The 125,971-nt window shown below is 41.4% G+C and overlaps 4 protein-coding genes and 2 pseudogenes across 4 annotated transcripts; all 6 read right to left on the bottom strand.

The window, feature by feature from the left end:
* Positions 1 to 13,238: 13,238 nt before the first annotated feature.
* On the bottom strand, positions 13,239 to 14,501 carry LOC134381737 (interferon-induced protein with tetratricopeptide repeats 1-like). The gene has a single exon (XM_063101582.1). It carries the CDS (start codon positions 14,484 to 14,486, stop codon positions 13,239 to 13,241), a length of 1,248 nt encoding a protein of 415 aa, XP_062957652.1. The 5' UTR covers positions 14,487 to 14,501.
* A 17,235-nt stretch (positions 14,502 to 31,736) lies between these two features.
* Positions 31,737 to 37,951, bottom strand: LOC134381736 (interferon-induced protein with tetratricopeptide repeats 1B-like; annotated as a pseudogene).
* Positions 37,952 to 44,348: 6,397 nt separating this feature from the next.
* On the bottom strand, positions 44,349 to 64,257 carry LOC134382201 (interferon-induced protein with tetratricopeptide repeats 1-like). Its single transcript, XM_063102557.1, has 2 exons — positions 64,031 to 64,257; positions 44,349 to 46,806 (listed from the first exon to the last, which is right to left on the bottom strand). The coding sequence occupies exons 1-2, from the start codon at positions 64,033 to 64,035 to the stop codon at positions 45,447 to 45,449; spliced, it is 1,365 nt and encodes a 454-aa protein (XP_062958627.1). The 5' UTR covers positions 64,036 to 64,257; the 3' UTR covers positions 44,349 to 45,446.
* Positions 64,258 to 77,912: 13,655 nt separating this feature from the next.
* Positions 77,913 to 87,848, bottom strand: LOC134382610 (interferon-induced protein with tetratricopeptide repeats 1-like). Its single transcript, XM_063103315.1, has 2 exons — positions 87,724 to 87,848; positions 77,913 to 79,427 (listed from the first exon to the last, which is right to left on the bottom strand). Exons 1-2 carry the CDS (start codon positions 87,726 to 87,728, stop codon positions 78,071 to 78,073), a joined length of 1,362 nt encoding a protein of 453 aa, XP_062959385.1. The 5' UTR covers positions 87,729 to 87,848; the 3' UTR covers positions 77,913 to 78,070.
* Positions 87,849 to 100,906: 13,058 nt separating this feature from the next.
* Positions 100,907 to 106,523, bottom strand: LOC134381735 (interferon-induced protein with tetratricopeptide repeats 1B-like; annotated as a pseudogene).
* Positions 106,524 to 109,172: 2,649 nt separating this feature from the next.
* Positions 109,173 to 110,498, bottom strand: LOC134381734 (interferon-induced protein with tetratricopeptide repeats 1-like). Its single transcript, XM_063101581.1, has one exon. The coding sequence runs from the start codon at positions 110,418 to 110,420 to the stop codon at positions 109,173 to 109,175; it is 1,248 nt and encodes a 415-aa protein (XP_062957651.1). The 5' UTR covers positions 110,421 to 110,498.
* Positions 110,499 to 125,971: the final 15,473 nt, after the last annotated feature.

Genomic DNA, 125,971 nt, shown 5'->3' with positions numbered 1-125,971 from the left:
CCCCGCACAGAGCTGGGCCAGGGGACACTCACAGTGATGTGCCAGGTCGGGTGCTCACTCTCTGTCTCTGGTTTGTCGCCTTCCCCGTTCTCCGCTGCTGCTGCCTCGGGCTGTTCAGTCGCAGCGTGGCTCGGGCGCTCCCAGGAATCTTCTTTAATGCTGGCCTGAAGCCTCGAATCCTGAATAGGGCAGCTGGCCACCTTCAGCGCGGCCCCGGCCTCCGGGATCCTGTCTGCATCCACAGCAGCCCTGGCGCAGTGTTCCCTGTTTCGAGACTCACTTTTGCAGCTAAGAAACAGTTCTTTTCCTGCTCCACACTTCAAAGCTCTTGCCTGTAAGTGAGGCAGCCTCTCCTGCCAGGGGCAAAGTGGCAGTCACACCCATGACTTGCCACCAGCAGCGGTTCTCCCTTAAGAGATGGCGAGAGGAAGGTCCACAAGTTTCCTGGCTGCCTGAGGCCCAGTGGCCACCTTTTCCACCTCAGCCACTCCACGCCAACGCCGCAGACACCGCCATCTTGAAACCTCTGTCAGTGTTTTGACCACTGTATGAAAACCAAGCTCTTGGATCTTGAGATTATTCATAAGGTACTTCCTATCACATCCATGGAGAAAGGACCCAGACACCAAAGTCCTATGTTGTGAATGGTCCAATGATTTTCATATCTTCTCATGGGTCTTCTAGGGACCACACAGCCCACTTTAACTAACCCACAATGTGACTTACTGCAATATATTCAAGTACTAACAGAGTTTTTTTAATCATTTCACTTTTTCCATTTCAGGCTTATTTTGAAACAATTATAGACTCAGAAGAAGTTGGAGGAAGGGTCGGTCCTGTGTTCCTTTCACCCAACTTCCCCCAAAAGTGACATATATCTGTAGTACAATAATGAAACCAGGAAAATGACATTGGGCCTATGTGTGCATTTTAAAGATGTAATATGAAATATACTTAGTGAATCTTGCAGCTGTGTATCTTTCTTCCCAAACTGAACATTCCTTTCTAAGTAATACCAACTTATCCATATGATCTATTTCGTTATACACTAAAAACAGTTTCAGAATAATAATATCAACAACATACCTCCAGAATACTTGCTGAGTAGAGTTTTACAATTTTTTCCCTGTTCTTTTTGTCCATAGACGTAGTCTATTAAAGGTGTAGAGTCAAATTGCAGTGTATTAAGAATCACATGGCATCCTTCTCTCTGTGTGGTTTTATCGTGTATCCCATATATATTTTGTCTAGTTTGTCTCAGTTTGCTTTACTTTCTAGAAATTTCATTTGTCCTTTTTATTTAAACATTTTATGTACATTGTAAAAGAGAGTAGGGTTGAGAGAATTTATCAGTGAAAACTAGATTCTACAACTAACGCTTTACTGTATTTACTTTATCACATATCTATTCATCTATTTGTTCCTCTATCCATCCATCAATTTATCATATTTTTTGATGTTGCACAAAAAAAGCAATCAGAACAATTAATTGATAAAGCACTTCAGTGTGCATATGCAGATTGCTTTTAAGAATATGAATCTGGTTTTATAATTAAGTGTAATATTTACATGGTTTCAAAAACAATATTGTGAAGTCTAGCTTCTATTGCTTTTTCATAGATTCCCATTACAGAATTTTATGATCTTTCCATTCCTTTCACTTGACTATAAGCAGATAGAAATGTCTTTTATATGCATTCCCATTTCCCTCTGTTCTTCCCTGGTCCATACTGAGTGTAGGAGCCAGTGACACGAGCAGCAACTACAAGATGCTCAGTCAACCATTCCATGATTGTTTATCGAGTGCTTCCTATGCTTCCAGGTCTGGGAGATTCGATGTTGTTTAAAATAGATTGTTTTAGGACTTGCCTTATGCTCACCAAAATACACATGCCCACATTCCCTCCCCTCCCCCTCCAATTTTAAGTAGACTCAGTTGCTAGATAAACAAATTTTAGTAGTGGAAATGTTTCAGCGTTAATTAATGAGTGCAATGAAACCTAATTTCCTGACGACTTACCAACTAGGTGAGAATTATATTTGTGATGAATTTAGCCAAGATGATTATAAATCTCCCATTACTTCTTTTTGCCAAGACCTCCAGTGGCTAAGGAGCAATAGTTGTTTAGAAACTACTACAGAACGGAGCCAAACCAAAAAGCTGGGAGTTATGTAGTGTGATAAGTACAGCAACATTGTCTGTGTGTTTTCTAATCAGTAGAGATGTGTCCTCAGATTTCTCATTTAGATTTATTCCAGGAGAAAACACAAATCTCCCCTACAAGTGGCTCTACAGCGACCACAGCTAAGGAATTCAAGGAGAGGCCAGAGGAGCCCAAGAGTCCCATGTTTACAGGGAAAAGACAATATAAGTATTCCCATTTCAGTAGTTTCCTCTGGTTAAATTTGATGAATCTGTTTTTTTGTTTAGTATCAACAAAACTGAAAAGGTTGTGACTTGTGTGTTCCCTAAGTGTCATCTGAATGTCCCATCCAGTCCCTGAGCACAATCCCCTGGCATTGGTCAATCCTAATTTTCAGGGATCAAGGTAACAGAAGGCAACCTTCCAATTCCATGGCCTGTAGGAGTAAATTGTTCTCCAGTATCTTAAAAAATTCTTGGTAGTTGTAGTAGATTGGATTATGACCCCCACAAACTCCCTGACACTTGAATTGTGTCCTCCAAGTTTTATGTATGAGAAACTTAGCCACCACTGTGACTATGTAGAGGGTGGGGAATCCTATTATGGTAATTGAAAGGTGGAGCCTTGAAAAGCTGATTGGATTGTAGGACCGTGCAGTCGTGAATGGATTAAAAATGATGACAAGGGGAATGGTTCTGAGGGCTTTGAAACAGGAGGACAGTCTGTTGCTCTTTCTACTTCCACCATCTTCCAATGTGAGATTCCTGGGTTGCTGTCACCACCACGAGTCAGACTTTGGACGTCCCAGCCTCTGAAAGTGTCAGCAATACATTTTGTTTTCTTATACATCACCCACTTCCAAGTATTTTGTTAGAAGCAACAGAAACAGACTAATCCAGTAGGTTTATATTCCCACAGTTTCCTCTGCTTTAGGCCATCTAGTGCTGCATAAATTGTTCTGCATTTTTCAATTTCCACCCAAACATAAAAGATACATCTCTTTTTACTTACATCTTCAATGAAATACACTCAAAGAATTTGTCATCTTAGCAGATGTTACTGAATATTTTGGGGTAGGGAGCAAAAGGGGATTATATCACACACCACCCAGTAAGGACTTAAAAACTGCATTAGAGTATTTATGTCATTTTCACCTTGTTTATCTCAACCAGAATTTTTCTCTTACTTTCCCTTTCCCCAACACATTTTAAGTTTCCTGAGGTGTGAATTAATGTCCAGCAATGTGTTTGGAGCACAGAGATCTCTTGAGATTGCCAGAAGATGAACAAATGCAAACAAAAGGTTGGATTTATTATAAGGAGGTCATTGGCTTGACTCACTGACCAGCCCGTCTTGGCTGCAGAATGGCCTTGGGAAATGGAAACTTGGGCTGGAATGCTGTAATAAACCTCTGAAATCTCAGTCTTCTTTCTAACGCACATCTTTGCTCATTTGCTTTGCTCTTAGATCTTGTAGCAGGTCAGTGCCGCTGGGCACATGAACAAGAAACCTTCTTTGTTTGTCTCTTCTGCTTGGGACATCTAGACCGAGAATGGAAGCCGTTCATTTCATTGGCAAAATCAGAAGGAAAACAATTCTTGTTGGTCTAGCAGATGAGAGATGCCCCAAACAGCATTAATCAACCTTGGCCTATGAGTGCAGGAATGTGTTTTTGAAGAAAGGATGCTCCTGTCATAGACACATGGATAGAAGGGGAAAGAAAGAGGGGAGTCAGTCAGGCAGCAGAGTATGTGTTGTGTCAAACTATTGTGTATTTCCCCATGTTACAGATTTTTCAAGGCAGCAATTGGGAAAGATTGATGTCCTATTTAGTTATGAATATGTTAAATGATTAACGGTGACCTCTGTTTCAAAACATAGAGCTGAGGTCAGCAGCCAGCCTCAGAGCTCTCTCATAGCACGTGAAGGCTTCACTCACTTCGCCTTTCAATTTGTGGACAAGCCCAAGGAGGCTGAGACTTTCCACAACACGTACATTCCAGTGAACACGTATTATAGCCAATTTTTCTAAAGCATTGAGAAGTTTCTCCCTGTAATAGGGCATTTTTTCTATTTTTAGATCTTTTAAGTAAAAGGTGATTGCTGTATCTTCAGACTTTATGTGAAATTGCTGGAAACGGCCGTATCAGTAATGAATCACTTGTTGCAGGTGATCCTCAGTGATCTTCATGCATAACAATTTCTGAAAAGTGTCCTCAGCGTCTCTGTGGTGGCCTTTTTGTGCATACATTTCAGCAAGGTCAGCATAAGCCGATTCAGATGAGGCTTTTAGTTTCAAAGTATTTTGAAATTCATTTATAGCTAATCGAACCAATCTGTCCACTTCTTCTCTATCCTGCCCTCTAGACTGCCTGTTTGCAGCTTTCTTTATTTCGATTGTCTTGTCGTTGTAGCAAAGCCCCATCTGGTGATGCACAAAAGTAGAGGTGGGTGTTGCCCACAAGGCCATATTTAAAAACTGAAGAGCTGTATCTAGAGAGCCTTTTCTTCAGTAAAACGTGGATGCATATTGAAAGACATAAGTCTGTGAGGACTTGACGGTCAGAGCTTCTTTAATGAACTCTTCTACTTCAGCTTCTTGTCCTACTTCCTGAGGCTTCAGTGCAAGGAGAACCTCAATATAGGCATCTTCTGGATTTAGCCTGCCGGCCTGTCTTAGAAGGTGCAGAGTTGACGTGTTAAAACCATCCAATCGATAAGCAGTAATTGCATACCCAGTGCTGAATTCAGCATTTTTAGGGTCTGCTTCCAGAGCCTTTTCAAAGCAGTCCTTGGCCTGTTCGCAATTCCTTTTACCCCACTTCAGCAAAGCCCATCCTTCCTCATGATCCATCTCAGGACACTCCATTCAATAGCAGAAGTGACTTGCCAACTTCTCGCAAGTGCTCTCCACCTTATCCAGGTAAGTCTGGGCTCCTGCCAGTCTTCCCAGGTGGTAGCACACCCAGGCATAGTTGCCCCAGGTCACCAGACTTCTCATGTCTGATTGGTTGTCATGATCTCACTGGATTAAGTCTTCGGCTTCTTTCAAGCTCTCCAAGCTTTCTCATTCTGGCCTTTCCGGTGCTTCTTACAGGCCAGCAGGTTGTGTATTCCCACACTGTACTTGGTGTCTAGGGACAATCTCATCCAAGACCCTGTTTTCTAAATCAGGCGTTGCAGTGATTTCAATTAACAACTTCCATGTAAAGTGACATCTCAACTGAGCCAGGCTATCTTCAGTGAGATTTCCATCAGATTCCTCACAGTAAAAGAAGACAGCAATTATTTCTATTTTTAGTAGTATTCAGTCTACTGGAAATGAAGCCAGCACTTTAAATAGTCAAATATTCTCTGTCCCAATGTCCCTGCCTCTGTTAGCTCTTGCCTCTCTGGCTCCTGTGCTTATGCCATTAGGACAGACCTCAGGTTGACACAAATACCCGGAGGAAATGCTGAACCCTTCATGGTGCCAGCAGGTAGGTATTGGAAGTCTACAAGTCAACTCAAAAGAGATTTTTTCTGCTAATGTCAAAATAATTTCAGCACCACCTTCAATACTGCAAAACTCTTCTCTCCTGCTCCCTCCCAGCTTTGTAATACACCACTAATGCTGTCTGAACAAATGCGGAACAGAGGGTTCACAGAAGGGTGAATTCCTTACTCATCTTTCCCTTATTCCCAACACGTAAACACATTTTGGTTTTCTCTCCTCCCAGACAGGCTTCTGAGTGAAATTTGACAGCCAAATATGGTTTCAAATGATGAATTTCATGAATCCTTGAGGTAGGTTGGAAAATGTGGTAGGACATCCTACCTCCTTCACCTCTATGAATTTACTGAGCCAATCCCAAACAGAGAGGTTGAAAAATGGGTGGAACCACCTCTCAATGGCAGACTTACTGCATGGGGACAGAAGTAGGGGGATGAGTGAACATTGCATGGGGCTAGATGTGTCTATGTGAGGAAGTGGCAAGTCTCACTTTTGTAATTCACTGAACCTAATGTCACGTAATGTTGCAGCCTAGTGGCGGGCAGTTACTCTAAATCTCAAAAAGTGAAGTGATCACTCAGCTACGCATGGAGAAGACAGAATAGTAAGTTTGAAGGGGACCAGAAGTTTTCTTTCCAATATTTTACTGTTTTATAAAGTGCAGCTGAAGTTCTAGTCTTCCTCTAAGAACATAAGGGGGCCAAAAGAAATTTGTCTCTAATAGTGAAAAAAAAGTGGCCCTCACATCCTATGTAAGTATATTTGCCTCTGCGTTCTCAACTAATTGTCTTACATTTTATACCTGACATGTTTTCTACCCTTTAGTCCCAAGAAAGACTCCGGAGGGGACCTTTATAAATTTCCTTTGATGCTATATTTGACAATGTATAGCAGAAAGCAAGTTTCATATAATTCCCATCATCCTGACTCAATATATTTAACCATAACCTCATCACAAAAAAGACTATAGAACATTCCCTTTTGAAAATAAAGGGAAAGGGAAAATTCGCAAAAGATGAATAACTGTCAAGTGAGGTAGAGGATACTCAGGCTTACAGAGTATCTTACTATTTATTGCCTCTGAGAATACAGCTGCTGGCTCCATAGAGTCCTCTCATTTCCGTCAACATCTCCACCTCATAAACTCCCCATAGATCTTGGATTTTTCTTGAGTGCATCCCTGCATACACTCCCAAGCCATCCTCTGCAGGCCTGAGTCTATGGAAGATGACATCCTGACACTGAGTTTGTTCTTGCTTTACGGCAGGACTGCTTGGTTGACTGCTGAGGTCAGGAGCTCCAGAAACCTTTCTTTTTACCACCCAACCGTGGTCCGGAAATATTGTCTAATGAAACTTGTGCACGTGCCTGTGTGGATGTGGGTGCGGGTTTGAATGTGATGGTTGTGAACATGGGGTGAGACCAGGAGTGAATAAAATCAGTATTCCTCACTGAAAATAGCCTCCACTTCTAAAGGAGATGGAATCAGGAAGAGCTTCTGACCCAAATGCTCCACTTTGCCTACTGCAGTCCGTGGTATGATGAGAGCAGACACTGCCCAGGGAAAATCATCCGCACAGACTGCCATTGCTCTAGAGCTGCTAGAATATTTGTGGATGATCCATTCCAGGCTTTCTAACTTTGTCGCATAATCTCAGGCACCTCAGCTGCTGATCCAGCCATCAGTAGAAAGAGTCCCTCCTTCTGAGTGATCTAATCAGGGCCAGGGTGACCTGCATTGATAGGTGCATCGATAGGTGATATTCCAGATTTGAGCCCTCACCAAGATTGCAAAACTTCCAGCGCACACTTGGAACAGCCTTACAGGGCTGCCCTGCCAACCAGCCAGAAGTGAATTATGGTTCTTTCTTATAGGTAGTTGTTCATCAACATGCGTCATCTTTTCTTTCCTCTTGGTCCTGGGAAGACTATGAGGTAGAATGCCATCAGAGAGGTGTCCTTACTCTCTAAAAGAGGAATGCTAAGAACCTAAAGTCCTGTTACCTAGTAAGCACACAGAGAGTACTGTCATTAGCAGTGTACGTATTATTATCCAATTACGAGTATGTGTATGTGTGTGGTGACTTAACCCCTCTGTGCATATGGCAGGTGGGCAATTGTAACCACAAGTAGCCTTCCCTGTGTGTAGATCCTCTTCCCTTCAGCTGCTTGTATTTTTGATCAACGTGCATAAATGGAAAGAAGAGCTCACCCTGCTCCTCTGTCTCTGTATCACTGGAATCAGGAGTATCTCGACATGGGTTTTCTTCATTCTGGAATAGTCCAGAGCCCCCTTAGGCCACCCCGACCAGGGGACTCTAGAAACACAGGCACAGGCCATTGCAAAACCTCTCGGATAGCCTAGCTGCCAAGGCTGGGGAGAGGGTGAGCCTGCTTTCTGTCAGCTCCACAGCTGTGGACAAAGCTCACATCATTGTATGGCCACGGGCCCATTATATTAAAAAGAGAGACTGGATACTCTTGTGGCAAACTCCTTTGCAATCCCTCACTTACAATTTCTTCTCAAGACAGGTATAGGTGTTTACTGGAGGAGAGATCCTAGAAGCGGGGCCCCTTTTACTGAAAACTCTTTCTCTCCCACTCAATGGGACATCCAGTGGGAGAACTGTATCATGTCAGAATGCTTTTCAGTAGAAAATATTTTCTGTATTTCACCAGTTCTAACCAAACCAGCAAAGAAAGGAATACCTATATTTTAGAACCAACACTTCAAAACCGCAATAAGATTTCCCATCTTCTAACATCTAGTATAGTGGTTTTTCAAACAGTAGCATGCAACGTGATCACCTGGAAGACTTACAACACACAGATGGATGGGCCCCACTCTGATGTTTCTGAGTAGGCAGGTCTAAGGTGGGGCCTGTGCATGTGTATTGCTAACACGTTCTCAGCTGATGCTGATGCTGCGGGTTAGGGTACCACACTTTGGTGAAAGGCAAATTGTTTAGTAGTCCACATTTCAGTTTCACAGTAATCCCAAAACTTTAACTTGGTATCAGTAAGACCAGAAAAAAGACGGTTTTTGAACATAGCTTCTTCTCCTTCCCATGTAAAAGCCTGAAAGGATCTAAATGCTCTTTCCCTGACTGGTCCCCATGTCAGCCTCCCGTCTAGGCGCAGGCCTCTGTTCCCGTGAACACTCAATAAGTATCCTTTGGATAATTCTCACTGCATTAGAAAGTGCTACACTAATGACATCTCCTTTGGAATTAAGATCGCTTACTTCTTCCTTCCCTTAAGAGCACTGCTGCTCTTATTAAGCAAACTCAGTAACAAGACAGTTAGAAAACTCACCTCTGTGCATATATTTTCATCTTGCCCATTTGGATCTACTTTCCTGCCTTCTTCACTATGCTCTGTGCTCGGGGAAGCTGAGTTTATGGACTTCATTAACTGGACCTCTCTGATTTTTGACATTCTTTTGGGTTTAGCCCACCAGAAGGCAGCAGTCAGAAATCAGAGTGCAGGAGGAGGTGAGGATGGTGGTGTTAATGCCTAAGCTCCCACCGTGCTCACTTGACAGTGGTTGAGTTTTTCACCAAAAGCCTTTAGAGAAGCCCCTCCCCTACAGCCACAGGTAGAGGTCTCTGCAGGTCTGGGGACCACTCTCTCCTCTTGCCCTGTAGGCCTAGGGGTGTCATGTTACCACCATTGTTAGTCCTCGCCCTGCTCCTATTTAGGATCATCTGCTGTTGATTTTCCTGAACTTAGCCCACAGCCTCTTAAATAGCCCCTCTAGTACACTCTCCTCCATTACCTGCCTGAGGGTGCCTGTCAGGTCGGAACCTTGAGTGAGACAGCTCCCCTAGGAGAAGGAAATGGTCCATAAGGACAGGTTTGGAATTTCAAAGTGCACAGAAATAAGGTTGGGAAAGCAGAGAAAGCCTTTACCTCATGGTGCTTTGAGGCAGCAGGTGCTCTGTTGTGGTTTGGTCCAGGCTGGGAGGCTCCTCTGGCATTTGTCCGCAGAGTTCTAGGGCTTTTCAGAAAAGCATATGCTTATACAGAAGAGGTATCCCCAGGCAATTTTTCATTCCTTTCAGGCCCAGTGAAATTGGCAGTGTTCCATCTTCGTGAAAATGAAACTTGGAGAGAGGGAGAACTGTTTCTGCTTTGATTATGAATATGTGCTCAGTTTTGGCAGCTAACACGATGTTTGTGAGAAGCAGTTTTGATATGCACGTTTACTGTTGGGGTCAATGTGGCCTAGGAGATAGAGGATAACGGGATCTTCTGATGACATTCAGACGTTGTGGAAAGACCAGTGGAGAACAGGGATCTATATTTCTGTGGAACAATTCAGACTCTTTTGTCAAACTGGTTACTGTCACACGTTCCCAGCCAGGTGGTTCCATGGACATCTGCAATGGAAGCTCCTAGGACCAGGGTCAGTGGTTGATGCCCAAAGGAACCCCGTAGAGAGCCACTGACAATCTGTGGAAGAATAAGGTTGCAGGTGAGGCTGCAGTTGGCTAGGTCTTCCTCTGTGGGGTTGCGGTAGGCAGAATGGTTCCCTCTGGGGTTTGAGGCAGTGGCGTGTAAGGATAAGTGCATGTTGTTTACATCCTCTGGCAGCATTTGTATTACTGCCAACCGAGACCATAGTGGAGCCTACTCAAATGTACTGACAATTTGATGATCATTACTGTTCACCATCAGGGGTTCAGACAATGGTGTTTGAACTGGTCAGTAGAGGAACGTGTGCACGTAGTCAGAGAATGTGATGGGGCCACTGGGGTCTCTAGTACTCTATGATGTGTGGCTGTTAAAGTCTAAATTGAGGGCTGGCTGGTGAGCTCAGGTGGTTAGAGTGTGGAGTTATAACACGTAGGCCAAGGGTTCGGATCCCCATATCAGTCAGCTGCCAAAAAATAAGATAAAATCCAATCAAAATTCACATAATTCTTCTGAATTGTTCTTATGTTTCTGCTGTTTCTATTTTTTAGACCACCTATTACGGAGCCAAAACCAGCAGAGAGTCAGTCAAAACCCATTGACATGTTTAATGACTTTCTGTGAGATCCAGGCTGGTGTAACTCTCCACACGACTAGCAGGAGAAAAGGACCATTTGGAAAACTCTGATATCCTCTTGTGAAGTGTTACAGAGTCATCCTGTAAGTGTCTTTTTCCTGGTTATGCAGGGAGTAGTGCAGCGAGATAAGCTAAAGGACATAGAACAATTTCCCTTTCAGTGAGTGTTCCATGGCAGGGTTATTAACTTCATTGTCTATTCATAATTATCTGGAAAAACTGTAGCCCAGCTGTGCTGTTTCTTCCTTCTCCTGGGCCCTTAACTAGACTATCTTTCCCAAAATCCCTTGTGTTAAGATGTGGTCATATACCTGAGTTGTGGCTAATGGAAAATGGGCAAACATCGTGTGTGCCATTTCCAGGCATAGGCCATGAAACGCCCATGCATGGTCTTCCATGGTCTATCTTCTTTTGTGTGAACACCTGGAAGCAACATATGAAATATGGTATAGTCAAAAGATGGAGGGAGTCTTAGTCCTTGGATCACTGGATGAAAGACAGCCACTTGCCAATCAGGAAAATGAGAAGTAAATCTCTATGTTGCTTGCCAAGTGATATTGCAGGTTTTTTGTATGATAACAGTTTGCATTACCATAACTAATAGAGATGACAAGAAAAAATTAAAATTGTATCTACTTTCCCAAATCTCAGATTAGCATCATCTGTTCCAATTCAGACTCTTTACTTTTGTTGAAGTAGACAATACTTTAGTTCTTTAATTATAAAGAGGGAGAATTGCTAAGACACTAAGAGAAAGAGACTTGTCCGAAATATTTTCCATGAGCTTTTAATCCCTGTGGGCCAAAATGCTCATATAGTTTAGATATTAGATATTCCTTTGACTGATCCAGTGTTCTTTCTGATATAGATAAGTGGCTCACTTTGTCTTGAACCACTGGCTGGTCTTGCTTCACTGTAATTGGTGATGGATGATAGAGTGACTACAGCTCGAGCTGGGCATCCTCAGTGACAATCCCTTTCAGCCAAAGACCACCAGGAATACACCTGTAGTTGAGCAAGATGGGTCCATCCCTCATTGCAGTGAAAGAGAACATACACCATGGGGAACGGTGGGGTGTCTCAGTAAGAGGGCGATGGAAAGGATTTATCAGATTTGAGCTTGTGCTAGGTGATTATGGGGAGGGTTTAAGAAGCAGGGCTTTGCTTGGGATTGAATGCTGCCAGGAAGCAGGAATGATTCTATGATTGCATATCTTGAATTCTATCTGGAAAGGGGGAAGACTAGACGGAGACTAAAGGTGTAATTTGTAAAGAAGCAGCAGTCACTCACAGGAGCCAAGCGAAGGGGCTGTTTGTTTATTTTGGGACCCAATTGGACAGTATTCATATTTTTGTCTGTGCTCAGACATGATTACAGAGTGGCCTTGTATTTGGTCTTGATCCATCCTGAACACAGGATGGCACTGTGTGATGTTGATGTTCTGCAAAATTGTTTGTGTGCCACAGAACAGCAGGCCAACTCCCAGATGTCGCGACTGCTCTTCACTTTCTTGTCAGGGAACTACCGTATTACCATTCCAGCAGACAGAGGGGTGTCCTGGCCTTTGTAAGGCCAAAGATTACAGACAAGGCAGATTACCCAGAAAAGGAACATCAGACAGCCTTTTGCACATTCACAGATCATGTATGCAGTATCTCTTAGGAAAAGGGTAGGCTTGAGAAGAGGTATAGTATAAAATCGCCCTTTGTGGAAATTAAAAACCTCTTCCACAACTCATTCAGGGTGGATTTTAGGCATCTTGAGATAAACCACACTGGGCCGTTACCAAGAGAGAAGTTCCTAGAAGCCTGTGCTGGCTCTCTTGACATCTCATCAGCACAGGATATTGTTTAAATCCATGTGTTCTTCCCCAAAGCCACCAAATCTCAAGATTACCTAAATAAAGAGAATGCCAATCCCATTCCCTATGTATACTCTACAGATAGAGGTAGGTAGTAAGATTCCTAATAAGAGCACAGGAATGAAGGGTGGAACCAGCCAGGGTAAGAAAGAAAAGGGAACTAGGCCCAGGCAGGCCTGCTGTGGAAGCCCACATCTGCCTGCAGGGAAGAGAGACTGTTAGGCAACCATCTGGGGATGAGCAAAGCCAGGCCATTAGAAACAACCTCCTAGACATGTGGGTGACAGGACCACCTGATGGTGGGAACTCCCTCACACACGTACACCACCTCACCTATTTTAGAGCTGTGTGCTCTGAGTACAAGATGGTAAAGCTCCATAACAGAACAACAATCCTTATTCTGTCTATGGGGCCAAGGGGACATTTTCCCTTGAGTTTTCCTTCCCTCCTTCCCATCTTGGACAAAGCGAGAGCTACTAAGACATTCTCCTTTCACTTGCCTTTGTGCACAAAAGATAGTGTTGCTCAGTGGCCACCTGGTGGTAGACTGCCTGGGGTCATGACTGGGCTTTGCTGTTTATGTGATGTGTGATCCTGGGCTAGTTGGTTCATATGTCTAAGCTGCCTGTAAAATCGGGATAGGAATAAGAGATGGAACAGGACATTGCAAGGAAAGCATGTCTCATTTAAGAGCATTCAGTAGTTGTGAGTGTTGCTTTCACAGTGTGGGACAAGTCCCTCCGCGTGGGCAGTCTGTGCTGACCATGAGTGAGAATTTTTTGTCTAGCATTTGACTGTGGTTCTATGTATAGTGCTTTTAAATAGTATGTAATTGCCTCATTGTCAGATTGCTTGTGACATTGCAGAAAGTAGCCATAACGATAATGGACCTCCTGCAATAGGCTCTTATTACCATCATGCAGGGTGAGTGCTTTCCTGTACGTGTCCTCAACCTTTTGCTGTTCACCTTGCTCTGTATACATGTTGGCTAAATCCATATACGCTATTGTAAATGTGGGCTTTTTCTGTATAGCAAGTTCAAAATGAAATATGGCTAATCTCATCATTCTGTCTGCATTTTCTTCATCCTCTCTGCTACGTGGCAACTTTGTAGCTTCCTTTATTTCGATCATTTGTTGTCTGTAGCAACACCCTATCTGGTGATGCAGGTAGACGGAGTCGGGTGTTGCCTGCAAGGCTGTTTTTAAGAGCTGAAGAGCTTTATCCAGAGAGCCTTTTTTTCGGTAAAACTTGGCTGCATATCGAAAGACATAAGTCTGTGAGGACTTGTTGGTCAGAGCTTCCTCAATGTACTTTTCTCCTTCAGCTTCTTGTCCTACTTCCTGAAGCTTCAGTGCAAGGAGAACCTTAATATATGCATCTTCTGGACTTAGCCTGATCGCCTGCCTTAGGGGGTGCAAAGAAAACTCCTCCGTGCCTTTTATTGCTGCATTAAAGCCATCCAGGCGATAGGTGGCAATTGCATACCCGGTGCTGAATTCAGCGTTTTCAGGGTCTGCTTCCAGAGCTTTTTCAAAGCAGGCCTTGGCCCGTTCATAATTCTGTCCTCCACACTTCAGCAAGGCCCATCCTTCCTCACAGTCCATCTCAGGACACTCCATTCTATAGCGGAAGGGACTTGCCAACCTCTCGCAAGTGCTCTCCACCTTATCCAGGTAAGTCTGGGCTCCTGCCAGTCTTCCCAGGTGGTAGCACACCCAGGCATAGTTGCCCCAGGTCACCAGACTTCTCATGTCCGATTGGTTGGCATGATCTCGCTGGATTAAGTCTTCGGCTTCTTTCAAGCTCTCCAAGGCTTTCTCATTCTGGCCTTTCAGGTGCTTCACATAGGCCAGCATGTTGTGTATTCCCACATTGTACTTGGTGTCTAGGAACTCAATCTCTTCCAAGACCCTGTTTTCTAAATCAGGCATTGCACCGTCTTCAATTAGCAGCCCCCAGGTAAAGTGACATCTCAATTCCTTCAGCCTGTCTTCGACCTGATGATCATCAGCGTTCTTACTGTAAACGTAAAAGCAGTTTTTATTTGTTAGATGAAGAACAGCCAAAAGAAAAACCCAGATAAAACCCCTTGTACTTTCGTTTTTATTCTTGAAGGAACACACTTCCTTTTATTTTCTTTACATTACCTGGATTTTTAAGATACGCATGGACTGTGATTGCAGTTTGCTTGGCCCCATTCTCTGACTCTGGCACTTTCTAGCCAAATCACCATGCTGTGCTTCAGAGTCCCATTTATAAAATGGAGATGACAATAGTACTTATCACACTGGGCTTGGAGAGGATTAATAAGCCCATATATATAAAGCCGTTAGAGCATGTTGTGTGCTACATAAGAGTTTTCTATTTTACTATAAATATAAATAGGCTGAGATCAGTTAAAAATGCAGAGCCTTCGGAAGCACTGTTGACTTGAAGACCCTCGTCAGCATATATGCAATAAATTAAGACCACCTAAGAAAGATAATATTTGAACAAAGTTTTTTTTTCTCACTTGTTATTTGGAAATAATTATAGATTCACAGAAATTTGCAAAGACAATGCAGAGATCCAGTGTATCCTTCATCCATTTTCCCCCTATGATTATATTTTACATAGCTATAGTACAATATCAAAATTAGGAAATTGACATTGGTACAACAATGTGTATATAATTCTATGTAATTTGTTCACATGAGTATACCTATGGAACCATCACCTCCATCGATATAGAGAACTACTCTACCACCACATCTTCCTCATGCTATTCCTTTATAATTATACCTGTCACCTCCTCACTGGCACCCCGCAAACATTCCTAGTCCTTGGAAAACTCTATTTCGTTTTCCATCTCTGTAATTTTGTCATTTCAAGAATGTCATATAAATGGAGAATGTCAAACAAAAGGAGAATTCAATACATGAAAATCAACTAATGTAATATACCACATGAACAGAATGAAGGGAGAAAAATCTCACGATTATTTCAATTGATACAGAAAATATATCTGACCAAATTCAATACTTTAATTATAAAACAATCAACAGACTAGCAATAGAACAAAACTACCTCTACACAATGCATGTCATATATAAAAAACACACATATGAAAGTACAGCTAGCATCACACTCATTGTGAAAGACTGAAACTTTTCTTCAAAGATTAAGAACAAGGTAAGTATGCCCACTCTCACCACTGGAAGTCCTAGTCAGAACAATTAGATAAGAAAGAGAAATAGAAGATGTCCACACTGAAAGGAATAAGTTAAATGATCTCCATTCACAAATGACATGATCTTATTATGTGCAGAAAAACCTAAAGATTCCACACAAAAACTGTTAGAATTTTGATAAGTAAGTTCAGCAAAGTTGCATGACTCAAAATTAACATGTAACAATTAGTTGTGTTTCTGTACACTAATGAAAACAATCCAAAAAGGAAACTAAGAAAACAATACCATTTACAATAGCATCAAAAAGAATAAAATATTTAGGAATAAATCTAACCAAAGAGGCAAAAGACTTGTACATGAAATAGTACAAAACATTGCTGAAAGAAATTAAAGAAGACACAAATAAATGGAAAGACATCCTGTGTCCATGGTTTGGAAGACTTAATATTGTTAAGATGTCAGTACTACCCAAGGTGATCTATAGATTTAATCCAATCCTTATCAAAATTACTTTTGTGCAGAAATAAAAAAATTCATCCTAAAATTCACATAGAATCTAAGGATTCCCAAATAGCTGAAACATCTTGGAAAAGAAGAACAAAGTTGGATGTCTCACATGTCTTTATTCCAAAACTTCGACGAAGCTACAGTAATGACAACACTGTGGTACTGGCACAAAGACAGACACAGAGACCAATGCAATAGAATAGAAGAGCCCAGAAATAAACCCTCACACATATGGTTGTATCAGTCAGCTCAGGCTGCCATAAAATACCATAGACTTAAGCAACAGAAATTAATTTTCTCACAGTTCTGGAAGATAGAGGTCCCAGATCAAGGAGATGGCCAATTTGATTCCTGGTGAGGACCCTCTCCCTGGCTTGCAGGTGGCCACCTTCTTGCAGCATCCTCACATGGCCTTTCCTTGTCCTTTTGTGGCTGGCTTATTTCACCTAGCGTAATGTCTTCAAGGTTTATCCATGTTGTGGCATGTGTCAGAATGTCCTTTCTTTTTAAGGCTGAATAATATGCATACGTACACACACAAACACATATAATATCTTATACATCTATAGTATAATATCAAAATTGGGAAATGTATATTACATTTTCATTTTGTTTCTTTATGCATTGATGGACACTTAAGTTGCTTCTATCTTTTGGCTATTGTGAATAATGTTGATATGAACTTACGCATATGTAAGTCTCTGTTTGAGACATGGAAAGATATCTGGTGTCTCTTTTTTTTTTTTTTTAAAATTTTATTTTGTCGATATACATTGTGGCTGATTATTGCTCCCCATCACCAAAACCTCCCTCCCTTCCCCCCTATCCCCCCCAACAATGTCCTTTCTGTTTGCTTGTCGTATCAACTTCAAATAATTGTAGTTGTTATATCTTCTTCACCCCCCCCCCGGTTTGTGTGTGTGTGTGTGTGTGTGTGTGTGTGTGTGTGTGTGTGTGAATTTATATATTAATTTTTAGCTCCCACCAATAAGTGAGAACATGTGGTATTTCTCTTTCTGTGCCTGACTTGTTTCACTTAATATAATTCTCTCAAGGTCCATCCATGTTGTTGCAAATGGCAGTATTTCATTCGTTTTTATAGCTGAGTAGTATTCCATTGTGTAGATGTACCACATTTTCCGTATCCACTCATCTGATGATGGGCATTTGGGCTGGTTCCAACTCTTGGCTATTGTAAAGAGTGCTGCGATAAACATTGGGAAACAGGTATACCTTCGACTTGATGATTTCCATTCCTCTGGGTATATTCCCAACAGTGGGATAGCTGGGTCGTTTGGTAGATGTATCCGCAATTGTTTGAGGAACCTCCATACCATTTTCCATAGAGGCTGCACCATTTTGCAGTCCCACCAACAATGTATGAGAGTTCCTTTTTCTCCGCAGCCTCACCAGCATTTATCGTTCATAGTCTTTTGGATTTTAGCCATCCTAACTGGGGTTAGATGGTATCTCAATGTGGTTTTGATTTGCATTTCCCGGATGCTGAGTGAGGTTGAGCACTTTTTCATATGTCTGTTAGCCATTTGTATATCTTCCTTAGAGAAATGCCTACTTAGATCTTTTGCCCATTTTTTAATTGGGTTGCTTGTTTTCTTCTTGTAAAGTTGTTTGAGTTCCTTATATATTCTGGATATTAATCCTTTGTCAGATATATATTTTGCAAATATTTTCTCCCACTCTGTTGGTTGTCTTTTAACTCTTTTGTTTCTTTTGCTGTGCAGAAGCTTTTTAGTTTGATATAATCCCATTTGTTTCTTTTTCCTTTGGTTGCCCGTGCTTTTGGGGTCGTATTCATGAAGTCTGTGCCCAGTCCTATTTCCTGAAGTGTTTCTCCTATGTTTTATTTAAGAAGTTTTATTGTTTCAGGGTGTATATTTAAATCCTTAATCCATTTTGAGTTGATTTTAGTATATGGCGAGAGGTATGGATCTAGTTTCATTCTCCTGCATATGGATATCCAGTTATCCCAGCAGTCTGGTGTCTCTTTTTATTCTAACAAGGACACCAGCCCAATGGGCTTCACTTCTTAAGGCTCGACCCATTAAGGTTCCACCCTTATGACTTCACTTGGCCTTTATTACATTCTTTTAGGCTCTCTCTCCAAATACAATCTCCAAATACAATGTTGGGAGTTAAGGCTTCAACATCTGAATTTGGGGTCAGGGAGACAAAATTTAGTTTAAAACAATGGTGAATGATTTTTGACAAGAGTGCCAAGACTATTTAATGGAGAAAGAGCAGTCTTTTAAACAAATGGTGTGAGGAACCTGGATATCCAGATGCACAAAGATGAAGTTAAACCATTACCTTACACTGCACACAATCATTAACACAAAATGGATCAAAGGCCTAAATGTAAGACCGAAAACTATAAATTTTTAGAAGAAAACATAAGAGAAAATGTTTATGACATTGGTTTTGGCAATGTTTTCTTGCATATCATACCCAAATCACAGGCAACAACTGTAAAAATAGACAAGTTGGACCTCAACAAAATTAAAAACTTTTGTGCGTCATAGGAGATTATCAGCAGAATGATAAGACAACTCACAGAATGAGAGAAAATATTTGCAAATCATGTATCTGATAAGGGATTAATATCTAGAATATATAAAGAATTCCTACAACTCAGCAACAAAAAACCAAACATCTGATCTAAAAATGGGCCAAGCACTTGAATAGATACACAAATGGCCACTAAGCACATCAAAAGATGCTTAACATCACTAATCATTAGGGAAACACAATCCTAGACTACAATGTTATGCCACTTCATGCCCATTAGGATGGCTATTAAAAAAAGTGACAGAAACTAAGTATTGGCGAGGATGTGGAGAAATTGGAATCCTTGTGCACTGTGGGTGTGAATGTAAAATGGGACAGCTGCTGTAGAAAATGCTATGAATCCTCAACAATTAACCTTAGAATTACCACATGATATAGCAATTCTACTTTAGGAAACCAGTATGTACCCAAAAGAAGTGAAAGCAGGAACTCAAACAGACACTTATATATCCATGTTCATATCAGCATTATTCACAAGAGCCAAAAGATGGAAGCAACCCAAAGGTTCATCAACGGATGAATGGATAAACAAAATATGGTATATACATACAATCGAATATTATTCAGCCTTAAAAATAAAGGATATTTTGACACATGCTACAACATGGACAAAGTTCAAAGACATTATGCTAAGGGAAATAAGCCAGTGACAAAAGGACTGATACTGTATGATTCCCTTGAGAAGAGGTACCTAGAGTAGTCAAAGTCATAGAGACAGAAAGTGGAATGGTGATTATTAGGGGCTGTCGGGGAGATGGGAATCAGGTGTTAGTGTTCAGTGGGTACAGTTTCTATTTGAGAAAATGAAAAAGTTGTGGAGGTATATGGTGATGATCGTTACACGATAAAGTGAGTGTTCTGAATGTCATAGAACTGCACACATAAAAATGGTTAATATGATAAATTTATATTATGCATATTTTACCTTAATAAAACATTTTAAAGCTTATTTATGTGAAGGGTGCTCTAAAAAAGGTGAATAGAAAAATAAAAAGAATGTGGGAATATGTGTAATAGAGATGGAGAAGGTTCTGATTCTGTAACTTTTGCAGATCAGTAATAGTTCAAAAGAACAACAGAAATGTATATGAATAGGTAATTTGTGGAAGAGCAAATAGAAATAGCCAGTAAATATGAAAAAAGATGCTCTAAGTCCCTAGCCAGTAGGGAAATGCAAATTAAAGAAACAGTGGTTTAGTTTTGCCAAACAGATTGGCAAATGTTTAAACGGATGAGGATACAAATTCTGCAACCATGAATCGTTATGGCTTTTATGAAGATCAATCTGATAATAGTCATTAAAATACACGTTTTATTCAACAAAGTAATTCCACTTCTTAGAATCTATGAGGGATCTTCAAAAATTTCATAGAAAAATTTGTGTTATCTTTTAATTTTATTTTTCCAAAAGCTTTTTGAAGTACGTTTGTATTTCCCAGATTAAAAACACCAGTACTTAAGGATATAAGTTCAAGAATGTTCATTACAACATTGTTTTCATTAGCAACAAAATGGAAATATCAATAGGGAATAGTTAAATAAATTTTGGTATATCAGCACCACAGAATACTATGCAGCTAGGGGACTGCATGAATTAGATCCAAACCAGTAAGAGTTTGAAGGACTTTCATAATATATACTTAATTGAGAAAAGAGAGCTGCAGAGACACATCCAAAACATTATTTTTTATTGCGGAAAGACCCGAGCCCTTAGGTCTATGTTTGTTTGTGATATACAAGTATTGAGAAATGTATGTAAGCACCTTATAGGTCAACAACAAAAAGACAAGCAACCCAGTTAAAAAAATGAGCAAACAACTTGAGTATACCTTTCTCCAAAGAAAAAGAGTCAGGGAGGACCAACAAACACATAAAAATAAATTCAACATCATTAGTGGTCAGAAAAATGCAAATCAAACCATGATGAGGTACCATTTCTCTCCCACTAAGTCGGCTATAGCAACAATTAAAAAAAGGAAAAGAACAAGTGAACAAGTGTCAGCAAGGGTATGGAGAAATTGGAATCCTAATACATTGCTGGTGGGAATGTAAAACGGTGCAACTGCTGTGGAAAACAGTTTGGAGGTCCCTTTGCAAGTTAAATGGAATAGTACCATATGACCCACTGCTTGGTATATATTTCTGGGTGTACTGCACAGCTGGGTATATACTGAAAATAATTTAAAACAGCTGTTTAAACAAAAACTTGTACACAGATGTTCATTGTTGCACTATTCACAATAGCCAAACGGTGGAAACAACTCCAATTTTCATCAACTGATGAAGGACAAACAACATGTCGTATATTCATAAGATAGCATATTCTTCAGCCATGAAACGTATGGAGTTCTGATACATGCTACAACATGGATTAATCTTGACAGCATTATGCTAAATGAAAGAAACCAGACCCAAAAGGCCACTGTCATAGTTCTCTCTCTCTCTCTCTCTCTCTGTTTTGTTTTTGTTTTTCTTCATTTGGTCTAAAGATCACTGTCATGAAAGTGCCTACAAACTCTAGCCCTGCTCTCGTGGGGCTCCAGGGGAGGTGATCATGGATATTTACATTGTGCCTTCCATAGGATACTTCTTTGTCCTGGTGGATGGCTAATGCCTAAGGGTCTGTCTGACCCATTACCAGGTGTGTCTCTCTTAGGAAACTTATTTATACTGGTGAATGCCCTTGTGGCTCTTGTCTGCCCTGTGTTTAGTTTATTCCTACCAAGATAGCCACTTTCTAGGAGAGCCCTGACCTGGAAAGAAGTTAGATTTGGGTGTGTACTGGTCAGATGAGACAGAGAGGAAGCAACTGAAAACACACATGAAATAACATGGGCAGTTTATGACTTATAGACCCCAAAGAGAAGAGGGCAGCATCCCTTCCAGGGCCAATGGAAAAGAGAAAGCTGTTGGGGAAACACATGCTGATGGAGTTTGGATGTGTTGTCCCCTCCAAAACTCATGTGGAAATTTGATCCCCCATGTGGCAGTGCTGGAAACTGATGGAGTCATGGGGGCGGATCCCTCATGAATGGATTAATGCTCTCCCCGGGGGGGAGAGGGGATTAATGAGTGAGTTCTCGCTCTATCAGTTCCTTGGAGAGCTCGTTCCTTAAAAAGACCCTGGCACCTCCTCTCTCTCTCTCTCTCTTGCTTCCTCTCACCATGTGATCTGCTTGTTCCTGCCAGCTGCCTGCTACTTTCCGCCATGAAGAGAAGCAGCCTGAGGCCCGTGCCAGATGCAGCTGTCCCAGAATCGTTAGCCAAATAAATCTCTTTTCCTTATGAATCACGCAGTCTCAGGTGTTTCTGTTATAGCTACCCAAAGGGACTAAACGACATGCTCAATCAACAAGTGGGGAGCAAGGGAAAAAGAGGAAGCTGTGGGACCAAGCCTGTATTGGGGTCCAGGGCACTACATTAGTGGGTTTTCTGTGAAGAGTTTTAGTTGGTGGGTTTATAGCAAGTGGGTCACTGCAGCATATCTGCCCAGTCCATGCAGGGTGCGGGGGTCAGTGGGGCAAGTCACGTAGTCATATCTAGCTATCTCATAAGAAGGTGGTCAACCAGGAGATGGTGGTATCTGGATCAACTACATTGAGGAACTGGGAGGAGGGGGAAGAGAACTAGACACTGTGTCATGGTTGACTAAGCCTTGCTTCTGGTGTGACAATGTTAAAACTAGATTCAAAATAGATGCTGAGGCAACATAAAATCATTAGAATTCACTAAGCCACATACTTTATATGTCCAGTTACATGAAATCTCCAAAACAGGTAAATCCATAGAGGCAGAAAGCAGATGAATGGTTGCTGGGGCCCGGGGAGAAGAGAGAGTAGGGAGTCACTGCTTGATGGGTGTGGGGTTTCTCTTCATAGTGGTAAAAATATTCTTGAACTAGATAGTGGTGATGGTTGAACAACATTGTGAAAATCCTAAATCCCACTAAACTGCCTACTTTAAGATAGTTAAAATGGTAAATTTTATCACGATAAAAAATCATATTCCTAACCTGGATAGAATATTTTTCCTAGTGCATGTTGAAATAAACATAGAAGCTAATTAGTATGCCATCTGAAATGATCTCATAAACCCCCTCTGCCACCCTTTGAGAAACATTGGTTTAAGGTTTCATAAACTATCATTGAATTTAGACACTCTGGTTCATATCTCAGCTCTACCACTTATTGTCTGTGTGATCTTAACATTTTTCAATCTAAGACTCCTTATTGCAAAATCAGGATAATACAAGAGTCCCTGTTCCATAGGTTTCTTTTGAGAATTAAATGTAATAATTTACATACTACTTCTAGAAGCCAGGCTGGCACTTAGCAAGTATTCCGGAAGTGATAGCTACTTCTATAACATTTGTTGTTGTTGTTATTACTTTAATTATCAGTGACAACTCTCCCTGTTTCTAGAGGAGGGTTGATTACAGGCCTGTAATTGTGTAGTGTCTAGAACTTTTGCCCCTTCAAATTTTTGCCCACTGGAGCACTGAGGAAAAATTTTCAAGTCAATATTAATTAATAGTTTTTATAATTTGCTGATATTAGGGATTATTTGAAGGAAGTTTCAGAGAGAACAATATAGAAATTCCCACATTAAGCCCCTTAAGTAAGGTAAATGTGGATGTCCCCAAGCACAGAACTCCAGGCAAGACCCACGGGAAGGAGGAGGTCAAGGATCTGCTGACAGCCTGGATTCCCCAGAGAAGGGGTCGTCTGCTAACTTCAAATCCAGTCAGACTGAGAAGGCCTGACACAGGAGCCCAGCAACACAGAAAGTGAGACCAGAGGCCTACAGAGGAAGGCTGTAAGCTTCTCCTACCACCGCCCCGCAATATTTCCCCCAGGACATCTGAGAAGCCCCTGACTGTGGCTTACACGGCCCTGTGGGACCTGCCTAGTCCCCCTGGTGAGGATTCAACAGAAAGCCCTGTCTCTACCCAGACAAGCTGTCCATTGATTCCCCGGATCAAACAGAATTGAATCCGGGGGTAAAGAATAACCAAGTTTGGGATCATTTTCTCCCTTCCTGCAAGACTCTTTTCCCATTTTCCTTCTCTTCTTTGGGCTGTAGCATGAGGTGAGCTTCCTCAAGGTGATGCTAACAAAAATAAAAATGCCTGCATTTATAAAACAGTTTATGTGTGTTTGAATGTGCACGCGCATGCACACACACACATTCAGTCCATAAGCAGATACTCATATAGAAAAGTTAGGAAATTTGACCTCACTGAGACCAAACCTGTTGCGATAGTATTTAATTAGCATTTTTTCCAAAACTTTAGACATAATGGCAGAGATGCAGAGAAATCCTTCCCTCCTAGTTGCTGTAAATTAGGCAGCAGTTCTGTAGTGTTTTGTTTAGCCAGATGGGCTCCTCTGAGATCTGGCCAGTCTGTCTCGTGGATTTTCAGATGAGCCCTCCAGAACAGGGCTATGCAAGGGAGCTAAAGAGCAAGTGATGATGTTAGCTATGGGTGTGTCTGTCCAATTAGAAGTTGGAAGCCAAAGTGGAAACTGAAATCGGAAAGTGAAACTAACTGGCAGAGTTCCTGCTCGAGGAAAAAGAAACTTAAAACCGTGATTGCTTTCCTTGTTTTGTTTTGGAAACTAGTTGAGAGGAGGCTGATGAAATTAGTTTTCTTCATGTGCTAATACCTCTTTCCTGGCCATTTAGAAACTTGGGAGCTAGGAGATGCTAGTTAGTGCAGAGTCCCCTGAACCTAGAGTAGGGAGACCTGTAAAAATGACTGTGTGAACTTGCAAATTTCATAGCCTTCTCCCCGCAGGGATTGTTCATTTAATGGTATAAAAAAAAATTTTTTTTTTAGATGAATCTTTTCAATTTATTTCTTAGTTATATATCTTGAAAATGTATTTTTTTAAAAAATTTTATTTTGTCGATATACATTGTGGCTGATTATTGCTCCCCATCACCAAAACCTCCCTCCCTTCTCCCTCCCCCCCTCCCCCCCAACGATGTCCTTTCTGTTTGCTTGTCGTATAACAACCACAATGGTATAAAATTTTAAGTCTCCAAATGGGATTCTTAACCTAAATTTGCTGCCATTCACTGTGAGGTCGTGTCTTACTAATTATTCTATGCCTTTGCATACCCTTCTGGAGAATGGGCAATGGTAGAAAGGGGCCTGTAACCTCTTCCCTATTCATAGGAACAGAGAAAATGTATGTGGTAGCATCTTGAGTTTTCAAAATGAAACATGTTAGGCCTAATGATAAAAATTTTTTTTTTTATTATCAACAGTCTGTATTCTAGCCATCTAAGGTGTTCTCTTTCATCAGAAATGATTCTCGTAGCTGTGCAAGATTATCCTAGCTATGCTCATTCTTCTTGGTGCCATGTCAGCCTGGCTAAGCCTTCCTTAAGCTGGCTCATGCAATGTTCTATGTTTGCAGTAAGAGATTAAAAGTAAAGCTGTGCTGGGCTCCTAAGTGTAGGTTTGGTTCTTATTACTGGTGCCTGCTGAGCTTCTAATTGTCCGTAGTTTTTGCTGCAAATAGCCTCAGTCTCCTGGTACATGTGGTGATGATTCTCCAGCAGCTTACACAAAGCAAACTTACCCCCAGCCACAGTTAATTTAATCATGGGAAAGCCCCTATTGGGAGGAGGTAATCAGACTTGCTTGTCTGGAAATCTAAATCTGGGAAGTATATATATTTGTATACCATTGTTAACCATATTTTGCTGTGTGTCCCGAAAATAATTAAAATAGGGAGAAAGCTTATTCACAAACAGAGAAGAATATCAAGCATTTAGGCTGAGAGAAATAGGGAATTAGAGATAAGAGTTGAAAAGCTGTGGAGTTACCTTTTGTCCACAGCTCTACTTGCAAGGGCCAAGGGGCAAAGACCACGACTTAGGTGTCTCATGGGGTTTCCTGGTAAGTACCGAGTGGTATAAAACTAGATTACCAATGACTGTGGCGCTGAAACCAAAAGTATTTGTAGTGTTCCTGAAACCCAATGTCTGGCCAGCATTTGGAACCAGATCTGCCTCATAGCCTTAAAAGAGCATTAGCCCATTGTTGCCAATCATGGAGGTTGTAGTCTGGATTCTGGATGACTGCATAAAAATGGGAGAATTCAGAGAGGTAGGTCTAATTTCAGTTAGCTTCCTGCATAGAGAAGGAATTGACTATAAAATATAAATACCTAGTCCTGATTAAGTCATGGAGATTCTGCTCCTTACTTATGGTTTCAGCTTGACAGAAATAAACAAGTCAACCTGGTTTAGGAAAGAAGAAAAGAGGCCAAATACCAAGAAAGGCTTGTAACTTCTGATCACTTTGGCGGGAGGTAAAAGCAAGGTGCTATGGTTTGGAATAGAGCACCCTCTATTGCTCCAGCATGGACATCCACATTCTGATCACATGTCAACTCAATCTCAACTATAGTTCAAAGAATTTGAGATTAAATACTTAGCAACTACCTGGCACAGGGAAGCATGCAAAGAAGAGGCGGCTGTTTTTGGTGTTATTGTCATTACTATTTTCAGTCATCAAGTTAAAAATAATGAATACTTTAAAACAAGCTACCTACTTTGTCTTTTAAACTATGAAGCCAGAAGAAGAGCAGCTATAATAATGTGTTGGTCTTAGAAACACCTAATTGGACACACTGCAAATCCAAACAGTTTCTGCTCAACTCCCCCTGCCTAGCTCATTGTCTATCTTAGCCCTCACCTATTGAAATAAGCTTCCACAGAGATATCCTGAAGTAGACAGAATGTTCTACACAAATAAGAATTTCTGAATTAATAAGAGAAGTTTCATCATGTATTCAGATAAATGTTCAGTCTGTAAGCAAATGCTGAAATAAACAAATTAGAAAACCTCTGTTTTTTGGAAGCCAGGTGGTCTTTGAAATTCTTATGGAGGACTGACTGGTTAGCTCAGGTGGTGAGAGCACAGTGTTATAACACCGTGGTCAAGGGTTCAGACCCCTGGAACAACCAGCTGTCCAAAAAAAAGAAAAGAAAAAAGATTTCTATGGAATAAAACAATTGGGTTCTCAATTTTCCAATTCATTAGATAGCATGCAGAGAATCGAAGTGTTTATCTCGTCATTGCTGTGAATTTGGCAGTGGTTCTGGTTCTGTGGGGCTCTGGCCCAGGCTGAATAGTTATTTGGAATCTTGCCCAGTGTCTCTCTGGGATAAACAGACTCATGAGCAACTCAGGACAGAGCAGCATTAAGAAGAGAGAAAACAGCCAACAAAGTGTTGTGTGTGTGTATGTGTTTACAGTTCGAAAGAAAATAGGAATTGGAGAGAGTGAAACTTTTAGAAAATGAAATTTCAGCACTAGGCTATGAATCCATTCCCAGGAGTCTAACAACAGCTCTGCAATTGACTGACCAATTATGATGTCAGTTTACTTCTGTGACCTTCAGCTCCCTCAGCGATAAACAAGGGATTTGGAATAGATAATCATCACTGCACATAAAAATCATCTAGGGACATTTAAAAAATAATGCTAATTGGGCCTTATCCAAGAGCAATTAATATATCTCTAGGAATGGGCCCCTGACCTCAATAATGAAAAGAAATCTCAGGTGCTTTGGCAGTATGTCTGGACTGAGAACCATCCCTGGTGTCTATTGCATGTCTGAAATCCTCTGGCGGAGTGATTTGGGACTCAATCCCTGGACCCGCTTCCCTTTCTTGGAGTTTCACATTCAGAATCTTTATTCTTTTGTTACTCTCCCTACATCGTGGGCAATAAACTCAATCTCTTCTTGATCTATAGGATGGCATGGATAAAGAATGTGATTTTGAGTATTTTTGGTGTTGATAATAAGAGCATCGACAGATGCTGAGCTATTTCTGCTGAACTGTCTTCAATATCCCATGACAACTTATTAAGGAATGTGCATCCACAAAGAGTTCCCTATCTATCACTCGTAGTCTCAATTTTTTTTATCAGCTTGCTAAAGACTGTAGAATAGGACGTAGTGACCTGGTTGCATATTGGAAAGCTGGTTTCTCATTAGAAACAAATTCAACTGTAGGTGGTGCTACATTCCACAGTTGGGCTTCCCTGTCTTCTCAGGCATCTTTTCCACTAGCATGTCCTGCAGAAGTCGCTACTGTACGTGTTTCAGTAATCACAGTTCAATGAAAGCATCGTAGTGATCATGAGAGATGTACAGGATGCTATCATGCTAGGACCATAAAAAACAAAGGCTTAACTGAAGCCATCAATCCATTTACACTTTCCTGAATCTTTGAATTCCCTTAGTCTTTTCAGTTTGTCATAAAACTCAGGTTTACAGATATGTCTCTTCATAATTTATAATTGAGCATTGAACAGTTCAAGTATCTCTGCTAATTACATATTATATACTCTCCTCAATTTATTCGATCACAAAGATACTCTTAGTTACTGCCTGTTTTTTAAAAAACGTAATTGTCACTGTTTTGACCACTGTATGAAATCCAAGCTCTTGGCTTTTGAGATTATTCATAAAGTACTTCCTATCAAAACCATGAAGAAAGGACCCAGACACCAAACTCCTTTGTTGTGAATGGTCCAATGATTTTCATATCTGCTCATGGGTGTTCGAGGGACCACACAGCCCACTTTAACTAACCCACAATGTGACTTACTGCAATATATTCAAGTACTAATGGAATTTTCATCATTTCACTGTTTCCATTTCAGGCTTATTTTGAAACAATTATAGACTCACAAGAAGTTGGAGGAAGGGTCGGTCCTGTGTTCCTTTCACCCAACTTCCCCCAAAAGTGACATATATCTGTAGTGCAATACTGAAACCAGGAAAATGACATTGGGCCTATGTGTGTATTTTAAAGATGTAATATGAAATATACTTAGTGAATCTTGCAACTGTGTATCTTTCCTCCCAAACTGAACATTCCTTTCTCAGTAATACCAACTTATCCATATGATTTATTTCATAATACACTAAAAACGGTCTCAGAATAATAATATCAACAAAATACCTCCAGAGTACTTGCTGAGTAGAGTTTTACAATTTTTTCCCTGTTTTGTCCATAGATATAGCCTATTAAAGGTGTGGAGTCAAATTGCAGTGTATTAAAAATCACATGGCATCCTCCTCTCTGTGTGGTTTTATTGTGTATCCCACATATACTTTGTCTCGTTTGTCTCATTTTGCTTTACTTTTTAGAAATTGCATTTGCCATTTTTACCTAAACATTTTATGTACATTGTAAAAGGGAGCAGAGTTGAGAGAATTTATCAGTGAAAACTAGATTCTACAACTAACGCTTTACATATTTCCTTTGTCATGTATCTATTCATCTATTCGTTCCTCTATCCATCCATCAATTTATCATATTATTTGTTGTTGCACAAAAAAAGCAATCAGCACAATTAATTGATAAAGCATTTCAGTATGCATATGCAGATTGCTTTTTGGAATATGAATTTGGTTTTATAATTAGGTCTAATATTTACATGGTTTCAAAAACAATACAGAGAAGTCTAGCTTCTATTGCTTTTTCATAGATTCCCATTACAGAATTTTATGATCTTTTCATTCTTTTCTTTTGACGATAAGCAGATAGATATGTCTTTCATATGCATTCCCATTTCCCTCTGTTCTTCCCTGGTCCATACTGAGTGTAGGAGCCAGTGACACGAGCAGCAACTACAAGATGCTCAGTCAACCATTCCATGATTGTTTATCGAGTACCTCCTCTGCTTGCAGGTCTAGGAGATTCGATGTTGTTTAAAATAGATTGTTTTAGGACTTGCCTTATGCTCACCCAAATACACATGCCCACATCCCCTCCCCGCCCCCCTCCAATTTTAAGTAGACTCAGTTGCTAGATAAACAAATTTTAGTAGTGGAAATGTTTCAGCGTTAATTAATGAGTGCAATGAAACCTAATTTCCTGACGACTTACCAACTAGGTGAGAATTATATTTGTGATGAATTTAGCCAAGATGATTATAAATCTCCCATTACTTCTTTTTGCCAAGACCTGCCAGTGGCTAAGGAGCAATAGTTGTTTAGAAACTACTACAGAACGGAGCCAAACCAAAAAGCTGGGAGTTATGTAGTGTGATAAGTACAGCAACATTGTCTGTGTGTTTTCTAATCAGTAGAGATGTGTCCTCAGATTTCTCATTTAGATTTATTCCAGGAGCAAACACAAACCTCCCCTACAAGTGGCTCTACAGCGATCACAGCTAAGGAATTCAAAGAGGGGCCAGAGGAGCCCAAGAGTCCCATGTTTACAGGGAAAAGACAATATAAGTATTCCCATTTCAGTAGTTTCCTCTGGTTAAATTTGATGAATCTGTTTTTTTGTTTAGTATCAACAAAACTGAAAAGGTTGTGACTTGTGTGTTCCCTAAGTGTCATCTGAATGTCCCATCCAGTCCCCGAGCCCAATCCCCCGGTATTGGCCAATCCTAATTTTCAGGGATCAAGGTAACAGAAGGCAACCTTTCAATTCCATGGCCTGCAGGAGTAAATTGTTCTCCAGTATCTTAAAAAATTCTTGGTAGTTGTAGTAGATTGGATTATGTCATCCCCAAAGTCCCTGAAGGTTGAATTGTGTCCTCCAAGTTTTATGTATGAGAAACTTAGCCACCACTGTGACTGTGTAGAGGGTGGGGAATCCTATTATGGTAATTGAAAGTTGGAGCCTTGAAAAGATGATTGGACTGTAGGACCGTGCAGTCGTGAATGGATTAAAAATGATGATCAGGGGCATGGTTCTGAGGGCTTTGAAAGAGGAGGAGAGTCTGTTGCTCTTTCTACTTCCACCATGTTCCAATGTGAGACCCCTGGGTTGCTGTCACAACCACGAGACAGACTTTGGACGGCCCAGCCTCAGAAAGTGTCAGCAATACATTTTGTTTTCTTATACATCACCCACTTCCAAGTATTTTGTTAGAAGCAACAGAAACAGACTAATCCAGTAGGTTTATATTCCCACAGTTTCCTCTGCTTTAGGCCATCTAGTGCTGCATAAATTGTTCTGCATTTTTCAATTTCCACCCAAACATAAAAGATACATCTCTTTTTATTTACATCTCCAATGAAATACACTCAAAGAATTTGTCATCTTACCAGATGTTACTGAATATTTTGGGGTAGGGAGCAAAAGGGGATTAAATCACACACCACCCAGTAAGGACTTAAAAACTGCACTAGAGTATTTATTTCATTTTCACCTTGTGTATCCCTACGAGATTTTTTCTCTTACTTTGTCTTTCCCCAACATATTTTAAGTTTCCTGAGGTGTGAATTAACGTCCAGCAATGTGTTTGGAGCACACAGATCTCTTGAGATTGCCAGAAGATGAACAAATGCTAACAAAAGGTTGGATTTATTATAAGGATGTCATTGGCTTGACTCACTGACCAGCCCGTCTTGGCTGCGGAAGGGCCTTGGGAAATGGAAACTCAGGCTGGAATGCTGTAATAAACTCCTGAAATCTCGTCCTTCTTTCTAACGCACATCTTTGCTCATTTGCTTTGCTCTTAGATCTTGTAGCAGGTCAGTGCCCCTGGGCACATGAAAAAGAAGCCTTCCTTGTTTGTCTCTTCTCCTTGGGACATCTAGACCGAGAATGGAAGCCGTTCATTTCATTTTCAAAATCACACGGAAAACAATTCTTGTTGGTCTAGCAGGTGAGAGATGCCCCAAACAGCATTAATCAACCTTGGCCTATGAGTGCAGGGATGTGTTGTTGAAAAAAGGATGCTCCTGTCATAGACACATGGATAGAAGGGGAAAGAAAGAGGGGAGTCAGTCAGGCAGCAGAGTATGTGCTGTGTCAAAGTATTGTGTATTTCCCCATGTTACAGATTTTTGAAGGCAGCAATTGGGAAAGATTGATGACCTATTTAGTTATGAATATGTTAAATGAGTAATGGTGACCTCTGTTTCAAAACATAGAGTTGAGGTCAGCAGCCAGCCTCAGAGCCCTCTCATAGCACGTGAAGGCTTCACTAACTTCGCCTTTCAATTTGTGGACAAGCCCAAGGAGGCTCAGACTTTCCACAACACGTACATTCCAGTGAACACGTCTTATAGCCAATTTTTCTAAAGCATTGAGAAGTTTCTCCCTGTAATAGGGCATTTTTTCTATTTTTAGATCTTTTAAGTAAAAGGTGATTGCTGTATCTTCAGACTTTATGTGAAATTGTTGGAAACGGCCGTATCAGTAATGAATCACTTGTTGCAGGTGATCCTCAGTGATCTTCATGCATAACAATTTCTGAAAAGTGTCCTCAGCGTCTCTGTGGTGGCCTATTTGTGCATACATTTCAGCGAGGTCAGCATAAGCCGATTCAGATGAGGCTTTTAGTTTCAAAGTATTTTGAAATTCATTTATAGCTAATCAAACCAATCTGTCCACTTCTTCTCTATCCTGCCCTCTAGACTGCCTGTTTGCAGCTTTCTTTATTTCGATTGTCTTGTCGTTGTAGCAAAGCCCCATCTGGTGATGCACAAAAGTAGAGGTGGGTGTTGCCCACAAGGCCGTATTTAAGAGCTGAAGAGCTGTATCTAGAGAGTGTTTTCTTCAGTAAAACGTGGATGCATATTGAAAGACATAAGTCTGTGAGGACTTGACGGTCAGAGCTTCTTTAATGAACTCTTCTCCTTCAGCTTCTTGTCCTACTTCCTGAGGCTTCAGTGCAAGGAGAACCTCAATATAGGCATCTTCTGGATTTAGCCTGCTGGCCTGTCTTAGAAGGTGCAGAGTTGACGTGGTAAAACCATCCGGTCGATAAGCAGTAATTGCATACCCAGTGCTGAATTCAGCATTTTTAGGGTCTGCTTCCAGAGCCTTTTCAAAGCAGTCCTTGGCCTGTTCGCAATTCCTTTTACCCCACTTCAGCAAAGCCCATCCTTCCTCATGATCCATCTCAGGACATTCCATTCAATAGCAGAAGGGACTTGCCAACATCTCGCAAGTGCTCTCCACCTTACCCAGGTAAGTCTGGTCTTGCCAGTCTTCCCAGCTGGTAGCACACCCAGGCATAGTTGCCCCAGGTCACCAGACTTCTCATGTCCGATTGGTTGTCATGATCTCGCTGGATTAAGTCTTCGGCTTCTTTCAAGCTCTCCAAGGCTTTCTCATTCTGGCCTTTCAGGTGCTTCTCACAGGCCAGTACGTTGTGTATTCCCACATTGTACTTGGTGTCTAGGAACTCAATCTCTTCCAAGACCCTGTTTTCTAAATCAGGCATTACAGTGACTTCAATTAACAACTTCCATGTAAAGTGACATCTCAACTGAGCTAGGCTATCTTCACTGAGATTTCCATCAGATTCCTCACAGTAACAGAAGACAGCAATTATTTCTGTTTTTAGTAGTATTCAGTCTACTGGAAATGAAGCTAGCACTTCAAATAGTCAAATATTCTCCGTCCCAATGTCCCTGCCTCCGTTAGCTCTTGCCTCTCTGGATCCTGTGCTTATGCCATTAGGACACATTGCAGGTTGACACAAATACCCGGAGGAAATGCTGAACCCTTCATGGTGCCAGTAGGTAGGTATTAGAAGTCTACAAGTCAACTCAAAAGAGATTCTTTCTGCTAATGTCAAAATAATTTCAGCACCAACTTCAACACTGCAAAACCCTTCTCTCATGCTTCTTCCCAGCTTTGTAATACACCACTAATGCTGTCTGAAGAAATGTGGAACTGAGGGTTCACAGGAGGGTGAATTCCTTACTCATCTTTCACATATTCCCAACACGTAAACGCATTTTGGTTTTCTCTCCTCCCAGACAGGGTTCTGAGTGAAATATGACAGCCAAATATGGTTTCAAATGATGAATATCATGAACCCTTAAGCAAGGTTGGAAAACGTGGTAGGGCATTCTACCCCCTTCACCTCTATGAATTTACTGAGCCAATCCCAAACAGGGAGGTTGAAAAATGGGTGGAACCACCTCACAATGGCAGACTTACTGCATGGGGACAGAAGTAGGGGGATGAGTGAACATTGCATGGGGCTAGATGTGTCTATGTGAGGAAGTGGCAAGTCTCACTTTTATAATTCACTGAACCTAATGTCATGTAATGTTGCAGCCTAGTGGCGGGCAGTTACTCTAAATCTCAAAAAGTGAAGTGATCACTCAGCTACGCATGGAGAAGACAGTATAAAAAGGTTGAAGGGACCAGAAGTTGTCTTTCCATTATTTTACTGTTTTATATAGTGCAGCTGAAGTTCTAGTCTTCCTCTAAGAACATAAGGGAGCCAAAAGAATTTTGTCTCTAATAGTGAAAAAAAGTGGCCCTCACATCCTATGTAAGTATATTTGCCTCTGCGTTCTCAACTAATTGTCTTACATTCTATATGTGACATGTTTTCTACCCTTTAGGCCCAAGAAAGATTCTGGAGGGGACCTTTATAAATTTCCTTTGATGCTATATATGACAATGTATAGCAGAAAGCAAGTGTAATATAAATCCCATCATCCTGACTCAAAATATTTAACCATAACCTCATCACAAAAAAGACTATAGAACATTCCCTTTTGAAAATAAAGGGAAAGGCAAAATTCGCAAAAGATGAATAACTGTCAAGTGAGGTAGAGGATACTCAGGCTTACAGAGTATCTTACTATTTATTGCCTCTGAGAATACAGCTGCTGGCTCCATAGAGTCCTCTCATTTCCGTCAACATCTCCACCTCATAATCTCCCCATAGATCTTGGATTTTTCTTGAGTGCATTCCTGCATACACTCCCAAGCCATCCTCCGCAGGCCTGAGTCTATGGAAGATGCCATCCTGACACTGAGTTTGTTCTTGCTTTACGGCAGGACTGCTTGGTTGACTGCTGAGGTCAGGAGCTCCAGAAACCTTTCTTTTTACCACCCAACCGTGGTCCGGAAATATTGTCTAATGAAACTTGTGCACGTGCCTGTGTGGATGTGGGTGCGGGTTTGAATGTGATGGTTGTGAACATGGGGTGAGATCAGGAGTGAATAAAATCAGTATTCCTCACTGAAAATAGCCTCCACTTCTAAAGGAGATGGAATCAGGAAGAGCTTCTGACCCAAATGCTCCACTTTGCCTACTGCAGTCCGTGGTATGATGAGAGCAGACACTGCCCGGGGAAAATCATCCGCACAGACTGCCATTGCTCTAGAGCTGCTAGAATATTTGTGGATGATCCATTCCAGGCTTTCTAACTTTGTCACATAATCTCAGGCACCTCAGCTGCTGATCCAGCCATCAGTAGAAAGAGTCCCTCCTTCTGAGTGATCTAATCAGGGCCAGGGTGACCTGCATTGATAGGTGCATCGATAGGTGATATTCCAGATTTGAGCCCTCACCAAGATTGCAAAACTTCCAGCGCACACTTGGAACAGACTTACAGGGTTGCCCTGCCAACCTGCCAGAAGAGAATTATTGTTCTTTCTTATAGGTAGTTGTTCATCAACATGCGTCATCTTTTCTTTCCTCTTGGTCCTGGGAAGACTATGAGGTAGAATGGCATCAGAGAGGTGTCCTTAATCTCTAAAAGAGGAATGCTAAGAACCTAAAGTCCTCCTGTTACCTAGTAAGCACACAGAGAGTACTGTCATTAGCAGTGTACGTATTATTATAAAATTACGAGTATGTGTATGTGTGTGGTGACCTAACCCCTCTGTGCATATGGCAGGTGGGCAATTGTAACCACAAGTAGCCAGGCCTGTGTGTAGATCCTCTTCCCTTCAGCTGCTTGTATTTTTGATCAACGCGCAAGAATGGAAAGAAGAGCTCACCCTGCTCCTCTGTTTCTGTACCACTGGGATCAGGAGTATCTCGACATGGGTTTTCTTCATTCTGGAATAGTCCAGAGCCCCCTTAGGCCACCCTGACCAGGGGACTCTAGAAACACAGACACAGGCCATTGCAAAAGCTCTCGGGTAGCCTAGATGCCAAGGCTGGGGAGAGGGTGAACCTGCTTTCTGTCAGCTCCACAGCTGTGGACAAAGCTCACATCATTATATGGCCACGGGCCCATTATATTAAAAAGAGAGACTGGATAATCTTTTGGTAAACTCCTTTGCAATCCCTCACTTGCAATTTCTTCTCAAGACAGGTATAGGTGTTTACTGGAGGAGAGATCCTAGAAGCGGGGCCCCTTTTACTGAAAACTCTTCCTCTCCCACTCAATGGGACATCCAGTGGGAGAACTCTATCACGTCAGAATGCTTTTCAGTAGAAAATATTTTCTGTACTTCACCAGTTCTAACCAAACCAGCAAGAAAGGAATACCTATTTTTTAGAACCAACACTTCACAACCGCAATAAGATTTCCCATCTTCTAACATCTAGTATAGTGGTTTTTCAAACTTTAGCATGCAACGTGATCACCTGGAAGACTTATAACACACAGATGGATGGGCCCCACTCTGATGTTTCTGAGTAGGCAGGTCTAAGGTGGGGCCTGTGCATGTGCATTGCTAACGCATTCTCAGATGATGCTGATGCTGCAGGTTAGGGTACCACATTTTGAGAACAGTTGATTTGGTGAAAGGCAAATTGTTTAGTAGTCACAATTTCAGTTTCACAGTAATCCCAAAACTTTAACTTGGTATCAGTAAGACCAGAAAAAAAGACTGTTTTTGAACATAGCTTCTTCTCCTTTCCATGTAAAAGCCTGAAAGGATCTAAATGCTCTTTCCCTGACTGGTCCCCAGGTCAGCCTCCCGTCTAGGCACAGGCCTCTGTTCCCGTGAACACTCAATAAGTATCCTCTGGATAATTCTCACTGCATTAGAAAGTGCTACACAAATGACATCTCCTTTGGAATTAAGATCGCTTACTTCTTCCTTCCCTTAAGAGCACTGCTGCTCTTATTAAGCAAACTCAGTAACAAGACAGTTAGAAAACTCACCTCTGTGCATATATTTTCATCTTGCCCATTTGGATCTACTTTCCTGCCTTCTTCACTATGCTCTGTGCTCGGGGAAGCTGAGTTTATGGACTTCATTACCTGGACCTCTCTGAGTTTTGACTTTCTTTTGGGTTTAGCCCACCAGAAGGCAACAGTCAGAAATCAGAGTGCAGGAGGAGGTGAGGATGGTGGTGTTAATGCCTAAGCTCCCACCATGCTCACTTGGCAGTGGTTGAGTTTTTCACCAAAAGCCTTTAGAGAAGCCCCTCCCCTACAGCCACAGGTAGAGGTCTCTGCAGGTCTGGGGACCACTCTCTCCTCTTGCGCTGTAGGCCTAGGGGTGTCATGTTACCACCATTGTTAGCCCTCGCCCTGCTCCTATTTAGTATCATCTGCTGTTGATTTTCCTGAACGTTGCCCACAGCCTCTTAAATAGCCCCTCTAGTACACTCTCCTCCATTACCTGCCTGAGGGTGCCTGTCAGGTCGGAACCTTGAGTGAGACAGCTCCCCTAGGAGAAGGAAATGGTCCATAAGGACAGGTTTGGAATTTCAAAGTGCACAGAAATAAGGTTGGGAAAGCAGAGAAAGCCTTTACCTCATGGTGCTTTGAGGCAGCAGGTGCTCTGTTGTGGTTTGGTCCAGGCTGGGAGGCTCCGCTGGCATTTGTCCGCAGAGTTCTAGGGCTTTTCAGAAAAGCATACGCTTATACAGTAGAGGTATCCCCAGGCAATTTTTCATTCCTTTCAGGCCCAGTGAAATTGGCTGTGTTCCATCTTGGTGAAAATGAAACTTGGAGAGAGGGAGAACTGTTTCTGCTTTGATTATGAATATGTGCTCAGTTTTGGCAGCTAACACGATGTTTGTGAGAAGCAGTTTTGATATGCACGTTTACTGTTGGGGTCAATGTGGCCTAGGAGATAGAGGATAACGGGATCTTCTGATGACATTCAGAAGTTGTGGAAAGACCAGTGGAGAACAGGGATGTATATTTTTGTGGAACAAGTCAGACTCCGTTGTGAAACTGGTTACTGTCACATGTACCCAGCCAGGTGGTTCCACGGACATCTGCAATGGAAGCTCCTAGGACCAGGGTCAGTGGTTGATGCCCAAAGGAACCCCATAGAGAGCCACTGACAATCTGTGGAAGAATAAGGTTGCAGGTGAGGCTGCAGTTGGCTAGGTCTTCCTCTGTGGGGTTGCGGTAGGCAGAATGGTTCCCTCTGGGGTTTGAGGCAGTGGCGTGTAAGGATAAGTGCATGTTGTTTACATCCTCTGGCAGCATTTGTATTACTGCCAAGCGAGACCATAGTGGAGCCTACACAGATGTACTGACAATTTGATGATTATTACTGTTCACCATCAGGGGTTCAGACAATGGTGTTTGAACTGGTCAGTAGAGGAATGTGTGCACGTAGTCAGAGAATGTGATGGGGCCACTGGGGTCTCTAGTACTCTATGATGTGTGGCTGTCAAAGTGTAAATCGAGGGCTGGCTGGTTAGCTCAGGTGGTTAGAGTGTGGTGATATAACACGTAGGCCAAGGGTTCGGATCCCCATATCAGTCAGCTGCCAAAAAATAAGATAAAATCCAATCAAAATGCACATAATTCTTCTGAATTGTTCTCATGTTCCTGCTATTCCTACTATTTTTTAGACCACCTATTATGAAGCCAAAACCTGCAGAGAGTCAGTCAAATCCCATTGACATGTTTAATGACTTTCTGTGAGATCCAGGCTGGTGTAACTCTCCACACGACTAGCAGGAGAAAAGGACCATTTGGAAAACTCTGATATCCTCTTCTGAAGTGTTACAGAGTCATCCTGTAAGTGTCTTTATCTTGGTTATGCAGGGAGTAGTGCAGCGAGATAAGCTAAAGGACAAAGAACAATTTCCCTTTCAGTGAGTGTTCCATGGCAGGGTTATTAACTTCATTGTTGTCTATTCATAATTATCTGGTGAAACTGTAGCCCAGCTGTGCTGTTTCTTCCTTCTCCTGGGCCCTTAACTAGACTATCTTTCCCAAAATCCCTTGTGTTAAGATGTGGTCATATACCTGAGTTGTGGCTAATGGAAAATGGGCAAACATCGTGTGTGCCATTTCCAGGCTTAGGCCATGAAACGCCCATGCATGGTCTTCCATGGTCTATCTTCTTTTGTGTGAACACCTGGAAGCAACATATGAAATATGGTAGAGTCAAAAGATGGAGGGAGTCTTAGTCCCTGGATCACTGGATGAAAGACAGCCACTTGCCAATCAGGAAAATGAGAAGTAAATCTCTATGTTACTTGCCAAGTGATATTGCAGGTTTTTTGTATGATAACAGTTTGCATTACCATAACTAACAGAGATGACAAGAAAAAATTAAAATTGTATATACTTTCCCAAATCTCAGATAGCATCATCTGTTCCAATTCAGACTATTTACTTTTGTTGAAGTAGACAATACTTTAGTTCTTTAATTATAAAGAGGGAGAATTGCTAAGACACTAAGAGAAAGAGACTTGTCAGAAATATTTTCTACGAACTTTTAATCCCCGTGGGCCAAAACGCTCGTATAGTTTAGATATTAGATATTCCTTTCACTGATCCAGTGTTCTTTCTGATGGTGATAAGTGGCTCACTTTGTCTTGAACCACTGGCTGGTCTTGCTTCACTGTAATTGGTGATGGATGATAGAGTGACTACAGCTCGAGCTGGGCATCCTCAGTGACAATCCCTTTCAGCCAAAGACCACCAGGAATACACCTGTAGTTGAGCAAGATGGGTCCATCCCTCATTGCAGTGAAAGAGAACATACACTATGGGGAACGGTGGGGTGTCTCAGTAAGAGGGCGATGGAAAGGATTTATCAGATTTGAGCTTGTGCTAGGTGATTATGGGGAGGGTTTAAGAAGCAGGGCTTTGCTTGGGATTGGATGCTGCCAGGAAGCAGGAATGATTCTATGATTGCATACCTTGAATTGTATCTGGAAAGGGGGAAGACTAGACGGAGACTAAAGTTGTAATTTGTAAAGAAGCAGCAGTCACTCACAGGAGCCAAGCGAAGGGGCTGTTTGTTTATTTTGGGACCCAATTGGACAGTATTCATATTTTTGTCTGTGCTCAGACATGATTACAGAGTGGCCTTGTATTTGGTCTTGATCCATCCTGAACACAGGATGGCACTGTGTGATGTTGATGTTCTGCAAAATTGTTTGTGTGCCACAGAACAGCAGGCCAACTCCCAGATGTCACGACTGCTCTTCACTTTCTTGTCAGGGAACTACCGTATTACCATTCCAGCAGACAGAGGGGTGTCCTGGCCTTTGTAAGGCCAAAGATTACAGACAAGACGGATTACCCAGAAAAGGAACATCAGACAGCCTTCTGCACATTCACAGATCATGTATGCAGTATCTCTTAGGAAAAGGGTAGGCTTGAGAAGAGGTATAGTATAAAATTGCCCTTTGTGGAATTTAAAAACCTCTATCCACATCTCATTCAGGGTGGATTTTAGGCATCTTGAGATAAACCACACTGGCCCGTTAGCATGAGAGAAGTTCCTAGAAGCCTGTGCTGGCTCTCTTGACATCTCATCAGCACAGGATATTGTTTAAATCCACGTGTTCTTCCCCAAAGCCACCAAATCTCAAGATTACCTAAATAAAGAGAATGCCAATCCCATTCCCTAAGTATACTCTACGGATAGAGGTAGGTAGTAAGATTCCTTAAGGATAATAAGAGCACAGGAATGAAGGGTGGAACCAGCCAGGGTAAGAAAGGAAAGGGAACTAGGCCCAGGCTGGCCTGCTGTGGAAGCCCACGTCTGCCTGCAGGGAAGAGAGACTGTTAGGCAAACATCTGGGGATGAGCAAAGCCAGGCCATTAGAAAGAACCTCCTAGACGTGTGGGTGACAGGACCACCTGATGGTGGGAATGCCCTCACACACGTACACCACCTCAACTATTTTAGAGCTGTGTGCTCTGAGTACAAGAAGGTAAAGCTCCATAACAGAACAACAACACTTATTCTGTCTATGGGTCCAAGGGGACATTTTCCCTTGAGGTTTCCTTCCCTCCTTCCCATCTTGGACAAAGCGAGAGCTATTAAGACATTCTCCTTTCACTTGCCTTTGTGCACAAAAGATAGTGTTGCTCAGTGGCCACCTGGTGGTAGACTGCCTGGGGTCATGACTGGGCTTTGCTGTTTATGTGATGTGTGATCCTGGGCTAGTTGGTTCATATGTCTAAGCTACCTGTAAAATCGGGATAGGAATAAGAGATGGAACAGGACATTGCAAGGAAAGCATGTCTCATTTAAGAGCATTCAGTAGTTGTGAGTGTTGCTTTCACAGTGTGGGACAAGTCCCTCCACGTGGGCAGTCTGTGCTGACCATGAGCTGAGCCCTTCCCCATTTCAGGTTTTTCCAGTGGGCACCGAGAGGGAGGGGCCTCATGTCACGTCTGACTGTGCAGCAGCTGAGATAAGGGTGCTCTGTTCTGAGCTTCAGGCCCGGGCAATCTTGATATTCCCCCACCTTTGGGCTCAGGTCAGGGAGCCCTGTATACCCTAAGCACAGAGCCTGGCAGCCTCTCTTGGGCAGCAGGCATCCATCCCCTCCCTAGCAGGGATTAACCTGTGCAGGTGGAGGAGAGATGTGGGAAGGGGGATCACTTTCTCTCAGCTCTTTGTATCAGATGGTGGGCTCCTAGCAGGCCGATTCAGTTTGCAAGTGCAGATATTTTCTTCAAGGTACTAGCCCTAACCCAGCTCTGAAAGAAAGGGATAGAAACATAAGCAAACACTGAAATGAACATTAGAAGACCTGCTTACACTGATACCAGTATGATTCTAGAATTTTCATGGACAGAATTATTGCTTTGTAACAGAGTGTCAGAGAAACAGAGGAAGCATCTATCACGTGGTCACTATGAATTTGGCAGCCGTCCTGGTTCTGTGGGGATCTGGCTCAGCTGATTAGCCATGCAGAATCTTGCCCAGTGTGTCCTTGGCATAAAAAGACACATGAACCACATAGGGCAGAGCAGCACTAAGGAGAAGAAACAGCCATCACAGCATATAAGAGTGTGTGCGTGTGTGTGTATGTTTATGTGTGTGATTACAAATAGAAAAAAAGCAATGGAAACTAGAAAGTGAAACTCATTTCTAATGGGCAGATTCCTACTTACAGAAATGAAACGAGCTCTGCATTATGAGTCTACTATCAGGATTCTAGGACCAGTTCTGTGTTTGATTGACTAACTAAATGAACTTGATTTCACTTAAACTCTCGGTTGCCTCATGAGTTTTATAATAAGGTTGGCCCCCAACTCTAGCTGCAAACTAGAAAGTTCCCTGGGAATCTTCAAAAAATACCAATGCCTGAGCCAATCTCCAGTCGAATAAATTAGAATCTCTGGAAGTGAGGCCCAGGCATCATTATGAGGAGTAGTTTTTTAAAAAAGAAATCCTAAAGTGATTTTTGTACATGGTTTAAAACCACTGAGCTAGATCTCTGCTACTCAGAGTATGGTCTGTGGACCAGCATCGTCATCAATTAACATATAGAAATGCAGAATCTCAGGCCATTCCACAGACCTACTGAATTAGAATCGGCCTTTTAACATGTCCAGGAGATTTGCTGGTACATTAAATTTGGAGAGATACTTTCCCAGATGATCCTTGTGTCCCTTTCAGGTCTAAATGCTATGGATCATAGACTCATTCCCAGTCACTGTGCATCTTTCTATGAGGCTGTCATTCAGAATCTTCATTGTTCTGTGTCTTGGGTTTCCCATGTGCATCTTAATAATCCACACAGTTCCAGAAAGGAATGTAGATCAAATGGTATTGATCACTACAGACAGTGTCTGGTGTTTTTCTCTGAGACTACTCCTGTTTGCAAACATGTGCCAATCACATCCACAGAGAAAATACTCAGCTACCAAGAACTTCTCTTCTCTGAAAGGCCCAGTAATTTTCACTGCTCTGAAAGGCCCAGTAATTTTCTTGACAGCTATCCTCGGCTCACCATGATTTCCTTTCCTAGCTTCCTCCTATGTATTCCAGTTCTAACTGCATTTTCATGGTCTCATTTTTACATTTCAAGCATTCATTCACCTGGAATTGTCTATGTAAATCTTACAGAACATTTACACAATTGAACTAGGCTCAAGATAATGCGTAGATCTATAAGGTCTATGGGAAAATTCCTCAGTTTTCTTGGGGACAAATTGTTTTTAGATTTGTCTGAAATATCCTGGGACTAGGAGATTCCATGTCTATAAGGGAATGAGAAGAAGAGAAGATATTTTCTAGTTGTAATTGAAATTTAGGATCCAAAGTTGGGCCAAAAAAAAAAGTTGCAGTACCTATATCCTTCCCATGGATTTGGGGAGCCCATAGATGTCTAAGGAAGCGGTGGTCCAAACACATTGTGGGCACACCCAAGGCCTTCGTTGCAGTGAGTTCCATATCCATTTCAAAAATCAGAAGACTTTGCGTGATCGTTAGTAACATGCCCTGTTCTCTGTTGAGACTCTTCTCAAGTGACTTGCCATCTAGCAACAGAGACAGATTCATCAGCACTTAGTCTGATTTCAACAAAAGCAGTACCCAGTGATTGCTTTGCAAACACAGAGAAAGGGATATTTACCTCTTTCGGAGGTTCATAAAAAATTTCTTGGACTAACTCTTGTGCTTTAACCTGAAATGTTGGCCGAATCATAGTCCTGTTAGTTCCTCTACTCAGAGAACACTCCCAGGACTGTCTACTCTGAGAGCAGGCGTAGCCCAGGAGGGGCTCCGTGGCCACTCCTGCAGTGTGCAATAGTGCTGGCTGCACACCCTAGGGGGAAGGCTCAGTCCCAGGACCACCAAACAGTTCTTATATATCAAGTCATGGTAATTGTGCAAAAGCCAATGAGAGGGCATGTGTGACTGTGAATTTGCCAGCTGACTACCAAATTGGTACTCCGAAAACAGGAAGATTTATGCGATAGGGGCCCCAGTATGTGCGATGCATCTTTACTGTCTTATCAAGAATGAGTTTGTTTTAGGTGTCTTGTCAGTTGCATCTGTGAAGGTCGTCAGTTATTGACTGCCCTGTAGGTGAGATCTAGCCCCTTACTTTTCCAGGGACCACCTGAGGACAGATTAGACTCAGAGAGCCAGAGGTATGGAGCTTGATTATACCCTTTCCCTGTGTATGAGTTGGCTGATCAGGTACCTGTGCTGGTGCATATATATGTGTTTAAAGAGCCTCTACACCTACCACTATAAAATATTGTACAGTAGCACCATACTCTCCCAGCATACGCATTTGTCCAAACATGTTGGAAGGTTCAAGAAATTCCCTTGAGCTACAACGGTTCCTTTGGACATAGAAAAGCCTTGTGCCGAGTTCCTAATTCAGTTGCTTAGCAGGTAAGATTAGGTGCTGCCTTTAGTCTCTCCTTTAGCAAACATCCTTAGTCCCAGTTCATCCAGAATCTCCCTCAGGCATCCTTAGTGGTGCCCCCCAGTGGGCCTCACCTGCCCTTCTAGAATTGGGCAATAAGGGGCAACATTGTGTTAGTTGCAATATATGTCCTTTAGATATACAGACCCATGACACACAGGATAAAGCAGCCTTCAGGAGGAAAAAAACAGCTGACCAAATGTGTATAAGTTTATTAGTACGAAAAAACAATGGAAACTGGACAAGGAAATGTATTCTCGCTGAACAGGTTCCTACTTGAACCAGATTCCAGGATAAGTTCTGTAACTGACATACTAACCGGTTGATGTTAATAAGACCATTGATCTACATGAGCCTCAGTTCTTCAAGGGTTAAATAAGAGGCTTTGTCTAGACTGATGATTCTCAATCCAATGATTCTCAGTTTATTTTTTCAAATAAAGTTTTAATTCACCTGGAAGCATCTGTATACATTTTAGAGAGAATTTCCTCGCCCAAGCTAGGTGTAAGATAATGCATAGCCTGATGTCTCAAAGCATATGGGTATTTTTCAGATTTCTCCCAAGCACATGGGACTTCAGGAGGAGTTGTCCACCAAAGGGAGTTCAGAGGGTTGCAACTGCAGTCTAGCATCCTAACTTAGATGGGCTAAAAAGAACACGGCTCAGCACACATATTATTCTCATAAGGCTGAGCTCTTATCAGCTCAGAGTCTGGTGCCAGCTGGTCTAGGAGAATCTATGAGTAAACTTTACTCTTCTCATATAACTTATTTTTCTTCATTTTCCTGCTGCCTTATGGAAGCCCAAAACTCCTCTGTGTGTGTGCGTGCGTGCGTGCGTGCGTGCGTGCGTGTGTGTGTGTGTAGTGTCACTTCTAAGAGCTATGGCTATTTGTTAATACTAAGACAGAGTCCCAAGCCACTGGCATGAGAGAGAGAGATTTTGAACTGAGCCTCTCCTGCCTGATGGTTAAAGCATGCATTAAAAATAAAAATTCTTCTTTTCTCTTGTTATAAATCTCTTTTTTAGAGAGGTGTTCCAGCTAAGAATTTATGAAGGTTGAGTAAAGAAATTATTTGTGTTTTTCTCCCCTTCAGAAGGATGCTGTCCATTGGCCAAAAAGTGGGAGTTGAGGCGACAGTGCAATGTGCCACCCAACTATTGTGTGATCTTTCCTGTCACACCTTCTTGAAGACACTAATGAGGAAAGATTTGTATGATGGTAGATTTAGATATGTTAACATTTAATATTTCTAAAGACAGGCCTCAGGCCAGCATCCAGGTGCAGGGTCTCTCCTAGGACATCAGACCTTCACTCTCTTCCCTCTTTCAATCTGTGCACGAGCGCAAGCAGATTTAAACTCTCCACATCAGTTTTATTCTGATCAACTCGCCAGTTAACCAAGTTCTCTAAAGCACTGAGAATTTTTTGTCTAGCATTTGACTGTGGTTCTATGTATAGTGCTTTTAAATAGTAGGTAATTGCATCATTTTCAGATTGCTTGTGACATTGCAGAAAGCAGCCATAACGATAATGGACCTCCTGCAATCGGCTCTTATCACCATCATGTAGGGTGAGTGCTTTCTGGTACGTGTCCTCAACCTTTTGATGTTCACCTTGCTCTCTATACATGTTGGCTAAATCCATATACGCTATTGTAAATGTGGGCTTTTTCTGTATAGCAAGTTCAAAATGATATATGGCTAATCTCATCATTCTGTCTGCATTTTCTTCATCCTCTCTGCTAGGCTGCAACTTTGCAGCTTTCCTTATTTCTTTCATTTGTTGTCTGTAGCAACACCCTATCTGGTGATGCAGGAAGACGGAGTCAGGTGTTGCCTGCAAGGCCGTTTTTAAGAAATGCAGAGCTTTATCCAGAGAGCCTTTTTTTCGGTAAAACTTGGCTGCATATCGAAAGACATAAGTCTGTGAGGACTTGTTGGTCAGAGCTTCCTCAATGTACTTTTCTCCTTCAGCTTCTTGTCCTACTTCCTGAAGCTTCAGTGCAAGGAGAACCTTAATATATGCATCTTCTGGATTTAGCCTGATGGCCTGCCTTAGGGGGTGCAAAGAAAACCCCTCCGTGCGTTTTTTTGCTGCATTAAAGCCATCCAGACGATAGGTGGTAATTGCATACCCGATGCTGAATTCAGCGTTTTCAGGGTCTGCTTCCAGAGCTTTTTCAAAGCAGGCCTTGGCCCGTTCATAATTCTGTCCTCCACACTTCAGCAAGGCCCATCCTTCCTCACAGTCCATCTCAGGACACTCCATTCTATAGCGGAAGGGACTTGCCAACTTCTCGCAAGTGCTCTCCACCTTGTCCAGGTATGTCTGGGCTTCTGCCAGTCTTCCCAGGTGGTAGCACACCCAGGCATAGTTGCCCCAGGTCACCAGGCTTCTCATGTCCGATTGGTTGGCATGATCTCGCTGGATTAAGTCTTCGGCTTCTTTCAAGCTCTCCAAGGCTTTCTCATTCTGGCCTTTCAGGTGCTTCACATAGGCCAGCATGTTGTGTATTCCCACATTGTACTTGGTGTCTAGGAACTCAATCTCATCCAAGACCCTGTTTTCTAAATCAGGTATTTCAGAGTTTTCAATTAGAAACTTCCATGTAAAGTGACATCTCAATTGAGCCAGGCTATCCTTGACCCGACGATCTTCAGCATTCTTACTGTAGAAACAAACAAGAAGTTATTTTCATGATTTTCTGATGGAAATGAAATGACATCTAATGAACATATAGGTATAATCATTGTCAAATAAAACAAATCTAGACTTAGCTAAAGAAAGGCTTTACAGAAAAGATTACTGAATAATGTTCACTGCATACAGAGAAATTATTCTTCAGTGTGGAGGAGACAAGGAAAAGTTGAAGGAATTTCATAACATTAGACTTGCCTCTCAAGAAATTTTTAAAAATGTTTTTTCAGGAGACAGGAAAATGATATAGTTCAGAATCTCAGTTCTACTTAAAGAAAGAAAACATGTTCTAGAAGGAATACATGAAAGTAAAATAAAATCCTTTACTCAGATAGCAGTGTTCAGAACAATAATTGCAATAATGTGTATAAAAAGATATCTAAATGGCAAATGAGCATATGAAAACATGCTCAGCATCATACATCACTAGGTGATTGCAAATTAAAACAAGAATGAGACACCACTACACACCTATTAGAATGGCTAAAATCCAAAACACTGACAACACCCAATCCTGGCCAGTATGTGAAGCAACAGGAGCTTTCCTTCAATTGCTGGTGAGAATGCAAAATGGGGGCACATTATAAGAAAAGTGTGCCAGTTTCGTAAAAGCTAAGTGTAGGCTTATCATACAGTTCAGCCATTGTGCTCATAGATGTTTACCCAAATGAGTTGAAAATTTATGCCCACACAAAAACCTGCATTTGAATGTTTTTATAGCAGCTTTATTCATAACTACCAAATTGGGAGAAGCCAATATGTCCTTCAGTGAATGAATGAACTTGTGATACACCCAGTCAATGGAATATTATTTATCAACAAAAAGAAATGAGCAATGATGCCACAAAAAAACTTGGAGTTACCCTAAATGCATAATGCTAAGTGAAAGAAGCCAATCTGAAAAAGCTACATATTGTATGATTTTAAATATATGACATTCTGGAAAGGGTCAAACTATAGAAACAGTAAAAAGATCAGTAGATGCCAGGGCTTAGGTAAGAGGGAAGGGATGAATAGGGTGAGCACAGGGCATTTTTAGGGCAATTAAACTCTCCTGTATGACACTGTAATGGTGGGTACATGATGTTGTGCATTTGTTAAAAGCCATAGAATTGTACCAAGAATGAACCTTAATGTAAACTATAGACTTTAGTTAGTAACAGTGTGTCAGTATTTGTTCATCAGCTGCAACAAATACAAGGGTACTTCACAAAGTTCATGGAAAAATAGAATTAAAAGAGAATGCAAATCTTTCCATGAACTTTGTAGAGTATCCTTGCTATCACACGAATGCATGATGTTAATAATAGGGGAAACTGTCGAAGAGGTGGGAGTTGGAGGGAGGTATATGGGCATGCTGTATTTTTTTTTCTTTCTGTTTTTTGTTTTTTGTTTTCTTTTTTGTGACCAGTAAGGGGATCGCAACGCTTGGCTTGGTGTTGCCTGCACTGTGCTCAGCCGGTGAGTGCACCGGCCATCCCTATATAGGATCCGAACCCGTGGCGGGAGCGCTGCTGCGCTCCCAGCCCCGCACTCTCCCGAGTGAGCCACAGGGTCGGCCCCACACTGTACTTTTGATGCATTTTTTTTTCTTGTAAACCTAAAATTGCTCTCATAACTAAAGTTTATCAAGGGGGAAAAAAAAAGATGATTGCAATGGGGGGAGGAGGAGAGTTGCAATCTGGAGACTGCTCTGATCATAAGATCTGCAGGCATCTCAAAGATTAGTCAGAAAAAGGCTTTTCTTTTACAGGGAGCAGTAAATAAGCCTAGAAAGGACGGAGTGGGGAAGTGGGGTGAGTGGGTGATGAGATCCAACAGTCGAGCAAGAAGGATCTTTCCTGTGGTCGCCAGTTTTCGAGAGGGATTGTTTGGTGTCCCAGTGCTTGTTTAACCTTAATGACCAGTCAAATTTCAGGGTCCTGTGGGAAGGAGACAAGTTTGGTCAAATTAAATTTACAGGAATTTTGTTTGTTTAATCAATGGGAACAAGCAGCTCAGCTAATGATTTATGAGATATAGATTGGGAACTTGGAGGGTACTATGGATTGAATGTTCCCCAAAAGGTCACGAACTGGAAACTTGACTGCTCCTATTGTAACAGCGTTAGAGGGTGGGAAATCTGATTATTGTATTTGAAAGGTGGGGCCTATCAGAGGTGATTGGATCCTGGGAACTATGCTGTCATGAATGGGTTAATCCATTCATGGAGTAAAGGTTTAATGGGTTGTTGTGGGTATGGACTGGTGGCTTTATAAGGAGAGTACATGAGAGAAATCTTGTCATTCTTACCATGTGATGGCCTGTGTTGCCCCAAGACTGTAGTGAGTCCCCACCCAGAAGATTCACCAGATGTGCCCCTTGGGCTGTGGACTTCCCAACCTCCAAAACCTTAAGAAATATATTTTGTTTCTTTATAAATTTTCAATTTTCAGGTATTCCTTTATAAGATAGAAAATGGACTAATACAGAGTCTGTGTAGACTTGTCATAGGTAAACAAGCGGGCCATCTATGAGTCTTATATATGTCATATGGGAAAGGGTGGTTGTGTTGTCTGTTCAGTTATTATAACAAAATACCATCAACTGGATAGCTTATAAACAAAAGAAATTTATTTTTCAGACTTATGGAGGCTAAGAAGTCCAAGATCAAGGTGCGAGCAGATGCAGTGTCTGGTAAGGGCCTGCTTTCCTGGTTTGTACGTGACATCTTGCTGTGTCCTCACATGGTGAAAAGGCTGAGGGATCTCTCTCTCCTGCCTCTTTTAAAAGGGCACTAATACCATCCATGAGGATCTGCCCTCAGGACCTAATCAACTCCTAATGCCATCACTTTGGGCCTTGGGATTTCAATATATGAATTTTGCGTTGGGGGTTGGGGCAGAAACACTCAGACCATAACAGTAGTACTTTGCAGTAAACCGTTTCCCAGACATACAAGTGTGTGTGTGTGTGTGTGTGTGTGTGTGTGTGTGTAAGGGGGGGGAGAAGAGGGTTTCCCATAGCTGTTTTTCAGGAGCATAGGGCTCAGATAAAGTTCAGCATTATGACATCATTCCATATTGTCAGGTTCTTGGTGCTGCCACTGCAGCATCCTGCTTCAGTTACCTCTGACCTCTCTGGGTTTCATGTGTTCACAGAGACAGGAGAGACCACACTAGGTCATAAAGCCTTAGAAAAAAATTATCAACATCATGATGTCAGCAAATTCATTTTGTCTGGTTTGAATGCCAGCTGAAAGGGATTAAATATGCCTATGACTTAGATTAGTTCAAGAACTTCTCGGTGCTGCATGAAACTTTTCATCCTCACGATGCTGCAATTGCCACAGCAGATCACAGGCATGAAAAACCAATAATGCTATCAAGAGAAATAAACCTGGGGCAAGGAGGAGCCCTCTCTTACCTTTCTCTATGTCTCCAATTTGGTCCGTTGAAATGTGGAAATAACTGCTCATTTCCCCAAGGAGGAAATAGTGATATAAACATTTCTGGTTTTATTCTCCCAATAAAGCAAGAAAGTGGAGTGGAGCAAAGTTACTTTGCTGAATAAAGTCAATATTAGGCACTCTTTTCCCCAAAAAGAACTGTACCTTAGAGTTAGCAACACCCCAAAGGGGAATTAATTAGGAGTTGCTTTTGATCCAACTACTCTTTTACCCTCAAACCTATCCATGGCATATTAGAAGGTGTTATTGGTTGAAATGTGTCCACCAAAAAGATGCTCTGAAGTCCTAATTCCTAGTACCTGTGAATGTGATCATGTTTGGAAATAGGGTCTTTGCAGATATAATCAAGTTAAGATGAGGTCATTGGGTGGGCCCTAATCCAATATGACTGATGTTCCTATGAAAAGAAGAAAAGAGACACAGAGACAGACACACAGGGAAGATGATGTAAAGACACCCAGGGAAAATGTCATGTGAAGACGGAGGCTGAGACTGGCAGCTAAGCAGAGGCCAAGAAGGATTCTACTAAGTCTCAAAGCGTGCATTGCCCTGCTTACAGCTTGATTTCAGACTACTAACTTCCAAAACTGACAGAAAACAAATTCTTGTTGTTTTAAGCCACCCAGTTTGTGGTACTATGTTACGGCAGCTCCAGGAAGTTAATACAGAGGGCAAATATTGAAGTAGGGAAAGATCATTTGATTGACTGCCACAACTTAGAGAATCCCCACTTTTGATTGAAAGTGAACTAATACAATTCTTTTTAAATGATCACTTTCAGCCTCATGAATGTGCCACCTCTAGTTTGTACGGTGCTTGTGCAAATTAGAAAAGCGGGCCCTTCTGTATGAGTATATGTGGTCCTCATCAGGACACTGACCCCAGTAAGCCAAACATGGACTGCAGTTTATTCCCATCCTTTGCCCGTTTGGCCAGTGAATAATCTAAACAGTAATGTTTGGCTGCCTTTACAACAAGCAGGAGAGATTTTCTTTTGTGTTGATCATAGGTACATCCTCCCTGACATGTGCCATCTTTTGCCTTCTAGATTGTGAGCCGTAGGTACACAATGGGGTGAAATGTTATCAAAGAGCCGTCCTTCATCCCTAAATAGGATGCTAAGCACAAAATCCTGCAGGTTCCAATTCCTTTTCAAAACTGAGTAGGGAAAGAGCGGTAAGATAGTTCATTCTTACATTTCTTTCTGATTAGGAAGCAATAGGTTAATGACCCAATTCTGCCACTTACTATCTGTGTGATTTTAAGCAATTAACTCCAATTTCCACATAGTACATTTGCAAAATGACAATAATAATAATAATAGTTATAATAGTTTCTACTTATGGAACTATAGTGAGCATCTGAGGTGATGCGATGAAAGAGCAAGGCAGATTGAGCTAATTACCAAGCAGAACATAGAAAATAGCTGTTGGTGTTAGTGTCGGTATTATCATTGTGTGTGTGTGTGAGAGAGAGAGAGAGAGAGAGAGAGAGAGAGAGAGAGAGAGAATCTCAGGCCCTCAGTGGATGGGGCAGAGGAGGACTCCCATCAGCCAGCAGGTGCCAGGTGTTTTCCCAGGTGATTTTCCCTTTGGGCAATTTTTAGCACTGCTGGGAAGGAGCAGCCCAACCTGCCCGTGGTCTTGAGCCTCTGGGAACAGGGGCAGCTTGATGTGGGCTTCAGTCCAGCATTATCTAGACAGCCCCCTCCAGGCCTCCTTGGGTCAGTAGGCTCTGGACACCCGAGCATACCACTGAAAAACCTACTGGGAATACTGGCTTTCAGCACCCTGAGTAGGGCATGGCTTTCTGGCTGACCCCATAAGTAGAGGTAGGATTAACATGATTTCATGGCCAGGAAACTGGTAAATGAAAATTGGAGCCTCCTGGCAATGAATATCTCTCTCCAGTATCCCAAGCTCAAACACTGCCCTGCAGGGCATGCAATGGGAATCCCTGGGACTGTGGCCTAGGCTGCCAGCTCCTCTTCTTCTCACCTTTTGGAGGAGCTAATAGGAAGCAGCCTCCAACCTCCATCATTGCTGCAACCCTCCCCACAGCAGGCAGTTACAGGTGTAGGGTGGAAAAGGCATCCTGCAAATGGGGCCCTCCTTTCAGTTCCCCTCTTCTGTTACTGTATCAGATGGAGAGGCTCTAGCAGGCCAGTATACTTTTGAGGAGAAAGTATTTTCTGCTACTTAACAGCACAAGACAAAGCAGGAAAGAAAGGAATGTATTCCTTTTGGATAAAATGTTTCTTAACCCTGCTTATGTTTCATATTTCCTAACACCTAATTAAGAGAAATCCTATTTTGCACAATAAAACCCCAAACCTGTGATATTTTCAAACAAAAATCAAACATTGCTATCTTTAAAACTATTTTCTTCCACTACCTGCCTTCAAGTGATCCATTTTGGTCTGAATAGATCAAAACTCACTCGCCACCATTATCCTTTCCCACCCGGCTCCTCTCAGACTCCAGGCTGGGTTTGTCTGGTTTGCAATTCTGTGAGCGTCTCCTGTGAGGTGTTCACTGGGTTAGAATTATGACACAGATAAAATGACTTCTGCTGTGAAGACAGCTTTATTTTCCATTTAGATGTAAGCCTCAGTTGACAAGAAAGCATTAATACAAGAGTTAAAAAGTTTGCATTTCTTAGGAGAGGTCTGCCTGGGAATTTGCCAGGAAACTACTAGAATTACAAAATATGCTAGAAACAAATGTGCAGGAGCACCAAGAGCTTTACTTTGTGGTTTCTGTGAGACACAGTTGCTAAGCAGTGCTTGGATCCAGCTGAGAGGCTCATCCAGGTTAGTCCTGTGTCTTTTTGGTGCTTCTTAGGCAAGTGAGGGGCTTTACATTTAGGGGAGAATTGCCTGGTAATGTTGTTTACACATAGGAGTATGACTGCTGTGGTATAACACAAATATATGTTTATTCTTTGTCCCTGGTTCCTTCGGAATCCAGAATTCACAGATTGTAATTGCCTGAACCTGACTCTAAGCTGAAACCTGGGGCTGTCTGCCATTAGGTTGTTTCAGCCTTAGCTGGAGCTACGCTGAATTGAAAGCAGGCATAGGTTCATTGAACAGAACTCAGATTCTAAAATCTTTGTAAATTTAAATTATCAAAACATCATGGATGTTGACTGGACTGTCTGGGTCACGTGCAAATGCCCACAGGAAAGGGCTTTTCTCTAATTAGACCATCTGAAATCCAGCTGCTAATCAGCTCTGTATTTCTGTTTGTAGAGGAGAAAAAATCTTTTTCCTGTACCCTTCTTAGGATCAATGGCTGGGGCCTGGAAAATTAGACTGGCAAAGACAGATTAACAAGAGAAAAACAAACAGGAGTTTATTAACGTGTGCATCATGCACACATATGGGTGTACTTGGTGATGAGCAACTCAAAGAGGTGGTTAGAACTTGGGCTTGTACAGCATCTTAACAAAATAACAATAAATTTGTAGAGAAGTGACAAGACAAAGGAAAGGGACTTTGAGTTTCTAGGGGTGGCTAATATGTGTAATATTTGGGGAAGTGAATTGTAGATGAGGGCTGGTTAGTATAGCTTTGTTTGTGTAGACTCTTGGCACCGTCTTGTCTTCAGCGATGAGGTTGTTAACCTCTTTCTTGTATGGGAGGTAGGGGCCGGGGACACTTTCACAAAGGAATTTGTTCTGCTTATAGGCAGATGGTGGCAGGGGTGGGGGGTGGGGCGTAGAGAGCTTGTCCTGTGTCTGCTTTTTCTCAATTTCTCAAAATAAACCTTATGTCAAAGTTGCATATTTTGGGATGGCATACTCTGAACTCATGATACAGAGGCTAACAGCACTCCTGAATTGTGGTCCCTGTGGAAAGTGCTAGTTGGGGGAGGACACATCACAGGGAGTGTGACTCCTCCACCCACTCCTGATAGATTATACTCTCAACACCTCTCAAGGATATCTTGCTGCTATTGATTTGCTGTTTTCTGCTTTCCTAATTAGTTGCAGTTTGCGAATCTGATAGCCTGACTCTACATCCTCATCTTGGTAGGGTAGCGTGATTACTAAATGCAGCTGACCCCAGCAAAGGATCGTTCTTTTCTAAGCTCACTGTACAAATGATCAGGGTGAAAGGGGTGGGGAGTTAGGTAAACCCAGTTTAAAAATTTTTGAAAACGTAAGATTTTGAACCAGCCCAAATGTCCATCATCAGATGAGTGGATACAGGAAATGTGGTACATCTACACAATGGAATACTACTCAGCTATAAAAACGAATGAAATACTGCCATTTGCAACAACATGGATGGACGTTAAGAGAATTATATTAAGTGAAACGAGTCAGGCACAGAAAGAGAAATACCACATGTTCTCACTTATTGGTGGGAGCTAAAAATAAATATATAAATTCACACACATACACACACACACACACAAAAACCGGTGGGGGGAGGGGAAGAAGATATAACAACTACAATTCCTTGAAGTTGATACGACAAGCAAACAGAAAGGACATTGTTGGGAGGGAGGGAGGAGAGGGAGGAGAGGGAGGTTTCGGTAATGGACCACAATAACCAACCACATTGTATATCGACAAAATAAAAATTTAAAGAAAAAAAAAAAAAAAAAGAAAACATAAGATTTTGTCCTGGCCACCCCCTGGACATGATGTCTCATTATCCTTAAGTTGCATAAAAATGTTTTTTCTGTAAAAACTCTTTTGTCCCTCTTGTATATAGGCTTTCCAGCCTGTGTGAGAGTAGGGGAAAATTGAAAAAATGTCAAGTTATGATTGTTGAATGGGACACTCTGATTTTGCAACAGTAAAAAGAAAAATAAAAGCCCAGCCTTTGGGGAGACGGGGGAGGAGGAAGAGTAGGGCATTAATAATCTTTGCTTTTCAGAATTGCTCCTGGAAGCCTTCCCGCCTCTCTGAAGAAAACCTCTTCATGCTGCCTTTCCAAGCATCTACTAGTGCATTGAATTCAGCTTGCTGAGCCTATGAGCATACCAGCTAGCACGGGGTGTAGAGGTGGGACCAGCTCCAGAACTTTTCACCCAGAAAACCTCAGATGTCATCTTCACTCCTGAGGCAGATGGACTGGTGTCAGGGACAAGTAAAAGTATTTGAAACTGACTGTCTTCAAACAGTCCCTCTGAAACCAAAGGCTGGACTGAATTTTTCAGACTGGACTGGAAGCACTAGGGTGAGAGGCCCGACAGTGGATGGCCATACTGGGGAAGGGGCACTGTTAACCTGTGCAATCAGACTAAAGTAAGTCCGGCTTGGGGTGCCTGAACAATTGTAATACTGTTTCTAGGGTGTCATGCATGTCCTCTATGGTTATAATTTTTGTGTGTGTACCTGCCTATCATGACACTGCCTCAGCCCAGGATGGCTTTCAGGTAAGCTTCAACTTCCCGGCCAGAGTTGTGCTGTGCCACCAGGTAAAAAGGTTAATAGAGAAACTTACCCACCCTTCTCTCCCTCACAACACCATTCCAGGTCTTCTGATGCTCCATTTCTTTCCCTCTTCTTTGTCTCCCTTAGGGGCTGGGGAGCCCTCTGGGAGTGGGGCTGCCTGTGCCCTGGACCATTTCCTCACTGCCCTCTTCATGCTCAGGTGTGGAGAGAAACAAGCTGCCTATGCCTGAAGGGGTATTCCTGAGCAGGTTGCCCAGTTGCCGCTCATAACAGGCAGTTGCCTGCAGCAGATCTCCATTCAGCTTGTGATTCAATCCTCGGAGATACCAAGAATTGGATGCATTTTGTGGAAGATTTTCGCTGAGGTTTTGTAATTGGCATTTCATCTCTTCTTTCTCAGTTGGTGTTTTGCTTACAGACAAATCCTCTAAATGATGCTGGGCAGCAGTGTCTTCTGACTTCTCGTGATACTCCTGGAGGTTGCAAGAGCTCTGACGGAGTCGCTGCCTCTCAGTGTCAGGCAGCTCCTTACTGAGTGCTGTCGGACAACGTGCTTGTGCTTCTAGGCACTCAGTGAGATCGGAGTGTGCATTCCCAGGATCCAGTCCCTCCACAATCACTTCATTTGAATGTTCCATAGCATATTTCTCTCTATTTCCAATAGCTTCAGATTCTTCTCTCTTATGTATTTGTTTGTTTTTTGCCTTGCAGAACCACTCGATCTGGTGACAGAGGAAGCTATTGTATGGTACGAACTTCAGTGCCCTGTTTAACAGTTCAATAGCTTTGTCTAGGTCACCTTTTTTTCGGTAAAATTTGGCTGCACTACGAAGGACATCTGTTTGGCAAGGAGCCTTCTCCAGGACCTCTTCAAGCAATTGCTCCCCTTCAGCTTCTTTATTCGTCTTCTGCAGTTTCAGGGCCAAGAGAACCTTGACATATTGGTTATCGGGATCCAGCTCAATGACTTGCTTCAGAGCATTGACAGGGAATTGTTTCTGTGGATTTTCATCCAGACAATACATCGCAATTGCCAGTCCAGAGGAGAACTCTGGGTTGTTGGGTTTCTCTTCCAGGGCCTTCTGGAAACACACCTTTGCCCTTTCATTTCTTCCACACTTTAGTCGTGTCCACCCTTCCTCACAGTCAAGCTCTGGACACTCGATACTGTAAGGATTTGAAAACTTCTTGCAGGCTTGTTTCACCTTGTCTACATAAATCTGAGCTTCTGAGAGTCGGTCCATGTGATAGTAGACCCAGGCAAAGTTTCCCCAGGTGACCAGACTTCTGATTTCTGGTTGGCCAGTGTGCTCTTGCTGGATTAACTCTTCAGCTTGCTGTAAGCATTCCAGGGCTGCTTCATTGTGGCCTTTGCAGTGCTTTATGTAGGCCAACAAATTGTACATTGTAGCTTTAAACTCAGGGTTTAAAAATTCAATCTGGTTATATACTCTATCTTCTAGATCACGTGAGATACTATCTTCCTTGAATAAATTCCAGGTGAAATGGCATTTCAGCTGTGGAAGGATTTTCTCCAGAGAATTCTTGGTGACCTCACTGTGGAGAAAGTAAAGACGGTCACTGTGATGTGCACCTTCCAAGCATTGCACCCTGTAATGGCTAATTTTATATGTCAATTTGACTGCGCCATGGGATGCCCAGACATCTGGTTAAACATTATTTCTGGGTGTGTATGTGGGGTGTTTCTGGAAGAGATTAGCATTTCAATTGGTAGACTGAGTAGAACTGATTGCTCTCCGAGTGTAGGTGGGCATCATCCAATCTGTTGAGGGCCCGAATAGAACAAAAAGGCAGAGGAAGGGAGCAGTCTCTCTCTGCCTGACTGCTTGAGCTGAAACATCAGTCATCTCCTGCCCTTGGACTGGGACTTGGACCGGAACCTTCATCAACTCCCCTGGTTTTTAGGCTTTCGGACTTGGACTGGAACTATACCACTGACTTTCCTGGGTCTCCAGCTTGCAGACAGCAGATTGTTGAACCTCCCAGCCTCCATAATCACATGAACCAATTCCTCATAATAAATATCTATGTGTATCTATCTGGATCTATCTATCACCTATTGGTTCTGTTTCTCTGACTAATACACACACCTAAGTCTTCCTAGACAGGAGAAGGGGTACTTCCCTTTTGCTTCCTAGATTCCCCTTTCTATAGCTGTGGTCTGTGCAGACACCCACAAAGCATGGACTTATACTGTGTAAGCTGACAAGCAGAAGGTGAGGGAGCATGGAGGAGAGGAGGCAGCTGCAGTGAGAAGAACTCATTCAATTCCCAAGTCAGGTCTCAGTACTCGCACTTTCTGGATAAGGTTTATTTAGCCATCCATGACCCTTTACTGGGCTACCTCTTTTTGCCACTATTAGTTGTTAGGGATACTAAGAAAAGTAAAAGTTATCCCAGCCCTCTCTGCCTTCCAAGAGCTCACAGTCTGGTTAGAAGGAGGATGTAAAGAAATGAAAGCCCAGGCATGTTTGTCAATGTGCTAAGTGACTTAGTACTCTTCCCTTAGTCCTCTCCACCGCACTCACACACAGACCCGAGGGGGCTCAGCTTGAGTCTGATTAAAGAAGTCTCCTCACCACACAGGCCACATACCTAGAGAGAATAACTGTGTCTTAAGACACAAACAAACAAAATTAACAAACTTGTGCTTTGTGGTTGGAAGATACAAAGGGAGATTGCTTGCTTTGTTTAGTTAAATAAGGTGCAACAGTTCTCAAAGTCCACATCTATATTTGCCTGGGGTGTGGGCATGGCATGTTCTCCTGAGTCCGAGTTTGTGCTCCTCCTTTCCTACCGGTAAAGTCCTGGCACCATAGATCGAAAAGAACTTCAAAAAGTCATTAAACCAGTGTTGTCCATATTTTTGGATTTCACAGACCAGCACAATTTCAGAAAAATAGCTATGAACCAAACAGGGCTGCTGACTTATTTGGGAATACAATGACATGGGGAGAAAATCCATCCAAAAATTCACCAACTACTTATTCTTACCAACATTTTATTTTGAAAGGCAGAAAAGAGAAAGAGGAAGCATTTCTATTACTGCTGAAAAAGAAAGATATAATCTCAGAATAAAGGGAAGTTCTTTAAACTAAACACATTTGGCTCTGTGAGGAACCACTGACTTTTATTCGCAATTTCCTTTAGATCAGCACTGGCCCACACACCACTGACGCAACTGCCTTCCTGTATCTCTCTCCAGTAAGGCGGATCTAAACTATTTCTGACCCAATATGATTGCACATGATATGCTTTATAGTGAGAGGCACAGAAGCAACCCAAGGCAGTGAGAGTGAGCAGGGGAAGTAGCCATCCATATCCAGATATCCTCTTTACGTGTGTGTGTGGACCTGTGAGAGAAACCTGAGTATGAAGCTCTCGGGGAAATTCCATCCAAACCACCACTTCATCAGTGCCAGAGCTGGCTGAACTTTGAACAATTTATTCAGGAAGATGGCCAATTATGAATGTGGCTTCATGATTATAAAACCTATTGAAAATCGAAATTCAGGTCCATTGATTTTTCCTAAGCCTTCCTCTTTAGGGTCTCCAATTTGATAAAGTATTTGATACCTGATTTCTCTTTGAAATAAGATTTGAAGCAAAATATTGGACTGGGAGTCCTGAGCTCTGGATAAGAAGAAACATAAACCCCAGAGCCAGAGTTCAGGAGGTTTGCATTAAAATACTATTGCCCTTCTAAAAGCAAATATTCCATTTGCCAAGGTTTCCTCACTTGTTAATTTATCTCATATGTGTTTTTGAAAGTTGCTCTAAATACTCTTTATATGTATAAATAAACTAGTTAACAATAATTAAACTCAGATATTTAAAGAGAATACAAGTAGTCAGGCAGGATGATGGCTGCAGCAGCCTGACAAAGAGAATGTCTAGGTTCAGGTGAAACATGAGGAGGAGAATGCCGGGATATGATCTACCTGGATATTCAGCACCTAGAAGGCCCTGGGGGAGGTGGGATTCAGCCATGAGATCTTGCTGAACAAAGCAGTTAAAGCTAACACTGCTAGTCCTTAGGAAATTCCCAGAATCAACCTACTTACTGTCTCTTCTTCTCCTGCTCACCTACTGGGCTCATGACAGCCTATTGGTGCTGCACACAAATGCCGGGTAGATGTCACATCTCCTTGCAGGGCCTAGTCAAAGCCATTACTACAGCAGAATCTTGAAATTTTCAGAAAGATGCCCTGTTGAAATGGTAAGAGTGGGGGTTTCTAAGGAAACCTCTGAGGCAACTTGCACCACAGATGCACCAGTTATGCTCCAGCTGGCTGCATGAAGGGACCAGCAGACCTCATGCCCAGTCAGTAAATCAGAAAAGACATCATCTAAGGAGCCCATCACTTCAAGACATGAGCTAAGGAACTCTCCAGAGCAGTGCTTCTCAAACTCTAATATGCCAAACGACCTGGGGTCTTATCAAAATTTAGATGTGGATTAAGAGGTCTGGGATGCTGCCTTTCTAACGAGCTCCCAGGAGATGTTGCACTCAACCACACTGTGAGTAGCGGGGCTCTAGGAAGACTTCACTTTTTGGCAATGATTTCCAATCTCCAGTTTCCTATTCCTGAAATAACTCTTAAACAAGCCTTGCTTTAGGTCAGCATCCTTCCCACCTCTCCTACCCCCACTCACTTCAGACTTCCTCTGCTCACATTTGCACACATACAATGTAGGAAGCATTAGATGCACTTAAGGAAGAGGGAATTTGAAGGAAGACATCACTTCTTATATTATGTCAGCAGGTCTCAAACTTTAGTGTGCATATGAAGTATCTGTAGTCCTTTTTAAATATGTAACTTTTTTTCCTGGGCCTTATTTCTGATATGCTCAATCAGGATTTCAGAATGCAGGGCTCGGTAACTTGCATTCAGGTTGACTGTGATACGGGGCATCTGCAGAACTCAGTTTGAGAGACTAGCACTTTCTCTCTGTTCACAGTCCACATGGGAAAGGTAGCAGGTAAGTAAGAAGATGTCTCAGGAGGACACATTCCCCAATTCTGAAAAAACAAACTTCAAGGTAAAAGTAACCTCAACATGAATTGGAAATTTGCAGTGCTGAATTCATCATTGGCACATTTGCTAAGTTTTTAAAATAACCACAACCACTACAACAAAATCCACAAACGCCTGATTTAGTCTTTTCAAATATAGAATACAAGAGAGGGATCAGGACCTCCAGTAAATTTCCTACACGCCCAGACTTCATTGACCAGGTTTTGCCTGGAAGGATCTGAGCATGCGCTCCCCCTAGGCTCTCTCAATAAGCCCCTGTCCCTTCCCAGCTCCCCTGTGTCTCTAGGCTGCCTGACTCTAAATCAGAAAGAGCCACAGAAATAAAAATGCATGAATTGGAAAGACAGATATATGACCGAATTAGATAAATGCATAGTTAATCTCTAAGCAAATACCGGAACAGCCTAATTCAGGAAGTTGTATGTCAGAACAAGAGTTGGGAGACATTTTCCATTTCTTATGAGAGGAGCAGGGACTGTTTCCTCATGATAGCTCTTTCCCTGCAATTCTGAAAAGCCGGGGTCCAGGCTGATTTTATTTTCAGTTTGTTGATCCCAAACAAATGCTGAAGAGGTTTACACCCAGGGAGCTAACGCTTGGGTTTGTGCTTTTGTGAAAGAGAAAAGGAAAACGAAACAGATGCAATGCTGCCCAGATTCCTGTTGAGGAGAAACTGAAACTGAATGGGTGGGAGCTGAGCTCACTCTTGCTGGGAATACTACTCCAGACGTATTCTGATTCTGTGGTTTGAGAGACTGTAAAAAGGCACAGATTACAGGGGTCCAGTGAAATTGGGGTGGGCTCAGAAATCTGCATTTTGACAAACGAACTGATAATTCAGTGGCAGGAGAGCCTGTACCACAGTTTGAGAAGTGCTGTTCTAGATGTATTTTAAAAAGCAGTTTCTCCATTTACTTGTGGAAGATACCGTAGTGAGTCAAACAATAAATTAGACAATCTACAGTGCAGGAGGAAAACCACAAGACACCTGGATTTTGGTGATCTCTTTGACCAGCTCTGGGATATTTCTTGAGTTGCTAAGCTTCATTTCCTCACCCTTAAAATGCCCTGGGATGAATTTCCTTTTTCCCTCCATCCAAATTATAGGAAACTATGCCCTGAGAAGATCCACTTTCACCTTTGTCTAAGATGTGGCTTGGGGCACTCTAAGGGATGGGTCACTATCAGAGAGTGGTGCTTGCACTCCAGATAGGGAGCCTGAGAGTCTGGTCTTGCCAGTCCCTGACCCTCTCTTTAAAGTAAGCATAGCTGAAAACGTTAAGGTCATTCACCTTTTGGCTTTTGTGCACAGAGTGAGAATATGCTCAGGGATAGAGTCTGGTGCTTCTATTAATGACGCTGCGCTGACACCTGCTCTGTATGCAATGTCTTGGGCAAATGTGCACTTCTGAGTCCCATTTTACTCATCTAGAAAATAAGGCTAAAAACAGAAATAATAGCTCTTATTTCTTAGCACTATTGGAAAGGTGATAGGAGATAACGCATGAAAAACACGTAGCAGAGTGCACTACCAACTACTGATCACACAGAAACTCTTACCACCATGACTGTTGGTACATCAGTGGTATACTTTTAAGTGGATTTGTGAGTATGTGAAGCAGGCAACAGAGTTCCTTGGTGGATGGGGCAGAGGAGAATGCTCATCAGCTGGCAAATGCCAGATGTTTCTCCAGGTGATTTCCATCTGTGGCAATTTTTGGCAATGCTGGGGAGGAGTAGCCCAATGTGCCTCTGTCCCTACAGCCTCTGAGAATAGGGACACCTTGATATGGGCTTCAGTCCACCAAAGTCCAGAGAGACCCCCTCAGAGCTACTCAGGTCAGTGGCTCTCAACACACCCAAACACAGGACACTGCAAAGCCTCTTGGGCAGGCTGGCTACCAAGACACTGGGAAGGCCTGGCTTTCTTGTCAACCCCACTATGCAGACACCATTAATGTTACTCTTGAACAGGAGCCCATTATACAAGGCAACCTGAGGCACTTGGCAGTGAAGACCTCTTACTCATCTCATTTCCAAATATGACCTTGCAGAGCATGTACAAGTCTTTGGGGCTGAGAGTAGGGCAGTCAGTTTCCCTTTCTTCCCTCCCTGAGTGCTCAATAGGATCCTCCCTTCCAGGCAATCAACCCCTCAATCCTTCCCCATAGGTGTTTGGTGGAAAAGGCATCTTTTTCTCTTAGTTCTCTCTGAGGCTCTATCCAACGTCTGAACTGTAGCAGGTCTGTATGCATTTTTTAAAATCAAGTTTTCTGAGATTATATTTTACACACAATAAAAAACACCCACTTTAGGTGTATAGTTTGATGAGTTTTGACAAATGTTTATACTATATAACCACCACTACTATCTCCTTATAGACTATTTCTGTCATCCCCAAAGATTCCTTTGTGTGCTTTCCTACTTGGTCCCCAGCATTTTCAGGCAATTATTGCTTTCCATCATTAGAGATTAGACCAGTATAGATCAGAGATTAGGTCATTATGTTTTTGAGAAATTATTTTTTACTGCTCACCAGCATTTACCACAGCAATACAAATAAACTTTTAAGCTTTGCATTTTGTTTTCATGTAAGAAATGAAAAAAAAAAAAAAATGACCATCAATAAGAATTGTTTCTTCCATTTTCCACCTTGAAGTGAATAAATGTTTTAGGGCAAAATTTCCCTCTACATGAGTTGGGTTTGCAGTACTGCTTCCATCTTTCACAATATCCACTGAAAAGAAATACTTCCTTTCAAAATCACAAGAAAAAAAAAGCCTTTGACTTAGTCCTTTCAGATAAAACAACAGCAGAAGAGCCTGCAAAGAGTAATTCTGGGCTGGCCCATTAGCTCAGTTGGTTAGAGTGAGGTGCTAACACCAAGGTCCCGGTTGAATCCCTGTACTGGCCAGCCATCAAAACAAACAAAGAAGTAATTCCCTTAGGTTTAACTTTGAATCAGAAAACATTGTGTCTGAGTGGCTCTCACCACTCCTGCCAAGCCTCCCTCTTATCCCAGCTCCACCAAATGAATAGTTCTAGAAACTTAGGAAGCCTGAGTGTGTATACCAGTAAAAGCCACATAAATAACCACAACTAAACAACAATAAACAACTAAACCAAAAATAAACAACTGATAAAGGGCTAAAATGACGAAGGCACGTTAATTTCATAAACAACAGAACAATTTAGGAACTTGCCAGCACAGGAAGCAGCTCAGCTTAGGCTGTGCACTCCGGCACGGAGTGGTTATGCATTTTTATTTCACTAACCTCATGACTGCAAGCTGCTTCTCTGCTGTTCCGAAAAGCTGAGGAGCCGGATGATTTGCTCTTCCGAAATCGTCCTGGTCTGCCTCACGTAAGTGCTGAAGGAACTATATAAGAGGGAAAGGTGGGGTAATGCATCCATCAGCAGATGCATTCTCCTTTTATGAAAGGGAAGAGGAAAGTGAAACTGATTTCAAATCGTCAAGAGGGAGAAAACGAAACCGAGTTCAAAGCCATGACTCCGAAACTGCAGTTGGAGAGAATGTGAAATCTAACCACCCATCGGCGGTGGGGGGCGGGATTCTGATGTGGTTTCTGGGAACACAGGATGTGAAAGACTGTTTCAAAATATTTTGTAAAAAAAAAAAAAAAAAATAGCAGTATCGTCCACTTATTTTACTTGTGGGAGACAATTTGCATCAGAGACCCGCATTTAATTCTCTTTGTTCACTCTACTAGCTTTAAAATCACTGAGCCTGAATTTCCTTTTTGCCCCCCACGAAAGCCAAGCCCTGGAGGGATCTCTGGGCAGTTTAGCTCTTTGAGATCTAAGACAATCATTTTCTTTTGGAAACAGTAATACATGTACTATTGTTGGATGGATGGATGATAAATTTATATATTTATGCTTTGAGCTCTGAAAAAGGAGGGTGTTACTCTGAGAAAACCCCCCTCCCCCCGATTTCTATACTACTTCCTAGCCATGATGCAAATGTCCATAAAAACCTAAGGAGTATAGCCTCCGCGGCTGATTCAATGAGGAAGGAATTGCTAGTTAGATAAGAGAAAGGCTGCCTCCATCCTGGAGCTGCACAAAGCAGAGACTCTTGTGTAGCAAAACTATCCCAGTCCATGGTATTTCCAACAGTCGAGTCTCATAAAATACGTCAAGCTCAGAGATTGTTGTTAAGTCCTGTGAAAATAACCCTCAACTTGGAAAAGTCTGTAATTTTAATTGGTTGTCTTCCTTTACAATCTGTTATCCTGTTAGTAATAAAGTAACATACCTTTATAAAAGATATAAATGTTTGTGATATTATAAAAGGTATAAATACTGCCCTTAGATCCAAGTAAAAGAGGGTCCCTGCATTTGGCCCTGTGCTTTAAAGGGCCACACATGTCACAGATACAAAAAATATAAATTTTTAAAAGAACACATGGATCTCTGTTACTCAGAATCCAGTGCTTAATCCTGGCAGAGTGGGACTTGCAACCCTAAACATCAGGCCCAAGAAAAACTTGTCTCTTTCTCTTGCCTTCTCTGCTCAAATTGTACTGTGAACATTTGTGCAATGTGAGGGTGCTGATTTTAGAGACATACTCTGATTTGGAGGGCTTAGAAGGTCCTGGTGACAGAGTGCTTAGATCAGAGAAAAGGCAAATTAACTAAATTGGTCAAATCCTTCCTCTTGCCAGAATGCAATAGATTCCTATGTAATAAAAACTTATTTTTTCCCATACAGTAGTACCAACTGTCCATTTTCTTGTTTTTCTTCTTGTTTTCCCAGTTCAAGAAGTACTCATGAATTAGCACAGTATTTGTAATAGTTGCATATGGTGACTAAATAACATTCTGCATTATTAAGAAATTCATATTACTCTTAAACTTGGACACATGTAGATTTGAACCGACGTATTGAGTTAAATTTTCTTTTGCACTTGGACTTTTTTTTTTTCTTTTTTTTTGGTGCCAATTTGCCAATGAATAAGGTTCTTGGGTATAGATATTTAAATGTAAATTCAGATGGGACCAGATTTTTGTACCTTACTCTATTTGGAAAATAAAATGTAGAATTTATCCAACGTATCTGTTTAGTTACAAAAAAAATAGCAGTATTTAAAATTCTAGTAATGAGAATGGCACAACACAATAAAAAGAAACGTAGAGGTAAAAACAGGTGACAAAAAAAGCTTTCTTTATATGCCTTTGGAAGAAGAGTTCTCATTTTTCTGTCAGTTGTATTGAAATATAATTCATGTATCATACAATTCACCCCTTTAAAGTGTACAATTCAATAGATTTCAGTATGTTCACAGAGCTGTCCAATCATCACCACAATCAATTTTAAAACGTTCTCATTACCCCACAAAGAAACCCTGCATTCCTCAGCTGTCATCCCCCAGTCCTTTTACCCTTCCTCCCCAGCCTTAGGCAATCAGTAATCTATTTTCTGTCTCCATAGATTTGCCTACTTTGAACAAGTCTCAAAGAAAAACTGTTAGTTTTGCAAAGTACCAATTAGCTTCTCAACTGCTTTGTTTTTCTATTAGTAATAGAAAGTCGGGGATGGGAAGAAAGAGAGGTGAAACAAAACAAAACAAAACAAAACAAAACAAAAAACTGTTCCTTTTAAAATCTCCTCCCTCCCACCTCCTGCAGCCCAGGCAGTTTCAGGTCCCAACATGGCCTCAGTCCTGCTCCCTCTAACAGTAATAAAGATTTTTTTTTTTTAATCTGAGCTCGCAAGAGGTGAATTACTGAGAGAGAAGGCTGTAGGCAAAAGAAAAAAAAACATGTTGGTATGATCTTCATGCTTGGCCAAAGAATGGACTGAAAAGTGGAATGAGATTGAACTGGATGCAGGTCAGTCTATAACCTTCTCAGCTACGCATGGAGAAGACAGTATAAAAAGGTTGAAGGGACCAGAAGTTGTCTTTCCATTATTTTACTGTTTTATATAGTGCAGCTGAAGTTCTAGTCTTCCTCTAAGAACATAAGGGAGCCAAAAGAATTTTGTCTCTAATAGTGAAAAAAAAGTGGCCCTCACATCCTATGTAAGTATATTTGCCTCTGCGTTCTCAACTAATTGTCTTACATTCTATATGTGACATGTTTTCTACCCTTTAGGCCCAAGAAAGATTCTGGAGGGGACCTTTATAAATTTCCTTTGATGCTATATATGACAATGTATAGCAGAAAGCAAGTTTCATATAAATCCCATCATCCTGACTCAAAATATTTAACCATAACCTCATCACAAAAAAGACTATAGAACATTCCCTTTTGAAAATAAAGGGAAAGGCAAAATTCGCAAAAGATAACTGTCAAGTGAGGTAGAGGATACTCAGGCTTACAGAGTATCTTACTATTTATTGCCTCTGAGAATACAGCTGCTGGCTCCATAGAGTCCTCTCATTTCCGTCAACATCTCCACCTCATAATCTCCCCATAGATCTTGGATTTTTCTTGAGTGCATTCCTGCATACACTCCCAAGCCATCCTCCGCAGGCCTGAGTCTATGGAAGATGCCATCCTGACACTGAGTTTGTTCTTGCTTTACGGCAGGACTGCTTGGTTGACTGCTGAGGTCAGGAGCTCCAGAAACCTTTCTTTTTACCACCCAACCGTGGTCCGGAAATATTGTCTAATGAAACTTGTGCACGTGCCTGTGTGGATGTGGGTGCGGGTTTGAATGTGATGGTTGTGAACATGGGGTGAGATCAGGAGTGAATAAAATCAGTATTCCTCACTCAAAATAGCCTCCACTTCTAAAGGAGATGGAATCAGGAAGAGCTTCTGACCCAAATGCTCCACTTTGCCTACTGCAGTCCGTGGTATGATGAGAGCAGACACTGCCCAGGGAAAATCATCCGCACAGACTGCCATTGCTCTAGAGCTGCTAGAATATTTGTGGATGATCCATTCCAGGCTTTCTAACTTTGTAGCATAATCTCAGGCACCTCAGCTGCTGATCCAGCCATCAGTAGAAAGAGTCCCTCCTTCTGAGTGATCTAATCAGGGCCAGGGTGACCTGCATTGATAGGTGCATCGATAGGTGATATTCCAGATTTGAGCCCTCACCAAGATTGCAAAACTTCCAGCGCACACTTGGAACAGCCTTACAGGGCTGTCCTGCCAACTTGCCAGAGGAGAATTATTGTTCTTTCTTATAGGTAGTTGTTCATCAACATGCGTCATCTTTTCTTTCCTCTTGGTCCTGGGAAGACTATGAGATAGAATGCCATCAGAGAGGTGTCCTTACTCTCTAAAAGAGGAATGCTAAGAACCTAAAGTCCTCCTGTTACCTAGTAAGCACACAGAGAGTGCTGTCATTAGCAGTGTATGTATTATTATCCAATTACGAGTATGTGTATTTGTGTGTGGTGACTTAACCCCTCTGTGCATATGGCAGGTGGGCAATTGTAACCACAAGTAGCCAGGCCTGTGTGTAGATCCTCTTCCCTTCAGCTGCTTGTATTTTTGATCAACGCGCATAAATGGAAAGAAGAGCTCACCCTGCTCCTCTGTCTCTGTACCACTGGGATCAGGAGTATCTCAACATGGGTTTTCTTCATTCTGGAATAGTCCAGAGCCCCCTTAGGCCACCCCGACCAGGGGACTCTAGAAACACAGGCACAGGCCATTGCAAAACCTCTCGGGTAGCCTAGCTGCCAAGGCTGGGGAGAGGGTGAGCCTGCTTTCTGTCAGCTCCACAGCTGTGGACAAAGCTCACATCATTGTATGGCCACGGGCCCATTATATTAAAAAGAGAGACTGGATACTCTTGGGGTAAACTCCTTTGTAATCCCTCACTTACAATTTCTTCTCAAGACAGGTATAGGTGTTTACTGGAGGAGAGATCCTAGAAGCGGGGCCCCTTTTACTGAAAACTCTTCCTCTCCCACTCAATGGGACATCCAGTGGGAGAACTGTATCATGTCAGAATGCTTTTCAGTAGAAAATATTTTCTGTATTTCACCGGTTCTAACCAAACCAGCAAGAAAGGAATACCTATTTTTTAGAACCAACACTTCACAACCGCAATAAGATTTCCCATCTTCTAACATCTAGTATAGTGGTTTTTCAAACTTTAGCATGCAACGTGATCACCTGGAAGACTTACAACACACAGATGGATGGGCCCCACTCTGATGTTTCTGAGTAGGCAGGTCTAAGGTGGGGCCTGTGCATGTGCATTGCTAACACGTTTTCGGATGATGCTGATGCTGCGGGTCAGGGTACCACACTTTGAGAACAGTTGATTCGGTGAAAAGCAAATTTTTTAGTAGTCACCATTTCAGTTTCACAGTAATCCCAAAACTTTGACTTGGTATCAGTAAGAACAGAAAAAAAGACTTTTAGAACATAGCTTCTTCTCCTTCCCATTTTAAAGCCTGAAAATATCTAAATGCTCTTTCCCTGACTGCTCCCCATGTCAGCCTCCCCTCTAGGCGCAAGCCTCTGTCGTGAACACTCAATAAGTACCCTTTGGATAATTCTCACTGCATTAGAAAGTGCTACTGAAATGACATCTCCTTTGGAATTAAGATCCCTTTCTTCTTCCTTCGCTTAAGAGCACTGCTGCTCTTATAAAGCAAACTCAGTAAGAAGACAGTTAGAAAACTCACCTCTGTGCATATATTTTCATCTTGCCCATTTGGATCAACTTTCCTGCCTTCTTCACTATGCTCTGTGCTCGGGGAAGCTGAGTTTATGGACTTCATTACCTGGACCTCTCTGAGTTTTCACTTTCTTTTGGGTTTAGCCCACCGGAAGGCAACAGTCAGAAATCAGAGTGCAGGAGGAGGTGAGGCTGGTGGTGTTAATGCCTAAGCTCCCACCATGCTCACTTGGCAGTGGTTGAGTTTTTCACCAAAAACCTTTAGAGAAGCCCCTCCCCTACAGCCACAGGTAGAGGTCTCTGCAGGTCTGGGGACCACTCTTTCCTCTTGCCCCGGTAGGCCTAGGGGTGTCATGTTACCACCATTGTTAGCCCTCCCCCAGCTCCTATTTAGTATCATCTGCTGTTGATTTTCCTGAACTTAGCCCACAGCCTCTTAAATAGCCCCTCTAGTACACTCTCCTCCATTACCTGCTTGAGGGTGCCTATCAGAGTCAGAACCGTGAGTGAGACAGCTCCCCTAGGAGAAGGAAATGGTCCATAAGGACAGGTTTGGAATTTCAAAGTGCACAGAAATAAGGTTGGGAAAGCAGAGAAAGCCTTTACCTCATGGTGCTTTGAGGCAGCAGGTGCTCTGTTGTGGTTTGGTCCAGGCTGGGAGGCTCCTCTGGCATTTGTCCGCAGAGTTCTAGGGCTTTTCAGAAAAGCATATGCTTATATAGTAGAGGTATCGCCAGGCAATTTTCATTCCTTTCAGGCCCAGTGAAATTGGCTGTGTTCCATCTTGGTGAAAATGAAACTTGGAGAGAGGGAGAACTGTTTCTGCTTTGATAATGAATATGTGCTCCGTTTTGGCAGCTAACACGATGTTTGTGAGAAGCAGTTTTGATATGCATGTTTACTGTTGGGGTCAATGCGGCCTAAGAGATAGAGGATAACGGGACCTTCTGATGACATTCAGACGTTGTGGAAAGACCAGTGGAGAACAGGGATGTATATTTTTGTGGAAAAATTCAGACACTGTTGTCAAACTGGTTACTGTCAAATGCACCCAGCCAGGTGGTTCCACGGACATCTGCAATGGAAGCTCCTAGGACCAGGGTCAGTGGTTGATGCCCAAAGGAACCCCATAGAGAGCCACTGACAATCTGTGGAAGAATAAGGTTGCAGGTGAGGCTGCAGTTGGCTAGGTCTTCCTCTGTGGGGTTGCGGTAGGCAGAATGGTTCCCTCCGGAGTTTGAGGCATTGGTGTGTAAGGATAAGTGCATGTTGTTTACATCCTCTGGCAGCATTTGTATTACTGCCAAGCAAGACTATAGTGGAGCCTACACAGATGTACTGACAATTTGATGATCATTACTGTTCACCATCAGGGGTTCAGACAATGGTGTTTGAACTGGTCAGTAGAGGAATGTGTGCACCTAGTCAGAGAATGTGATGGGGCCACTGGGGTCTCTAGTACTCTATGATGTGTGGCTGTCAAAGTGTAAATCGAGGGCTGGCAGGTTAGCTCAGGTGGTTAGAGTGTGGTGATATAACACGTAGGCCAAGTGTTCGGATCCCCATATCAGTCAGCTGCCAAAAAATAAGATAAAATCCAATCAAAATGCACATAATTCGTCTGAATTGTTCTCATGTTCCTGCTATTCCTACTATTTTTTAGACCACCTATACGAAGCCAAAACCAGCAGAGAGTCAGTCAAATCACATTGACATGTTTAATGACTTTCTGTGAGATCCAGGCTGGTGTAACTCTCCACACGACTAGCAGGAGAAAAGGACCATTTGGAAAACTCTGATATCCTCTTCTGAAGTGTTACAGAGTCATCCTGTAAGTGTCTTTATCTTGGTTATGCAGGGAGTAGTGCAGCGAGATAAGCTAAAGGACAAAGAACAATTTCCCTTTCAGTGAGTGTTCCATGGCAGGGTTATTAACTTCATTGTTGTCTATTCATAATTATCTGGTGAAACTGTAGCCCAGCTGTGCTGCTTCTTCCTTCTCCTGGGCCCTTAACTAGACTATCTTTCCCAAAATCCCTTGTGTTAAGATGTGGTCATATACCTGAGTTGTGGCTAATGGAAAATGGGCAAACATCGTGTGTGCCATTTCCAGGCTTAGGCCATGAAACGCCCATGCATGGTCTTCCATGGTCTATCTTCTTTTGTGTGAACACCTGGAAGCAACATATGAAATATGGTATAGTCAAAAGGTGGAGGGAGTCTTAGTCCCTGGATCACTGGATGAAAGACAGCCACTTGCCAATCAGGAAAATGAGAAGTAAATCTCTATGTTGCTTGCCAAGTGATATTGCAGGTTTTTTGTATGATAACAGTTTGCATTACCATAACTAATAGAGATGACAAGAAAAAATTAAAATTGTATCTACTTTCCCAAATCTCAGATTAGCATCATCTGTTCCAATTCAGACTATTTACTTTTGTTGAAGTAGACAATACTTTAGTTCTTTAATTATAAAGAGGGAGAATTGCTAAGACACTAAGAGAAAGAGACTTGTCAGAAATATTTTCTACGAGCTTTTAATCCCTGTGGGCCAAAACGCTCATATAGTTTAGATATTAGATATTCCTTTGACTGATCCAGTGTTCTTTCTGATGGAGATAAGTGGCTCACTTTGTCTTGAACCACTGGCTGGTCTTGCTTCACTGTAATTGGTGATGGATGATAGAGTGACTACAGCTCGAGCTGGGCATCCTCAGTGACAATCCCTTTCAGCCAAAGACCACCAGGTATACACCTGTAGTTGAGGAAGATGGGTCCATCCCTCATTGCAGTGAAAGAGAACATACACCATGGGGAACGGTGGGGTGTCTCAGTAAGAGGGCGATGGAAAGGATTTATCAGATTTGAGCTTGTGCTAGGTGATTATGGGGAGGGTTTAAGAAGGAGGGCTTTGCTTGGGATTGGATGCTGCCAGGAAGCAGGAATGATTCTATGATTGCATATCTTGAATTGTATCTGGAAAGGGGGAAGACTAGAGGGAGACTAAAGGTGTAATTTGTAAAGAAGCAGCAGTCACTCACAGGAGCCAAGCGAAGAGTCTGTTTGTTTAGTTTGGGACCCAATTGGACAGTATTCATATTTTTGTCTGTGCTCAGACATGATTACAGAGTGGCCTTGAATTTGGTCTTGATCCATCCTGAACACAGGATGGCACTGTGTGATGTTGATGTTCTGCAAAATTGTTTGTGTGCCAGAGAACAGCAGGCCAACTCCCAGATGGCGCGACTGCTCTTCACTTTCTTGTCAGGGAACTACCGTATTACCATTCCAGCAGACAGAGGGGTGTCCTGGCCTTTGTAAGGCCAAAGATTACAGACAAGACGGATTACCCAGAAAAGGAACATCCAACAGCCTTCTGCACATTCACAGATCATGTATGCAGTATCTCTTAGGAAAAGGGTAGGCTTGAGAAGAGGTATAGTATAAAATCGCCCTTTGTGGAAATTAAAAACCTCTTTCCACATCTCATTCAGGGTGGATTTTAGGCATCTTGAGATAAACCACACTGGCCCGTTAGCATGAGAGAAATTCCTAGAAGCCTGTGCTGGCTCTCTTGACATCTCATCAGCACAGGATATTGTTTAAATCCATGTGTTCTTCCCCAAAGCCACCAAATCTCAAGATTACCTAAATAAAGAGAATGCCAATCCCATTCCCTAAGTATACTCTATGGATAGAGGTAGGTAGTAAGATTCCTTAAGGATAATAAGAGCACAGGAATGAAGGGTGGAACCAGCCAGGGTAAGAAAGAAAAGGGAACTAGGCCCAGGCAGTCCTGCTGTGGAAGCCCACGTCTGCCTGCAGGGAAGAGAGGCTGTTAGGCAAACATCTGGGGATGAACAAAGCCAGGCCATTAGAAAGAAACTCCTAGACGTGTGGGTGACATGACCATCTGATGGTGGAAACTCGCTCACACACGTACACCACCTCACCTATTTTAGAGCTGTGTGCTCTGAGTACAAGTTGGTAAGCTCCATGACAGAACAACAAGGGGACATTTACCCTTTAGTTTTCCTTCCCTCCTTCCCATCTTGGACAAAGCGAGAGCTACTAAGACATTCTACTTTCACTTGCCTTTGTGCACAAAAGATAGTGTTGCTCAGTGGCCACCTGGTGGCAGACTGCCTGGGGTCATGACTGGGCTTTGCTGTTTATGTGATGTGTGATCCTGGGCTAGTTGGTTCATATGTCTAAGCTACCTGTAAAATCGGGATAGGAATAAGAGATGGAACAGGACATTGCAAGGAAAGCATGTCTCATTTAAGAGCATTCAGTAGTTGTGAGTGTTGCTTTCACAGTGGGGGACAAGTCCATCCGTGTGGGCAGTCTGTGCTGACCATGAGCTGAGCCATTCCCCATTTCAGGTTTTTCCAGTGGGCACTGAGAGGGAGGGGCCTCATGTCACATCTGACTGTGCAGCAGCTGATATAAGGGTGTTCTCTTCTGAGCTTCAGGCCCGGGCAATCTTGATATTCCCCCACCTTTGGGCTCAGGTCAGGGAGCCCTGTATACCCTAAGCACAGAGCCTGGCAGCCTCTCTTGGGCAGCAGGCATCCATCCCCTCCCTAGCAGGGATAAACCTGTGCAGGGGGAGGAGAGATGTTGGAAAGGGAATCACTTGCTCTCAGCTCTTTGTATCAGATGGTGGACTCCTAGCAGGCTGATTCAGTTTGCAAGTGCCGATATTTTCTTCAAGGCACTAGCCCTAACCCAGCTCTGAAAGAGAGGGATAGAAACATAAGCAAACACTGAAATGAACATTAGAAGACCTGCTTACACTGATACCAGTATGATTCTAGAATTTTCATGGACAGAATTATTGCTTTGTAACAGAGTGTCAGAGAAACAGAGGAAGCATTTATCACGTGGTCACTATGGATTTGGCAGCCGTCCTGGTTCTGTGGGCATCTGGCTCAGCTGATTAGCCATGCAGAATCTTGCCCAGTGTGTCCTTGGCATAAACAGACACATGAACCACACAGGACAGAGCAGCATTAAGGAGAAGAAACAGCCATCACAGCATATAAGAGTGTGTGCGTGTGTGTGTATGTTTATGTGTGTGATTACAAATAGAAAAAAAGCAATGGAAACTAGAAAGTGAAACTCATTTCTAATGGGCAGATTCCTACTTACAGAAATGAAACTTCAGCTCTGCATTATGAGTCTACTATCAGGATTCTAGGACCAGTTCTGTGTTTGATTGACTAACTAAATGAACTTGATTTCACTTAAACTCTCGGTTGCCTCATGAGTTTTATAATAAGGTTGGCCCCAAACTCTAGCTGCAAACTAGAAAGTTCCCTGGGAATCTTCAAAACAAACCGATGCCTGAGCCAATCTCCAGTCGAATAAATTAGAATCTCTGGAAGTGAGGCCCAGGCATCATTATGAGGAGTTGTGTTTTTAATAATAAATCCCAAAGTGATTTTTGTACATGGTTTAAAACCACTGAGCTAGATCTCTGCTATTCAGAGTATGGTCTGTGGAGCAGCATCATCATCAATTCATATTTAGAAATGCAGAATCTCAGGCCATTCCACAGACACACTGAATTAGAATCTGCCTTTCAACATGTCCAGGTGATCTGCTGGTACACTAAAGTTGGAGAGATACTTTCCCAGATGATCCTTGTATCACTTTCAGGTCTAAATGCTATGGATCATAGACTCATTCCCAGTCACTGTGCATCTTTCTATGAGGCTGTCATTCAGAATCTTCATTGTTCTGTGTCTTGGGTTTCCCATGTGCATCTTAATAATCCACACAGTTCCAAAAAGGAATGTAGATCAAATGGTATTGATCACTACAGACAGTGTCTGATGTTTTATTCTGAGACTACTCATATTTGCAAACATGTGCCAATCACATCCACAGGGAAAATACTCAGCTACCAAGAACTTCTCTTCTCTGAAAGGCCCAGTAATTTTCACTGCTCTGAAAGGCCCAGTAATTTTCTTGACAGCTATCTTTGGCCCATCATGATTTCCTTTCCTAGCTGACTCCTATGTATTCCAGTTCTAACTGCATTTTCATGGTCTCATTTTTACATTTCAAGCATTCATTCACCTGGAATTGTCTATGTAACTCTTTGAGAACATTTACACAATTGAACTAGGCTCAAGATAATACGTAGATCTGTAATGTCTATGGGAAATATCCTCCGGTTTCTTGGGGACAAATTGTTTTTAGATTTGTCTGAAATATCCTGGGACTTGGAGAGTCCATGTCTATAAGGGAATGAGAAGAGGAGAAGGTATTTTCTAGTTGTAATTGCAATTTAGGATCCTAAATTGGGCCAGAAAAACAAGTTGCAGTACCTATATCCTTCCCATGGATCTGGGAGCCCATAGATGTTTAAGGAAGTGGTGGTCCAAACACATTGTGGGCACACCCAAGGCTGTCTTTGTTGCAGTGAGTTCCATATCCATTTCAAAAATCAGAAGAATTTGCGTGATCGTTAGTAACATGCCCTGCTCTCTGTTGAGACTCTTCTCAAGTGACTTGCCATCTAACAGGAGAGACAGATTCATCAGCACTTAGTCTGATTTCAACAAAAGCAGTACCCAGTGATTGCTTTGCAAACACAGAGAAAGGGATATTTACCTCTTTCTGAGGTTCATAAAAAACTTCTTGGACTAACTCTTGTTCTTTAACGTGAAATGTTGGCAGAATCATAGTCCTGTTAGTTCCTCTACTCAGAGAATATTCCCAGGACTGTCTACTCTGAGAGCAGGCGTAGCCCAGGAGGGGCTCTGTGGCCACTCCTGCAGTGTGCAATAGTGCTGGCTGCACACCCTATGGGGAAGGCTCAGGCGCAGGACCACCAAACTGTTCTTATATATCAAGTCATGATAATTCTGCAAAAGCCAATGAGAGGGAATGTTTGACTATGAAATTGCCAGCTGACTACAAAATTGGTACTCTGGAAACCAGACGTTTTATGCGATAGGGGCCCCAGAATGTGCTATGCATCTTTACTGTCTTATCAAGAATGAATTTGTTTTAGGTGTCTTGTCAGTTGCATCTGTGAAGGTCGTCAGTTATTGACTGCCCTGTAGGTGAGATCTAGCCCCTTACTTTTCCAGGGATCACCTGAGGACAGATTAGACTCAGAGAGCCTGAGGTATGGAGCTTGATTATACCCTTTTCCTGTGTATGAGTTGGCTGATCAGGTACCTGTGCTGGTGCATATATATGTGTTTAAAGAGCCTCTACACCTACCACTATAAAATATTGTACAGTAGCACCATACTCTCCCAGCATACGCATTTGTCCAAACATGTTGGAAGGTTCAAGAAATTCCCTTGAGCTACAACGGTTCCTTTGGACGTAGAAAAGCCTTGTGTCGAGTTCCTAATTCAGTTGCTTAGCAGGTGAGATTAGGTGCTGCCTTTAGTCTCTCGTTTAGCAAACATCCTTAGTCCCAGTTCATCCAGAATCTCCCTCAGGCATCCTTAGTGGTGCCCCCCAGTGGGCCTCACCTGCCCTTCTAGAATTGGGCAATAAGGGGCAACATTGCGTTAGTTTCAATATATGTCCTTTAGTAATACAGACCCATGACACACAGGATAAAGCAGCCTTCAGGAGGAAAAAAACAGCTGACCAAATGTGTATAAGTTTATTAGTACGAAAAAACAATGGAAACTGGACAAGGAAATGTATTCTCGCTGAACAGGTTCCTACTTGAACCAGATTCCAGGATAAGTTCTGTAACTGACATACTAACCAGGTGATGTTAATAAGACCATTGATGTACATGAGCCTCAGTTCTTCAAGGGTTAAATAATAGGCTTTGTCTAGACTGATGATTCTCAATCCAATGATTCTCAGTTTATTTTTTCAAATAAAGTTTTAATTCACCTGGAAGCATCTGTATACATTTTAGAGAGAATTTCCTCGCCCACGCTAGGTGTAAGATAATGCATAGCCTGATGTCTCAAAGCATATGGGTATTTTTCAGATTTCTCCCAAGCACATGGGACTCAGGAGGAGTTGTCCACCAAAGGGAGTTCAGAGGGTTGCAACTGCAGTCTAGCATCCTAACTTAGATGGGCTAAAAAGAACACGGCTCAGCACACATATTATTCTCATAAGGCTGAGCTCTTATCAGCTCAGAGTCTGGTGCCAGCTGGTCTAGGAAAATCTGTGAGCAAACTTTACTCTTCTCATGTAACTTATTTTTCCCCATTTTCCTGCCTTTTGGAAGCCCAAAACTCCTGTGTGTGTGTTTAGTGTCACTTCTAAGAGCTATGGCTGTTTGTTAATACTAAGACAGAGTTCCAAGCCACTGGCATGAGAGAGAGAGACTTTTGAACTGAGCCTCTCCTGCCTTATGGTTAAAACATGCATTAAAATTAAAAATTCTTCTTTTCTCTTGTTAGAAATCTGTTTTGTTAGAGAGATGTCCCAGCTAAGAATTTATGAAGGTTGAGAAAAGAAATTATTTGTGTTTTTCTCCCCTTCAGAAGGATGCTGTACATTAGCCACAAAGGGGAGTTGAGGCGACTGTGCTATGTGCCACCCAACTCTTTTGTGATCTATCCTGTCATACCTTCTTGAAGACACTAATGAGGAAAGATCTGTATGATGGTAGATTTAGATATGTTAACATTTAATATTTCTAAAGACAGGCCTCAGGCCAGCATCCAGGTGCAGGGTCTCTCCTAGGACATCAGAGCTTCACTCTCTTCCCTCTTTCAATCTGTGCACGAGCGCAAGGAGATTTAAACTCTCCACATCAGATTTATTCTGATGAACTCTGTTAACCGACTTCTCTAAAGCACGGAGAATTTTTTGTCTAGCATTTGACTGTGGTTCTATGTATAGTGCTTTTAAATAGTAGGTAATTGCCTCATTGTCAGATTGCTTGTGACATTGCAGAAAGTAGCCGTAACGATAATGGACCTCCTGCAATAGGCTCTTATTACCATCATGCAGGGTGAGTGCTTTCCGGTACGTGTCCTCAACCTTTTGATGTTCACCTTGCTCTGTATACATGTTGGCTAAATCCATATACGCTATTGTAAATGTGGGCTTTTTCTGTATAGCATGTTCAAAATGAAATATGGCTAATCTCATCATTCTGTCTGCATTTTCTTCATCCTCTCTGCTACGTGGCAACTTTGTAGCTTCCTTCATTTCGATCATTTGTTGTCTGTAGCAACACCCTATCTGGTGATGCAGGTAGACGGAGTCGGGTGTTGCCTGCAAGGCTGTTTTTAAGAGCTGAAGAGCTTTATCCAGAGAGCCTTTTTTTCGGTAAAACTTGGCTGCATATCGAAAGACATAAGTCTGTGAGGACTTGTTGGTCAGAGCTTCCTCAATGTACTTTTCTCCTTCAGCTTCTTGTCCTACTTCCTGAAGCTTCAGTGCAAGGAGAACCTTAATATATGCATCTTCTGGACTTAGCCTGATCGCCTGCCTTAGGGGGTGCAAAGAACACCCCTCCGTGCGTTTTATTGCTGCATTAAAGCCATCCAGGCGATAAGTGGCAATTGCATACCCGGTGCTGAATTCAGCGTTTTCAGGGTCTGCTTCCAGAGCTTTTTCAAAGCAGGCCTTGGCCCGTTCATAATACTGTCCTCCACACTTCAGCAAGGCCCATCCTTCCTCACAGTCCATCTCAGGACACTCCATTCTATAGCGGAAAGGACTTGCCAACTTCTCGCAAGTGCTCTCCACCTTATCCAGGTAAGTCTGGGCTCCTGCCAGTCTTCCCAGGTGGTAGCACACCCAGGCATAGTTGCCCCAGGTCACCAGACTTCTCATTTCCGATTGGTTGGCATGATCTCGCTGGATTAAGTCTTCCGCTTCTTTCAAGCTCTCCAAGGCTTTCTCATTCTGGCCTTTCAGGTGCTTCACATAGGCCAGCATGTTGTGTATTCCCACATTGTACTTGGTGTCTAGGAACTCAATCTCTTCCAAGACCCTGTTTTCTAAATCAGGTATTGCACTCTCTTCAATTAGCAGCCCCCAGGTAAAGTGACATCTCAGTTCCTTCAGCCTATCTTCGACCTGATGATCATCAGCATTCTTACTGTAAATGCAAAAGCAGTTTTTATTTGTTAGTTGAAGGACAGCCAAAAGAAAATCCAGATAAAACCCCTTGTACTTTCGTTTTTATTCTTGAAAGGAACACACTTTGTTTTAGTTTCTTTACATTACCTGGATTTTAAGATACGCATGGACTGTGATTGCAGTTTGCTTGGCCCCATTCTCTGACTCTGGCACTTTCTAGTCAAATCACCATGCTGTGCTTCAGAGTCCCATTTATAAAATGGAGATGACAATAGTACTTATCACACTGGGCTTGGAGAGGATTAATTAACCCATATAGATAAAGCAGTTAGAGCATGTTATGTGCTACATAAGAGTTTTCTATTTTACTGTTTATATAAATAGGCTGAGACCAGTTAAAAATGCAGAGCCTTAGGAAGCATTGTTGACTTGAAGACCCTCTTCTGCTTATATGCAATAAATTAAGACCACCTAAGAAAGATAATATTTGAACAAAGTTTTTTTTTTCTCACTTGTTATTTGGAAATAATTATAGATTCATAGAAATTTGCAAAGACAATACAAAGATCCAGTGTATCCTTCATCCATTTTCTCCCTATGATTATATCTTACATAACTATAGTACAATATCAAAATTAGAAAATTGACATTGGTACAACAATGTGTATATAATTCTATGTAATTTGTTCACATGAGTGTACCTATGGAACCATCACCTCCATCGATATAGAGAACTACTCTACCACCACCACATTTTCCTCATGCTATTCCTTTATAATTATACCTGTCACCTCCTCACCGGCACCCCGCAAACATCCCTAGTCCTTGGAAAACACTAATTCGTTTTTCATCTCTGTAATTTTGTCATTTCAAGAATGTCATATAAATGGAGAATGTCAAACAAAAGGAGAGTTCAATACATGAAAATCAACTAATGTAATATACCACATGAACAGAAAGAAGGGAGAAAAATCTCATGATCATTTCAATTGATACAGAAAAAATATCTGACCAAATTCAATACTTTTTATTTATAAAACAATCAACAGACTAGCAATAGAAGGAAACTACCTCTACACAATGCGGGTCATATACAAATAACACACATATGTTAACATTTAGCTAGCATCACACTCATTGTGAAAGACTGAAAGCTTTTCTTCAAAGATTAAGAACAAGGTAAGTATGCCCACTCTCACCACTGGAAATCCTAGTCAGAACAATTAGATAAGAAAGAGAAATAAAAGATATCCACACTGAAAGGAATAAGTTAAATGATCTCCATTCACAAATGACATGATCTTATTATGTGTAGAAAACCCTAAAGATTCCACACAAAAACTGTTAGAATTTTGATAAGTAAATTCAGCAAAGTTGCATGACTCAAAATTAACATGTAACAATTAGTTGTGTTTCTATACACTAATGATAAACAATCCAAAAAGGAAACTAAGAAAACAATACCATTTACAATAGCATCAAAAAGAATAAAATATTTAGGAATAAATCTAACCAAAGAGGCAAAAGACTTGTACATGAAATAGTACAAAACATTGCTGAAAGAAATTAAAGAAGACACAAATAAATGGAAAGACATCCTGTGTTCATGGTTTGGAAGACTTAATATTGTTAAGATGTCAGTACTACCCAAGGTGATCTATAGATTTAATCCAATCCTTATCAAAATTACTTTTGTGCAGAAATAAAAAAATTCATCCTAAAATTCACGTAGAATCTAAGGATTCCCAAATAGCTGAAACATCTTGGAAAAGAAGAACAAAGTTGGATGTCTCACATGTCTTTATTCCAAAACTTCGATGAAGCTACACTAATGAAAACACTGTGGTACTGGCACAAAGACAGACACAGAGACCAATGCAATAGAATAGAAGAGCCCAGAAATAAACCCTCACACATATGGTTGTATTAGTGAGCTCAGGCTGCCGTAAAATACCGTAGACTTAAGCAACAGAAATTAATTTTCTCACAGTTCTGGAAGATAGAGGTCCCAGATCAAGGTGATGGCCAATTTGATTCCTGGTGAGGACCCTCTCCCTGGCTTGCAGGTGGCCACCTTCTTGCAGCATCCTCACATGGCCTTTCCTTGTCCTTTTGTGGCTGGCTTATTTCACCTAGCGTAATGTCTTCAAGGTTTATCCATGTTGTAGCATGTGTCAGAATGTCCTTTCTTTTTAAGGCTGAATAATATGCATACGTACACACATGCACACACACACACACAAACACATATAATATCTTATACAACTATAGTATAATATCAAAATTGGGAAATATATATCACATTTTCATTTTGTTTTTTTTATCCATTGATGGACACTTAAGTTGCTTCTATCTTTTGGCTATTGTGAATAATGCTAATATGAACATAGGTATATAAGTCTCTGTTTGAGACATGGAGAGATCTCTGGTGTCTCTTTTTATTCTTACAAGGACACCAGCCCGATAGGCTCCACCTCTTAAGGCTCCACCCATTAAGGTTCCACCCTTATGACTTCACTTGGCCTTTATTATCTTCTTTTAGGCCCTCTCTCCAAATACAATCATGTTGGGAGTTAAGGCTTCAACATCTGAATTTGGGGTCAGGGAGACATAATTTAGTTCATAACAATGGTGAAATGATTTTTGACAAGAGTGCCAAGACTATTTAATGGAGAAAGGACAGTCTTTTCAACAAATGGTGTGAGGAACCTGGATATCCAGATGCACAAAGATGAAGTTAGACCATTACCTTACACTGTACACAATCATGAACACAAAATGGATCAAAGGCCTAAATGTAAGACCGAAAACTATAAATTTATAGAAGAAAACATAAGAGAAAATCTTTATGACATTGGATTTGGCAATGTTTTCTTGCATACCACACCAAAATCACAGGCAACAACTGTAAAAATAGATAAGTTGGACCTCAACAAAATTAAAAACTTTGGTGCGTCAAAGGAGATTATCAACAGAATGATAAGACAACTCACAGAAAGAGAGAAAATATTTGCAAATCATGTATCTGATAAGGGATTAATATCCAGAATATATAAAGAATTCCTACAACTCAGCAACAAAAATCCAAACATCTGATTTAAAAATGGGCCAAGGACTTGAATAGATACACAAATGACCAATAAGCACATCAAAGAATGCTGAACATCACTAATCATTAGGGAAATACAATTCTAGACAACAGTGTTATGCCACTTCATGCCCATTAGGATGGCTATTAAAAAAATGACAGAAACTAAGTATTGGCGAGGATGTGGAGAAATTGGCATTGTTGTGCACTGTGGGTTTGAATGTAAAATGGGACAGCTGCTGTAGAAAATGCTATGAAAATTCCTCAACAAATTAACCTTAGAATTACCACGTGATCTAGCAATTCTACTTTTGGGAGTTAGTACATACCCTAAAGAAGTGAAAGCAGGAACTCAAACAGACACTTATATATCCATGTTCATATCAGCATTATTCAGAAGAGCCAAAAGATGGAAGCAACCCAAATGTTCATCAATGGATGAATGGATAAACAAAATGTGGTATATATATACAATCGAATATTATTCAGCCTTAAAAATAAAGGATATTTTGACACATGCTACAACATGGACAAAGCTCAAAGACAATATGCTAAGGGAAATAAGCCAGTCACAAAAGGACTGATACTGTATGATTCCATTGATAAGAGGTACCTAGAGTAGTCAAAGTCATAGAGACAGAAAGTGGAAAGGTGATTACTAGGGGCTGTCGGGGAGATGGGAATCAGGTGTTAGTGTTCAGTGGGTACAGAGTTTCTATTTGAGAAAATGAAAAAGTTGTGGAGGTATATGGTGATGATCATTACACGATAAAGTGAGTGTTCTGAATGTGATAGAATTGCACAAAAAAAAGGTTAATATGATAAATTTATATTATGCATATTTTACCTTAATAAAACATTTTGAAACATATTTATGTGAAGGGTGCTCTAAATAAGGTGAATAGAAAAATAAAAAGAATGTGGGAAATATGTGTAATAGAGATGGAGAAGGTTCTGATTCTGAAAATTTGGCAGATCAGTAATGGTTCAACAGAACAACAGAAATCTATATGAATAGGTAATTTGTGGGAGAGCAAATACAAATAGCCAGTAAATATGAAAAAAGATGCTCTAAGTCCCTAGCCACTCGGGAAATGCAATTTAAAGAAACAGTGGTTTATGACTTTATTCCACTCAGATTGGCAACTGTTTAAATGGATGAGGATACAAATTCTGCAACCATGAATCGTTATGGCTTTTATGAAGATCAATCTGATAATAGTCATTAAAGTACACGTTTTATTCAACAAAGTAATTCCACTTCTTAGAATCTGTGAGGGATCTTCAAAAATTTCATAGAAAAATTTGTGTTATCTTTTAATTTTATTTTTCCAAAAGCTTTTTGAAGTACCTTTGTATTTCCCAGATTAAAAACACCAGTACTTAAGGATGTATGTTCAAGAATGTTCATTACAACATTGTATTCATTAGCAACAAAATGGAAATATCAATAGGGAATAGTTAAACAAATTTTGCTATATCAGCACCACAGAATTCTATGCAGCTAGTGGACTGCATGAATTAGATCCAAACCAGTAAGAGTTTGAAGGACTTTCATAATATATACTTAATTGAGAAAAGTGAGCTGCAGAGACACATCCAAAACATTATTTTTTATTGCGGAAAGACCCGAGCCCTTAGGTCTATGTTTGTTTGTGATATACAAGTATTGAGAAATGTATGTAAGCACCTTATAGCTCAACAACAAAAGGACAAGCAACCCAGTTAAAAAAATGGGCAAACAAATTGAGTATTCCTTTCTCCAAAGAAGAAGAGTCAGGGAGGACCAACAAACACATAAAAATAAGTTCAACATCATTAGTGGTCAGAAGAATGCAAATCAAACCATGATGAGGTACCATTTCTCTCCCACTAAGTCGGCTATAGCAACAATTAAAAAAAGGAAAAGAACAAGTGAACAAGTGTCGGCAAGGGTATGGAGAAATTGGAATCCTAATACATTGCTGGTGGGAATGTAAAACGGTGCAACTGCTGTGGAAAACAGTTTGGAGGTCCCTTTGCAAGTTAAATGGAAAACTACCATATGACCCGCTGCTGGGTATATATTTCTGGGTGTACCACACAGCTGGGTATATACTCAAAATAATTTAAAACAGCTGTTTAAACAAAAACTTGTACACAGATGTTCATTGTTGCACTATTCACAATAGCCAAAAGGTGGAAACAACTCCAATTTTCATCAACTGATGAAGGACAAACAACATGTCGTATATTCATAAGACAGCATATTCTTCAGCCATGAAACGTATGGAGTTCTGATACATGCTACAACATGGATTAATCTTGACAGCATTATGCTAAATGAAAGAAACCAGACACAAAAGGCCACTGTCATAGTTCTCTCTCTCTCTCTGTTTTTTTTTTCATTTTTCCTAATTTGGTCTAAAGATCTCTGTCATGAAATTTGCTACAAACTCTAGCCCTGCTCTCGTGGGGCTCCAGGGGAGGTGATCATGGATATTTACATTGTGCCTTCCATAGGATACTTCTTTTTCCTGGTGGATGGCTAATGCCTAAGGGTCTGTCTGACCCATTACCAGGTGTGTCTCTCTTAGGAAACTTTTTTGTACTGGTGAATGCCCTTGTGGCTCTTGTCTGCCCTGTGTTTAGTTTATTCCTACCAAGATAGCCACTTTCTAGGAGAGCCCTGACCTGGAAAGAAGTTAGATTTGGGTGTGTACTGGTCAGATGAGACACAGAGGAAGCAACTGAAAACACACATGAAATAACACGGGCAGTTTGTGACTTATAGACCCCAAAGAGTAGAGGGCAGCATCCCTTCCAGGGCCAATGGGAAAGAGAAAGCTGTTGGGGAACCACATGCTGATGGAGTTTGGATGTGTTGTCCCCTCCAAAACTCATGTGGAAATTTGATCCCCCATGTGGCAGTGCTGGAAACTGATGGAGTCATGGGGGCGGATCCCTCATGAATGGATTAATGCTCTCCCTAGGGGAGGGGGGATTAATGAGTGAGTTTTCGCTCTATCAGTTCCTGCGAGAGCTCGTTCCTTAAAAAGACCCTGGCACCTCCTCTCTCTCTCTCTCTCTTGCTTCCTCTCACCATGTGATCTGCTTGTTCCCGCCAGCTGCCTGCCACTCTCCGCCATGAGCAGAAGTAGCCTGAGGCCCGTGCCAGATGCAGCTGTCCCAGAATCGTTAGCTAAATAAACCTCTTTTCCTTATAAATCACACAGTCTCAGGTGTTTCTGTTATAGCAAAACAAACACAACACATGCCCAATCAGCAGGTGGGGAACAAGAGAAAAAGAGGAAGCTGTGGGACCAAGCCTGTATTGGGGTCCAGGGCACTACATTAGTGGGTTTTCTGTGAAGAGTTCTAGTTGGTGGGTTTATAGCAAGTGGGTCACTGCAGCATATCTGCCCAGTCCATGCAGGGTGCGGGGGTCAGTGGGGCAAGTCACGTAGTCATATCTAGCTATCTCCTAGGAAGGTGGTCAACCAGGAGATGGTGGTATCTGGATCAACTACATTGAGGAACTGGGAGGAGGGGGAAGAGAACTAGACACTGTGTCATGGTTGACTAAGCCTTGCTTCTGGTGTCACAATGTTAAACCTAGATTCAAAATAGATGCTGAGGCAACATAAAATCATTAGAATTCACTAAGCCACATACTGTATGTTTCCAGTGACATGAAATCTCCAAAACAGGTAAATCCGTAGAGGCAGAAAGCAGATGAATGTTTGATGAGAAGGGAGAGTAGGGAGTCATTGCTTGATGGGTGTGGGGTTTCTCTTCATAGTGGTAAAAATATTCTTGAACTAGATAGTGGTGATGGTTGAACAACATTGTGAAAATCCTAAATCCCACTAAACTGCCTACTTTAAGATAGTTAAAATGGTAAATTTTATCACGATAAAAAATCATATCCCTAACCTGAATAGAATATTGTTCCTAGTGCATGTTGAAATAAACATAGAAGCTAATTAGTATGCCATCTGAAATGATCTCATAAACCCCTCTGCCACCCTTTGGGAAACGTTGGTTTAAGGTTTCATAAACTATCATTGAATTTAGACACTCTGGTTCATATCTCAGCTCTACCACTTATTGTCTGTAGGATCTTAACATTTTTTAATCTAAGACTCCTTATTGCAAAATCAGGATAATACAAGATTCCCTGTTCCATAGGTTTCTCTTGAGAATTAAATGTAATAATTTACATACTACTTCTAGAAGCCAGGCTGGCATTTAGTAAGTATTCCGGAAGTGATAGCTACTTCTATAACATTTGTTGTTGTTGTTATTACTTTAATTATCAGTGATAACTCTACCTGTTTCTAGAGGAGGGTTGATTACAGGCCTGTAATTGTGTAGTGTCTAGAACTTTTGCCCCTTCAAAATTTTGCCCACTGGAGCACTGAGGAAAAATTTTCAAGTCAATATTAATTAATAGTTTTTATAATTTGCTGATATTAGGGATTATTTGAAGGAAGTTTCAGAGAGAACAATATAGAAATTCCCACATTAAGCCCCTTAAGTAAGGAAAATGTGGATGTTCCCAAGCATAGAACTCCAGCCAAGACCCAGGGGAAGGAGGAGGTCAAGGATCTGCTGACAGCCTGGATTCCCCAGAGAAGGGGTCGTCTGCTAACTTCAAATCCAGTCAGACTGAGAAGGCCTGACACAGGAGCCCAGCAACACAGAAAGTGAGACCAGACACCTACAGAGGAAGGCTGTAAGCTTTTCCTACTACCGCCCCGCAATATTTCCCCCAGGACATCTGAGAAGCCCCTGACTGTGGCTTACATGGCCCTGTGGGACCTGCTTAGTCTCCCTGGTGAGGAGTCAACAGAAAGCCCTGTCTCTACCCAGACAAGCTGTTCCTTGTTTCCCCGGGTCATACAGAAGTGAATCTGGGGGTAAAGAATAACCAAGTTTGGGATCATTATCTCCCTTCCTGCAAGACTCTTTTCCCATTTTCCTTCTCTTCTTTGGGCTGTAGCATGAGGTGAGCTTCCTCAGGCTGATGCTAACAAAAATTAAAAGGCCTGCATTTATAAAACAGTTTATGTGTGTTTGAATGTGCACGTGCGTGCACACACACACCTTCAGTCCATAAGCAGATACTCACATAGAAAACTTAGGAAATTTGACCTCACTGAGACCAAACCTGTTGCCATAGTATTTAATTAACATTTTTTCCAAAACTTTAGACATAATGGCAGAGAGGCAGAGAAACCCTTACCTCATAGTTGCTGTAAATTAGGCAGCAGTTCTGTAGTGTTTTGTTTAGCCAGATGGGCTCCTCTGAGATCTGGCCAGTCTGTCTTGTGGATTTTCAGATGAGTTTCAGCTCCAGAAGAGGTCTATGCAAGGGAGCTAAAGAGCAAGTGATGATGTTAGCTATGAGTGTGTCTTTCCAATTGGAATTTGGAAGCCAAAGTGGAAACTGAAATCGGAAAGTGAAACTAACTGGCAGAGTTCCTGCTTGAGGAAAAAGAAACTTAAAACAGTGATTGCTTTCCTTGTTTTGTTTTGGAAACTAGTTGAGAGGAGGCTGGTGAAATCGGTTTTCTTCTTGTGCTAATTTCTCTTTCCTGGCCTTGTAGAAACTTGGGAGCTAGGAGATGCTAGTTAGTACAGAGTCCCCTGAAGCTAGAGTAGGGAGACCTGTAAAAATTGACTGTGTGAACTTGCAAATTTCATAGCCTCCTCCCCGCAGGGATTGTTCATTTGATGGTATAAAATTTTGAAGTCTCCGAATGGGATTCTTAATCTAAATTTGCTGCCATTCACTGCGAGGTCGTGTCTTACTAATTATTCTATGCCTTTGCATATCCTTCTCGAGAATGGGCAATGGCAGAAAGCACCTTTAACCTCTTCCCAATTCATAGGAACAGTGAAAATGTATGCGGTAGCATCTTGAGTTTTCAAAATGAAACAAGTTAGGCCTAATGAAAAAAAATCTTTTTAATTTTCAACAGTCTCTATTCTTGCCATCTAAGGTGTACTGTTTCATCAGAAATGATTCTCGTAGCTGTGCAAGATTATCCTAGCTATGCTCATTCTTCTTGGTGCCATGTCAGCTTGGCTAAGCCTCCCTTAACCTGGCTCATGCAATGTTCTGTGTTTGCAGTAAGAGATTAAAAGTAAAGCTGTGCTGGGCTCCTGAGTGTAGGTTTGGTTCTTATTACTGGTGCCTGCTGAGCTTCTACTTCTCCGCACGTTTTGCTGCAAATAGCCTCACTCTCCTGGTACTTGTGGTGATTATTCTTCAGCAGCTTACACAAAGCAAACTTACCCACAGCCACAGTCAATTTAATCATGGGAAAGCCCCTTTTGGGAGGAGGTAATCAGACTTGCTTGTCTGGAAAGCTAAATCCGGAAAGTGTATATATATATTTGTATACCATTATTAACAATGTTTTGCTGTGTGTCCTGAAAATAATTAAAATAGAGAGAAAGCTTACTCACAAACATAGAAGAATATCAAGCATTTAGGCTGAGAGAAATAGGGAATTAGAGATAAGAGATGAAAAGTTGTGGAGTTACCTTTTGTCCACAGCTGTATTGACAAGGGTCAAGAGGCAAAGACCACTACTGAGGTGTTTTATGGGGTTTCCTGGTAAGTACCGAGTGGTAGAAAACTAGATTACCAATGACTGTGGCGCTGAAACCATAAGTATTTGTAGTGCTACTGAAACCCAATGTCTGGCCAGCATTTGGAACCAGATCTTCCTTATAGCCTTTAAAGAGCGTTAGCCCATTGTTGCCAGTCTTGGAGGTTGGTGTCTGGATTCTGGATGACTGCATAAAAATGGGAGAATTGAGAGAGGTAGGTCTAATTTCAGTTAGCTTCCTGCATAGAGAAGGAATTGTCTATAAAATATAAATACCTAATCCTGATTAAGTCATGGAGATTCTGCTCCTTACTTATGGTTTCAGCTTGACAGAAATAAACAAGTCAACCTGGTTTAGGAAAGAAGAAAAGAGACCAAATCCCAAGAAAGTCTTGTAACCCCTGATCACTTTGGCGGGAGGAAAAAGCAAGGTGCTATGGTTTGGAATAGAGCACCCTCTATTGCTCCAGCATGGACCTCCACATTCTGATCACATTTCAACTTCATCTCAAATCTCAGTGATTTGGAATAGATAATCCTCACTGCACATAAAAATCATCTAGGGACATTTTAAAAATAATGCTAAGTGGGCCTTATGCAAGAGCAACTAATATATCTCTAGGAATGGGCCCCTGATCTCAATAATGAAAAGAAATCTCAGGTGCTTTTGCAGTATGTCTGGACTGAGAACCATCCCTGCTGTCTATTGCGTGTGTGAAATTCTCTGGCTGAGTGATTTGGGACTCAATCCCTGGACCCGCTTCCCTTTCTTGGAGTTTCACATTCAGTATGTTTATTCTTTTGTTACTCTCCCTACATCGTGGACAATAAACTCAGTCTCTTCTTGATCCACAGGATGGCATGGATAAAGAATGTGATTTTGAGTATTTTTGGTTTTGACAATAACAACATGGACAGATGCTGAGCTATTTCTGCTGAACTGTCTTCAATATCCCATGACAACTTATTAAGGAATGAGCACCCAAAAAGAGTTCTCTATCTATCACTTGTAGTCTCGATTTTTTTTATCAGCTTGCTAAAGACTGTAGAATAGGACGTAGTGACCTGGTTGCATATTGGAAAACTGGTTTCTCGTTAGCAACAAATTCAACTGTAGGTGGTGCTACATTCCACAGTTGGGCTTCTCTGTCTTCTCAGGCATCTTTTCCAGTAGCATGTCCTGCAGAAGTCGCTACTGTACGTGTTTCAGTAATCACAGTTCAATGAAAGCATGGTAGTGATCATGAGAGATGTACAGGATGCTTTCATGCTAGGACCATAAAAAACAAAGGCTTAACTGAAGCCATCAATCCATTTACACTTTCCTGAATCTTTGAATTCCCTTATTCTTTTCAGTTTGTCATAAAAGTCAGGTTTACAGATATGTCTATTCATAATTTATAATTTAGCATTGAACAGTTCAAGTATCTGCTAAATACATATTATATACTATCCTCAATTTATTCGATCACAAAGGAACTCTTAGTTACTGTCTGTTTTATTAGAAAGGTAATTGTCAGTGTTTTTTTTTTTTAATTTTATTTTGTCAATATACAGTGTGGCTGATTATTGCTCCCTATCACCAAAACCTCCCTCCCTTCTCCCTCCCCCCTCCCCCCCAACAATGTCCTTTCTGTTTGCTTGTCGTATCAATTTCAAGTAATTGTGGTTGTTATATCTTCTCCCCCCCCCCGGTTTTGTGTGTGTGTGTGTGTGTGTGTGTGTGTGTGTGTGTGTGTGAATTTATATATTAAATTTTAGCTCCCACCAATAAGTGAGAACATGTGGTATTTCTCTTTCTGTTCCTGACTTGTTTCACTTAATATAATTCTCTCAAGGTCCATCCATGTTGTTGCAAATGGCAGTATTTCATTCGTTTTTATAGCTGAGTAGTATTCCGTAGTGTAGATGTACCACATTTTCTGTATCCACTCATCTGATGTTGGTCATTTGGGCTGGTTCCAACTCTTGGCTATTGTAAAGAGTGCTGCGATAAACATTGGGGAACAGGTATACCTTCAATTTGATGATTTTCATTTGTCTGGGTATATTCCCAACAGTGGGATAGCTGGGTCGTATGGTAGATCTATCTGCAATTGTTTGAGGAACCTCCATACCATTTTCCATAGAGGCTGCACCATTTTGCAGTCCCACCAACAATGTGTGAGAGTTCCTTTTTCTCCGCAACCTCGCCAGCATTTATCGTTCAGATTCTTTTGGATTTTAGCCATCCTAACAGGGGTTAGATGGTATTTCAATGTGGTTTTGATTTGCATTTCCCGGATGCTGAGTGATGTTGAGCATTTTATCATATGTCTGTTGGCCATTTGTATATCTTCCTTAGAGAAATGCCTACTTAGCTCTTTTGCCCATTTTTTAATTGGGTTGCTTGTTTTCTTCTGGTAAAGTTGTTGGAGTTCCTTATATATTCTGGATATTAATCCTTTGTCAGATGTATATTTTGCAAATATTTTCACCCACTCTGTTGGTTGTCTTTTAACTCTGTTAATGGTTTCTTTTGCTGTGCAGAAGCTTTTTAGTTTGATATAATCCGATTTCTTTCTTTTTCCTTTGGTTGCCCGTGCTTTGGAGTCGTATTGATGAAATCTGTGCCCAGTCCTATTTCCTGAAGTGTTTCTCCTATGTTTTCTTTAAGAAGTTTTATTGTTTCAGGGTGTACATTTAAATCCTTAATCAATTTTGAGTTGATTTTAGTATACGGTGAGAGATATGGATCTAGTTTCATTCTCCTGCACATGGATATCCAGTTATCCCAGCACCATTTGCTGAAGAGGCAGTCCCTTCCCCAGTGAATAGGCTTGGTGCCTTTGTCAAAGATCAGATGGAAGTAAGTGTGTGGTTTGATTTCTGGATTCTCTATTCTATTCCGTTGGTCAGTGTGTCTGTTTTTATGCCAGGACCATACTGTTTTGGTTATTATAGCTTTGTAGTATAGCTTAAAGTCAGGTAGTGTTATGCCTCCAGCTTTATATTTTTCTTGCTCAGCATTGCTTTGGCTATGCGTGGTCTTTTATCCTTCCATATAAATGACTGAATAGTTTTTTCCATTTCTGAGAAAAATGTCTTTGGAATTTTGATGGGGATTGCATTGAATTTGTATATCACTTTGGGTAGTATGGACATTTTCACTATGTTGATTCTTCCAGTCCAAGAGCATGGGATATCTTTCCATCTTCTTGTATCCTCTCTAATTTCTCTCAGCAGTGGTTTGTAGTTCTCATTATAGAGATTTTTCACCTCCTTGGTTAACTCAATTCCTAAGTATTTAATTTTTTTGGTGGCTATTGTAAATGGGCAGGCTTTCTTGATTTCTCCTTCTGCATGTTCACTATTGGAGAAAAGAAATGCTACTGATTTTTGTGTGTTGATTTTGTATCCTGCTACTGTGCTGAAATCATTTATCAATTCCAACAGTTTTTTTGTAGAGGTTTTAGGCTGTTCGATATACAGGATCATGTCATCTGCAAACAGGGACAGTTTGACTTCACCTTTTCCAACCTGGATGCCCTTTATTTCCTTCTCTTCTCTGATTGCTCTGGCTAGTACTTCCAACACTATGTTGAATAGGAGTGGTGAGAGTGGGCATCCTTGTCTAGTTCCTGTTCTTAAAGGAGAAGCTTTCAGCTTTTGCCCATTCAGGATGATATTGGCATTGGTTTTGGCATATATGGCTTTAAGTATGTTAAGATACTTTCCCTCTATACTTACCTTATAGAGGGTCTTTGTCATGAATGAGTGCTGAACTTTAACAAATGCTTATTCAGCATCTATAGAGATGATCATATGGTCCTTGTGTTTGAGTTTATTAATATGGTGTATCACATTTGTTGATTTGCATATGTTGAACCAACCTTGCATCCCTGGGACGAATCCCACTTGATCGTGGAGGATAATTTTCCATATGTGTTGCTGTATTCTGTTTGCTAGTATTTTAGTGAGGATTTTTGCATCTATATTCATCAAGGATATCGGCCTGTAGTTTTCTTTTTTGGTTATATCTTTACCTCATTTTGATATCAGGATGATGTTTGCTTCATAGAATGAGTTTGGGAGATTTGCGTCCCTTTCAATCTTTTGGAATAGTTTGTAAAGAATCGGTGTCAATTCCTCTCTGAATGTTTGGTAAAATTCTGCTGTGAATCCATCTGGTCCTGGGCTTTTCTTTCTTGGGAGCCTTCTGAAAACAGCTTCAATATTCTTTATTGTTTTTGGTCTGTTCTAATTATCTACGTCTTCATGGTTCAGTTTTAGGAGTTTGTGTGTGTCCAGAAATTTATCCATTTCCTCCAGATTTTCAAATTTGTTGGCGTATAGTTGTTTATAGTAGTCTTGAATGATTCCTTGTATTTCAGATGAATCAGTTGTAATATCGCCTTTTTCATTTCTAATTTTGGTTATTTGAGTCTTCTCTCTTCTTTTTCTTGTTAGCCATGCTAATGGTTTGTCAATTTTATTTATCTTTTCAAGAAACCAACTTTTTGATTCGTTGATCTTTTGAATTGTTTTTTGGTTTTCAATTTCATTCAGCTCTGCTCTGATCTTAATGATTTCTTTCCGTCTGCTAACTTTAGGTTTGGATTGTTCTTGTTTTTCTAGTTCTTTAAGGTGAAGTGTTAGGTTGTTCACTTGCCATCTTTCCATTCTTCTGACGTGAGCGTTTAATGCAATAAATTTTCCCCTCAATACTGCTTTTGCAGTATCCCACAGGTTTTGGTATGATGTATCATTGTTTTCATTAGTTTCAATAAATTTTTTGATTTCCTGCTTGATTTCTTCTTGGACCCATATGTCATTAAGTAGAATGCTGTTTAATTTCCATATGTTTGTATAGTTTCCAGACTTTTGTTTGTTATTAATTTCTAGTTTTAATCCATTGTGCTCTGAGAAGATACATGGAATAATTCCAATTTTTTTGAATTTATTGAGACTTGGGTTGTGACCTAATATGTGATCTATCCTGGAGAATGAACCATGTGCTGATGAGAAGAATGAATATTCTGAGGTTCTTGGGGGGAATGTTTTGAAGATATCTGCCAATTCCAATTGGTCTAGATTCTTGTTTAGATCTTGTGTTTCTCTACTGATTCTTTGCCTAGATGATCTGCCTAATATTGACAGTGGGGTGTTCAGGTCCCCTGTCATTATGGTATTAGTGTCTATTTCCTTCTTTAGGTCTAATAGGGTTTGTTTTATAAATCTGGCTGCTCCAGCATTGGGTGCGTACATATTTATAATTGTTATGTCTTCTTGATGGATCAGTCCTTTTATCATTAAGTAGTGTCTCTCATTGTCTCTTTTTATGATTTTTAGTTTAAAGACTATTTTGTCAGATATAAGAATAGCTACCTACTCCAGCTCGTTTTTCTTTTCTGTTTGCATGGTAAATCTTTTTCCATCCTTTCACTCTTAGTCTGTGTGAATCTTTATGGGTGAGGTGGGTCTCTAGTAGGCAGCATATATTTGGGTCCTCCTTTCTGATCCAGTCAGCCAGTCTGTATCTTTTGATTGGGGAATTTAAGCCTTTTACATTAAGAGTTGTTATTGAAAGGTGATGATTTATTCCTAGCATTTTATTGGGTGTTTGGTTGTCTTAGGTGTCTTTTGTTCCTTGCTTTCTGATTTACTCTTTGGTTTCTGTGTTTGTTGGTTCCTTAGGTTGTAGATAGAGTTTCTGTTTGCTTGTTTTCTCTTCATGAATGCCATTTTTATTATACTAGTGGGTTTAGATTTTTCTTAGGTTTTTATGGCAGTGGTAGTTATTTTTCAGGAACCAAACCCAGTACTCCCTTGAGGATTTCTCGTAAGGGTGGTCGTGTGGTAGTGAACTCCCGCAGTTTTTGTTTGTCTGAGAAATATACTATTTGCCCTTCATTTCCGAAGGATAGCCTTGCAGGGTAGATTATTCTTTGCTGGCAATCTTTGTCTTTTAGTATTTTGAAAATCTCATCCCATTCCTTTCTAGCTTTTAGGGTTTGTGATGAAAATTCTGATGTTAGCCTGATTGGGGCTCCCTTATATGTGATTTGATGCTTCTCTCTTGCAGCTTTTAAGATTCTCTCTTTGTCTCTGAGTTTTGCCAATTTAACTATGACATGTCTTGGAGAAGGCCTTTTTGGGTTGAATACATTTGGAGATCGTTGAGCTTCCTGGATCTGAAGATCTGTGATTTTTCCTATACCTGGGAAGTTTTCTGCCACTATTTTGTGGACTATGTTTTCAATGGAGTGTCCATTTTCCTCCCCTTCTGTAATACCCATGACGCAGACATTTGAGCGCTTAAGGTTGTCTGATATGTCTCTCAGATTTTCTTGCATGTACTTGATTCTTTTTTCTTTCTTTTTGTCTGCTTGTGTTATTTCAAAGAGCCTATCTTCAAGTTCAGAGGTTCTCTCCTCAACTTTGACAAGCCTGCTGGTTAAACTCTCCATTGTGTTTTTTATTTCGCTGTATAACTTCTTCAGTTCAGCAAGTTCTGCTACATTATTTTTCAGGACATTGATTTCCTTGTACATTTCCTCTTTCAGATCCTGTATACTTTTCCTCATTTCGTCATGATGTCTAGCTGAGTTTTCCTTTATCTCATTCAGTTTCCTTAGAATTATCACTCGAACTTCCTTGTCAGTCATTTCAAGGGTTTCTTGTTCTATAGGATCTAGAGTTTGAGATTTATTAACTTTTGGTGGTGTACTTTCTTGATTTTTTGTATTTTTGGTATCTTTTTTTGGTGTTTATTCATTGTGGCCCGGGGTTTCACAGTCCACCGGTTTGAGACTAATGACTAACTAGGATGTTGCTGTGGTTGCCAATTTCATATGGCTCCCTCTGTGACTGCTCAGTTGGCCTCTAGTACCTTGTGTGTGTGGTTGCCTCGGGTCTTGGGCTTCTCCGGGGAGCCACCTTTCTGGTCAGCTTGGACTCTGCTGGGCTGGTGGATCACCTACCACAGGGTGTGTGATCTCTGTTGTGCTTTCTCTTCCTGTGCAGGACTTCTCCCTGTTCCGTGTGCTCTGGCCCAGGCTGTTGGATCGTGCAGTGGCAACCCCACCGGGTGTGTGGTTTCTGTCGAGTCTCCGCCTCCCTGGCCGCACATCTCCCCACTCTGTGCGCACTGTGCTTGGCTGGGGCGTGTCGTCTGCACCCCTCGTCTATCAGCTGGGCCTTCAAGACCCTGCTTGGCACAGCCTCGCCCAGGAAGTCTACCAGGTTTCTGCTAGGCACAGACGACCGGTCACTCTGGGTACCTTTGTAGCACTGTGTAGATCTTTCTCGGGTCTTGTGCACCTTTGTATCCCCCCGGCATAGACCGAATCTAGCGCCCACCTGCAGCCAGCTCTCTAGCAGGTTCAAGCGGACCTGGGAACTCTCCTACCATACTATTCCCAACCAGAAATTCCTTAGGCTTTTTTTTTTTCCCAACTGGTGGCCACAGAGATGGTATCTACCTCCCAGTAACAGGAAGTTTACTGGGGGCCGGAGTCCAGGGTGTGGTGGAGTGACAGTGGGCCCGCCCGTACTTCCTTGCCCTCCGGACACTGGCCGGGGACGCCCCCCACCACCAGACCCGCCAGAGAACCGTGGAGCGAGTGGGAGGGGAGGCCAGCCCGCAGGCTCTGGAAAGTCCCATGCCGCCGTGCCAAGCAAGTGGGAAGGCTCAGTGACGGCCGAGCCGGGAGGAGCTGCCAGCACATGGAAAATGGAGGCAGCCCCGGGGCGGTGAGTGGCCTGGTGATGTAGGCAGGAGCTGGGTGGGCGTCAGCCCCCGCACAGAGCTGGGCCAGGGGACACTCACAGTGATGTGCCAGGTCGGGTGTTCACTCTCTGTCTCTGGTTTGTCACCTTCCCTGTTCTCAGCCAATGCCGCCTCGGGCTGTTCAGTCGCAGCGCGGCTCGGACGCTCCCAGGAATCTTCTTTAATGCTGGCCTGTAGCCTCGAATCCTGAATAGGGCAGCTGGCCGCCTTCAGCGCGGCCCCGGCCTCCGGGAGCCTGTCTGCATCCACAGCAGCCCTGGCGCAGTGTTCCCTGTTTCGAGACTCGCTTTTGTAGGTAAGAAACAGTTCTTTTCCTGCTCCACACTTCAAAGCTCTTGCCTGTAAGTGAGGCAGCCTCTGTTGCCGGGTGCAAAGAGGCAGTCACCCCCAACGACCGTCCACCAGCAGCGGTCCTCCCTTAAGAGATGGTGAGAGGAAGGTCCACAAGTTTCCCAGCTGCTTGAGGCCCAGTGGCCGCATTTTCCACCTCAGCTTCTCCATGCCAACCGCCGCAGCCACCGCCATCTTGAAACCTCCATCAGTGTTTTGACCACTGTATGAAAACCAAGCTCTTGGATCTTGAGATTATTCATAAGGTACTTCCTATCACATCCATGGAGAAAGGACCCAGACACCAAAGTCCTTTGTTGTGAATGGTCCAATGATTTTCATATCTTCTCATGGGTCTTCTAGGGACCACACAGCCCACTTTAACTAACCCACAATGTTTCTTACTGCAATATATTCAAGTACTAACAGACTTTTTTTTATCATTTCACTTTTTACATTTCAGGCTTATTTTGAAACAATTATAGACTCAGAAGAAGTTGGAGGAAGGGTCGGTCCTGTGTTCCTTTCACCCAACTTCCCCCAAAAGTGACATATATCTGTAGTACAATAATGAAACCAGGAAAATGACATTGGGCCTATGTGTGTATTTTAAAGATGAAATATGAAATATACTTAGTTAATCTTGCAGCTGTTTATCTTTCTTCCCAAACTTAACATTCCTTTCTAAGTAATACCAACTTATCCATATGATCTATTTCGTTATACACTAACAACAGTTTCAGAATAATAATATCAACAACATACCTCCAGAATACTTGCTGAGTAGAGTTTTACAATTTTTTCCCTGTTCTTTTTGTCCATAGACATATTCTATTAAAGGTATAGAGTCAAATTGCAGTGTATTAAGAATCACATGGCATCCTTCTCTCTGTGTGGTTTTATCGTGTATCCCATATATATTTTGTCTAGTTTGTCTCACTTTGCTTTACGTTTTAGAAATTTCATTTGTCCTTTTTATTTAAACATTTTATGTACATTGTAAAAGAGAGTAGAGTTGAGAGAATTTATCAGTGAAAACTAGATTCTACAACTAACGCTTTACTGTATTTACTTTATCACATATCTATTCATCTATTCGTTCCTCTGTCCATCCATCAATTTATCATATTTTTTGTTGTTGCACAAAAAGAGCAATCAGAACAATTAATTGATAAAGCACTTCAGTGTGCATATGCAGATTGCTTTTAAGTATATGAATCTGGTTTTATAATTAAGTGTAATATTTACATGGTTTCAAAAAAAATACTGTGAAGTCTAGCTTCAATTGCTTTTTTATAGATTCCCATTACAGAATTTTATGATCTTTTCATTCCTTTCATTTGACTGTACGCAGATAGAAATGTCTTTTATATGCATTCCCATATCCCTCTGTTCTTCCCTGGTCCATACTGAGTGTAGGAGCCAGTGACACGAGCAGCAACTACAAGATGCTCAGTCAACCATTCCATGATTGTTTATCAAGTGCTTCCTATATTTCCAGGTCTGGGAGATTCGATGTTGTTTAAAATAGATTGTTTTAGGACTTGCCTTATGCTCACCCAAATACACATGCCCACATCCCCTCCCCGCCTCCTCCAATTCTAAGTGGACTCAGTTGCTAGGTAAACAACTTTTGGTGGTGGGAATGGAGTGGTGGAAATGTTTCAGCATTAATTAATGAGTGCAATGGAACCTAATTTCCTGAAGACTTACCAACTAGGTGAGAATTATATTTGTGATGAATTTAGCCAAGATGATTATAAATCTCCCATTACTTCTTTTTGCCAAGACCTGCCAGTGGCTAAGGAGCAATAGTTGTTTAGAAACTACTACAGAACGGAGCCCAACCAAAAAGCTGGGAGTTATGTAGTGTGATAAGTACAGCAACATTGTCTGTGTGTTTTCTAATCAGTAGAGATGTGTCCTCAGATTTCTCATTTAGATTTATTCCAGGAGCAAACACAAATCTCCCCTACAAGTGGCTCTACAGCGTCACAGCTAAGGAATTCAAGGAGAGGCCAGAGGAGCCCAAGAGTCCCATGTTTACAGGGAAAAGACAATATAAGTATTCCCATTTCAGTAGTTTCCTCTGGTTAAATTTGATGAATCTGTTTTTTTGTTTAGTATCAACATAACTGAAAAGGTTGTGACTTGTGTGTTCCCTAAGTGTCATCTGAATGTCCCTTCCAGTCCCTGAGCACAATCCCCTGGCATTGGTCAATCCTAATTTTCAGGGATCAAGGTAACAGAAGGCAACCTTCCAATTCCATGGCCTGCAGGAGTAAATTGTTCTCCAGTATCTTAAAACATTCTTGGTAGTTGTAGTAGATTGGATTATGACCCCCACAAACTCCCTGACACTTGAATTGTGTCCTCCAAGTTTTATGTATGAGAAACTTAGCCACCACTGTGACTATGTAGAGGGTGGGGAATCCTATTATGGTAATTGAAAGGTGGAGCCTTGAAAAGCTGATTGGATTGTAGGACCGTGCAGTCGTGAATGGATTAAAAATGATGACAAGGGGAATGGTTCTGAGGGCTTTGAAACAGGAGGACAGTCTGTTGCTCTTTCTACTTCCACCATCTTCCAATGTGAGATTCCTGGGTTGCTGTCACCACCACGAGACAGACTTTGGACGTCCCAGCCTCAGAAAGTGTCAGCAATACATTTTGTTTTCTTATACATCACCCACTTCCAAGTATTTTGTTAGAAGCAACAGAAACAGACTAATCCAGTAGGTTTATATTCCCACAGTTTCCTCTGCTTTAGGCCATCTAGTGCTGCATAAATTGTTCTGCATTTTTCAATTTCCACCCAAACATAAAAGATACATCTCTTTTTACTTACATCTCCAATGAAATACACTCAAAGAATTTCTCATCTTAGCAGATGTTACTGAATATTTTGGGGTAGGGAGCAAAAGGGGATTATATCACACACCACCCAGTAAGGACTTAAAAACTGCATTAGAGTATTTATGTCATTTTCACCTTTTTTATCCCAACCAGAATTTTTCTCTTACTTTCCCTTTCCCCAACACATTTTAAGTTTCCTGAGGTGTGAATTAATGTCCAGCAATGTGTTTGGAGCACAGAGATCTCTTGAGATTGCCAGAAGATGAACAAATGCAAACAAAAGGTTGGATTTATTATAAGGAGGTCATTGGCTTGACTCACTGACCAGCCCGTCTTGGCTGCAGAATGGCCTTGGGAAATGGAAACTTGGGCTGGAATGCTGTAATAAACCTCTGAAATCTCAGTCTTCTTTCTAACGCACATCTTTGCTCATTTGCTTTGCTCTTAGATCTTGTAGCAGGTCAGTGCCGCTGGGCACATGAACAAGAAACCTTCTTTGTTTGTCTCTTCTGCTTGGGACATCTAGACCGAGAATGGAAGCCGTTCATTTCATTGGCAAAATCAGAAGGAAAACAATTCTTGTTGGTCTAGCAGATGAGAGATGCCCCAAACAGCATTAATCAACCTTGGCCTATGAGTGCAGGAATGTGTTGTTGAAGAAAGGATGCTCCTGTCATAGACACATGGATAGAAGGGGAAAGAAAGAGGGGAGTCAGTCAGGCAGCAGAGTATGTGTTGTGTCAAACTATTGTGTATTTCCGCATGTTACAGATTTTTCAAGGCAGCAATTGGGAAAGATTGATGTCCTATTTAGTGATGAATATGTTAAATGAGTAATGGTGACCTCTGTTTCAAAATATAGAGTTGAGGTCAGCAGCCAGCCTCAGAGCTCTCTCATAGCACGTGAAGGCTTCACTCACTTCGCCTTTCAATTTGTGGACAAGCCCAAGGAGGCTCAGACTTTCCACAACACGTACATTCCAGTGAACACGTATTATAGCCAATTTTTCTAAAGCATTGAGAAGTTTCTCCCTGTAATAGGGCATTTTTTCTATTTTTAGACCTTTTAAGTAAAAGGTGATTGCTGTATCTTCAGACTTTATGTGAAATTGTTGGAAACGGCCGTATCAGTAATGAATCACTTGTTGCAGGTGATCCTCAGTGATCTTCATGCATAACAGTATCTGAAAAGTGTCCTCAGCGTCTCTGTGGTGGGCTATTTGTGCATACATTTCAGCGAGGTCAGCATCAGCCGATTCAGATGAGGCTTTTAGTTTCAAAGTATTTTGAAATTCATTTATAGCTAATCGAACCAATCTGTCCACTTCTTCTCTATCCTGCCCTCTAGACTGCCTGTTTGCAGCTTTCTTTATTTGGATCATCTTGTCCCTGTAGCAAAGCCCCATCTGGTGATGCACAAAAGCAGAAGTGGGTGTTGCCCACAAGGCCGTATTTAAAAACTGAAGAGCTGTATCTAGAGAGCCTTTTCTTCAGTAAAACGTGGATGCATATTGAAAGACATAAGTCTGTGAGGACTTGTCGGTCAGAGCTTCTTTAATGAACTCTTCTCCTTCAGCTTCTTGTCCTACTTCCTGAGGCTTCAGTGCAAGGAGAACCTCAATATATGCATCTTCTGGATTTAGCCTGCCGGCCTGTCTTAGAAGGTGCAGATTTGACGTGGTAAAACCATCCAGTCGATAAGCAGTAATTGCATACCCAGTGCTGAATTCAGCATTTTTAGGGTCTGCTTCCAGAGCCTTTTCAAAGCAGTCCTTGGCCTGTTCGCAATTCCTTTTGCCCCACTTCAGCAAAGCCCATCCTTCCTCATGGTCCATCTCAGGACACTCCATTCAATAGCAGAAGGGACTTGCCAATGTCTCGCAAGTGCTCTCCACCTTGCCCAGGTAAGTCTGGTCTTGCCAGTCTTCCCAGGTGGTAGCACACCCAGGCATAGTTGCCCCGGGTCACCAGACTTCTCATGTCCGATTGGTTGTCATGATCTCACTGGATTAAGTCTTTGGCTTCTTTCAAGCTCTCCAAGGCTTTCTGATTATGGCCTTTCAGGAGCTTCTCACAGGCCAGTACGTTGTGTATTCCCACACTGTACTTGGTGTCTAGGAACAATCTCATCCAAGACCCTGTTTTCTAAATCAGGCATTGCTGTGATTTCAATTAACAACTTCCATATAAGGTGACATCTCAACTGAGCCAGGCTATCTTCAGTGAGATTTCCATCAGATTCCTCACAGTAAAAGAAGACAGCAATTATTTCTATTTTTAGTAGTATTCAGTCTACTGGAAATGAAGCCAGCACTTCAAATAGTCAAATATTCTCTGTCCCAATGTCCCTGCCTCTGTTAGCTCTTGCCTCTGGCTCCTGTGCTTATGCCATTAGGACAGATTTCAGGTTGACACAAATACCCGGAGGAAATGCTGAACCCTTCATGGTGCCAGCAGGTAGGTATTGGAAGTCTACAAGTCAACTCAAAAGAGATTTTTTCTGCTAATATCAAAATAATTTCAGCACCACCTTCAACACTGCAAAACCCTTCTCTCCTGCTCCCTCCCAGCTTTGTAATACACCACTAATGCTGTCTTAACAAATGTGGAACAGAGTGTTCACAGAAGGGTGAATTCCTTACTCATCTTACCCTTATTCCCAACACGTAAACACATTTTGGTTTTCTCTCCTCTCAGACAGGGTTCTGAGTGAAATATGACAGCCAAATATGGTTTCAAATGATGAATTTCATGAATGCTTGAGCTAGGTTGGAAAATGTGGTAGGACATCCTACCTCCTTCACCTCTATGAAATTACTGAGCCAATCCCAAACAGAGAGGTTGAAAAATGGGTGGAACCACCTCGCAATGGCAGACTTACTGCATGGGGACAGAAGTAGGGGGATGAGTGAACATTGCATGGGGCTAGATGTGTCTATGTGAGGAAGTGTCAAGTCTCACTTTTGTAATTCACTGAACCTAATGTCACGTAATGTTGCAGCCTAGTGGCGGGCAGTTACTCTAAATCTCAAAAAGTGAAGTGATCACTCAGCTACGCATGGAGAAGACAGAATAGTAAGTTTGAAGGGGACCAGAAGTTTTCTTTCCAATATTTTACTGTTTTATAAAGTGCAGCTGAAGTTCTAGTATTCCTCTAAGAACATAAGGGGGCCAAAAGAAATTTGTCTCTAATAGTGAAAAAAAGTATCCCTCACATCCTATGTAAGTATATTTGCCTCTGCGTTCTCAACTAATTGTCTTACATTCTATACGCGACATGTTTTCTACCCTTTAGGCCTGAGAAACATTCTGGAGGGGACCTTTATAAATTTCCTTTGATGCTATATATGTCAATGTATAGCAGAAAGCAAGTTTCATATAAATCCCATCATCCTGACTCAAAATATTTAACCATAACCTCATCACAAAAATGACTATAGAACATTCCCTTTTGAAAATAAAGGGAAAGGCAAAATTCGCAAAAGATGAATAACTGTCAAGTGAGGTAGAGAATACTCAGGCTTACAGAGTATCTTTCTATTTGTTGCCTCTGAGAATACAGCTCCTGGCTCCATAGAGTCCTCTCATTTCCGTCAACATCTCCACTTCATAATCTCCCCACAGATCTTGGATTTTTCTTGAGTGCATTCCTGCATACACTCCCAAGCCATCCTCTGCAGGCCTGAGTCTATGGAAGATGACATCCTGACACTGAGTTTGTTCTTGCTTTACGGCAGGACTGCTTGGTTGACTGCTGAGGTCAGGAGCTCCAGAAACCTTTCTTTTTACCACCAAACCGTGGTCCGGAAATATTGTCTAATGAAACTTGTGCACGTGCCTGTGTGGATGTGGGTGTGGGTTTGAATGTGATGGTTGTGAACATGGGGTGAGATCAGGAGTGAATAAAATCAGTATTCCTCACTGAAAATAGCCTCCACTTCTAAAGGAGATGGAATCAGGAAGAGCTTCTGACCAAAATACTCAACTTTGCCTACTGCAGTCCCTGGTATGATGAGAGCAGACACTGCCCGGGGAAAATCATCCGCACAGACTGCCATTGCTCTAGAGCTGCTAGAATATTTGTGGATGATCCATTCCAGGCTTTCTAACTTTGTCGCATAACCTCAGGCACCTCAGCTGCTGATCCAGCCATCAGTAGAAAGAGTCCCTCCTTCTGAGTGATCTAATCAGGGCCAGGGTGACCTGCATTGATAGGTGCATCGATAGGTGATATTCCAGATTTGAGCCCTCACCAAGATTGCAAAACTTCCAGCGCACACTTGGAACAACCTTACAGGGCTGCCCTGCCAACCTGCCAGAAGAGAATTATTGTTCTTTCTTATAGGTAGTTGTTCATCAACATGCGTCATCTTTTCTTTCCTCTTGGTCCTGGGAAGACTATGAGGTAGAATGCCATCAGAGGGGTGTCCTTAATCTCTAAAAGAGGAATGCTAAGAACCTAAAGTCCTCCTGTTACCTAGTAAGCACACAGAGAGTACTGTCATTAGCAGTGTACGAATTATTATAAAATTACGAGTATGTGTATGTGTGTTGTGACTTAACCCCTCTGTGCATATGGCAGGTGTGCAATTTTAACCACAAGTAGCCAGGCCTGTGTGTAGATCCTCTTCCCTTCAGCTGCTTGTATTTTTGATCAACGCGCATGAATGGAAATAAGAGTTCACCCTGCTCCTCTGTCTCTGTACCACTGGGATCAGGAGTATCTCGACATGGGTTTTCTTCATTCTGGAATAGTCCAGAGCCCCCTTAGGCCACCCCGACCAGGGGACTCTAGAAACACAGGCACAGGCCATTGCAAAACCTCTTGGGTAGCCCAGCTGCCAAGGCTGGGGAGAGGGTGAACCTGCTTTCTGTCAGCTCCACAGCTGTGGACAAAGCTCACATCATTGTATTGCCACGGGCCCATTATATTAAAAAGAGAGACTGGATAATCTTGTGGTAAACTCCTTTGCAATCCCTCACTTGTAATTTCTTCTCAAGACAGGTATAGGTGTTTACTGGAGGAGAGATCCTAGAAGCGGGGCCCCATTTACTGAAAACTCTTCCTCTCCCACTCAATGGGACATCCAGTGGGAGAACTGTATCATGTCAGAATGCTTTTCAGTAGAAAATATTTTCTGTATTTCACCAGTTCTAACCAAACCAGCAAGAAAGGAATACGTATTCTTTAGAACCAACACTTCACAACCGCAATAAGATTTCCCATCTTCTAACATCTAGTATAGTGGTTTTTCAAACTTTAGCATGCAACGTGATCACCTGGAAGACTTAAAACACACAGATGGATGGGCCCCACTCTGATGTTTCTGAGTAGGCAGGTCTAAGGTGGGGCCTGTGCATGTGCATTGCTAACACGTTCTCAGGTGATGCTGATGCTGCGGGTTAGGGTACCACATTTTGAGAACAGTTGATGTGGTGAAAGGAAAATTTTTTAGTAGTCACCATTTCAGTTTCACAGTAATCCCAAAACTTTAACTTGGTATCAGTAAGACCAGAAAAAAGACGGTTTTTGAACATAGCTTCTTCTCCTTCCCATGTAAAAGCCTGAAAGGATCTAAATGCTCTTTCCCTGACTGGTCCCCATGTCAGCCTCCCGTCTAGGCACAGGCCTCTGTTCCCGTGAACACTCAATAAGTATCCTCTGGATAATTCTCACTGCATTAGAAAGTGCTACACAAATGACATCTCCTTTGGAATTAAGATCGCTTACTTCTTCCTTCCCTTAAGAGCACTGCTGCTCTTATTAAGCAAACTCAGTAACAAGACAGTTAGAAAACTCACCTCTGTGCATATATTTTCATCTTGCCCATTTGGATCTACTTTCCTGCCTTCTTCACTATGCTCTGTGCTCGGGGAAGCTGAGTTTATGGACTTCATTAACTGGACCTCTCTGATTTTTGACTTTCTTTTGGGTTTACCCCACCAGAACGCAACAGTCAGAAATCAGAGTGCAGGAGGAGGTGAAGCTGGTGGTGTTAATGCCTAAGCTCCCACCGTGCTCACTTGGCAGTGGTTGAGATTTTCACAAAAAGCCTTTAGAGAAGCCCCTCCCCTACAGCCACAGGTAGAGGTCTCTGCAGGTCTGGGGACCACTCTCTCCTCTTGCCCATGTAGGCCTAGGGCTGTCATGTTACCACCATTGTTAGCCCTCGCCCTGCTCCTATTTAGTATCATCTGCTGTTGATTTTCCTGAACGTTGCCCACAGCCTCTTAAATAGCCCCTCTAGTACACTCTCCTCCATTACCTGCCTGAGGGTGCCTATCAGGTCGGAACCTTGAGTGAGACAGCTCCCCTAGGAGAAGGAAATGGTCCATAAGTACAGGTTTGGAATTTCAAAGTGCACAGAAATAAGGTTGGGAAAGCAGAGAAAGCCTTTACCTCATGGTGCTTTGAGGCAGCAGGTGCTCTGTTGTGGTTTGGTCCAGGCTGGGAGGCTCCGCTGGCATTTGTCCGCAGAGTTCTAGGGCTTTTCAGAAAAGCATACGCTTATACAGTAGAGGTATCCCCAGGCAATTTTTCATTCCTTTCAGGCCCAGTGAAATTGGCTGTGTTCCATCTTGGTGAAAATGAAACTTGGAGAGAGGGAGAACTGTTTCTGCTTTGATTATGAATATGTGCTCAGTTTTGGCAGCTAACACGATGTTTGTGAGAAGCAGTTTTGATATGCACGTTTACTGTTGGAGTCAATGTGGCCTAGGAGAGAGAGGATAACGGGATCTTCTGATGACATTCAGACGTTGTGGAAAGACCAGTGGAAAAACTGTAGCCGAGCTGTGCTGTTTCTTCCTTCTCCTGGGCCCTTAACTAGACTATCTTTCCCAAAATCCCTTGTGTTAAGATGTGGTCATATACCTGAGTTGTGGCTAATGGAAAATGGGCAAACATCGTGTGTGCCATTTCCAGGCATAGGCCATGAAACGCCCATGCATGGTCTTCCACGGTCGATCTTCTTTTGTGTGAACACCTGGAAGAAACATATGAAATATGGTAGAGTCAAAAGATGGAGGGAGTCTTAGTCCCTGGATCACTGGATGAAAGACAGCCACTTGCCAATCAGGAAAATGAGAAGTAAATCTCTATGTTGCTTGCCAAGTGATATTGCAGGTTTTTTGTATGATAACAGTTTGCATTACCATAACTAATAGAGGAGACAAGAAGAAATTAAAATTGTATATACTTTCCCAAATCTCAGATAGCATCATCTGTTCCAATTCAGACTATTTACTTTTGTTGAAGTAGACAATACTTTAGTTCTTTAATTATAAAGAGGGAGAATTGCTAAGACACTAAGAAAAAGAGACTTATCAGAAATATTTTCTACGAGCTTTTAATCCCTGTGGGCCAAAACGCTCATATAGTTTAGATATTTGATATTCCTTTGACTGATCCAGTGTTCTTTCTGATGGAGATAAGTGGCTCACTTTGTCTTGAACCACTGGCTGGTCTTGCTTCACTGTAATTGGTGATGGATGATAGAGTGACTACAGCTCGAGCTGGGCATCCTCAGTGACAATCCCTTTCAGCCAAAGACCACCAGGAATACACCTGTAGTTGAGCAAGATGGGTCCATCCCTCATTGCAGTGAAAGAGAACATACACCATGGGGAACGGTGGGGTGTCTCAGTAAGAGGGCGATGGAAAGGATTTATCAGATTTGAGCTTGTGCTAGGTGATTATGGGGAGGGTTTAAGAAGCAGGGCTTTGCTTGGGATTGAATGCTGCCAGGAAGCAGGAATGATTCTATGATTGCATATCTTGAATTCTATCTGGAAAGGGGGAAGACTAGACGGAGACTAAAGGTGTAATTTGTAAAGAAGCAGCAGTCACTCACAGGAGCCAAGCGAAGGGGCTGTTTGTTTATTTTGGGACCCAATTGGACAGTATTCATATTTTTGTCTGTGCTCAGACATGATTACAGAGTGGCCTTGTATTTGGTCTTGATCCATCCTGAACACAGGATGGCACTGTGTGATGTTGATGTTCTGCAAAATTGTTTGTGTGCCACAGAACAGCAGGCCAACTCCCAGATGGCGCGACTGCTCTTCACTTTCTTGTCAGGGAACTACCGTATTACCATTCCAGCAGACAGAGGGGTGTCCTGGCCTTTGTAAGGCCAAAGATTACAGACAAGGCGGATTACCCAGAAAAGGAACATCAGACAGCCTTTTGCACATTCACAGATCATGTATGCAGTATCTCTTAGGAAAAGGGTAGGCTTGAGAAGTGGTATAGTATAAAATCGCCCTTTGTGGAAATTAAAAACCTCTTCCACAACTCATTCAGGGTGGATTTTAGGCATCTTGAGATAAACCACACTGGGCCGTTACCAAGAGAGAAGTTCCTAGAAGCCTGTGCTGGCTCTATTGACATCTCATCAGCACAGGATATTGTTTAAATCCATGTGTTCTTCCCCAAAGCCACCAAATCTCAAGATTACCTAAATAAAGAGAATGCCAATCCCATTCCCTATGTATACTCTACAGATAGAGGTAGGTAGTAAGATTCCTTAAGGATAATAAGAGCACAGGAATGAAGGGTGGAACCAGCCAGGGTAAGAAAGAAAAGGGAACTAGGCCCAGGCAGGCCTGCTGTGGAAGCCCACATCTGCCTGCAGGGAAGAGAGACTGTTAGGCAACCATCTGGGGATGAGCAAAGCCAGGCCATTAGAAACAACCTCCTAGACATGTGGGTGACAGGACCACCTGATGGTGGGAACTCCCTCACACACGTACACCACCTCACCTATTTTAGAGCTGTGTGCTCTGAGTACAAGATGGTAAAGCTCCATAACAGAACAACAATCCTTATTCTGTCTATGGGGCCAAGGGGACATTTTCCCTTGAGTTTTCCTTCCCTCCTTCCCATCTTGGACAAAGCGAGAGCTACTAAGACATTCTCCTTTCACTTGCCTTTGTGCACAAAAGATAGTGTTGCTCAGTGGCCACCTGGTGGTAGACTGCCTGGGGTCAGGACTGGGCTTTGCTGTTTATGTGATGTGTGATCCTGGGCTAGTTGGTTCATATGTCTAAGCTACCTGTAAAATCGGGATAGGAATAAGAGATGGAACAGGACATTGCAAGGAAAGCATGTCTCATTTAAGAGCATTCAGTAGTTGTGAGTGTTGCTTTCACAGTGTGGGACAAGTCCCTCCGCGTGGGCAGTCTGTGCTGACCATGAGTGAGAATTTTTTGTCTAGCATTTGACTGTGGTTCTATGTATAGTGCTTTTAAATAGTAGGTAATTGCCTCATTGTCAGATTGCTTGTGACATTGCAGAAAGTAGCCATAACGATAATGGACCTCCTGCAATAGGCTCTTATTACCATCATGCAGGGTGAGTGCTTTCCTGTACGTGTCCTCAACCTTTTGCTGTTCACCTTGCTCTGTATACATGTTGGCTAAATCCATATACGCTATTGTAAATGTGGGCTTTTTCTGTATAGCAAGTTCAAAATGAAATATGGCTAATCTCATCATTCTGTCTGCATTTTCTTCATCCTCTCTGCTACGTGGCAACTGTGTAGCTTCCTTTATTTCGATCATTTGTTGTCTGTAGCAACACCCTATCTGGTGATGTAGGAAGACGGAGTCGGGTGTTGCCTGCAAGGCTGTTTTTAAGAGCTGAAGAGCTTTATCCAGAGAGCCTTTTTTTCGGTAAAACTTGGCTGCATATCGAAAGACATAAGTCTGTGAGGACTTGTTGGTCAGAGCTTCCTCAATGTACTTTTCTCTTTCAGCTTCTTGTCCTACTTCCTGTAGCTTCAGTGCAAGGAGAACCTTAATATATGCATCTTCTGGACTTAGCCTGATCGCCTGCCTTAGGGGGTTCAAAGAAAACTCCTCCGTGCCTTTTATTGCTGCATTAAAGCCATCCAGGCGATAGGTGGCAATTGCATACCCGGTGCTGAATTCAGCGTTTTCAGGGTCTACTTCCAGAGCTTTTTCAAAGCAGGCCTTGGCCCGTTCATAATTCTGTCCTCCACACTTCAGCAAGGCCCATCCTTCCTCACAGTCCATCTCAGGACACTCCATTCTATAGCGGAAGGGACTTGCCAACCTCTCGCAAGTGCTCTCCACCTTATCCAGGTAAGTCTGGGCTCCTGCCAGTCTTCCCAGGTGGTAGCACACCCAGGCATAGTTGCCCCAGGTCACCAGACTTCTCATGTCCGATTGGTTGGCATGATCTCGCTGGATTAAGTCTTCGGCTTCTTTCAAGCTCTCCAAGGCTTTCTCATTCTGGCCTTTCAGGTGCTTCACATAGGCCAGCATGTTGTGTATTCCCACATTGTACTTGGTGTCTAGGAACTCAATCTCTTCCAAGACCCTGTTTTCTAAATCAGGCATTGCACCGTCTTCAATTAGCAGCCCCCAGGTAAAGTGACATCTCAATTCCTTCAGCCTGTCTTCGACCTGATGATCATCAGCGTTCTTACTGTAAACGTAAAAGCAGTTTTTATTTGTTAGATGAAGAACAGCCAAAAGAAAAACCCAGATAAAACCCCTTGTACTTTCGTTTTTATTCTTGAAGGAACACACTTCCTTTTATTTTCTTTACATTACCTGGATTTTTAAGATACGCATGGACTGTGATTGCAGTTTGCTTGGCCCCATTCTCTGACTCTGGCACTTTCTAGCCAAATCACCATGCTGTGCTTCAGAGTCCCATTTATAAAATGGAGATGACAATAGTACTTATCACACTGGGCTTGGAGAGGATTAATAAGCCCATATATATAAAGCCGTTAGAGCATGTTGTGTGCTACATAAGAGTTTTCTATTTTACTATAAATATAAATAGGCTGAGATCAGTTAAAAATGCAGAGCCTTCGGAAGCACTGTTGACTTGAAGACCCTCGTCAGCATATATGCAATAAATTAAGACCACCTAAGAAAGATAATATTTGAACAAAGTTTTTTTTTCTCACTTGTTATTTGGAAATAATTATAGATTCACAGAAATTTGCAAAGACAATGCAGAGATCCAGTGTATCCTTCATCCATTTTCCCCCTATGATTATATTTTACATAGCTATAGTACAATATCAAAATTAGGAAATTGACATTGGTACAACAATGTGTATATAATTCTATGTAATTTGTTCACATGAGTATACCTATGGAACCATCACCTCCATCGATATAGAGAACTACTCTACCACCACATCTTCCTCATGCTATTCCTTTATAATTATACCTGTCACCTCCTCACTGGCACCCCGCAAACATTCCTAGTCCTTGGAAAACTCTATTTCGTTTTCCATCTCTGTAATTTTGTCATTTCAAGAATGTCATATAAATGGAGAATGTCAAACAAAAGGAGAATTCAATACATGAAAATCAACTAATGTAATATACCACGTGAACAGAATGAAGGGAGAAAAATCTCACGATTATTTCAATTGATACAGAAAATATATCTGACCAAATTCAATACTTTAATTATAAAACAATCAACAGACTAGCAATAGAACAAAACTACCTCTACACAATGCATGTCATATATAAAAAACACACATATGAAAGTACAGCTAGCATCACACTCATTGTGAAAGACTGAAACTTTTCTTCAAAGATTAAGAACAAGGTAAGTATGCCCACTCTCACCACTGGAAGTCCTAGTCAGAACAATTAGATAAGAAAGAGAAATAGAAGATGTCCACACTGAAAGGAATAAGTTAAATGATCTCCATTCACAAATGACATGATCTTATTATGTGCAGAAAAACCTAAAGATTCCACACAAAAACTGTTAGAATTTTGATAAGTAAGTTCAGCAAAGTTGCATGACTCAAAATTAACATGTAACAATTAGTTGTGTTTCTGTACACTAATGAAAACAATCCAAAAAGGAAACTAAGAAAACAATACCATTTACAATAGCATCAAAAAGAATAAAATATTTAGGAATAAATCTAACCAAAGAGGCAAAAGACTTGTACATGAAATAGTACAAAACATTGCTGAAAGAAATTAAAGAAGACACAAATAAATGGAAAGACATCCTGTGTCCATGGTTTGGAAGACTTAATATTGTTAAGATGTCAGTACTACCCAAGGTGATCTATAGATTTAATCCAATCCTTATCAAAATTACTTTTGTGCAGAAATAAAAAAATTCATCCTAAAATTCACATAGAATCTAAGGATTCCCAAATAGCTGAAACATCTTGGAAAAGAAGAACAAAGTTGGATGTCTCACATGTCTTTATTCCAAAACTTCGACGAAGCTACAGTAATGACAACACTGTGGTACTGGCACAAAGACAGACACAGAGACCAATGCAATAGAATAGAAGAGCCCAGAAATAAACCATCACACATATGGTTGTATCAGTCAGCTCAGGCTGCCATAAAATACCGTAGACTTAAGCAACAGAAATTAATTTTCTCACAGTTCTGGAAGATAGAGGTCCCAGATCAAGGAGATGGCCAATTTGATTCCTGGTGAGGACCCTCTCCCTGGCTTGCAGGTGGCCACCTTCTTGCAGCATCCTCACATGGCCTTTCCTTGTCCTTTTGTGGCTGGCTTATTTCACCTAGCATAATGTCTTCAAGGTTTATCCATGTTGTGGCATGTGTCAGAATGTCCTTTCTTTTTAAGGCTGAATAATATGCATACGTACACAGACAAACACATATAATATCTTATACATCTATAGTATAATATCAAAATTGGGAAATGTATATTACATTTTCATTTTGTTTATTTATGCATTGATGGACACTTAAGTTGCTTCTATCTTTTGGCTATTGTGAATAATGTTGATATGAACTTACGCATATGTAAGTCTCTGTTTGAGACATGGAAAGATATCTGGTGTCTTTTTTTTTTTTTTTTTTAAATTTTATTTTGTCGATATACATTGTGGCTGATTATTGCTCCCCATCACCAAAACCTCCCTCCCTTCCCCCCTATCCCCCCCAACAATGTCCTTTCTGTTTGCTTTTCATATCAACTTCAAATAATTGTATTTGTTATATCTTCTTCACCCCCCCCCCGGTGTGTGTGTGTGTGTGTGTGTGTGTGTGTGTGTGTGTGTGTGTGTGTGTGAATTTATATATTAATTTTTAGCTCCCACCAATAAGTGAGAACATGTGGTATTTCTCTTTCTGTGCCTGACTTGTTTCACTTAATATAATTCTCTCAAGGTCCATCCATGTTGTTGCAAATGGCAGTATTTCATTCGTTTTTATAGCTGAGTAGTATTCCATTGTGTAGATGTACCACATTTTCCGTATCCACTCATCCGATGATGGGCATTTGGGCTGGTTCCAACTCTTGGCTATTGTAAAGAGTGCTGCGATAAACATTGGGGAACAGGTATACCTTCGACTTGATGATTTCCATTCCTCTGGGTATATTCCCAACAGTGGGATAGCTGGGTCGTATGGTAGATCTATCTGCAATTGTTTGAGGAACCTCCATACCATTTTCCATAGAGGCTGCACCATTTTGCAGTCCCACCAACAATGTATGAGAGTTCCTTTTTCTCCGCAGCCTCGCCAGCATTTATCGTTCAGATTCTTTTGGATTTTAGCCATCCTAACTGGGGTTAGATGGTATCTCAATGTGGTTTTGATTTCCATTTCCCAGATGCTGAGTGATGTTGAGCACTTTTTCATATGTCTGTTAGCCATTTGTATATCTTCCTTAGAGAAATGCCTACTTAGCTCTTTTGCCCATTTTTTAATTGGGTTGCTTGTTTTCTTCTTGTACAGTTGTTTGAGTTCCTTATATATTCTGGATATTAATCCTTTGTCAGATATATATTTTGCAAATATTTTCTCCCACTCTGTTGGTTGTCTTTTAACTCTTTTAATTGTTTCTTTTGCTGTGCAGAAGCTTTTTAGTTTGGTATAATCCCATTTGTTTCTTTTTCCTTTGGTTGTCCGTGCTTTTGGGGTCGTATTCATGAAGTCTGTGCCCAGTCCTATTTCCTGAAGTGTTTCTCCTATGTTTTCCTTAAGAAGTTTTATTGTTTCAGGGTGTATATTTAAATCCTTAATCCATTTTGAGTTGATTTTAGTATATGGCGAGAGGTATGGATCTAGTTTCATTCTCCTGCATATAGATATCCAGTTATCCCAGCAGTCTGGTGTCTCTTTTTATTCTAACAAGGACACCAGCCCAATGTGCTTCACTTCTTAAGGCTCGACCCATTAAGGTTCCACCCTTATGACTTCACTTGGCCTTTATTACATTCTTTTAGGCTCTCTCTCCAAATACAATCTCCAAATACAATGTTGGGAGTTAAGGCTTCAACATCTGAATTTGGGGTCAGGGAGACAAAATTTAGTTTAAAACAATGGTGAATGATTTTTGACAAGAGTGCCAAGACTATTTAATGGAGAAAGAACAGTCTTTTAAACAAATGGTGTGAGGAACCTGGATATCCAGATGCACAAAGATGAAGTTAAACCATTACCTTACACTGCACACAATCATTAACACAAAATGGATCAAAGGCCTAAATGTAAGACCGAAAACTATAAATTTTTAGAAGAAAACATAAGAGAAAATCTTTATGACATTGGTTTTGGCAATGTTTTCTTGCATATCATACCCAAATCACAGGCAACAACTGTAAAAATAGACAAGTTGGACCTCAACAAAATTAAAAACTTTTGTGCGTCATAGGAGATTATCAGCAGAATGATAAGACAACTCACAGAATGAGAGAAAATATTTGCAAATCATGTATCTGATAAGGGATTAATATCTAGAATATATAAAGAATTCCTACAACTCAGCAACAAAAAACCAAACATCTGATCTAAAAATGGGCCAAGCACTTGAATAGATACACAAATGGCCACTAAGCACATCAAAAGATGCTTAACATCACTAATCATTAGGGAAACACAATCCTAGACTACAATGTTATGCCACTTCATGCCCATTAGGATGGCTATTAAAAAAAGTGACAGAAACTAAGTATTGGCGAGGATGTGGAGAAATTGGAATCCTTGTGCACTGTGGGTGTGAATGTAAAATGGGACAGCTGCTGTAGAAAATGCTATGAATCCTCAACAATTAACCTTAGAATTACCACATGATCTAGCAATTCTACTTTAGGAAACCAGTATGTACCCAAAAGAAGTGAAAGCAGGAACTCAAACAGACACTTATATATCCATGTTCATATCAGCATTATTCACAAGAGCCAAAAGATGGAAGCAACCCAAAGGTTCATCAACGGATGAATGGATAAACAAAATATGGTATATACATACAATCGAATATTATTCAGCCTTAAAAATAAAGGATGTTTTGACACATGCTACAACATGGACAAAGTTCAAAGACATTATGCTAAGGGAAATAAGCCAGTGACAAAAGGACTGATACTGTATGATTCCCTTGAGAAGAGGTACCTAGAGTAGTCAAAGTCATAGAGACAGAAAGTGGAATGGTGATTATTACAGGCTGTCGGGGAGATGGGAATCAGGTGTTAGTGTTCAGTGGGTACAGAGTTTCTATTTGAGAAAATGAAAAAGTTGTGGAGGTATATGGTGATGATCGTTACACGATAAAGTGAGTGTTCTGAATGTCATAGAACTGCACACATAAAAATGGTTAATATGATAAATTTATATTATGCATATTTTACCTTAATAAAACATTTTAAAGCTTATTTATGTGAAGGGTGCTCTAAAAAAGGTGAATAGAAAAATAAAAAGAATGTGGGAATATGTGTAATAGAGATGGAGAAGGTTCTGATTCTGTAACTTTTGCAGATCAGTAATAGTTCAAAAGAACAACAGAAATCTATATGAATAGGTAATTTGTGGAAGAGCAAATAGAAATAGCCAGTAAATATGAAAAAAGATGCTCTATGTCCCTAGCCAGTAGGGAAATGCAAATTAAAGAAACAGTGGTTTAGTTTTGCCAAACAGATTGGCAAAAGTTTAAACGGATGAGGATACAAATTCTGCAACCATGAATCGTTATGGCTTTTATGAAGATCAATCTGATAATAGTCATTAAAATACACGTTTTATTCAACAAAGTAATTCCACTTTTTAGAATCTATGAGGGATCTTCAAAAATTTCATAGAAAAATTTGTGTTATCTTTTAATTTTATTTTTCCAAAAGCTTTTTGAAGTACGTTTGTATTTCCCAGATTAAAAACACCAGTACTTAAGGATATAAGTTCAAGAATGTTCATTACAACATTGTTTTCATTAGCAACAAAATGGAAATGTCAATAGGGAACAGTTAAATAAATTTTGGTATATCAGCACCACAGAATACTATGCAGCTAGGGGACTGCATGAATTAGATCCAAACCAGTAAGAGTTTGAAGGACTTTCATAATATATACTTAATTGAGAAAAGAGAGCTGCAGAGACACATCCAAAACATTATTTTTTATTGCGGAAAGACCCGAGCCCTTAGGTCTATGTTTGTTTGTGATATACAAGTATTGAGAAATGTATGTAAGCACCTTATAGGTCAACAACAAAAAGACAAGCAACCCAGTTTAAAAAATGGGCAAACAACTTGAGTATACCTTTCTCCAAAGAAAAAGAGTCAGGGAGGACCAATAAACACATAAAAATAAATTCAACATCATTAGTGGTCAGAAAAATGCAATTCAAACCATGATGAGGTACCATTTCTCTGCCACTAAGTCGGCTATAGCAACAATTAAAAAAAGGAAAAGAACAAGTGAACAAGTGTCAGCAAGGGTATGGAGAAATTGGAATCCTAATACATTGCTGGTGGGAATGTAAAACGGTGCAACTGCTGTGGAAAACAGTTTGGAGGTCCCTTTGCAAGTTAAATGGAAAAGTACCATATGACCCACTGCTTGGTATATATTTCTGGGTGTACTGCACAGCTGGGTATATACTGAAAATAATTTAAAACAGCTGTTTAAACAAAAACTTGTACACAGATGTTCATTGTTGCACTATTCACAATAGCCAAACGGTGGAAACAACTCCAATTTTCATCAACTGATGAAGGACAAACAACATGTCGTATATTCATAAGATAGCATATTCTTCAGCCATGAAACGTATGGAGTTCTGATACATGCTACAACATGGATTAATCTTGACAGCATTATGCTAAATGAAAGAAACCAGACCCAAAAGGCCACTGTCATAGTTCTCTCTCTCTCTCTCTCTCTCTGTTTTGTTTTTGTTTTTCTTCATTTGGTCTAAAGATCACTGTCATGAAAGTGCCTACAAACTCTAGCCCTGCTCTCGTGGGGCTCCAGGGGAGGTGATCATGGATATTTACATTGTGCCTTCCATAGGATACTTCTTTATCCTGGTGGATGGCTAATGCCTAAGGGTCTGTCTGACCCATTACCAGGTGTGTCTCTCTTAGGAAACTTATTTATACTGGTGAATGCCCTTGTGGCTCTTGTCTGCCCTGTGTTTAGTTTATTCCTACCAAGATAGCCACTTTCTAGGAGAGCCCTGACCTGGAAAGAAGTTAGATTTGGGTGTGTACTGGTCAGATGAGACACAGAGGAAGCAACTGAAAACACACATGAAATAACATGGGCAGTTTATGACTTATAGACCCCAAAGAGAAGAGGGCAGCATCCCTTCCAGGGCCAATGGGAAAGAGAAAGCTGTTGGGGAAACACATGCTGATGGAGTTTGGATGTGTTGTCCCCTCCAAAACTCATGTGGAAATTTGATCCCCCATGTGGCAGTGCTGGAAACTGATGGAGTCATGGGGGCGGATCCCTCATGAATGGATTAATGCTCTCCCTGGGGGAGAGGGGATTAATGAGTGAGTTCTCGCTCTATCAGTTCCTGCGAGAGCTCGTTCCTTAAAAAGACCCTGGCACCTCCTCTCTCTCTCTCTCTCTTGCTTCCTCTCACCATGTGATCTGCTTCTTCCCGCCAGCTGCCTGCTACTTTCCGCCATGAAGAGAAGCAGCCTGAGGCCCGTGCCAGATGCAGCTGTCCCAGAATCGTTAGCCAAATAAATCTCTTTTCCTTATGAATCACGCAGTCTCAGGTGTTTCTGTTATAGCTACCCAAAGGGACTAAACGACATGCTCAATCAACAAGTGGGGAGCAAGGGAAAAAGAGGAAGCTGTGGGACCAAGCCTGTATTGGGGTCCGGGGCACTACATTAGTGGGTTTTCTGTGAAGAGTTTTAGTTGGTGGGTTTATAGCAAGTGGGTCACTGCAGCATATCTGCCCAGTCCATGCAGGGTGCGGGGGTCAGTGGGGCAAGTCACGTAGTCATATCTAGCTATCTCATAAGAAGGTGGTCAACCAGGAGATGGTGGTATCTGGATCAACTACATTGAGGAACTGGGAGGAGGGGGAAGAGAACTAGACACTGTGTCATGGTTGACTAAGCCTTGCTTCTGGTGTGACAATGTTAAAACTAGATTCAAAATAGATGCTGAGGCAACATAAAATCATTAGAATTCACTAAGCCACATACTTTATATGTCCAGTTACATGAAATCTCCAAAACAGGTAAATCCATAGAGGCAGAAAGCAGATGAATGGTTGCTGGGGCCCGGGGAGAAGAGAGAGTAGGGAGTCACTGCTTGATGGGTGTGGGGTTTCTCTTCATAGTGGTAAAAATATTCTTGAACTAGATAGTGGTGATGGTTGAACAACATTGTGAAAATCCTAAATCCCACTAAACTGCCTACTTTAAGATAGTTAAAATGGTAAATTTTATCACGATAAAAAATCATATTCCTAACCTGGATAGAATATTTTTCCTAGTGCATGTTGAAATAAACATAGAAGCTAATTAGTATGCCATCTGAAATGATCTCATAAACCCCCTCTGCCACCCTTTGAGAAACATTGGTTTAAGGTTTCATAAACTATCATTGAATTTAGACACTCTGGTTCATATCTCAGCTCTACCACTTATTGTCTGTGTGATCTTAACATTTTTCAATCTAAGACTCCTTATTGCAAAATCAGGATAATACAAGAGTCCCTGTTCCATAGGTTTCTTTTGAGAATTAAATGTAATAATTTACATACTACTTCTAGAAGCCAGGCTGGCACTTAGCAAGTATTCCGGAAGTGATAGCTACTTCTATAACATTTGTTGTTGTTGTTATTACTTTAATTATCAGTGACAACTCTCCCTGTTTCTAGAGGAGGGTTGATTACAGGCCTGTAATTGTGTAGTGTCTAGAACTTTTGCCCCTTCAAATTTTTGCCCACTGGAGCACTGAGGAAAAATTTTCAAGTCAATATTAATTAATAGTTTTTATAATTTGCTGATATTAGGGATTATTTGAAGGAAGTTTCAGAGAGAACAATATAGAAATTCCCACATTAAGCCCCTTAAGTAAGGTAAATGTGGATGTTCCCAAGCACAGAACTCCAGGCAAGACCCACGGGAAGGAGGAGGTCAAGGATCTGCTGACAGCCTGGATTCCCCAGAGAAGGGGTCGTCTGCTAACTTCAAATCCAGTCAGACTGAGAAGGCCTGACACAGGAGCCCAGCAACACAGAAAGTGAGACCAGAGGCCTACAGAGGAAGGCTGTAAGCTTCTCCTACCACAGCCCCGCAATATTTCCCCCAGGACATCTGAGAAGCCCCTGACTGTGGCTTACACGGCCCTGTGGGACCTGCCTAGTCCCCCTGGTGAGGAGTCAACAGAAAGCCCTGTCTCTACCCAGACAAGCTGTCCATTGATTCCCCGGATCAAACAGAATTGAATCCGGGGGTAAAGAATAACCAAGTTTGGGATCATTTTCTCCCTTCCTGCAAGACTCTTTTCCCATTTTCCTTCTCTTCTTTGGGCTGTAGCATGAGGTGAGCTTCCTCAAGGTGATGCTAACAAAAATAAAAATGCCTGCATTTATAAAACAGTTTATGTGTGTTTGAATGTGCACGCGCATGCACACACACACATTCAGTCCATAAGCAGATACTCATATAGAAAAGTTAGGAAATTTGACCTCACTGAGACCAAACCTGTTGCGATAGTATTTAATTAGCATTTTTTCCAAAACTTTAGACATAATGGCAGAGATGCAGAGAAATCCTTCCCTCCTAGTTGCTGTAAATTAGGCAGCAGTTCTGTAGTGTTTTGTTTAGCCAGATGGGCTCCTCTGAGATCTGGCCAGTCTGTCTCGTGGATTTTCAGATGAGCCCTCCAGAACAGGGCTATGCAAGGGAGCTAAAGAGCAAGTGATGATGTTAGCTATGGGTGTGTCTGTCCAATTAGAAGTTGGAAGCCAAAGTGGAAACTGAAATCGGAAAGTGAAACTAACTGGCAGAGTTCCTGCTCGAGGAAAAAGAAACTTAAAACCGTGATTGCTTTCCTTGTTTTGTTTTGGAAACTAGTTGAGAGGAGGCTGATGAAATTAGTTTTCTTCATGTGCTAATACCTCTTTCCTGGCCATTTAGAAACTTGGGAGCTAGGAGATGCTAGTTAGTGCAGAGTCCCCTGAACCTAGAGTAGGGAGACCTGTAAAAATGACTGTGTGAACTTGCAAATTTCATAGCCTTCTCCCCGCAGGGATTGTTCATTTAATGGTATAAAAAAAATTTTTTTTAGATGAATCTTTTCAATTTATTTCTTAGTTATATATCTTGAAAATGTATTTTTTTAAAAAATTTTATTTTGTCGATATACATTGTGGCTGATTATTGCTCCCCATCACCAAAACCTCCCTCCCTTCTCCCTCCCCCCCTCCCCCCCAACGATGTCCTTTCTGTTTGCTTGTCGTATAACAACCACAATGGTATAAAATTTTAAGTCTCCAAATGGGATTCTTAACCTAAATTTGCTGCCATTCACTGTGAGGTCGTGTCTTACTAATTATTCTATGCCTTTGCATACCCTTCTGGAGAATGGGCAATGGTAGAAAGGGGCCTGTAACCTCTTCCCTATTCATAGGAACAGAGAAAATGTATGTGGTAGCATCTTGAGTTTTCAAAATGAAACATGTTAGGCCTAATGATAAAAATTTTTTTTTTATTTTCAACAGTCTGTATTCTAGCCATCTAAGGTGTTCTCTTTCATCAGAAATGATTCTCGTAGCTGTGCAAGATTATCCTAGCTATGCTCATTCTTCTTGGTGCCATGTCAGCCTGGCTAAGCCTTCCTTAAGCTGGCTCATGCAATGTTCTATGTTTGCAGTAAGAGATTAAAAGTAAAGCTGTGCTGGGCTCCTAAGTGTAGGTTTGGTTCTTATTACTGGTGCCTGCTGAGCTTCTAATTGTCCGTAGTTTTTGCTGCAAATAGCCTCAGTCTCCTGGTACATGTGGTGATGATTCTCCAGCAGCTTACACAAAGCAAACTTACCCCCAGCCACAGTTAATTTAATCATGGGAAAGCCCCTATTGGGAGGAGGTAATCAGACTTGCTTGTCTGGAAATCTAAATCTGGGAAGTATATATATTTGTATACCATTGTTAACCATATTTTGCTGTGTGTCCCGAAAATAATTAAAATAGGGAGAAAGCTTATTCACAAACAGAGAAGAATATCAAGCATTTAGGCTGAGAGAAATAGGGAATTAGAGATAAGAGTTGAAAAGCTGTGGAGTTACTTTTTGTCCACAGCTCTACTTGCAAGGGCCAAGGGGCAAAGACCACGACTTAGGTGTCTCATGGGGTTTCCTGGTAAGTACCGAGTGGTATAAAACTAGATTACCAATGACTGTGGCGTTGAAACCAAAAGTATTTGTAGTGTTCCTGAAACCCAATGTCTGGCCAGCATTTGGAACCAGATCTGCCTCATAGCCTTAAAAGAGCATTAGCCCATTGTTGCCAATCATGGAGGTTGTAGTCTGGATTCTGGATGACTGCATAAAAATGGGAGAATTGAGAGAGGTAGGTCTAATTTCAGTTAGCTTCCTGCATAGAGAAGGAATTGACTATAAAATATAAATACCTAGTCCTGATTAAGTCATGGAGATTCTGCTCCTTACTTATGGTTTCAGCTTGACAGAAATAAACAAGTCAACCTGGTTTAGGAAAGAAGAAAAGAGGCCAAATACCAAGAAAGGCTTGTAACTTCTGATCACTTTGGCGGGAGGTAAAAGCAAGGTGCTATGGTTTGGAATAGAGCACCCTCTATTGCTCCAGCATGGACATCCACATTCTGATCACATGTCAACTCAATCTCAACTATAGTTCAAAGAATTTGAGATTAAATACTTAGCAACTACCTGGCACAGGGAAGCATGCAAAGAAGAGGCGGCTGTTTTTGGTGTTATTGTCATTACTATTTTCAGTCATCAAGTTAAAAATAATGAATACTTTAAAACAAGCTACCTACTTTGTCTTTTAAACTATGAAGCCAGAAGAAGAGCAGCTATAATAATGTGTTGGTCTTAGAAACACCTAATTGGACACACTGCAAATCCAAACAGTTTCTGCTCAACTCCCCCTGCCTAGCTCATTGTCTATCTTAGCCCTCACCTATTGAAATAAGCTTCCACAGAGATATCCTGAAGTAGACAGAATGTTCTACACAAATAAGAATTTCTGAATTAATAAGAGAAGTTTCATCATGTATTCAGATAAATGTTCAGTCTGTAAGCAAATGCTGAAATAAACAAATTAGAAAACCTCTGTTTTTTGGAAGCCAGGTGGTCTTTGAAATTCTTATGGAGGACTGACTGGTTAGCTCAGGTGGTGAGAGCACAGTGTTATAACACCGTGGTCAAGGGTTCAGACCCCTGGAACAACCAGCTGTCCAAAAAAAAAGAAAAGAAAAAAAGATTTCTATGGAATAAAACAATTGGGTTCTCAATTTTCCAATTCATTAGATAGCATGCAGAGAATCGAAGTGTTTTTCTCGTCATTGCTGTGAATTTGGCAGTGGTTCTGGTTCTGTGGGGCTCTGGCCCAGGCTGAATAGTTATTTGGAATCTTGCCCAGTGTCTCTCTGGGATAAACAGACTCATGAGCAACTCAGGACAGAGCAGCATTAAGAAGAGAGAAAACAGCCAACAAAGTGTTGTGTGTGTGTATGTGTTTACAGTTCGAAAGAAAATAGGAATTGGAGAGAGTGAAACTTTTAGAAAATGAAATTTCAGCACTAGGCTATGAATCCATTCCCAGGAGTCTAACAACAGCTCTGCAATTGACTGACCAATTATGATGTCAGTTTACTTCTGTGACCTTCAGCTCCCTCAGCGATAAACAAGGGATTTGGAATAGATAATCATCACTGCACATAAAAATCATCTAGGGACATTTAAAAAATAATGCTAATTGGGCCTTATCCAAGAGCAATTAATATATCTCTAGGAATGGGCCCCTGACCTCAATAATGAAAAGAAATCTCAGGTGCTTTGGCAGTATGTCTGGACTGAGAACCATCCCTGGTGTCTATTGCATGTCTGAAATCCTCTGGCGGAGTGATTTGGGACTCAATCCCTGGACCCGCTTCCCTTTCTTGGAGTTTCACATTCAGAATCTTTATTCTTTTGTTACTCTCCCTACATCGTGGGCAATAAACTCAGTCTCTTCTTGATCTATAGGATGGCATGGATAAAGAATGTGATTTTGAGTATTTTTGGTGTTGATAATAAGAGCATCGACAGATGCTGAGCTATTTCTGCTGAACTGTCTTCAATATCCCATGACAACTTATTAAGGAATGTGCATCCACAAAGAGTTCTCTATCTATCACTTGTAGTCTCGATTTTTTTTATCAGCTTGCTAAAGACTGTAGAATAGGACGTAGTGACCTGGTTGCATATTGGAAAGCTGGTTTCTCATTAGAAACAAATTCAACTGTAGGTGGTGCTACATTCCACAGTTGGGCTTCCCTGTCTTCTCAGGCATCTTTTCCAGTAGCATGTCCTGCAGTAGTCGCTACTGTACGTGTTTCAGTAATCACAGTTCAATGAAAGCATCGTAGTGATCATGAGAGATGTACAGGATGCTATCATGCTAGGACCATAAGAAACAAAGGCTTAACTGAAGCCATCAATCCATTTACACTTTCCTGAATCTTTGAATTCCCTTAGTCTTTTCAGTTTGTCATAAAACTCAGGTTTACAGATATGTCTCTTCATAATTTATAATTGAGCATTGAACAGTTCAAGTATCTCTGCTAATTACATATTATATACTCTCCTCAATTTATTCGATCACAAAGATACTCTTAGTTACTGCCTGTTTTTTAAAAAACGTAATTGTCACTGTTTTGACCAATGTATGAAATCCAAGCTCTTGGCTTTTGAGATTATTCATAAAGTACTTCCTATCAAAACCATGAAGAGAAGGACCCAGACACCAAACTCCTTTGTTGTGAATGGTCCAATGATTTTCATATCTGCTCATGGGTGTTCGAGGGACCACACAGCCCACTTTAACTAACCCACAATGTGACTTACTGCAATATATTCAAGTACTAATGGAATTTTCATCATTTCACTGTTTCCATTTCAGGCTTATTTTGAAACAATTATAGACTCACAAGAAGTTGGAGGAAGGGTCGGTCCTGTGTTCCTTTCACCCAACTTCCCCCAAAAGTGACATATATCTGTAGTACAATACTGAAACCAGGAAAATGACATTGGGCCTATGTGTGTATTTTAAAGATGTAATATGAAATATACTTAGTTAATCTTGCAGCTGTGTATCTTTCCTCCCAAACTGAACATTCCTTTCTCAGTAATACCAACTTATCCATATGATTTATTTCATAATACACTAAAAACGGTCTCAGAATAATAATATCAACAAAATACCTCCAGAGTACTTGCTGAGTAGAGTTTTACAATTTTTTCCCTGTTTTGTCCATAGATATAGCCTATTAAAGGTGTGGAGTCAAATTGCAGTGTATTAAAAATCACATGGCATCCTCCTCTCTGTGTGGTTTTATTGTGTATCCCACATATACTTTGTCTCGTTTGTCTCATTTTGCTTTACTTTTTAGAAATTGCATTTGCCATTTTTACCTAAACATTTTATGTACATTGTAAAAGGGAGCAGAGTTGAGAGAATTTATCAGTGAAAACTAGATTCTACAACTAACGCTTTACATATTTCCTTTGTCATGTATCTATTCATCTATTCGTTCCTCCATCCATCAATTTATCATATTATTTGTTGTTGCACAAAAAAAGCAATCAGCACAATTAATTGATAAAGCATTTCAGTATGCATATGCAGATTGCTTTTTGGAATATGAATTTGGTTTTATAATTAGGTCTAATATTTACATGGTTTCAAAAACAATACAGAGAAGTCTAGCTTCTATTGCTTTTTCATAGATTCCCATTACAGAATTTTATGATCTTTTCATTCTTTTCTTTTGACGATAAGCAGATAGATATGTCTTTCATATGCATTCCCATTTCCCTCTGTTCTTCCCTGGTCCATACTGAGTGTAGGAGCCAGTGACACGAGCAGCAACTACAAGATGCTCAGTCAACCATTCCATGATTGTTTATCGAGTACCTCCTCTGCTTGCAGGTCTAGGAGATTCGATGTTGTTTAAAATAGATTGTTTTAGGACTTGCCTTATGCTCACCCAAATAAACATGCCCACATCCTCTCCCCGCCCCCCTCCAATTTTAAGTAGACTCAGTTGCTAGATAAACAAATTTTAGTAGCGGAAATGTTTCAGCGTTAATTAATGAGTGCAATGAAACCTAATTTCCTGACGACTTACCAACTAGGTGAGAATTATATTTGTGATGAATTTAGCCAAGATGATTATAAATCTCCCATTACTTCTTTTTGCCAAGACCTGCCAGTGGCTAAGGAGCAATAGTTGTTTAGAAACTACTACAGAACGGAGCCAAACCAAAAAGCTGGGACTTATGTAGTGTGATAAGTACAGCAACATTGTCTGTGTGTTTTCTAATCAGTAGAGATGTGTCCTCAGATTTCTCATTTAGATTTATTCCAGGAGCAAACACAAACCTCCCCTACAAGTGGCTCTACAGCGATCACAGCTAAGGA

The sequence above is a fragment of the Cynocephalus volans genome, chromosome 7, assembly GCF_027409185.1.
Source record: "Cynocephalus volans isolate mCynVol1 chromosome 7, mCynVol1.pri, whole genome shotgun sequence".
NCBI lineage: Eukaryota > Metazoa > Chordata > Mammalia > Dermoptera > Cynocephalidae > Cynocephalus > Cynocephalus volans.
Note: the sequence above shows the minus strand (reverse complement) of the source record. Positions and strands in the feature narration are given on the sequence as shown.

Coding starts and splice junctions, on each gene's coding strand:
- LOC134381737 (XM_063101582.1), bottom strand. CDS start 14,486: ATGCCTGATTTAGAAAACAGGGTCTTGGAAGAGATTGAGTTCCTAGAC.
- LOC134381734 (XM_063101581.1), bottom strand. CDS start 110,420: ATGCCTGATTTAGAAAACAGGGTCTTGGAAGAGATTGAGTTCCTAGAC.